The 116,501-nt window shown below is 40.2% G+C and overlaps 7 protein-coding genes across 9 annotated transcripts in view; 6 read left to right on the forward strand and 1 right to left on the reverse strand.

The window, feature by feature from the left end:
* acss2l (acyl-CoA synthetase short chain family member 2 like) overlaps positions 1-8,357 on the reverse strand; it is a 15,997-nt gene extending 7,640 nt beyond the window's left edge. Inside the window, exons 1-7 of the mRNA XM_037085302.1 lie at positions 8,088-8,357; positions 7,749-7,944; positions 4,687-4,778; positions 4,095-4,198; positions 1,911-1,983; positions 1,688-1,763; positions 657-741 (exon numbers count right to left, since the gene is read on the reverse strand). Coding sequence (XP_036941197.1) covers positions 657-741; positions 1,688-1,763; positions 1,911-1,983; positions 4,095-4,198; positions 4,687-4,778; positions 7,749-7,944; positions 8,088-8,211 — 750 coding nt within the window. The 5' untranslated portion in view covers positions 8,212-8,357. The remainder of the gene's footprint in view (positions 1-656; positions 742-1,687; positions 1,764-1,910; positions 1,984-4,094; positions 4,199-4,686; positions 4,779-7,748; positions 7,945-8,087) is intronic.
* An 898-nt stretch (positions 8,358-9,255) lies between these two features.
* ndufv2 (NADH:ubiquinone oxidoreductase core subunit V2) lies at positions 9,256-16,197 on the forward strand. The gene is made up of 8 exons (XM_037085278.1): positions 9,256-9,412; positions 10,387-10,449; positions 11,971-12,033; positions 13,566-13,682; positions 13,817-13,985; positions 14,386-14,495; positions 15,837-15,913; positions 16,018-16,197. The coding sequence occupies exons 1-8, from the start codon at positions 9,371-9,373 to the stop codon at positions 16,109-16,111; spliced, it is 735 nt and encodes a 244-aa protein (XP_036941173.1). The 5' UTR covers positions 9,256-9,370; the 3' UTR covers positions 16,112-16,197.
* A 2,491-nt stretch (positions 16,198-18,688) lies between these two features.
* Positions 18,689-56,079, forward strand: ankrd12 (ankyrin repeat domain 12). 2 transcript variants are annotated; one of them, XM_037083264.1, is made up of 13 exons: positions 18,689-18,884; positions 38,290-38,403; positions 41,741-41,891; positions 43,630-43,701; positions 44,105-44,242; positions 45,311-45,514; positions 45,709-45,851; positions 46,646-46,793; positions 47,203-51,605; positions 51,998-52,096; positions 52,350-52,493; positions 52,608-52,703; positions 54,798-56,079. In XM_037083264.1, exons 2-13 carry the CDS (start codon positions 38,344-38,346, stop codon positions 54,981-54,983), a joined length of 5,844 nt encoding a protein of 1,947 aa, XP_036939159.1. In that variant the 5' UTR covers positions 18,689-18,884; positions 38,290-38,343; the 3' UTR covers positions 54,984-56,079. The 2 variants fall into 2 exon arrangements, with proteins under 2 accessions (XP_036939159.1, XP_036939160.1); XM_037083265.1 differs by lacking the exon at positions 43,630-43,701.
* Positions 56,080-57,857: 1,778 nt separating this feature from the next.
* twsg1a (twisted gastrulation BMP signaling modulator 1a) lies at positions 57,858-73,481 on the forward strand. The gene is made up of 5 exons (XM_037085279.1): positions 57,858-58,627; positions 59,377-59,535; positions 67,734-67,833; positions 71,109-71,369; positions 73,011-73,481. The coding sequence occupies exons 2-5, from the start codon at positions 59,410-59,412 to the stop codon at positions 73,190-73,192; spliced, it is 669 nt and encodes a 222-aa protein (XP_036941174.1). The 5' UTR covers positions 57,858-58,627; positions 59,377-59,409; the 3' UTR covers positions 73,193-73,481.
* Positions 73,482-74,305: 824 nt separating this feature from the next.
* On the forward strand, positions 74,306-83,474 carry ralbp1 (ralA binding protein 1). Of its 2 annotated transcripts, XM_037084714.1 has the most exons (11): positions 74,367-74,415; positions 75,259-75,373; positions 75,940-76,242; positions 77,384-77,815; positions 77,909-78,258; positions 78,714-78,875; positions 80,141-80,272; positions 80,526-80,636; positions 80,833-80,954; positions 81,057-81,177; positions 81,694-83,474. In XM_037084714.1, the coding sequence occupies exons 3-11, from the start codon at positions 75,993-75,995 to the stop codon at positions 81,991-81,993; spliced, it is 1,980 nt and encodes a 659-aa protein (XP_036940609.1). In that variant the 5' UTR covers positions 74,367-74,415; positions 75,259-75,373; positions 75,940-75,992; the 3' UTR covers positions 81,994-83,474. The 2 variants fall into 2 exon arrangements, with proteins under 2 accessions (XP_036940608.1, XP_036940609.1); XM_037084713.1 differs by lacking the exon at positions 75,259-75,373 and having other exon boundaries at positions 74,306-74,415.
* An 824-nt stretch (positions 83,475-84,298) lies between these two features.
* rab31 (RAB31, member RAS oncogene family) lies at positions 84,299-93,955 on the forward strand. The gene is made up of 7 exons (XM_037084614.1): positions 84,299-84,473; positions 86,419-86,498; positions 87,537-87,618; positions 89,231-89,302; positions 89,697-89,803; positions 90,311-90,420; positions 91,308-93,955. The coding sequence occupies exons 1-7, from the start codon at positions 84,438-84,440 to the stop codon at positions 91,403-91,405; spliced, it is 585 nt and encodes a 194-aa protein (XP_036940509.1). The 5' UTR covers positions 84,299-84,437; the 3' UTR covers positions 91,406-93,955.
* Positions 93,956-96,945: 2,990 nt separating this feature from the next.
* Positions 96,946-114,225, forward strand: vapal (VAMP (vesicle-associated membrane protein)-associated protein A, like). Its single transcript, XM_037084179.1, has 6 exons — positions 96,946-97,128; positions 104,312-104,464; positions 107,269-107,372; positions 108,784-108,864; positions 112,132-112,311; positions 113,635-114,225. The coding sequence occupies exons 1-6, from the start codon at positions 97,071-97,073 to the stop codon at positions 113,794-113,796; spliced, it is 738 nt and encodes a 245-aa protein (XP_036940074.1). The 5' UTR covers positions 96,946-97,070; the 3' UTR covers positions 113,797-114,225.
* The last annotated feature ends 2,276 nt before the right edge of the window (positions 114,226-116,501 follow it).

Consider the following 116,501-nt stretch of genomic DNA (forward strand, 5'->3'; position numbering starts at 1 on the left):
GAACGTTGTGATCAGCTGCTTTTCCTCTGATTGTTATCCTTCTTTTCTCTTTTTGTCTACTCTCTTTTTAATTACATGCTTGCTTCCAAGTTCAACTGAAGTCTTCTGCATCTGTGTCAGTGCAGTATCACTTTTAGAGTCATTTCTTTAGAGACTTACTATTTTTGTCCACCCTACTGCCGCAGGAGTGAACTTGACCTTCTGCACCTTGAGTCTGCCAAACTATTCTTTCAGCCAGCAGTGATGGTCAGAATGTAAAACTGAGGATAAAACATTCTTTATTTAAGAGAATGTATGACACGAATGAATGTGCAGTAGCACTAAAAAGGTGCCAAATCTAACTCCTTACCCATAATTGGGGTTTTTTACAAACTAGAAACAATGATACATTTAAACATAGATGGTGGTTATACATGTCATTCATTTTAGTTAATGTTTTGTTTTATTTGGTGTTATATAACACTTTCATCTTCTAACTATCAAACTGTCGTAAGCTTAGAAAAACTGTCGAGAGAACACTTTGAGTAAAAAAGATCACTGAATTTGCAGATTTGGAGACATTTTATGTTCTAGCTCTCCGTAACCCCTTTTGTCCCAATTTGCCTCAAGGAAAGTGGCTGTAAATCTAAATGGTAGTCGCTTGAAACTTGTCATACCTGTAGTTTGTTGCAGGCAGCTCCGCTTTTTGTCCTCAGTGCGTGGTGCTTGACGATGAGGCATTTAGTGACACTAGATGATGCTCTGCGAAGACATTTTCAAAACAGTGTGAGAGTCAGTAAAAATACCATGTGGAAATTTTTTCTCTCCATCTCATCTTTTTTTTCAGAAGCAATTGTAAACTTTCTTATATGATAGGATATTTGTTTCTGTAAAAATCAGTAAAACAACACGACACTCTTCATCCTTTGACCCATTATTCATATTGGGAAAACAATCTTAAAAAGGGAAAAGGGGAGAAACCTTGGGAATAACAAGAGAGGATCCTCTTTACATGGACAAAAGTAGCAGTTGCAGATGCACAATATGGATTAAATAAATCATGACATGAAACAGATAACTTTATTGCTTTGACTTATTCTTAAGCAAATACTGATTGCACAGAGTAATGGCTGCAGGGAAATGATACCATCTGTGTATAGATAGGTTCCCTTCACTTTTACTGTTCAGCAACCGCACAACCACATTTATATGTATAAAGGCAGTGGGTCCTCTAATCAACAACAAAACAACACACATAATATAATAATAATAATAAAAAGGTAATAGTAAATGTAACATGAGTTAGGATTAAATAGTGTCAGGCAAACTTTAACTTCATTATATGAGGATTTAGTATAACATCATCAATACACACTTTATTTTGAAATAATACCCCTTGAAATGTCTGCACCGCTGACCCCCATCACATAACTATTCCCAGCATGCTCTGTTTCTCAGCTCACACCGTTCCCGCGCTGGTGTCCCTGATGAGTCTTGGGACTCCTTGTTGCCCAGAAACTCTGTTATGTGTAAACCAGGGAGTGTGTTTCCTCATTGTCTGATAACAGCTGATATGGCTTTGCCACATGTGTGTGTGTAATTGCGTGTGTGTGTGTCCAGTGAGTCATATTCCAAGATTTGAGTCCCATTACCAGCAGTGAGTGTAAAAAAGGGCGGTTGCTGAGAACCGAGAAACTGCTGGACTTACTTTTCCCTGCACTTCTCTAGGGCCTCGTCTGCAATCTGTTTCAGGTTGATCAGCTTCTCTCCTCTATAAACACCATCTGTGTGTTACAAATGGATGGAAAGGGAAGATTGAGGGATCGGTAGGTGGAGCGACAGATGATTTTACAACTTGAAACCATCTTTACAGCCCCTGAGCACTACAACAAATCACATCCTGGAGCCGCTGCGTTGGCCACCGGACCTACCTGCCGTCACCAGGACGCAGCTCTGGGCGTCCATTATCCTCTCACACAGAGACTCAGAGGAGAAGCCGGCAAACTGGATGTGAGAGAGAGAAAGACGAGAAATAAAAAAGGTGGAAAGGCTGAATTACTGTTTTGGCTTTCCTTAACTGTTATTGTGGCCACAATGGGTGTGGTTAAGTGAGGTGCAAACAGACATCTGGTGCATGCTGTTCCTTCTCATTGCTATGTATAGACGAGTCACCTTGTTCAATGTTACATAATGAAACAGACATTTATAATGAACCTTTTATATGATTGTCATTTGCCAGACGCTTGTGTTCTCGCCAAGGTTAATAGTTCACAAAGGATAAAGAGTCAGTGTTGATGACAGCATTATAAATCAGGTCACTGGCAACTTTGCACTCAGAGAAATGTCACTGTGGCTATCCTGCCCACCTCCATCCACGACTTAATCTCATGCTGTGCTAATTTATGATTAATATTAACAGTCACATGAGGAACTAAGAGGCTGGCACTATTCCAGAGATCCCGATGGCGCTGAGGGATGTTCATATTTAATATTAAAATAGAACAATCTCAGTTGGAACATTTACAACAATGACCAAGCACAGACAAGGTCGCTTACCAGTTAGTCTGCCAAAAAGAGGCCTGTGCAAGTCATAAAAAAACCCAGCTTGGAGCAGGGGGAGATATTTTTAACAGGGCTGCTAACCTTTGAACAGATGGGGAAGGTTGGAAAGCTAAAATAGAGTTGGCTTTAATGCAAAACCGCACTGACTGTGTCTGGATACAGCCAGTAAATGTCTGACCCATATATTCAGCACAGGTGCTTCCAGGGCTGTGTTGACACAGAACAGCTGATAACTACAGAAGCAAAGCAGTCAGGACTCAACAGAGGCAAGAACTCAAATTAAGCTGATGTTTTCTTCCTGGAAATGAGGTCAAAGCAGCACACACTGCTAACCTGCATGTTGACTGCCTGCACTACTTCATACAGATGTGTCGGAAATTAAAGATGCTATGAGGAACACCTTTTTGTTGACTCTGGCAGCCCCTGTGGACAAAAGCAGTAGTACCTCTTGTTGTAAAGAGATCATAATCTGGCTAGTGTGTGCATTTGTTTTGGAAGCCAGTGAACGAAAGAAGCAACATATTCTTGATGCTATTAGTCTACTTCAAAGGGGCTCTATGTAACAATTTTCAGCAATTTGCTTGATTAATAAATCTTTATTTGTAAAGCATCAATTCACAACATTGATTGATTTATTTACAGAGGCCAAACATTTCCCCCATGAGCAAGCACTTGGTGACATTGGCAAAAAAAAATTAAAAATTAAAAATTAAGCACTTAATACAAACAGGTATTTAGCACTTTTCAAGCAGATTGTAACATGACATGAAAAATGAGACCTTCCATATCTCTAATGGTTGCCTGTACAAGCCTGTGGACTATTTGTTGAATTTGTCTAATGCTGCTGGACTGTAGATTTCTTTTTGGATTTTCTGTGACAGCCCAAAGGACCTCACCTTGATTCAGTGCCTCTCTCCATTCCACTATAGGAGAGCCAATTTTAGCTTAGAAATGGAGTCTGTTAACATAACTAACCCCCGGGTTGCAACACAATGAAAAAGTTCAGCAGAGCCTCTTCAAATACAGCTTTTTGCAAGTTCCATGACAGCAAGGTCATGTGTATATTTGTAGCTGTGTCATATCTGACTGTAATATGACCATGGTCAAACAAGGTGAACTGTTTTGGTGCCGTACCACGAGACTATAGAGCAGCTTCTTTCCTCAGGCTGTGTGACGCGGTCCTTGTCGTTCACTTAAGAATGCTTGAGAAGTTAAATCTTTTACATTTTGTGAACATACTGATATTTAATGACATTGCATCTGTATGTAACAAACAGGGCTGTCACAATGTCAGATTTTCAATACACAATTATTGTGGCTAAAAATATCACACTAATGATAATATCGATAATAGATAATGAAAGGAAACAAGTTATTGATACAATATCAACATTTCATTTTTAAATATCTCATTTAACGCCAGTTGGATTAGCGTGACACACCTAGACACAAACACCTGTTAGTTCCTATCTGCCTCTCCAGACTGGGTGAAGCAAAGGCCGCACATCATTTGCATGAATAAAGAGGGTGTTAGTCATCACACTACTACTTACCACGATAGAGTGAACAGCACCTATCCTCGCACAGGCCAGCATAGTGTAGACCAGCTCTGGGATCATGGGAAGGTAGATGGACACCCTGTCCCCCTTCTTTACACCTTAACAAGAAAACAAACACACTTAGGTTTTTCATCCCGACCTGAGCTGGGTTACCTCTACATTCAAACCAGCAATGGCAATTTATTTTAGGGTGGTTGGATATGATCCAGATGATGCACTGTATGTCTGATATGTGACAAGTTCATTGGGTAAACTGGGCATAGAGCCATATCTGTTGAGCTGCAGCTTGCTGGTTATTGGCCAAACGACAATGCTAACATTTGCTCTTGTAATGACACAATGTTGGAAAGATTTTAGGTGATAGTTTCATAACCAAAAACTTGTGTACCTGCGTGAGATATAGACCACTGTCGACATTAAAGGGTATAGTACTGCTATGATACTGTTGTTTGAAGCTTTTGCCAAGGTCTGCATTTAGAGGTAGTTTGATATGATGCCGTATTTTTCCTAATTTACAGGCTGAAAGATGTTGGAATTAAGCAAAGAATTTGGCATATGCTGAAGTCCGTCTTTCAGAGTTTCTCACCCATTTTCTTGAGGACATTAGCACAGCGGCAGACCTGGCTCAGCAGCTGGCGGTAGGTGATGGACATGTGGTGGTCTGGTGAGTTCCCCTCCCTGAAATGACATTCAAGAGGAGAAACACAACCAAAATCCTGTTATTATTTTAATGAAAGACAAAGAATCCCCCCAGATCCACTGTTACTTCAAAAGATACCCTCTCTTTGAGTTTGCTGAGTTCATCACAAGAGAGATAACGTGTCCCAGTTTTTCCTGGGTCTATATTAGGTTTGGATGTTTGTCAGGACAGTTATTTGGAAAACTATGTAGCGCAATGTCTCACAAGCCATCAGACAGCATGGTAGCAGGCCTCCGGTACAGGACAGAAGCCAAAACAATGAGACAACCTGGCACCAACCCTATCGCCAGACTGAGGATGGTGAAATAAATCACTATATAGAGAGAACTTTGTACTTTTATGGATTTTGTTGGACCATCTTAACATATGGAAAAGCCCACAAAACTAAAGCTCATTTAAAGATCTTCTTTGTGTCTATTTGAAAATATGTATGCAGTAGAGTTCCACAGGGGTCAATCCTCGGAACTGTTTAATTGAAGTACAAAATGTCCCAATCAGCACAGAAAGCGCAAAGGTGAGGATTTTATGTGTCAAAGTACATTTACATTTAGTTAAGAATAAAACTGAACAAACTGAAAGTCATCCTCATCTTGTCTGCTGCTGCTGAAAACGTAATTGAGACATCTTGGTGCAGTCAGTGAATCAGACCTAAACTTTAAAGGCCGTGTTGAGACAATTGCAGAGTATATCCTGAAAATACAGCATGAATTAAAAAATGTACATAGATTTAGGCATAACTAATCCAAGTCTTTATCTCTGTTAGGCTGAACTACTTTAATGGATTTTCCCAGATCTTTTTAAATCAAAAAGAAAACAGGTGACAGTGATCGCTCATTCAGAGCTCTGCTCCTTAAGATCTAACATGAAAGCTGAACATATTACTCCAGTTCTCAAAATCTCTGCACTGTCTGTCAAATAATGTTTTACTGAGTACTTCCAGCACTACTACTAATACTGCTATTACTACAACTACTACTACTGCATCTCAATTTGTAAATTACCAAAAGACTTTTGAGCACAATGCTTCTAATACAGCATCAGCCCACCAGTCTTCTTAGGTCGTCTGCCATAATATCCAGACATGGTGACACTGCTTTTAGCTGCTGTGCTTCAAATATCGTGAACAAATTCCAGAAAATCTCAGACTGGATCCACACTGAATGCCCTGAATGTTTACCACTGACTCTGGACTTTGGGCAGTACTTGTATACACAACATAAATTCAGTCTTTTATTTATTTAGGCTCTTTCATTTCCCTGACTATTTTTGACTTTACTTTTTTTCTTCTTAGACTGCGTTTGATTAATTTCATGTAATTTATGGTACCGCTTAAGTTTCAGGCACCATATCTATCATTCACTCGTCCTCTGTATAGTCACTACAGTACTAGTTTCCTTTTCTTGTCTAAAAAAGGGAAAGTAGAAAATGACATTGAAACAGTGCTGGCAGCTAATGCATAACTTAATTGCCACTACTGCCTTTATCAAAAGAGCATGTTGACGCAGCTCCTCAATGACCTCCAAGGCTCTGATTTGACGTAAATGTTCAGTACTTGACTGAAGGATGTTTCACTTTTTACTGCTATCACTTACCCCCTGAGAGAGAAAATGGGTTTTGGAGCTGTTTTTGTATACACTAAATCCTTGAAAGGGTTAAGAGACTCTGAAAGAATGGGTCTAAGTCTCTTTGTTGAAAACAGTGTTTGCTGAAAGGGTGACATTTAAGCTATGTCGTCGCAAAGCATTGAGACTCTTGTCAATCTCCCATGTGAAGCCCGCACTGACGGTTCAATTCAAGGGCATAATTCTCTCTTTCAAAGTTGTCTGTGGAAGGGATTACTGTCGTGATGCCTTTTAATACAGTCAGTTACCTTAAGAAACCAGTTGGGGTTGAGGACTCACATTTCTATTTGTGGCTGGCAGCTTTACATCTCTTTTGAAACCCAGACATCTTAATCCAGTAATATCATCCTGTGTTATCTGGTAGATCCTTGTAGATGCAGCACCATCAGTAAAAGTCATGTTTTGACGTTTAAATGTGCCTTTGCTTTTTGCAGCATTCAACCATTTGAGACAGTTTTTACAGCTACTGTTTAGTCAAGCTGACAGTGAAAGTCATATGAGAGTTTAACTGGCCATAACAAACCATCTAGTTACTGATTACACTGCAATAACAAAGCTGACACAGACTATATCCTCCTCACATTGTATGCTGAAACTGGCATGGCAAACACAGAGATCCTGTATGACGTACGTGCTTTCATGTAATGCAAACAGTATTAAGACACTTATGCAGGTGATGGCTGGTCTCTACTGTGCCCAGTTCCATCCAACCTCTATTGCTGAGCTCAGCAGTCAAAGCACCACTATTTCTTGTTTGCTCAGCCTCTTCAGTTGACAGTGCAAATATGTGCCATAACATCAAGTGAAACAACATGGAGGGAGCCTGCATGATGGGCTGTTGACGGTGTGAGGCTTTACTGTAAGCACCGAGCCACTTTAAATTAAAATTGAAGGAGTTCAGTGAGAGCGTTCAGTGAGCAGATTGAAGAGTTTGCTCAGTCATATTCAGAAAACAATTCATGAGGATGTTATTGGATTTTTCTTATTGAAATAGTCTAACAATATTCAAATACAGTGGCTGTAATAGAACACCAGACCCTTGTGTTTATAAGCAAAACAGGACTCTTATAATCTGCTGTAATGCTAGACAGGAAAATGTGCTGTGCCTTAAAGAGATGAAATGCTGAAAAACAGTTCCTGTTTAAGTGTTCTCTGTTGATTCCAATTGAAGATCTGACACTGTGTTGTGCCAGCTGGAGTTTGGTTTGGTCCACAGGGGTCAACACAGGGGGCACAACAGTTGTTATTGACTGGAATACCTGACATAACTGTGGGTGGTATTTCCTATCAAAGCCATCATTCATCTAGACAGATGCTGCTTCTTACCAGTAATAGGCAACTTTTTCACCGAGACTCCTCTCCTTCACAAGCCTGTCCAGGACATTATAGCACATGTTGGTTTTGGCCCCTTCCATGCATTTGACATAAATGTTCCCTTTTGTCATATCAAAGTTGTACTGCATCATTGGTCCTGTTGCTGGCTTCTTCCAGAAGAAGTCATCAGCGATCTCTTTCCAGAAAGCTGAAATAAAGTGATAATTTATGTAAGTATTGCAGGCTGCAGACAGAGCAGAGAGATGGTGCAGAAAGACAGGCTCAGAGGGAGGTTAAATGCAAGAAAACACTGCAAGCACTGCACTAAAAATACAGACAGGTTTGACCTACCTTCTGGATTCTCCAGAGACTTCCTGTACAGTGCCAAATAGGAGTCAAAATCAGGCACGTGAGCATCCCTCTTCAAGTCATCAGGAGGGTAGAACATTTTGTCCTGTGATTCAGGCACAACCATTGTGGAAAGACCGATGTCAGTGGGCCAATATCATCTGAGTGTCAGAATATGGGTTAATCTGGAGCCACTGCTGGTCTGTCTGGGTCCTCCTGGGTAAGGTAAGAACACCACAAGGCCTCCTGCACTGAGGCAACACAATTCAGCATGCATAAGACCCACCTCTAATCCCTGAGCAGCAGGCTCTCCACCAAGTCTGCTTAGGGCTAGAGCAACCAATCGGCTCACACAGTGCGGCACTCCCACTTTTTCATTGGACGAGCCCTCCCTGGCATGTCAGTGGCTTTATTTTTTCCAAGCAAGGAGTGGAGGATGAGGAGAGGGAAGAGGGGGAGGTGTGCAACAGGATGAATGCCGTGGATTCAGGCAGGCAATGGGGAGGGTTTTTTTGACAGAGGGTGATGATTAGTGCTCCGAGAAAAGAGAGGTGCAATATTGTGCTCACTGAAGTAAACAAAACACTGATCCTCAATGCATTGTCTCTAAATGTTCTAGAAAAGTAGATTTTAGATAAACGCATGTATTAAATGGATGTATATGTATATGTATGTAAATGTATTAATTTGGATGATATATAGAGTTTTTAAAAGAAATATAGGCTGCATGACTTCTGTAGGCCATATCAAATCATAATCTTTGCACAACATTTATTCTTTGACTTGGCTATCTTGCCTTTTTATTTGTATCAGATTTTGATTTTGACCAAGAAAATGTTTCAACACAGACAAGACTAGATGGAAACTCAGACAATTTGGATTTAATCATTGCTTTAATGAGAAGCACTGTGTAGCATTATTTTTGAAAGTGTCAAATAAAAGCGTTCATTATGTCAATTTTCATCAGTTTTCGTTCATATTTGCTGGTTTTATGATTTGGAATATTTGGCCCTTTAAACGCTGGTAAACATGCAACGTGAACTCTCATTCAGGTTACATAACACTGCTCAGAGGAAATATCCAAATGGTTGTTGGCGTCATTTGTTTTGGATCTCACATTTCGATCTGGGATCGATTCACCAGAGCCGCGACTGAATGACGCAGCATCACGTAGCTTTCACGTAGCGTCAGACCTTCTTAATCGAGCGTAAGTGCTTGTGTTGATGTCGGCCGCTGCTGTCCCGTCCATTTGCTAACTCACCGGGACCAAACTTCAAGCCTCAAAGATGTTTTTGTCTGCTGCTGTTCGCTCTGCAGTGTCGCAGACGGTAAAGTTGTGATGTTATTCATGGATCTGGGTATTAATATAAACGCACGTTTGGATAATTTGGAGAGAAGATGCTATGACTTTTTACAAGGGCAAGCAGTGGAGGCCGCTAAGCTAGCCAGCTAACTAACGTTGGGTAACATTAGCATGCTAGCTGTATTAGCTTTCTGCTGTCAAACGTTTACAAGGTGATCGTCGGACAACATTTGCCTTGCGAAGGGAATATATTCTGCACATGAATGATTTATTATTAAAAAAGATCTTCATGATACCGTTAATCTGACAGTAACTATTACTGTGAATAAAACTAGAATAGCAGCGAGTTCTGCTCAAAACACGTAACTGTCAGCTGTGTGTTTTAAAATGATGTTGTAGTTGTGTGAAAAATCACAGGTATTTAAATAACTGCGATACTGAATAAGACTCGTAAGTCTTTTTTGCACTCTATGTGGATTCATTCGAGAGAGTAGGAGGTTGACTTTGATGCACATGTACAAGATCACATTTGTAAAGGTGATTGACAAACCGGCCAGTGTGTCTTGAGAATGAAATCAATACATAAAGGATCTGTATCTTACTACTACTGATCTACGACCTGTATTTCTGTCCGTGAGGTGTGCAAATGTTATGAAAACCGACCTACACTGCTCAATACTAATTAGGGATATTGTGTAACATTAAGGCCTTAAAATATTAGCTCTGCGGTTGACAATAACAACATCAACAGTTTTGCTTTTTCAGTTCAATCAATCAAAATCATCAACACTGTATTGATTCCCGAATGGAAATTGACACCTTGCAGTAACTCCTTTTTGAAATAAATACCACACTTTTGGGATATTTTTATGAATTACAAATGGAAAAGGCAATAAGTAGCAGCAGAAGTGACAAAAAGTTAAAATTTTAAAAAGAAATGTTGGAAGTTTGATGATCACTTCACAGACTACCAGGCTGTTAATCTGTCTGTATTTGCAGGCCAGGCAGGTCAGGAATCTGCATCGGTCTGCTGCGCGCGCTGGAGCCGGTGGCATCTTCGTGGTGAGTTACAGTTTCTTTGCCAAAGTCAATATATGTTCAGATGAAATGTATTATTGTAAGAACTGATTATCACATCGTCCACTTTCTTCAGCCCATTGGTGAGATAAATTGTGAAGTTCATGGGTTCATGGGTCCAGTATATTTGGGGTTTTTAAGTTCTGTTAGATTTTATTCTAGGTCTTAAATCAGGGACTGCTTGTACATGGGAAAACAGTGAATGCAGTGAGCTATGAGATACGACAGGGATCATCATTGAAGTACCATTGAAATAGAGTATCAGGTGTGTGTGTGTGTACGTGGTGCTCAAAACACTGAGAATACTATATAAAATATTGTCTTGATTTGTATTAATAATAATTATCCTCCTCAGTGACCTCTGTGCCCTCTTATCAGTGTGTTTAGCCATGCCTTAATAGAGACAATGGACACCATAATGAACTCTAAAAACACACCATTTTTTTTCACACCAAATTTTTTCTTTAATTTTGGTCACCAGACAGTGTAGGATACATTATACTTTGTTGACACATTTTATTAGTAAACTGAAAATAAATTGTCTTCCAGTTCATGCATTTTAAATGAGTCATGAAACCAGATGTGATGCTGAATCTCACAAAACAAGACTAAACAACATGAATAAATCAAAAGCTGCTTTTCCTGCACTCTCCTTTCCACATTTGGGAGATTGGGTATTTGACTGTATAATACAATGCAATACATCTGGGGTACTCAAGTGTTTACACACAGTACCAATATATAAACACATCTTTCACCACAGCAAACTCAACTGAGTTGAGTTTTACAAACTGCATTCACCCGTTATTTACACATGGTAATTATTTTTATGTGTTTCAAATTAATTAGCCATTTAAACCTATTTGTAAAGTGACTCAGCAGTGTTTGTGCTTCCATTTTCGCTGAATTAATCCCAAAGGCATCTGTTTTCCGAAAGCTCTAATTTTATCCTGGGAGCAGCCTTTAGAGCCTATTAGAGCTGTGCTTTGCAACATAAACATCACAGGTGATATTTTTATGTAATGGAAACATGCCATGGTTTCACTGTCCCTTGATAGTAAAGATGTTTTTGGTCTATGATTGGGGAAAATTCTGTTTGGTTGCATTGCCTTTGAACCACTCCTCTTACATTCAACGTTCTTCTTTTTTTCTTAATTACATAACGGATATTTGCTGCTCACAAGGGGGCAGTATGTGCAGAAGCAGAAATGATTGTTGTCTGTGTTGAGTCTTCTCTGTGGTCTGATAACAGCACCTGTTTTCCCCTCTGGCAATACATGATAGGTTATTCATATTTTATCAGATACTATTAGACACGGTCTACTGTATAAGCCTGTTACTCACGTGACAGTGGTAGTTGCTGAGTAGTATTCATCCATAATAGCACTTTACATCGATAGCTGCCAAGCTGGATTTGATACAAAGTGGCTGATAAATGCTATTTGAAGATTAAGGATAAGTATGCCATGTTAACTCTCCTCTAACACTATGTTTTTCCTGTTTTAGCACAGGGATACTCCTGACAACAATGCTGATACTCCGTTTGAGTTCACCGAGGAGAACAAAAAGGTAAGGTTGTCCTCTGCTTTGAGCAGTAGGTAGAGAGGTGAAGACCCACCCCTTCTGCCTGACCTCCATGTGAGATGTACTATAGTTCCTGCAAAGACACTTTTTAATCCTGTCTGATTTGGCCATGAATTGCACATTTATCTTGTTTGTCAATTAAAAAGACAATTAAAAAAGAAAAAAAAACAACTGTTCAGCCCTTGTAGAGCTGGTATTGGCGAGCTCCCAATGCGCCAGCTGTCAAAATAGCCAGACTTTTAGCCATTTTCACCTTTGTTTTAGAAACTTTGTCTGTGCCAAGGTGACAGATATGTTGGTGACACACAATACAGTATATTGTGCAAGACTATGTAGCCGATCGAACAGTTTCACACAAAACTAAACTGTGTTTTACTGTCATTACTATGACAAATTTACTAAATCTATCAGATATATTAAACTGACTACCATCATGTTATTCATGGCACAAATCTAATTGGATAAAAATTGTATTTGTCTCATGGTCTAGGAATCACACTTCACCTCTCTGTTTTGGGGGAAGATGTTTTTTTTTTTTTTTTTTTTTTAATTATTTGAAGCCAGTTCCAATATCTGATATTTTCACAGCTGTACTGGCCAGTTGCAATGTATCTGTTTATTAATTATTGCATTCCAGTTCAATCCAGCTTCAGTTTCTTTTGCTTTAGTCAAAAATGGGTTTTATAAAAAAATGTGTAGTTTTAAAAGCCAAAACACAATTTGTTATATGGGAATTTACCACAGTATCTGGACAGTTAAATATATCTGTCATCGTCATCAATTTAAAATAGGGATTACTTTCCTACATTTAATCTTAAATGACTTTTAATATTATTTTTACATATTGATTGATATAACATATAATTTGATAATTGTGAATATCTACATAATAATTGAAACCTGAAGATAAGATTCATATACTCTTTCAAGTATTTTAATAAATCTTAGGAATGTAATTTATTTACATTAAGTGAAAGAAGATGTGCATTGCTGGATGGAAAAGGTTGGTTGTGTTTCCCATCTTGGTCAGCACAGAGCGACAGCATCTTTTGCAGACAGTTTTATGCTGCACTTGGTTGCATTTGAGACATCCAAACCACTTGATATATGGGTTGTTGTGTTCCCTCTATTCTCACCGATTTCCTGAGCTTTTTTGCCCCTCGGTTCCACTCACTTTTATATCTTGTTTTTTCACATCCACTTTATTCATGAGTAGTTCAACCAAACCATTGCGATAGAAAATACTTTAACTTTAATGTAAAAGCCCAAAACTGCAGACTAATGATACCATATTTCTTCTGTGTGACAGGTTGATCTATACATATTTAGTATGTATTTATGTCCAAGTTTTATAACCATCACGTATCATTATTATTTTATCGCCCAACCCTGAGTGCTTCTTTTATATATCTGTGCAGCTAATGCTTCTGAGTGAGCTTCATGTTATATTTTAAATTGGTCTTTTTTAGCGAGTCCACATCCATAGTTTCATGACTATTTCCTTTTTCCCCATATAGAGGATTGAGGCCATCATTTCAATGTACCCTGTTGGACACAAGCAGGCAGCCACCATCCCAGTGTTGGATGTAGCCCAGAGGCAACACGGATGGCTCCCCATCTCCGCCATGAACAAGGCACAGTGATTTTTCTAACATTTTACAGCTGTGTGATGCATATTTGATTTTTCTAATCCTCAGATACACCAGTATTATGACGTATGTGTCACGTAAGCGAACCTCACTGAATGTTTGTAATTGTTTTCATTTAGGTCGCCGAAGTGCTGGAAGTGGCTCCGATGCGAGTGTATGAAGTAGCGACATTCTACACGATGTTCCTGCGTCAGCCCGTGGGAAAATACTTCATTCAGATCTGCACAACAACACCCTGCATGCTGTGCAACTCAGACAGCATCCTGGAGGCCATCCAAAATAAACTGGGTAAGAGAGCCATTTTCCATTTTATGGAGGGACACCAATGAAGGGATGAAAACGCAGATGAAAACAAGCTTTTTTTTTTATTGTGTATAGTTGGAATAAACAGAAACTGGGAACAAACATGTAAATATACAGTTGTCTCTGCAGTTCAAACAACAGTGAGCTGTAGCAGCAAACAAGAGGACATACAAGGGTGAAATCAAGCCAGATGACTTCAGTCTGTGTGGCATTTAATAAAGCACATTCCTACTTCTTAAATTTGTGTTATAACTTACATTGAGCTGTGTAATGTCAGGTAATACTTCTTGAGTTAATAACACTTGTACGTGTCAGTAACATCGTCTGTAGCTCGTCGTTGGAGATTACCTCAATATTAAGCTCGTCTCAATTTGTTCATCCACAGGTATCAAGGTCGGAGAGACTACTCCAGACAAGATGTTCACACTAATAGAGGTGGAATGCCTGGGTGCCTGCGTGAATGCTCCTATGGTCCAGATCAATGACAACTATTATGTGAGTGCTCGACAAGTCTGTGGAGACGACTTCCTTATTGAACGTTATAACTAAATTAACGAAATTAGGTTAAAACCTGAAATTAGTTTTGCAAAGAATGTCTCTGGAGAATACATCTCTCAGACCATTTCAAGAGTTTTAGAGTTTCTTTTGCAGGTGTGGTAACATCTACACTTGCAAGGCTCAAAACAAATGAAAGGGGAGAAACTGAAACTATGACAGACAAACAACCAATCTGAAGTTAATAATAACAATAATAGTAATGATATGGCTGGAATAATAATCTTGTCTCATCCATGACCTCAGTTTGGAAAAAGACCAACTTTATGACCCAGATATGATATGAAAACGTTGCTTTTTAGATTTTTGATTTAACATTTTCTGTAACTAATTCTGCACCGAGTTGCCATGGGGAATTTAGTTATTGCAAGCTGAGCACAAGCGAATGACCTAATTAAAGTAAATACGACTGAGAGTACAGATATTTTCAGTAACACCTGAAATTGCTGAGGTGTCATCATTGGAGGAAAGAAGGTGCAATGTGTTAACACCAAGACAGGTTATACTGAGTTTAAAATTTTAACTGTGTAACTAACAGTTGGAAATTATTGCAGTTTTAGGTATGAGAGTAATGAAGTCATCAAATTACACGCATTTATTTTTATTCAAGATTGTCTGTAAACAAATACATGCATCAGGCTGTTTATGGTTTTTAAGCCTGGAAAGCAGATGCAATATGTATTTCTGATTTAGTCTTAATGCACTTTAAATTGCTGAAAATAGTATGGTTTGCCTGGGTCAGAAACAGAGTAAAAGTCATTCACTTATTAGTCAGTTTTTATCTCATTAGCACTGACTTTAGGAAAAACTTAAAAGTTATTTCATGAGGTGGATTTGAATTGACTGCCATTAACTATGGTAGCACATTGTTAACATTTAGTTGCTCATACAGGATAATACAAGGCAACATACTGACTATTATTATCAGATTCAGCTTTGGAAGCAAAAAGAATCACAAAGCACAATTATTCTGCATGACCTTTTATTCCTAATAGGAGTTATTTATTAATTTATATAGTTTCTTGTCTATTTTTTTGTAAAACCTGCCTTTGTGTTTTTTATTTAGAATTAGTTATCATCATAAGATCCTTTTATAATATAGCAAAAGTAGTATTTAAAGTAGTGCCCCTTAATTTTCCAGTCTGTCTTTAAGATTGAATTTAATGGGAAGAGAAGGTGCTCATACAGGTTGAAGGAGCTTAATAATCCAGATCACTGGCAATGAGAAACACTGCCGTATTCTATTTGTAATAAATTATACTCCTTTTGTCTTGTTTCCAGGAGGACCTCACACCTAAGGACATTGATGAAATTATTGATGAACTTAAAGCAGGCAGAGTCCCACCACCTGGGCCCAGGTACATACAAAATACCATCAAGATATAGTCAGTTTTCTGGCAGATCCGTAAAATTTATTTGTAGAATTTACTGATATAAACACTATAATTTCCTTTTTCTACAGGGGCGGGCGCTTTTCGTGTGAGCCTGCGGGTGGATTGACTTCTTTGACAGAGCCTCCTAAAGGACCAGGCTTCGGTGTAAGAGCGGACCTTTAGAGGTTTTTCAAAGCAATTTGTCCCTGAGGCTGATATTAAGTTTAACTCAAACATATTATGTAAATAAATTGTTCATGTACCTATGATATAAGTGTCAGTGTGTCAATTGCAGGATTGCAGCAAAGGGAATGCTACAGATTATATATTTATAATTTTGCCTGTGATGACAGCACACTCCACCAAGGTATAGGCCTGACCCTAGATATTTTTTAATATATATTATATATATTATATTCCTTCAATTTTCCATATTTATTCATCTAAATTCGATTTATTGCAGTTATGTCACGTTTAAAAATTCATTAAACCTAGTAATCTGTAACAAATAGTATCGGACAAAAACACTTTTATTGTTAAGGTTCAACAAGCATTACCACATGATGCTCTGGTGTAAAACAAAAAGGAACCCATATCATAGTTGTCATAGTCGTTGACTAGCAAACATTCAACATATCTGTATAAGTGCACTTTGAGACGTTTGCATTTATCACATGCAGTTGTGGCACATAAAATGTTTGCATACAGGCCATCCGTCCAAAACCCAAACCATTCAATACAACTTGGACATCTAATTACAGATTTCTAGTCAGAATTACTAATCAAATGTCAAATTAAGTCATTTTATCACATTAGATGAGACTTTATTGATCCCTCAAACAAAAAAAAAAATTCACTTGTTACCGCAGCTCAGGAGTCATAAGCAGTGGAAAAAAAGGGGGGCTGAAAGATATATACAAATAAAACGAGACATAAAATAGAACCCTAACCCTTTTTGTATTTTGCAAAAGAAAAATGTTCACCAAGGGCGGCTGTAGCTCAGTGGGTAGAGCAGGTCGACTAGTGATTGAAAGGTTGCTAGTTCAAATCCCGGCTCCGGGCAAGGCTGAGCTGCATGTCGAAGTGTCTTTGAGCAAGATACTGAACCCCACATTGCTCATCAGTGAGCTGGCGACTTGTCCAGGGAGTACCCTGCCCTCGCCCTGAGACAAGGCTGGGATTGGCTCCAGCAGCAACACCCCGTGACCCCATGGGATAAGCGGTTACAGACAATGACATGACAATGTTCCCCAAAAATAATGTGCCACATTTCATTTAACTTCATATCCATGCACATACACCCAGATCCCAATATCCCTAACTAATTTTGAGAAATGTATAGAAAAGATATAACCAAGATGGATATAATTGAACAGAGACTTGCATTGCACAGGATACAAACCAGAATTGGACAGGATAAATTGCACAGTATAGAGCATAATCCTAAATGCAAATATCCAAGAAGAAATGTATCAGTCAATGTGAATAATTAGAATTTTATAATTAAAATGATCTCTAGTCAGAACTGAACTGGAGATTGCTGGTATTTGTGTTTCACCAAGAAGAAATTAACATTTAAACTGCCAACTAACATGTATGTCATTAATTAGAGACTACAACTTAATGGCAACTTAAGTTTTACTAATCAGAATTTGATTTGGCATCTTTGTTTAGCACTTTGCCAAGTCATAATATAATTTTGGCACCATAGATTTATAAATTTGGACTTACACTACTCATAATTAGTTATGGATATTTAAGGATTTAATTTGATTGTATTTCAGAATTGTTAGTTTGTTTTGGTCCCCACAAATACTGGAACACATTTTATTTGACTTTTATTGCATATCAATTTCCATGCACATATGCACCCATATCCCAAAATGCTTTACTAATGTTGAGTAGTGTTTATCATTGATTAAAGACTACCATTTAATGTTAACTTAACTGCTACTAATCAGAAATTGATGAGGGATCTTTAATTAGCACTTTGCCAAGTCATTCTGGCCTCAGAGATTTATAGCTTTTTTGACCAATACATGACTTGCAGATATCTTGAAGCTGTTAAATGACAAACCCTCTTGACTTCAACACACAGCCCCCCTCCTGCGACTGCTCCTGTCACTTCCCTCACGCCCCGGTGGCGTTGTCGTGTCTAGCCGGTGCCCCTCCCCCACCCCGGGCTCCTCTAGCGACTTTCAAGCCTGCTCCGCAACATACAATATTATGCATCATGACGCATGCGCGCAACATACACCATGATGCAAATGTCACTGCGCAACCGATTCAAAGCTGTCCGACACAATGAATTGGCGGGCCGAAAGGGGTGAATTAAAAACACGAGTGTTTCAATGAAATCGTAGCTAGGTTGAGTGGCCCTGCTAACAAGAACGAGAGGAGCCGCCATTCCACTGATAACCTCAGCCGTGATCTTCGAGAAAATTCCCACTGACCGCAACACAGCAGCGGAAAAGATGACGTCAAGTGCCTTCAACTGTCGTCCCTATCCATTCCTTACACTCCAGATTCACACGATTATAGCCAGCGAAGGAGGCTACGGACGCCACACGATGACATAATGTGAAACCACAGACAGCCCTCTAAACATTAAAGGTGCGGATTTACTCACAGAATCGCTCAAATAAGAGTTAAATCGTTTGACACGTACTCCTCTCAGTCTATCCAGCAGACGGACGCCTTATAAGCTCTGTGGGGGCTCAGGCGGTCACGTGTCTCCTGTCGACCAATGAGAACGACGCTTGCATGTTTTGCTGGGCTTTTCACCGAGAGGACGGGCGACGAACGGCTGGGATGTTTTCAAACCGAGCGATGAACGTCACACAGCCGTAGGCTACGGTTAACGTCCAATATTTAGGAAATAACTGTTTATATTGCGCAATATTCATATATAGCTGGAGCTGAATGAGTCGGTGGGAGCCTGTAACCCAGTGAAAAGGTAAGCGCAAAACGAGGTTTGTCTTTCACTGCCGCGGATCATAAGGGCTGGAAATCCTAGTTAACGTTAGCCATCTGGCTAAGTTCTACTGCGAGCAGGCTAATGTTGAGCTAACGTGAAGTAAACTGCGTGCGAAAATGGAATGTTATGTGTCTGCGTGGGCTCGGTATAGTTGCGTGCCACGTGCGTTACACACATTGACTACTTTCTCTTCTCAAACTGGAATTTCACTCGTTTCTGGTTTTGGTAACTCGCTGGCTTCGAAGCGTGAGCACAGAATAGGAAAATGTCGGGGCGAGACGGAGAGAGCTGGGTTAGCCCCAGTCAGCCAGCCAGCGAGGCTGTGTAGGGCTGGAGACGCGCTTGCTAGCTAGCTAGATTAAGCGCTGGGGAGGGGGAACGTTGTGAGGGCAGCTAAGGGGCTGCAGTGGGCTTTTGTCTCGGGCTGTGCTCTGCTCTCGTGTTTAGTATTGCCTTTTATAACATGAAACACAAACGTGAATATTCCTAATGTTGACCAGCGGAGTCGCATTACACAACATACTCGTGGGACGCATCTCTGGGCAGCGTTAATTATAAATTAGCTCGTTATGTTTACCAACGATAGCCAAGTTGATCATTTTAGCGCTCAACAACATACTGCTGTCTGTGCCTTGAATGCAACCACGAGCGACAATGCCGTGAGGTGGGTGGTGTTGTCTGCAATGATCTCGCCAACACCTCCGTTTTATTTACACCCAGCTTAGTTCTAGGCAGATTAGCTATAAAAATAAGTGTATAATATTGTTCTGATTTGCTAATTCATACAAGGAACTAGCATAGCTTGAATAACCAGGAGCTTGTGCCTCCCAGCCAATGGCTGTGACATCTTGGGGGTGTGTTGCTCGATACAAAAGCAGCCTGTTTTTAGATGGCAGTCCGTGCAACGAACGCTCTGAACCAACAAAACGTCAACCTTAGACTTAAAATATCCAAAGTTAAAGCGCTGATTGGTAGAAATAAAATTTAATGAAGCTTAAGAAACCACCCTTAAATCACAAGCAGTAACAAATTGGTAAAATTTCCAGTAATTTTAAAGCTATTTCATCGTGTATATACACACAGAATATTCACATACTATTACGAACTGGCAGGCGAAATAATAGAACAACAGACTTGTAAGACATTTGACAAAGATATGAAAACATCAACAATATACTAATTGAAAGAAAAACAACACAAGGATTGTAAACACAACAGCACTTGTTACAGTCAGGAAATGGAAAGGAAGTGATTCTTCTTTTTAAAAAATATTTGTGTGATCTCAAAATTAGTGTTTTTCTTTTTGTGATCACAAGAGAACAGATGACCATTCTGTTGAATTTCTGTACCTATGATCACAAAATAATTACACTCATGGTAATAGTACAATGGAGAACACAATTACCGAGTGATTGTTTTGTAAACTCAGTGATATCACAAGAATGGAACTTGTTATGCTGACATCTAAAATATATCTTTTATAAGAATGATAAAAAAAAAGCTCATTACCCATGGTCCTCCAGGACCCTACATAAGAATCTATGTAAAACATTTAGATAACGTCCAAAAGGCCAATGTGATAATTGACAATCATCAAATCCTACCAATATTTTGCCATCTGTTTTTGAGTTCACACTGTAAGACTATTCCAGTTAGTCATTACATATTCTTGCGCAGATATACAGAGGCTTTCGTTTTCAAAAGCTGTAAGGAAGGATTTCAAACAAAGTACCATGGAAGTCTGAGAGTATTGTAGGTTTTCACTCTTTTAAGAAAACTAAAATCTACATTTAGTCAATTCAGTCATTATTGCACCTTAAAACAGAGAGAAGGAAGTCAGTAGCCCCATTCACACTGCTGTTTGCATGCGGGGATTCTGCGCCAATTCTCTGCCTCCTCCTCTGTGTGAAAGTTTCAGATGCGGCGAGGGGTGAAATTTCGCTCTGGTGCTTTTCCGCCTCTGGAGGTAGTGTCAGGGCCATATTATTGGCGAACCGAACCAGTGTGAATGGAGAAGCCAAGGCTTTGCTTATGGAGGGTGTGTCAGTCATATAGTCTGATAACTGCACAGGTCCTTCACTCAAACAAATACAGAGAAATGTCCCACAAAGCAACATTACATGACCAAACAAAAGTAACGTAGTAACTATAACTATCTTTGGCAACTTGTATGAGGGGAAAAAAATACCACAGCTATGTGGAGCAGCGTCCATCATCCTGTCTGTCCTCCTGCCTGTCCTGCCGACTCTTCGTCACATTTCTGCCTGAAAAAGTGTCTGTCGCCAGCAAAAAAACTTTAACTCGCTGAGTGTTTGTGATGCCCTCCAGACCGAGACTTAAGTGAGCTTTCCCCCATGGAAAACAGCCTCCATCCCTGCGAGTGAGTCAGACAGCTTCCAGTTTAAAACACTTAACTTTGTCACTTTCCAGGATGTTTGGTGGGCCATGACTACACATCATAATGGCATCCATATGATTATAAACTGTCCTTGGGCTTAGATTGACGGGGTACACCGGGGAAACACCTTGAAAACACACAAACGTCATCATCGTGATGTGTACCGTCACGCCTCTTTAGGAAGCGCAGCTTTCTGTGTGAATTACACAGCGGTTCGTCTTTAAGACGGAGATGCTTTGCTCTGTGTGAATCACCATTGGCGAATAATTGGCGAATCAACGCTGCAGAGATAATTCTGTGTTGCTGTGTAAAAAGGGCTATTGTTGAAACTGTGATAATGTACTTAGAGTTGAGCTGTCCATGACACAAAGTATTTTAACATTAATAAACTAAAGGACAGGATTTACTGTGACATGTAATTTGTGATGTTTTATACTCCTTTTCTACTGGTCAAAACTCCCACTTTAACTCATTAAGATCAGCATTTTTTGTGCACTGGGAATGTGTAACTCTGCGTTTACCGGGTCAACTGATCCTGCAGTAGACACAGATTTTTATCACCTCAGCTCGGGTCTGATGTAAACTACTATGAGATTACTATTACTACGTGAACACCCACATCTCTCATGTCTAGGCCTCCAGTATTAAATTATTTGTAACAGGAGATTAGCAAACTATGCTATTTTAGCATAAAGACTGGCACCAGGGTGAACATCTAACATAGCTCTCTCCAAACCAGCACCTCTCTAATGCTCTCTAATTGACCCCTTATTAATTATCTATTGAATCCAAAGTCTAGCAAAAATGTAAAAACAACAATGATCTATTTTAGAGGAAGAGGTAGGAGGCGTTTAGCTTACAAATGTTTTATTACTGAACACAGTGTTGCAGGTGGAGCCCCATTCATTCCTATGAATGCTGCTCAGTGGTCTTTGAAGCTAAGAAAGCTCAACTTCCTGGCTATGAAAATGGCTAGATTGCTGGCCTAGCCAGCTAAGTTCCAGTGTAGCGCCTGGCTGACTTGCAAGGGGGTGATTTAATTTCGCGGTTCTTCTGGACTTTCCAAATGTAATTGGATCGAATGGCTCAAGTTATGATAGAGAAACGAGTCATCTCGCTTGGGGTTGTGACGCTTCAAATGATTTTGGCGTTCATTGTCGTTTTTCTCTACTGTTTCCAATGCATTTGTACATGTAACATTTGTACATTTGTACAGACATGTAAAGGGACGTCAGTGACATACAATGTAACGATTCAGATAAAAAGACGGGCTGCTTTGCCTGTGGGAAGTGGAAATTGGGCCAATAGGCGATTTTTAGCGGGGTGAGCTGTGTTTTAAAAAATCCATGAAGAACTGCTGATTTTGGTAGATGAGCATTATTATTATTATTATTATTATTATTATTTATTATTATTATTATTATTATGATAGTGTATCAGGTTAGATTTAGAGTGTTCTTGCTGATCATCTAGTGGTCCAAAAAAAATATCACATGACAATGTTTGTAAATGTAAAGATGCAGAAAGTATCTAATGCATCTGAGGATGCATCAGTTTGTGATCAGGCTGATAATGAAGGTGAAGTCCCGCAATTCAAAAAGTTGTAGTGTGAGATGGTATCAGAACAAGAGATTTTTTTATGAGTTATATCACCATACGGTTTCTCTCAATGTGTGTGTTATGGGTATTCTGGCATCAGTGCGGCAGTACTTTTTGTTGTGTCACAGAAGCTCAAGTGCATCTGTTTATTTTCTGCTGCCGCGCTGAATTGTTAGGCATTCTGACAGTTCTGTCTTCTGTCATCGTAAAGATGTTAGACATTAAAATAATGGCATGTCTTTGTGTTGTCTTGTGTTCAGAAAAGGCTGTAACCCTAAGCCTCTATATAAACCCGTGTGGAAGTGAATTATCTCCAGAATGCTGTGAAAGAGTCATATTTGACATTGGTTTCTACTTAATTAACATAAACATATTTTTATGCTTTAGACCGTCAAAGATTGTGATACATCTTACACTTATGTACTCACCACCTTTTACCATGTATTGGGAAATATAGGCAAGGCACAGGAACATGGCTTAGGTCTTGAGGAGTTCACCAACAAATAGCCCAAATTGTACAAACACTGCGGTGCTGTGTCACAGAGGTCACGTTACTGTAAACTTCAGACTCTATAACACACACTTTGTCTTTCTTTCTCCCTTGCTTGATTTAATTCTCTCTTGCTAATGTCACACACAACCTACGACTTGTGTTATTCCCTTAAAAGCAGTGTTGCCAAGTGGGAAATGTTGAACCATTGTACCAGTGGCTTAAAATTTCGGGGGATGATTTTTACGTAAGTAATAAGGTGTAATTTTAACAGAACATGTATTTAAACAAATTTTTGACATACCCACAAATTGACTCAGAGCCATGGTTGTGAATCACGATCATCATCGGAGCCTACTTCAAGCATGATTGGCTGGAAATGTTTTGCTTTCCTGTTCATGTCAGTATACTGGAACAGTGTTGACTAACCCCAATTACTAATGTAAGCATGGGAAAATTGTCAAATTATTGTACATCATTGGAAATTGTGGTCTAATTGATCATATATTGCACAGGGGGGTAAAATAATCACACCATCATGTTTTTTTTATTGTACATCTGTCAACGTTACTTGAAGGAGTTTGCTTTGTGTATAATATATTATAGTTTAAAAGCCAGATTAAAAATTCCAACACTTATGCCTGGTGGGGAGTCAGCTTGGGCTTGGTGTGCCGACGTACTTCGAATTCAGTGGTGGCAACCCTGCAGTAAATCACAGCGGCACAGCCACTTCTTAATTCTTTAAATACACTCATTACAAAGCTCTTTGACGGTCCACATGAGGAGCAAATCTGTCTCTTTTGCACCCTGGAGTGGTACATTTTGTTTACCGTTCATTTACTACTTCAGGTGTCATGATGGCCTGGCCACTGGGTTCTATGGCATCATTGATTTTATGTGACTGGTTTGTTACACTTGAACCAGTACCTCTGGCAAAGGTATTTATACAGGACCAATATGAATGCCAGGATTAAAATAATTTGATGTCCAAATCAGTATTCTAAAGAGGGTGATGTGTGTCAGCTCTAGAATAAAGAAGGCAAAAGCCTGATTAAGAGAGCAAGACATGGATCTCCTCTATGACTGGTATGTAGTCTCACCTCCTGCGCACATAAAAAACAGTGAAGGAGCGTTTTTGCTCCAGGTGCACATATGCAGCACAGTGAGCATGCAGCTGTGACAAGCAAAAGCTCGACCCTCCACACCCGCAACTACTAAACACTTACTCACCAAGCTGACTTTTGAGACTTTGGTGGCAGGTACAATGGCTATAATCGCCATTTATGTCCTTGTCTTTCATTAAGCCCTTAAATACAATAATAGCAAAGTATATTAGTAAATAATAGGGCTGCACAACATGTTAAATATGATTTTTATTTTGATAGATTTTGCATCTGCAATATGATTTACCATTCCTGAGAATGATAATTTTTCTTCATGCACACCACATGTGTAGGGTGAATTTAATAACGAGCGATCACCAAATATTTGTTGACCTTGACTTATGAATGCCAGTAGAATATGGTCTGTTATTCTGTGAGAGTTCAAGTTCAGTATTTTTGTCAGATCTGTTTTGGGAGTGTTTATTTCCACTTTTTCATTTCTAGCAGGGTTTCCTTGACTGACTCATTTAGCCCTGTTGTTCCTCCAAAGCCCATTTTTCTTTCACTATCTCCCTTCTTTCTTTCTCCTCCTCTCATTCTCTCACACATTAGATTTGTTTTGAATTCTCTCCTCAGTGCCTTTGCAGTTTGTTACATGGTGTAACACATTTGTGTAATTTGTTGGTGCGACTTGGAGAGAAATAGGGAACATTTGGCTTGATGAAAGAACCTTCCCACTAAAGCAAATACATTGTGATTTTTGTCATGCATGTTTGAGATTGCATAGATGGGATTTTAATAGATAGTTGACTGCAGTTAGATGCTCAATTGTGATCCATTCTCCTACAAAATCTTGTTGGCCACTGGATTTTGGATTCCTCTCAAAGATTAAGAGTTGTTTGCTTAAAAACTAATGATTTATAATTAGCATTTTTGATACTGTAGTAGTAGTAGTAGTAGTAGTAGTAGTAGTAGTAGTAGTAGTAGTAGTAGTAGTAGTAGTAGTAGGTATTAGCCTATTCAATTAATCAGTACCAATGTAAAACTGTTGCAGCCCTGCTGTGCTACGTTCCATCAGGGAGTAGAATTGGTCTGTTTGAAATATTATTTTCTCCGTCTATCTTGGCAACATTCGGTGCCAACATTCGTCCTCACCCGGATGCAGTGAGTGACAGGCCTGGATTCACAAAAATCTGATTTTCCTCTAATTTCTGCCAGATCTTGAATATCAGATGAGGGAGGGTCTGCAGTCACATCACTTTGACACACACAGTCCAGACAAATGTTCACATATGCAGAGAGTGTGAACAAATGGAAATCTGAATTGCAGTATATAAAATTAACAGTCTTTACAACCTGTTGCACTAAACTGACTAATTTGCTAAATTACTTTTGATCCGCTTCAAGATTTCCTCACTTGGTAAACAGTGACACAGAAAGCACCTACTGTATGTGTAACTGGGAAACCATACTGTGGCTGCTGCAGCCTTTCCAGACAGACTTTAAGCCTCTTAGTGAGAGAATAGGGTATTGACCAAGGTCCTGTTAGGCATTAGCAAATATGAAAGTACATACAGTATCTCATAGTGTGCTGTTTGTCACAGAACGGATGTGTTTTCATTGGATAGTATTTCTTTTTTAGTTTTCAGGATGGATGCATAAGACGTGACATTTGTTTATTTTTATTTTAGTGGTGGCAGTAGTACATACCTTTTGGAATCTGTTGCATCTCTTTTTTTTATGAATTTTGAAATGCCTTGGAGACTAGAGCTAGCTAGCCTTGATCTACCCTATGAATTTCGCCAGTTGCACCATTAAAATGCAAAATTGCATTAAAGATGGTTATCTTTTGGCACAAGTTCCTCATCAGCCATGCTACTAGCTGTAATTTATGTTGCATTATGTATAATAAATCTGCAAAGGAAGAGATGTGTGAAGTTACCCATCCAGTATCCATAGTCATCTAGTTCAACACTTGTGCTGGTTTGTTCATGTAGCAAGGATATGCTACATGTTCCCAGATGTTTTAATTGTGGACGCTTTTATGGAAGAAATGAAATATCACAGTTAACACAGGTCTGTAATGGTGTTCAAGCAAATTTCCACCAGCTCACTGAATGTTTCGACTCTTTCATTTGAAGCATTATAGGGCTCAGTATGACTGCTAAAGAGAGGCTTAGCCTAGCTGGCTGAGAGATGTTGGGACTTCTATTTTATCTTCCAGATCCAATCCTCATGCAATCTTGCAGCATTTCTTCATGAATGGTTGGTTTCTATTAGAATTATAATTCTAATAAAGCTACGAAAGTATTGTCCTCGTACATGATACTGAAGTACAATGCAGTTCCTCTTTTCTTCTTTTTGAGTGATCACACAAGGGTAGTATCTTCAGGGAAAATCCCCCAAACGGTTGGAGGTTTTGTTTTATTCTTCTTCTCTCTCCGCAGAGTGAAGACCAGCTGCTAACAAACGTGTGTGTGTATGGCCCATTTATAATTCAAGTGTTTGTTTAGGAATCTCTCAAACATGGTCAGAGTTGGGTAAAGCAGCATTTGGTTTTAATAAATAAAATAAAAAATCCCAGCACTGAGGGCTGAAATGATCTGTTTCCTCTATTTCAGATAGCTTAAAATTCTGCTCTGTATCACTTTCGCTTCAAGCTGCGCACCACGTTTATTGTGTTGCAGTTCAAATTGGACTGAAAACACCAGTGCCATTTATGATATGAAGTGCCTCTTGCCTGAGCCTATGTGCAGCTGGCTCCAGCAGCCAAGCGGCTGCGTCTTCGAGTTCCTGCAAGTGTGCATTTGTGCGCGCGTGTGTATCTTTGTGTGAAGAGGGTGGAGCCTCCTGATTGCACAACATGTGTTAGCCTTTGCCAGCAGCTGAATGTGTGCAGAACATTGTTTTTGTTTGGTACGTTGAGTGCATATCTCGGTGCGTAACGGCTGATGTTGCTATGATAATCCACCATGTGCTTTCAAAGACTGTGACCTTCCTGTAGAACAGTACAGCATGACCATGCAGAAAGGAGGAGAAAAGAAAAGCTGAGTTGTAAAATTCCAAGGTTTTTAATTATTGATGAGGCCTTGAAGTTTCTTTTTTTTCTTTTTTTTTTTTTTTTATGAATGAGTAGTGAGAGAAATTAGTGCATTGATAGTTTAGGGGAGAAAAAACAATTTGACAATCGGTGTAATTGTAGTCTCCATTGCTTGGCTGGTTTAACTTAACTGATGCCTAAGAAAGCAGTCATATCCTGTTTACTCTGGCTCTCACAGGGACCCTGCTTAAGTCTGTCACAATAATCAAGAAATCAGTTCATCGTACGATAAATAAAAATGAGCTCGATAATTTTGCTGGCCTCGATAATTTCCATTTGCATGCTTGTTTGTTTTCCTTGTGTCTCTCACGTGAACCCTCTTGTCAGTCACTCTTTGTCTCTGTGTGGGGAGGCGGGGCCCTGCCCCTGACGGAATAAAAACAAAGATGGAATTGGTTTCAAAGCTGAACTTGACAGCTGCAGTGTGGGAGCACTTCCGATTCTAACCGAATGACCGTGGTGAACCACTTAACCTGGACGAGCCGGTATGTCCCATTTGTTGTGAAAGAATAGCAACTAAAAGCGGCAGTACAACAAACATGCATCTGCACCTAAAGCATAATCATCCGATGCAGTTTTCCCAGCTGGGAAAAAAAATACAATTTAAAGCTACAGAGGGGCCGTCTCCGTCTTCCCAATAGTTCGCAATCACTGGGGCGTTTAGTCGACAAACAAAATACAAACAGGACAGTGCAAAATGGTGCACACTCACAGACAGTGTAGTTTGCTATATTGCTAAAGAGACGCAACCCGTTAATACCATCGAAAAGCCGACATTTCGACAAATGCTGCAAACATTTGACAGCCAGTACAAATTGCCTGGGAGAACATGTGTGTCACAAACGGCAATTCGACAACTGTACAGCGTGAAAGACGACATACTAAAGGGTTAGTGTGATTGTTTTTGGTTGTGTGTAATTCAAATGCATTTTTTGCGAACAGAGACTGAGTCCTGTTTATTTATTGTTTCTGGTTGTTATGTTTTATTTATTTTGGATATTATTCAAATGTTTAAATATTCTTTAGAAATAAAAATGTATTGATCTTTGAAAGGGTGCACTTGCATTATTATGCCAATATCATTATATTAGTTGAAAAATGGTCTAAAAACAACAATATTATTGTTTGTCGCAGTAATTTCTGGGACAATTTATCGTCCAGCAAAATTTGTTATCATGATAGGCCTAACTATGCTTTCTGAGGGCCAGGGACCCTCCTGTTGAAAAATAGGTTAATAAGTATTTCATTCACAGATAATTTCTGGGCATGCATTTTGATAGGATTTGTTGTATGTCCCTTTCAATGTGGAATTTGTGGAGTACGTCTTTGACCTTAAATTGTATTTGGGAAATGTGGTCAAATTTGGTTGACCATTGACAGTGGAATGGTTTACTATTCATGCTGTTTCTGCACTATGCATGTCTGTTTTTAAAAACAGCATGGCCACATCTATGAATAGATCTGTTGCATGCACTTTGAAGAATGCTTCAAGTTGTGTACTCAAACACTTTCATTAAAGCTAGACTTCTTTTTGGAATATTTGAATTGTATCAACTATTTAACAACATTTAGGACGATAGTGAGTTCAGTTTGAAAGTGCTTCACAATTACTAAAAGAAAGAATAAGCGAAACATTGTGTTGAACATGTTTGTTTACAGTGTATTCAAGGGGTGCTTGTTTATGTTGTTATACACTCAAATGTTTATTACGGTTTTGTTGCGTATTCAAATTCAGTTCAAATTTGCACAGCATACTGACCTATGTTGAATATGTTGAAAGTGGAGCATATTGAAATTGAAAAAGAATTTAAACACCCTCCTGAACAAATTCAGAGCAAAGTTAAATTAACTCAGTATCCTGGGTAATGCTAAGATGCTCTTTTTGTTATTGGCATTCAGATGGCAGCAATGGAAAAAGATGACAGCATCGGTTATGTTTGTATAATTGTATAGTATTAACCTCATGGTGAAACATCATTTATCATAATTGAGTCATTATCCCTGTCATCTTAAAATCATCATGTTTGCCAGTGTTGTTGCTGCTTAATGTAAAATTAATTGTTGTCTTAAGTTTTGTATTGCCAGGTGAAAACATACCCTTATCTCAGTCCGGGCAAAAAACGCATTGAAATCACAATAATGCAGGCGTTTTCTTTTATGTATGAAATGGTGTTTATTGTGTCACGATACACTGAGTTCACTTGGTGTTAAATGTGAGACTGACAGAGCAGCTGTCCACATTTTACAGCAGTTTGATAGCAGTTGGAATAAATTACGCCAAAGATCTCTAGGAGACATGAATATGATATGAGTATGTTGGTTACAGTCCTGATTATAGAAACACAAATTGCAATTATCTGCAAGAGTGGTATGTTTCTCTCTTCCTGTGGATCAAGACTGCAGTGTCAAAAAAAAGACAACTTTAACTTCTGCCAATATTATTAGGTTGGAGTCACAATCACAACGAATGACTGAATAATTCTCTGTCACATAACTGTTTGTTTTTACTTTAATTATTATTAATTTGCACAGTAAAGTAAGTAATGGTTAACCCTCTGAGTGTGTTCTTGTTTATCTGCATTGTCTTAACAGTCCGATAGTGAACACTTTATTAAATTAAACTGCTACTAATCTTCATTCTACACGACTGTCGATCAAAGACTTGGTTCAGTCTGTAGGCTGTATATTCCACCCAGTCGGAAGATGGGAGATGCTGTGTCAACCTTTACACGCTGGCCTCGGCGAGGCTTACTCTGGCACAGTAAAGCTGTGGTTTTGGCACAGCTCGGGCAGCCATGTGTCGGGCCTGTGATCGGATCGACATCTCATCAGGCCTAATAGGATGTGGCAGGTGTAGATGGAGTCATGTCTTGAATGTCGTAATGAAAACTGACACAGCATTTCCCTTGTGGTTTATTTTTCAGACGGAGGCCTGCTGGTTGCTCATATTGACTTCCTTGATGATTCCTTGTGGTTGTTACACCTTGTATGCCATGTTTTTATGTTTTATTGTAAGTGGCTTCAGTAACAAACATGACATGGCAATTGAACATTAATGCTCTTGGTGCAAAAGATATGAAAGGGCTGTTTTGATCCAATGTATGGTAGTCTATGGCTACATTTGTTCTTGTTATCACAAGTTGAAAAGGACCTAAAGCTTTGTTTTTGTTCTGTTTACAATGAAATAAGCATGTTGTTTATGTTTTGCTTTTTTTTTTTTATTAATTTGAAATTAGGCTTGCAATCTTTATCTCAACTGTTGAATCATCGCTGTTGATATTGAAGTTTCCTTGAAAGTTGAACAGCAACAGTTCCCCAGTGATTGGCTCAGTCATGTGAGCTTGACATTGTGGTGGAAATAAGAACAAGACCCACGCCTAGGTCCTAACCTTTGGTCTAATCCCTCCCCCATTCCCTCTCCCCTCCTTTTTAACCCATAATCAGCAGTAAAGGCTTCATTGTTCTTGTCCGTTTCGTGGGTATCTGATCATTGACCTACATTCAGAGCAGTGGCGGTAGGCTTCTTAAGGCTGTCTGAGTCTCTGCTGGACTAATTTAATGGGCGTGTGCCAGTGGGCTGAGCCTTATTCTTCTGCCAGTAAAGTTAACCCTATTTACGCCTCTCGCGTACAAACATTAGCTATTTTATGAGGCTTTTGATTTGTGTGCAAGCCATGCCCAGAGCCTCTGCCTTGTAAATTTAGGACTCTTCCTGTTTTTATGGAAGCTTTTAAGTGATGGATAAGGCTGTGAAAGAGTTCAGCACTCAATCTTACATAAGAATACACATTTAGGACACATGGTACATTATGTCTGACTCGCACAACAGCTTAATGCTTGGATTATTATGAATTAAGCCAGAAAATTTAGTTTGCTGAAACTATTTTTGCCAACTAACATGATGTGTTGAGTGAAGTTGAAGAGTATACTTGATGTACGGTAGATCAGGCAAACAAAACCATTTGTTCCACGTTGGTCGACTTAATTGACTTGTGTCGGTTTATACATTTACTCACCAGTATTGGCAGTGGTAGCCCATGCTTTTCCCATGTGAACGAGGGCTCACCACCTCTTCCCAGGAACATGACTGGCTCATTTATGCAACTGAACAACTACTAGAATGAAGGCCAGACGCTCTGGTTGGAGAAGGCGTGTTTTGTCTGTCTGGGGTTAGGGTAGCGAGAGGTGAACAGACGCCTTTAGGCATCCAGTGTCACTTGCTGTTTGTTTGCCCATGTCGAAATGCCTTCAGTTCAGATGACTGGTGATGGTTGGGGGAGAGCTTCACTTAGGTCGTCCAGGAAATGTTATACTGTGGAATATGGTCAACAGTTTAGACAGAAGGAGAGCATGAATGTGGCTATATAACACAATAGAAGAGGCCTTTGTTTGTTTATTTGCATTTTATATTTAGAAGTCATTTGCAGGCACCATGTATTAAACACCACTACAACTTTCCTGGTTTACATAGTTCTACAGGGTTATTAAAAGGCACACACTTACGTTCATCAGTAATTAATGCAGTAATTAATTTACTACATTAAATATTACACATAAAAATATAATCAACAGATATGTGATTAAATGTTTTGCTGACAAATAGCCACAAATCTAATGCTCAATTTTTAGACCTTAAGAATAAATCCACCCAGGGATATTTAGTATTTGTACTAGATGAATAAGTCATCATAAAAAAATACAGACAAATAAATATTCATTTAGAATTAGGACTGATACATTTTCCCTCATTTCAACAATAATTTGGATTATTAAAAGAAAATAATTTTCTTTTTGTTTTGTCAACAGGAAGATGATTGGACAGGACATTTTTAGGGTGCATAACAGATTTGGCATACACACTGAGGTATTTCAACGTTGCAAGCATATAAATTGGCCAGTAATCTAACAATGTGCACTGTTATTCTATGCGTGTGATCATGTTGAAGATGGCTGGGTATTGTTGCCTTTTCTGCCCCTCTCCTGTCGTAATCGGGCCTTTGCGCCTTGCTTTGTCCTGCTACTCATTAGGGAGTCAGGGGGGAGGAGGAGGAGACGAAGGCTGGGAGTGGATGTGCAGCTGAGAGAGACCTCCCCCATCATTTAGCCTGACGGCATACAGGTCCACAATCACGTGACCGGCTGTTTACTGTCGCAGCAAGCGAAGTGTGTCTCCTTGAGCATGTTACAGGATTTTTCTTGTCTACTATTGGAGGAAAAACCTGAATGTAGATTTTTTTTTTTTTTTGTTATTCTTGCTGATAATCAACTTGGTTTTATTTCTATCACTGTGATGCTTTTAGAGGTTGCTTTACTGTAGGTTCCTTTGTGTGCAGTCGTAAGTGCAGCCACATGGGAGAGCAGGGGGGAAATCACATGTATTTTCCACATGGTGTGTGAGAGCTCACAGCAGGCAGTACTCTGGAAGCAGTAGTGGAGTAATGCTGCTGCTGCTGCTGCTGGTGCTGGTGGCGTACTCTGCACTCTGTGTGTCAGGCTCAGTGCTATTCTTAGCCCTCTTCCCTCCCTGTCCCATCCTGCAGTCTGTGGATCAGGTTACCGTTACTGTGTGTGCTCTTCATCTATCCCAGCTACTCCACCTCAGTCTTCACCACCCCCCAGCACACATCTACGCCACACCAACTCCCCCCATCGCCATCTCCCTAAAACCCCCAAACCGCTACACTCACGCAAGGACATGCTCTGAAGCAGCCACTGATGTCAGGGCCAACATGCCCCAGCACTACAGGGAAATGGTTGTTATTGTTGTAAGTCAGGAACCAGTTACAGTGCAGGGACACCAGGTTTATAAATAAATACAGAGACATCTGCTTCTCAGAAGGACCAGCACATTTAACATGGGATTTCACTGACTCAATTCATAGGTGGTTTTTGAGACAGTGACAAATTTTCAGTACAAGTGGTTTATCTTGTCCAGGCTATTTAGAATTCACATAATCTGAAAAGTAACTTGACCTCCAGCCCTGGTGGCCACCATGTTATGGTCATCCATCAAAAATGTGCCAAAAATGTAGACAGATTTTTCCGTTCAGAGCTAGAAAGATCAGTTTATCAATTAGAACTGCAGCTAATGATTATTTTCACAATTAATTTAATAATGCTCCTAATAGACTCTTTAAAACTGAAAATAAGATCAGAAAGTAAAAACCAAGAAAAACAAACCCTTGAACACTTTCCTGTCCGTCACTATATTTACATTATCAACTTATCATATTTCCCATTTATGTATCTTACTGACATGTGCATGACCGCAATCATTTTTTCTGACTCTAACATTGATCATTTTGTTTACAAATGTGTTTGTTTACATCTGAATGTCACAAACATTTTAACCAGGATAAGTAGCACTTGTTTCTTGCTATTATAAGATGTGGGCACAGCATTTTTTTTTATCAGTTTGGTCGTGGTTTTATTTTATTTTTTTCCCCATTCCAATATCTAAATACTAACAATTAAAAGTTATTTATATCGGAGAAAGAATTGTCTTAAAAATGACTATTTGTTATTGCAGTAATCTCTGGGACAATGTTACATCAAGTCAAAAAAAGTTAATGTGACCAGCTTACTCAAGCCCAGTCTCTTTCAATGACTTTTTTGATGGCTAGTATATAAAACGGAAAAAAATTAAATTAACAATCGCGTAATAAACAACACAATTGAGTAGCTAGAAATCAAGGAATGTTGGGCATTTTCACTTAAAAAAATCAAAGTGTACTTCATAGCATACTTCCCTCTTGTTTTGCATCATCTGTTGGACTTTTGCCAGTGAAACAGTCAGCAGTTATTGGTGCAGGAAAAATGGGGAAGAGTCATGCATTGTTTATTTGCCTATGCTTCCAAAATGTGAGCGATCAAAAGCTGCAGTTTAAGTGAATGATTATTAAAGTAGTAGCAGATAAATTTTCTGTCAGTTGGAGCATCCTTTAATTGACAGGTCCTTTTCAAGTAGTCGACTGACATACAATCAACTATTTTGATGATGGATGAATTGTTAATTGTGTTTTTGTTTTGTTTTATTTAAGGCAAAGATTGCAACCATTCAAATGGCACTGTGTCTCTAGTGTCCACTGCCTTCTGTTTGTATTTGTTATGAACAGAACATTTTAGAACTATTTGGATAAAACCTTTGACACTGCTTTGGTCTCTGGAGAAAAGACATTTTTCAATATTTTTTCCATTTTATTAAACTAAATGTTGGTTCTTTTAGTTGAGAGAATACTTGGCAGATGAATCTGTAATGATTCAGTCATAATTTTACAGCCCTAGTATATTTTGTCTCTTTAGTGTCTCCGTCTTGGCTACTGAATTATTTACGACATCGCTGACTTTGAGGCAGAGGGAACCAGCCACCCCACGTCTCTCTGGTGTCACATCTTTCTCTCCTACTTTCAACCTTTTTACAGATGTGATTTTTGCAGTTTGTTATTCAGTTTCATTGGAATTGAGTGGGTTAGTTTATTGTTGTTATCACATTTTTCACTGCATGGGATCCAATGTCAAACTAATCACAGCTTTAGTCTCTGTGAACTGTAGTAGTCATCAAGGCAGGGTTTGATCTCGACTTGAAACAGCCCAAGGTTAATGGCAGAGCTTGCAGGGGCTTATGCAGCCCTGAGCTGCTCATGAAACGCAGTGAATACGAATGCCAAACTGGCGAGAGCCCAAATACCTCTGTAATTATAGTCACACCCTCCTCGCCTCGTCTCTGGGCCAGATTGGAGTCCTGTCAGCGTTTGTTTTCTGGTCTGGTCCTGGGCTGTCCATACTGCTTTAATACCCCCGATACACTAGCCTCTTTACACCAACGTGTTCACTGTGGGCTGCTCAATTCCCCCTTTCAGCTGCCTGAATGACGGTGCTGCTGCATACTCGCTATCTGCTGACTAATGATGGACCTCTCACTGGCCTCGGCTGTGTGTTGGAAAAACGATAGCTGTCAACACTGTTCTATTACTCAGGATCAGCAAAGGTTGTAAAAGTATCTGAAGAACTAAACATTTTTGGATTCCTTTCAGAAGTCTAGTTGTTTTGTTTATGATTATTTGGTTCTGAAAACAAACTCGACTGGATTCTGTCTGGAAGGGCAAATGGCAAATGATCTATTTAGCTACGGTGGCTGTGTTTTAACATTTTGTCTCATACATAGGCCAACGCATACACATGCAATTGATTGTACCGCCATGGTGGCATAGTGTGTCACAGTTGATTGTAGAGGTGTGAATCTTCACCGGCCTCACAATTCAATTTGATTATGATTCAGCTGTCAACGATTCGAGTGTAAAATGATTCTCAGTGCATCTCAGTGTATGGCTTCCTCGGAGATCTCCTGCACATTAATACGTTTTCATCAATTCAATTGCCCTTTTGTTCAGAGTCCTTCCAATAATTAGATTATAGCAGTCTACAAAATAAAAGCTGCATCTTTTCAATACATTAACATTATAAAAACAAATCATTTCTCCATCTGCAGTGCCTTACATGTTTGTAGTATATAGTACATATATTAAACAATGATATTGTTTTCACATGGCAGCTTTAAGATAAGGTTTTTATTGACAGCGCCTTCCAAGATCTTGGCTGATTAACTGGGCTTGCTGTAACAGTTATTACATATGGCTATTAGACCTTAGCTTCAGGTGAAAATTGCCGATGTGATTATTAATTGTTATGAGGTAGAAGTCACGCTCAGTGTGGGACTTTTCCAATTTGTACTTCCCAGCGAATTAGTGAAATCCGTCATGTGCCTGAGATGTCTGTTCAAAAAAATCAAGTCATTGTTTACATCTCAATTTGGTTAGCACACCTTGCTAACCTTACATGTACTGCATACTGTATAGGGTCATGTGGTGTGTAGCTAAGCCCCACGATTATTATTTTGCGGTCCCTGTTGTACCACAAAGACACAATTGACAGGATGCCTTGATAGATGTAAAGAGTACATGTAGAGGTACACTGGATGGTACTCAAAACCTGGCATGGTTTCATAAGCTGTGATATTGATGTATTTTAGCAAAAAGTCTTCACATTTGATGGTTTCAGCATTGTTGTAATTTGCTGCTTTCCCTCGTCTTATGTATTATTATTATTATTATTATTATTATTATTATTATTATTATTATTATTATTATTATTATAATATAATAAAAGCTTTGAAATGAAGCTTATTAAGATGCTGGCTTGGATTTATTCACCGTAGGCTATGTAATTATCTTGACATGAGACTATAGATTGTCTTTGATGTAATTTATGGTCACTATTGATATCTAGATAGATAGAAATATCACAATATTGGACCCAGTCCTAGTATTTATGATATGGTTTTTGAGAAGATTTCAAAATGTTGATAGATATAATGTATTGCACTATAGTCTAAATAGCCTGATTTTATTATAAGGCTATATTGCCCAGTCTTAATTATATTTATTATAAGGTTATGGAGACAACTGTTGAATTAATCTATTAAGAAATAAGTGACAACTGAGTCCATGTTAACATAGTCACATTGCCTGTTTTTTCTGTCCCACAGCTCAAAACCCAAAGATATACAATTTAATGTCATAAAAGTACAAATATTCACATTTTGAAAAGCTGGAACCATAAAGAAATGAGACAAGCAATGGATTATTCATTGCTTTTTACTGTTGTATATAATGGCTACCTTGAAAGAGAGAACTAGCTTCTGAAGGAATCCCCAGAATTGTGAAAATTGTACTGTAGTCATTAGTAACATGGATCTCCCCCAGTCCTGTTAGCTATGTGAATAAGTGCAATACTTGGAAAACAATCATACTGGTTCTTTTCTAGGTAAATTCAATTGATACGACATAGATAGTGTTGAGTAATAAGATTCATATTGAGTTATGGGGCTGTCCCTTTCATTTTGGAGTATGGCTTTCAGGTTTCCTAATATAGATGTTAATGTTTATGGTACTTTTGTAAGGACCAACCGATGCTACTTAGTGTGAAATGTGTAAAGCAAGAAGCATTGAACATCGAAAGTGACATGAAAGGGGTCTTGTGACTGAAAATGGAGGTTTTCATGTGACAAGATATCTGACACATGCTGTGTCGGCGTCAGTGCGCATGTTCAGCTGAGTGTTACACTTTCTCCGGTCCCTGTAGGCGCCCACAGTGCCCCCATTGACTCTCATGCGTGTGTTACTACACTGACACAAACCACATCAGAGAGAAGCTTGGTTGTACTGATGAGGAGGCCACAGTGACAACATGCAGGGGGGCGTCCTCCTTGGAGAACTTTATTAGTCCCTGAAGCTATGATTCATGCTGCCTTCTGTAGTTGTTTCCTGCCTGATTTTAAGGTCAGTGTCTAGAAGTGTAATGGAAATTTCAATAAAAATCCCAGATTACTGATGCACTCGGCGTACATCCTGAAACACAGCTGAGACACTCTTTGTAGCCGACCTGTTTCATACGCTGCCACTCCACTCCTCTCTGGGGTTAAGTGACCTTTCTTTACTCCGCTCTCATTTCCTCCGTGATGCAGACATTGCCCGTAAACAGTCTTAGTGACGAGCTGTCATTTATTGTACCTGCCTTTTAAACTCGTCTCCTCTTTTTGCCAGTGTCTGGTGCACAAACACAAGACAAATCATCCAGTCAGACTGTGATGTGGCAGTGTTGAAATCATTCTCATTGCTGCTGTATTCTGTCTCCAGGTGCATGATGAACCTACTGTGCTGTAGCTGTCACAGCTAGTCAGGTGCCACACCATGGCCAAACCTGGGAGCGACAGAGATGGAGCCATGGTGGATAAGCAGGCGGGGAAGAAGGTATGCAGCACATACACAGAATGGCACTGAAGATGACACATGAGAAAGAGGCATACCAAATTTATTTCTGTGTTTATTCACTTTTCCCTCCTCCAGTGTTAAATACATGTAATGAATGCTTGCTGTGTGAAGCTCTATGAAATCTTGGCTTCAGCTTATTTTCACAGATACGTATTACAAAATCAGATCCCAAGTCGAGGTTTAAAATTCATTCCTGATCTTGAAACCAGCTGTTGATAACATAATCTTACCATACGTAGATGGAGATGAAATATCATAATATTCGTCAGCAGACAGAGTTTACCCAGTTGTCATCGGAAATTGTTAAATTTTCCTGGATTCTCGTCTATTTTGACATAAAAATTCACTGTTGGTTCTTGTTCTTAGAAACAGCAGCTGACAAAACAATTTCAGCTCAAGGTCAATTTAAGGCCTAATACCAAACTCCTTTGCCCCTACCAGTTAGCCCTACCTCTTGATTTTGCATGTCTCGGGGTAGGATTTCCCCATTCTTGATGGGATTGAGGGATAGAGCAAAGTGTTGATGCTACATGCCCCTCCAAATGGATGTTTTACAGAGGCACACTTCAAACCAGCAGTTGTGAGAAATCTGTGATGCTTTGAAGCATTATTGTCCTTTTCTTTATAACAAGTATAAAACAATAACTACTAGTTTGCCAATGTCTGAGTAGCTAACTAGCTCACTAGCTAAAGTTACATTGTTATTGCTGATTGGTGTGTGCCGGTCCCACCTTTCCATCTCCATCAGATAAATGGAAAGTGGCATTTTGGTAATACCAGAATTGGCACAGTATTGGCCACAGTTCCTGTTGTGGATCGCTAGCTATCCTATCTGCGATTTATATTATATTTATAAGTACTTGAGTTAGCAATCAAACTGCGGTGGTAACGTTGGCAGTTTAGCTTGACATAGAGAGCTACTGCATGCAGATGGACCTTTTTTTTCCAAAATGCCTCTGTTTACTCCAAATTTAAATGTCTTGGCACATTTTTGCGCCTGGTCATAGTGATAATTTTTCATTTAAAATTTATTTATATAAAAGTCTGCAACATATAAACACACTTGCTGGAACACTTATAGATATGCTTTTTAAATACACACATGAGGATGCTGGCATGGACAATATCTAACCTCCCTTACCAATATAAAGTTCACTGCTCTGGCAGCTATGCATGTACTTGTTAACATTGATGCTAGTATTGTGATTTGCTCAGATGTGATTCCGCAGAAATCTAACATTGTACATTGGCATGTGAGTAGACCACTAATGCCACGGCACAGCTTGTGTTCTGATAACCCCCCCCCCCCAACTGTTATACCAACATTACCCACTTATCATTTTCTCTACAAATGAGAGGGACTATTTATGTCTGCATTTATATTTAAGGCAGAAGTGCTTCTCATTCTAACGCTCTTCTACTTTAAACGCAGCCAGACACTTCAGCTTTGCACAGCTGGCACATTGCTTCACTGAGATCAAAGAAGCACCACACTGCAGACATTTTTCGCCCTGCCAGAAATGTATTTTACTGCACCAAAGTGCAGCACACTAAAGTACTGGTACTGAAAAAAGCTTTGTCTGCAGATCAGAGTGCAGGAACCCTGTAACTGGAATTCAAAGACACTCAATAATACAGATATTGCTGGATTAATGTTTAGGCCTGATTCAGGGGGTGCCGTTACTGATGGCGTAAGTGTAGTTTTTCAGTGGAAGAATCCAATTACAGGCTACATCATCTGTACAGATAGAGAATACAGGCTCTCAATGCACATCTGAAGCAAAACAAGACAAAGTTGTATTCATAAAGACAAGCAGCTGCTTCAGATGGGAGGCATCAGATGTGACATTTTCTGTCTCGTGATGTGGGAGTTGTTGTGTTTTTAGCTTAATTATGGCCCAGACTTTGGCCACGAAAGAAAATGTAACTAACCCCAGTGGGACAGTAATGTGTTTTTAGCAGTAAGCGTGCCTTTCTCTATGTGGACAAGATTGTGTTTGGTGTATGTAGTAGTTGTGATTCCTCTGTTTCATTAAATTATACATGTTGAGTCTTGATTCAGTTACTTAACAGTCTCTAAAACAATTTTATATATATTACTTATAGTTAAAAGTATGAGCCTTCAAAGTACTACATACATTTGTTTACTGTAAACTGATTTGTTAATCACTTGTAAGAGGGGAATTAATATCAACACCATGATGATGATGATGGTAAACATGGTGTTACATTAAGGGATTCTGTATGTCTATACATGTCTAGTAAAGACACCATGGATGGTATGCAGTCATTCTAATAAATTAATTAGGGGTTAACGGGAATAATGGAAAAACTGGGTTTGTTTTTCCTGCCAATGTGCTGCTACACTCCAGTCCAATAGGTGGCAATAATGCACCTATAATCTTGTTTGCCAACTGCCACTTGAACTAAAAGTGGAACTCCAAGAAAAAGATGTATACTTATTGTATTGTCACAATGAACTGCTCTGTTTTGAGTAGCCAGCCAGTGATGGTACCTATGGTTAAAGCAGGTGAAAAAGAGCTTCATTGTAGTCACTGTTTCGTTTAGTCTGTAATTGGCTAAATGATAGTGATATACTCTGTACACACTTATAAAAACATCTCTTTTTTTCATCCCAGAGACATTTCAGGGATGATCTCTGTTCATCTGAAAAAAATTAAGTATATTCCCCTGTCAGAATGGATCCAGTTATCCTCGAGCCCCGTTCATGTATGATAAAATCTAATGAATGCGTTTGAGCACGAAACATGAGCTTGAAGGGCAGCTTGAGTTTCTAATACTTTTTAGTCGTTCTAACTTAAGGGAAGCCAATCTAATAAGTATTGGCGTTTTTAATGCTATTTTGAATTTGACTAGCCATGTACTATTAGAATGGACTTATTTCTCTCTGTGTGTGAAAAGAAACTAGTCACTGCTGATCTTTTGCTCTTCCCTTGGCAGAGACCCTGCCTTGGGAATAAGAATTTTGTGAGTCATGCAGGCAAACCTGCTGCCTGTGAGACCCAAACATTATGTTTCAGAGACACAACACAGCCTGTAATATAACCATCTGCTCTTTGTTATGTTAGTGTCATGTTTTGGCAAGCTTTGGTCTCACCTGAAATACTACCTGCACATCGAGCTCAACTCTTTTGTTATTGAGTTAGTTAATAAACCTTTTTCAACAGGGTTGCCTCTGTTTATTTACAGTCCTGACTGTATTGTTCACAGACGCACACAATTCAAATGTGGCCACACCTTTGCTGTATTTGTCATACCTTATTTTTGTTTTTTATTTCCTCCTCGCCTCTGACAGAGCAAAGACAAGTTGTCCCCTTTCACCAAAACTCCGAAGCTGGACCGGAGTGAATTGCTGGGAAAGGAAGGGAAAGCCAAGTCTTCCATGAAGCGCAAGCTCTCCTTCACTACCAGTCCGCTCCGGACTGAGGAGCGAGACTCTGACACCGGTAAGAGCTGTTGCTGCTGCTCCCTGCTCCTTTTTCAACAGCCATGCTGCTGGCTGGCTGCCATGTCCTTACACTGCCCCCCGGTGGCCTGTTGTTAAACACTTTCTTTAGGGACTGACTGTAGGTCAACGGGTTTTGCAGCAAGATCTGAGTGGCCTGTTATGCTGAAGAAATAAAACAAATTGTATTATGAGTCTTGTGATAAAAAGCTAATGGGAACACATGGATGTGGAGTGAAATTAAACTGTAGTTATGTGTGTGTGCTTACTTTCTCTATGAAAATAAAAATGAGGGCCCCAACACTTCTATGATATAAAAAGTAGGTTACAATCTAGTTCCTGATTTGTGACCTTGTTTTTTTAAGTTTAAAGATAAAGCCAGCAATGATGGCATATTTGTGAACAGACCCAAACCAAAAATGAACTGATCCTTGCAAAAAAAAAATGTATAGTCCATCTTGCCTCATTGTCCAAAAAAAGTGAGCCTCACTGTTGCACTTGATCATACATTCTTTCATTCAAAATTCTTATTTTCTACTACACAAGCAGTCATGTAAGCAAAAACGTTTCAACATACTTAATGAAACAACCACATCATCACAATGTTTTGTTGTGTTTTGGCATCTCTCACCACACTTGAATAATCATGATCAAATCATTAATTCAAAGTAATATAAACAGCCATGTTTAATAGTTGTTGTGGCTATAGAGGATTGTTGAAAGTGCTTGAATTCTACTCTTAAAAAGCCACCAATGAAAATAAATCTTCTACCTACTTTTTTTTTTAGGTAATGTTGGTTGAAAACTATAGCTGTTTAAGGAAATTACTGAGACTTTTTATAAAACCGAACTATATTGTACATGTGAACAGTGTTTTATGACATTTTTAGCATAATCTTCAGTAGGAACCGGTGGACTTTGAGCTCAGTGCCACAGACAAGAAAAAAGTTGTTGTTTTGGGGTTTTTGTTGAATTGGTTGACAGGCTTATAAAACTAGACTAGAATATATGACTATCAGACCTGGTGTTGTTCATGCAGCTGATATATGATATGCAATGATATCTGCCCTGTCTGAATTCCTGGTAATGCTGGAGATAATTGCTCAGAGTCAAACTGGAGACTTTGACAACGTGAAGTCTTAATCTTGCTTGTGTAAATGGACTATTATGCTTCTATCATTTACCTACATGTTTAACTGTATGTTTCCATCAGATTTAAGAACTAAAAATAGGTTGGTGTAAGCCACAGCCATAATTACAGTAAACGAAGTACAGTAATGCGTTCTACAGACTGTTTGAGGTCCAGTAGATTTGCCTTCATCTCCTGTGTAGAGCAGAGCTCAACGTAATGATTTTCATTGTGTGGTCCTGCGTCATTCAAACAGATGAGAGCCATCAATTTTGAATTCAGAGTGTAATTTATGTTGCACAGGTTGTAAAGCTAAGCTAGCATGGAGGGTGTCCTCTCCTTCCAGCAGCCTTTCTCTAGTGCCTCGCTGTTGGAATAAGGGAGGTAATGACTCCGCTGACCACCTCGGATTGGATCTTCTCTCCTGTCTCCTGTGTTGCCATGGCTCATAATCTGTGCGTGGAGTGCGAGTCTGCCTGTCTGTATTTGAGTACATGTGAGATGAGGAGGGTGAGAGAGTGAGCGTTAATGCAGTGCTTTCCCACCCTTCCACCCTCCCTTACTCTCCCCTCCCCCTCCTCCTCCCCCTCCTCTCTGCTTTGCACTGTAGATGACTCAGACCCAGGCCAGTCGAGTGAGACCTGGGGAGAGAGATTAGTGCCTCCCTGCAGGATATACGCAGGTAATCGCTGCAGCCCGATCCTCAGCCCCTGTGTCCTCTACAAGTCACGTCACTTACTTTGCGCCACTATGCTGCTATAAACACACATACACACATGCACGTGTGTGTGTTTTCACCCTGCATCTGCCCCGTTGCAGCTCACGCATGTCTGTGTTCAGTAACAACCGACCGACGGAGCCTGGGAGGGGGGACTCGAGGAGTGGCGTCTGCACTTGGCTGGCTTAAGAGAATGCTTTCTTTCTTTGTCCCCTATTTCAAACCTCATGCTTGTCATCTGTTTCTTCGCGTGCAGATACAAGAGATGGAGGAAAACGGTGTCACTGTGACGATGAAATTGCTGCTTGGAATGAAACTGGCCTCAATTTTTGGATCGTTCTCTAAAAATCTCTTTGTTTTGTTGCAGATAAAGATGGACCAGACAAGAAGAAGGTGAAAAAGGAGGCTGGGGGAAAGAAGTCCCAGGCCAACCTTTTGTTTGGGTATCCTCTGTCAGAGCGCAAACAGATGGCTCTGCTAATGCAGATGACTGCCAACAGTCCAGGTTTGTGTGCCTGCCTTTTCACCTTAACCACATCCTCAAGATGGCTCACAGTTTACTAACCGTTGGATGAGTCATGCTTCTGAAGCGTTGTAATATCTCAAGGTTGTTGGAAAATAGAGCAATGTCTCATATTTAATGAAGGTGCTCAACTGGAAGGAAAACTGCTCTCTCACTTTCCCTGTGATATTGTGCAAGCGGAGAACGTGACTCAGATGATTATTGTAAATGATAGGTTCTGAGTAGTTGTAAAACAATATCAATTAGTACATACCTGCCGAAACACAGGCACAAGCAAGCACAGGCTTCCAGTAAAACTAGGGTCGCTGGTTGCTCAATCAAAAGCCTTGCTCGTGAAAGGAAATTAGAGCTAGCAGCCACTTAGCTTAGCTTAATATGATAGTGGGAAATGAGGCAAAAGGCTATCCTGTCTCTATAAGAGGCTAATAACATCAGCCTACCAGCACCTCTAAAGCTCACTAATTAGGGTGTTACAACTGTTTTTTTTTTGTTTTTTTTAATCCATACTAAAACTGAGAATGTAAAGGAGAATATGTGTATTTTTATTTATTTGTATTTATTTATTTTTTGGGTAATATTTTATATAGGCTATGTTATGTACAAAATTCTCAGAAAAGATATTTCCTGGTTTCCTCACTTCTCTATGCACTTAGGTCTTTGGAATATGGACAAACAGAGACATGTGAGGATGCCTTCTTAGGCTTTGGGGAAGACTTATTGACCTGTTTGACCATATTCTGAAATTTATTTACCACACAACTAATCGATTAATCAGGAAAATGACTGATCAGTTCACAATGAAGATGATAAGTAGTTGCAGCCTGAGATTGGTACTTAGTCTCATCATCTAACTTGGCAAAAATGGCAGATTGGGTTATTTCCCAAACCTTTGAAATATTCCTTAATGAATACCTCAGTCTTTCAAGTCTTTCATTGTGACTGCTCTGTCCAGTACCTCACACATTAAGGCAGGTGGTTATCTCAACCCGTAAAAAGGTTTTGTTTCAAGCATCAATTAAGCCATTTTTTTCTCTGCTCACCTATGTCCAGACTCAACTCCCAGTCACCCCTCACAAACGACACCCGTGCAGAAGAAAGTCCCCAGTAGCGCCTCGTCTCGACAGAAGGACAAGGTCAACAAGAGGAATGAGCGAGGGGAGACTCCCCTTCACATGGCTGCCATCCGGGGAGACGCCAAACAAGTTAAAGAGCTCATTAGCCTGGGAGCTGATGTCAACGTCAAAGACTTTGCAGGTACAAATACCCCCAGGAGGTGATCATTAAACAGCTTTCATCATGTCTGTATGGTAGCTATTAATAACATAAACCTGAATAACTGGTGCTTATTCAAAGGGGATGAGATGGCAAAAACAGACATGAGTGTGCTTGTTGCAACCTTGAATACAAATGTTTGAGAGATAAGGTTTACTGTTTTTTGTCCTCCCAAGGTTGGACTCCTCTTCATGAAGCCTGTAATCTGGGCTACTACGATGTGGCCAAGGTCTTAATAGCAGCAGGTGCAGAGGTGAACACGCAGGGGCTGGATGATGATACGCCACTCCATGATGCCTCAAGCAGTGGACACAAAGATGTAAGAGCCGCACTTCAGTTTGTCCTGCAACAGTGATGTGGCACTTGAAAGTAAACACATTTACACAGGGTAAAAATGACATAATGGATAGAATAACATATGTCCCAGCATAATAGGTCTGTGACCAAAGATTCTTGTCATTATTGATGAATCTACAGATTATGTCCAATATTAATTGTTTGGTCTATATAATGTCTTCAGATTGTTTTTGTTGGTTTGTTGCTTCTTTTGCTCAACCAACAGTCTAATATGCTTAAGACTCTTTATTTACTATCATAAACAAAGAAGAAAAGTAGCAAATTCAGCTGGAACCAACAAAAGTTTTTGTCTTTTTACTTGGAAAAATCAAAATGGTTTGCAATTAAACATTATTTCATTGATTAATGCTTATCTTTGCAGCTCTAGTCATATGATTGTAATGATTTTGAAGAATATCTTATTGCCATGGAGTGACATGGTTTGATCATCACTATCGTATAAACCAATTTTACTCAAAGTTAACTAAAGAAATTTCATGTATGCAATGTCTGAGCTCCACTAACTGAGAGCAACAGTACCTGACATTAGTTTAGAAATGGAGTCTGCTAACATAAACTAGTGACTGGCTTCAAGCACAACAAAGAAGTTCCACGGAGTCCCTTTAAAGTGTTTCAATATGTCTCAGTGTTTCAATATCTCAATATAATTTTTAGTGGACAATTCCACCTTTAACATGTAAACTTTTGCCATGTTCTGGTTTTTCACTGTTTTGTATGTCTACAGATTCTGAATCTCAATCCTTATGTTTTAAACAGATTGTGAAACTGCTACTGCGACATGGTGGTAACGCCTTCCAGGCAAACAAGCGTGGCGAGCGCCCGGTGGACGTGGCTGACTCTCAGGAGCTGGAACAGCTATTAAAGGGAGAGGTGCCACTGTCGGACCAAGACGACAGTTCTTCAGGTATGCAGAAGATGCAGCAGTGTTTGGCTGACCTCCCATTTTAAATATTACAAGATATTCCTATCACTGCACCTCAGAGGACCATGTGTACATGTGTTTTCACAATAGATGGACCAGATGGCACTTATACACAAGATGTGAACAATGTGTTTAAGGCTATACTCCACCTTTTATTTATGGTACTACATGAAGTCAGCGTTGAAAGTTTTGTGCGTACTACTAAATGTTTTACTGTCGTTTTTGTTCATTGTCTTTTTTACACCAAGGAGAACGTAATTATATAATTGAGCTTGTCATAGAGAATTAAGTTATGTGTTGGAAATGCTGTATAATCTTAAATAAGGTGCTTCTATTTGTGTGAAAGTGAAAGTTGTTGTATCATTTTAACATCATCCTTTCTTCTCTGCAGAGTCTGAAGACCCACCATCTGTCAATCCATCCAGTGTTGATGACAACATGGACGACTCTGATACTGAAAAGGACTCAGATGGCAAACTGGCCACAAAAGCGTCGTCATCCATGCCAGGACTGGATGAGTACGAGTTTAAGGATGAGGAAGAAGAGGAGGATCTCAGTAAGGCCCTGAATGACAGACACATCCTCCGGAGGGAACTACGGCAGCGGGAGAAGGAGGAAAAAGATAGAAATCATGTGGCAGGAAAGCAGAGCAGCAAAGGGGATTCCTCCTCCAAGTCCAAGAAGCAGAAGACACCCCGTGTCCCCTGCAGCTCTGATACCTCTAGCGATGAAATGGAGAGCCTTCCAGAGAAACGGAGTTCCCCCACTTGCTCTCAGAGCTCAGAAAGCATCAAGGTGGACACAAGGTCTAAAAAGGAGGCTGCTGAGCAAAAGGACAAGGGCAAAGTCAAGAGGAAGAGTAAAAGCCAGAATAAAAACAAGGAAAACCAAGAGGATGGGAAAGAGAATAGCAAAACATTGGTCCTCTCTCTTGCAACAGTGTCCGAGAGCTCAGAAAAGGGTCGGGAGGAAGACTCATTCAAGATGTCTTTCAGTCCTAAAGATGACTCATCCGTCCACCTCTTCCATTTGTCATCCATAAAGTCTCCAAAACTGAACCACAGCCTGACAGATAAACAAACACCACTCAAACAGGAAAATACTAAGATGTGCATTTCCATCAGTGACAGCTCATGTCCGGTGGACAGTGTCAAATACAACCACTACGCAGACGCAGACTACTGCACTGAAGGTTCCAGCACCAAGGGGTGCAAGCACAAGGAAAAGAGCAAACACCAACAAAAAGACCCCAGTGTAGATGGGGACGACGGTCATTCAAGTCCTTACAAAGACGGTAGCATAGGAAACAGTATAGACAGTGCTGAAGGTGCCTTACGGAAGAGTGACTTGGATGGCAAAGTAGTAAAGAAGCATAAACTTAAACACAAGGAGAAAGACAAACACAGGCGGGAATATGAGGCAGAGCGGAGCCGACACAGGCAAAAAGAAGCCAGGAAAGACAGCCACAGGAATTTGGAGTTTGACAGAGAGTTCTGGAAAGAAAATTTTTTCAAAAGTGATGAGACGGATGATTCTCTGCCAGTGAAAAAGGAAGGTGAAGACAACAGCTCACTTCAGAAGACCTCTGATTCCTCTCCTGTCAAAGACGAGAGGAACACAAAGGAGAAACACTCAAGCAGCAAAGACAAGAGGCCGAGAGAGGACAGAGAAAAAGACAAGGCTGTGAAGAAAGAGCGGAAGGAGGCTGCTGGTAAAGAAGAGAAGGTAAAGGATTCGAAGCTGAGTGAGCGTGACGAGAGAGTGGACTGCCACGGCTCAGGGCGGATTCCTGAGGAGACGCTGCAAAGCAACAGCATGAAAGAAGAGACAGAAGAGAAACCCATAAGCGGGATCACAGCTGATCAAGAACAGCTGGAGCCCTCTGAAAAAGGCTCACGCGAGAAAACTGACAAGAGGATCCCAGGAAAGGAGAAAGATTCAGAAAAAATGGAGAAAAGGCATCCTGACAAGGAAAAAAAGGTGAAAACAGAGCACTCTGACAAAGCTGAACCACAGAATTCAGTGGATCGTTGGAAGGACAAAGAAAGAATGGGAGCAATTTCTTCCCACTCGCCTGGAGATAAAAACTACAAAGAGAATGAAAAGCTGAAATCTTTATCCACAACGAAAAAGCATGAGGAAAGCAGAAAAAATAAAGATAAGTTTGAAAAACGGTCTGATAGGGAGAGACAGGATAGAGAGTATAGTGTTGGGGATCACAGGGAAAAGGAACGCACAAACTCTGATAAGAAAGGAAAACTTCTGGAGAAGACTGCAGATCATAGTAAATCTGATCGTTCAAAAGAGAGAGACTGTGACAGGAAAAAGAGAGACAAAATAAAAGATGGGACCGCTTCCAATCTGAAGTTACTATTAGAAGAGAAGAAGAGCTACCTGTCGGAAAGCAGCAAGTCCTTATCTATGAAATCTAAGGAGGAAGTTGTGAGAACACCAGACAAGGATCGTGACCGGAGAGACCGGGACAGAGACTCAGATAAACACAAGGACAAGGATAAGGACCGGCACAAAGACCGCTCCCAGCAGGCCAAGATCAGCAAAGCTAAACCCAACGAAACAGATGCAGACAAGGCCAAATCAAAAGCCTCGCCTGCAACACGAGACACTAAGCCCAAAGAGAAGAGGCTTGTGAATGATGACTTGATGCAGACCAGCTTTGAGCGAATGCTCAGCCTCAAGGACCAGGAAATTGAGCAATGGCATCGCAAACACCTGGAGAAAATCAAACAGAAAGAGCGGGAAAGACTTAAACAGCGGCCCCTAGCAGATCCGGTGAAGTCCAAGCCTAAAGACCGAACTAAGACTGAACCATGCTTAAGTAAAGAGCTCATGCGCTCAAAAAGCTCTGAATCATCTGATATCCACAGCAGAGATAAACCTTTGAAGGACGGCACTAGTCCCAGAACAATGTCGCTTGATGGGAAGAGCCTGCCCTCTATCAGCGCAAAGGTCATGTCAGCGGTGGAAAACTGTCTAACCAGATCACCGAGGCCAGAGAGTGAACGCTGCGGCCTCATGTCCAGGTCCGTGTCCCTGGTTTCTGTTGCCAGCTCAGAGGATTCATGTCAGGCGACAACATTAACACCCAGACACGTTGAATACGACTCTGACATGAACATGGAAGCCTCAGACTCTCAGCCTGCATTCCTCCAGTCTTCCCTCGTCATTCAAGCCACCAGATCGCCGTCTGTTCACGATAAAGATTGCAACAGTCTTCCAGATGTGCCGCAAAGTAATCGGACGCTGCTGTCCGGCAGACATGAATCACCATACCTCAGGGCTATTCTGGACGAGGATGCCAACTCATCGACTGAAGTTAAAGCTGTTGAGAATCTGCCAAAACCCATCCAGCCTACAGAGGAGATCAGACAAAGAGAGACCTCCACGGAAACAGAGGAGAGTCTCACGAGTCAACCAAGTACGAATTCTGTCGCTGATTTAGTCCCAGAGCAAGAGGAGGGTTTCCCACCCCAAGTGTCTAACAAAGACAATGAGAGTAATAACATGACACATCCAGAGTGTAGTGGCTCTCAAACCGGGTTAATGGAGCAAAAAACTGATCCTCTTGTTGTGAAGGACATCCAGTGTCTGACAGAGAATTCACAGGCAGAATCTGATGACAAAGACTCTGATCAACCATCATTACCTACAGCTTGTGTAACTGAAGAGCTTTCAACGCTCACAAACACAAAAACCTTCCAGCAAAGGGAACCACTCACTGTTTCTGGTGGGGAGAGTGTGCAGCAGACAGAATTGGGTACCTCACACGTTGCTGACAATAAAGACAAACCTCTGGAGAGTTCTGATCGAGCAGAACAGGAGAGCATTGAAACCGTTTCAGAAAACTTCAGACCAGAGGCTGTTGGAAGTCCTGTCCCGTCCACCAGTTCGCACATTCCCAGCTCCACTTCTGGGGAGTTGTTGCCAGGCTTTAGCAAGACGAGCTCAGAGCCTGAATGTCCTCCAGAAGACATGGATATAGATAACCAAGACTGCAAGAAATCAAGACCTTCCAGTGACGCTGCAGGCTCATGTCTCGATGCTCAGGTGGAGCATAAGGACAGTATGCCCTCGAGCCCTGAACACAAAACTGAAGAGGTGGCTGATGTAGTGCAGAGCTCCGAGAACAACAGTGGTGCTGCTGTTTCTGCTCCAATAGAGAGTTTATCGGTTGAGGGCAGCCTGGCTACAGAGAGCTCCTCTGAATATAAAGCAGAGGCCAGCTCAGAGCCGATGGAGGTGACCCCTGCTGAGGAGAAACCAGAGTCATCTGGAGAGGAGCAGAGTCAAAGCGCCATCCAGTCAGCAGCTCAGACTTACTCCAGCTGCAGCGGCAGCGGAAGCAGCAGCAGCAGTGCCTCAGGGAGCTCCTCGCCTCAATCTGGAGACCGGGATTCAGATTCTTCAGGGGCTAAGGTCAAGGTTCGTTCTGCAGATGAGGACATAGACGTCCACGTGCCTCATCCTCGCAAGAGAAAGATGCCCAAAGTATCGTCTTCCCAGTCCTGCTCAACAACGCAACAAGAGAAGGAGAGAGGCCAGCAGTCCCTGGCTGCTATTGTGGACTCTGTGAAGCTGGAGGAGATTCAACCCTACCAGACAGAGAGGGCCAACCCTTACTACGAGTTCCTGCACATCAGGAAGAAGATCGAGGAGAAGCGCAAAGTGTTGTGCAGTGTCACCCCACAACCACCACAGTATTATGACGAATATGTGACCTTCAACGGATCCTACCTCTTAGATGGGAACCCACTAAGCAAGCTCTGTATACCAACAGTGAGTTGTTCTTTCTTTAGTTTCAGATCTTTGTAAAACAGAGTCTACTTAATGTCCCCGTTGCCCGTTATGTAGTCTGACTCACCGGATGGAGACTGTGCGTATAAGCCCACAATTGGGTGCATATTTCAGGCAGCATTCTTCATCCTATCTCACTGTGTGCGTGTGCGCGTATGTGTGTGTCCTTTGTGTTAATGTGTTTTTAAAATCACTCTAGCTGCCAGTAACGGCAACAGACTCAGAGCTAGCAACGTACACACATAACATGACATGTTTACGTCTCCCTTTTAATAAATATGTTCTCCTGACTGATATCTGCATGGTGACTCATCGGGCATCACATGCCAGCGATAAAGTGTTTATAACTATCTCCTTCTCCATTGTATGAACAGATAACTCCACCTCCATCATTACCTGAGCAGCTAAAAGAGATGTTCAAACAACAAGAGGTCGTCCGAATGAAATTACGACTACAGCACAGCATTGAAAGGGTACGTGGATTTATTCTCAGGGCCTTTTTATATTGTGGGTTGAATACCTCTGGAAGTTTTAAGTGCCACTTGTAGCAGCTGAAAATAGAAGAAACTGTAAATATTCCTTTTTCTTTTTTTCTTTTTTTTCTTTTTTGGAAAGCCCCTCGATATTTTGAAGCTGATCCTAAACACTCTTGAAGACTTCAACAGGGCATTGGTGCTGTCTACATATAAGATTTAAAGTTTTAATTGCACTTCTTATCCCTTTCAGGAAAAGCTGATTGTTTCAAATGAACAGGAAGTCTTACGAGTCCATTACCGGGCAGCAAGAACACTGGCCAATCAGACTCTGCCTTTCAGTGCCTGTACAGTTTTATTGGATGCTGAAGTATACAACATGCCTCAAGATGTCCAGGTGAGCTTCATGGAGCATTGTTCATACATTAGAAGTCTCTTGTTTTGTTTTCAGTTGTTTAAATGTTTAGAAATGACAGCATGTTTGATAAGTTAATGTGTGTTTGGTTTACAGAATGATGATGGCAAGACGTCAGTGAGAGACAGATTTAACGCCAGGCAGTTCATGTCCTGGTTACAAGACGTTGATGACAAGTTCGACAAATTGAAGGTAAGATGACCGTGACCTTTTCCCTCCTCCATCAAACATGCAGAACATTTATAGTAAATAAAACAAAATCTTAAAAATAATTTCAAGTAAGGAATGATCTGTGATGCTTACCAGCGAATACCAGAAATGTTTTCTGGGTCATGATGTTATTTTTGCCCACAGAAGAGTTTGGTATTTTTTCCATGAAAGATTGCAAACTTAACATCACTGGCAAAGTGGTGCAACAATTTATTTTTGATCACTCTCAAAACCACCAGTTTCATTTAAGAAATCTAAAAAAAAATTTATCTACACTTGCAAAAACTTACATATACATACAGTACATAAAAGAGGACATGCAAAACATCAGATCTGTGGTGTCTCCTTGCCATATAAAAGTATGAAGAGGCAAAAGTTGAAATTGGTTACTTTTAATACACATAAAGTAAATAATTCCAGCAGTAATCAGTGTGGTTTTGCTGATAAACAACTTGATTGTACAAGTAGTTATTTTTAGGAATGGCCTTTTCTGGTTGCCTGTAAATAAACTTGGCAGCAAGAAAACACCCGACAATTATGGACAAAAAGTCTGAAGTCAGGACTGGTTTGGACGATAGCAGAAACAACCAACATTACGTGTTTATATGCCACAGCAGCTCATTAAATAAAGGGAGAGACAGACATCTTAACTGGGCCGAAGAACCGTTTTAACAGGCTTATTTTGAAAACCGTATTAACTGAAAATAAGATTACTTAAATAAAGAATCATGCAGTGAATGTAGCTCATGGTGTGTGTAAACTGAGCTTGAAGTGCTAAAAATACAAACACTCTACACTCTGTCCAGATTATTAGGTTATCCTGTTGCGTTTGCTTTTATTTTTAACATAAATGATAGTTGCAGTGTAGTTTGTTTTATTTCCGGAAGGATTTATCAGAAATGTTGAAATCTCTGTGGTATTGGACACAAAACGAACAGCAGCCGATGAGATTGTGTTGTGGTTGTCTTCATTGGAGGGTCCCAACATTGTGACAATTATTCCCATTGATTGTTCATTCTATAGTCAACCTCTCAGAGTTTTTGTCTCTTTTTTGTTGTAACTCTTTATATAAATAGTACATTATAGGCAAGGCAAGTTAATTTCAGAGCTGACCGATAAAACGTGTCCAACCCTCATGGGTTTACAAGACACAGAGAAAACAGTTGCAGCAGTCCATCACATTTAATTTCATGACAAGATTACAAATTATTTGCAGCTTGGTCTTAAACAAAATATTATGGCTTCCCACCCAAAAAAATGCTACAAAAAAGGTTCCCTTCCTTAACTCAGCTCTAGTTTTTGTAATCATCCAACCAAAATAAATCGGCATAGTGGAGGAGATTTTAGTAAAAAGAACTTCCCTTACATCATCGACAGGACCATCAACCTTCTCTGGAATGGCACTATACTATGCTTGGTTTGATTTATAATTGGTGAATTTCAAGTGAACTTTACTATTTGATTTTGAACAAAGACTTTTTCCAGTCCATACTGTTCTTGGATTTATTCAAATTTGGGCTTGCTTGCAGTGAAGGCGATCCATTTCTCACATTCTGGGAAAGTTCTCCTCTGTATTCCTCTGGGAAAACCTCCATCAAATATCCCTTAAGTTGTCAATCCTGGTGGGAGTTTTTAGTTACTGTTTTTTTACAGGCAAGCATTCTTCAAATCTGTCTTTAAGCAACAGTCAGCTTAACTTGTACTACTACTACCACTACCACTACCACTACCACTACTACTACTACTACTACTACTAGTTTGTCTTGCTGTACTCATTCCTCTTGTCCAGACTGGCCATTAGGAGATTACTTTGTAATCTGTTTTCAGTGTAAGCTATGGGGGACAGTATCCACAGTCCTCATTCTGTGCAGGAATATATTAAAACGTTGATCGGCGGTTAACATTAGGCTTTAGCAGTTGACAAATCAAGTAAATGTCTTCTGAAGTTCTTTTCCCTCTCTTACTATCCCTTCATTGTAGTTCAACAAACACAAAGAAGGAAAAGTCCCAAATCCTGATCCAAATGAGAACATCTGGTGGGATAAAGTACTAATTTCGCTCCTTTTCCCTCCACAGACGTGTCTTCTGATGAGGCAGCAGCATGAGGCGGCGGCCCTGAACGCTGTCCAGCGTCTGGAGTGGCAGCTCAAACTACAGGAGCTAGACCCGGCCACCTACAAGTCCACCAGTATCTTCGAGATCCCTGAGTTCTACATACCACTCGTGGAGGTCAATGACGACTTCGACCTCACTCCGATATGAGCCGCAGGACAGACGTGCTTTGCCACAGTGGTGGCCATATCACGGATCCGAGAGGCAGCCCGCACATTCAAGGAAAAGGAAATGTGAAGCACTTAGAATGTGGCGGTAATACAGAAGAGCACTTAGAAAAGAGATGATTTAACTCCCGAGCTCTTGCAGTCCAAAACGGCACGCCCACCACGAGAACGGGGGAACGAGGACAGACTGTTCCTCGTACAGAGAAAAGGGGGGTCCAGGCCGCGGAGGAAGCCCAGGGAGCAGAGACCAAAAGCTGGGTGAGGCGGTGCAGGGAGCTGCAGCGAGACGCGACGTGTAGACGACAACCACCTGCTACTGCTCCTCATCACGCAGGGTCACACAGCTGAAAGAATTCAATTGTTTTCAAAGTGAGTGTTCATACATTGTGTACAGACTGTGCTCTTAATTTTTTAACTTATTTTATACATAAACAATTGTGCATTTGTAAATAGTCATGTAATTATTATTTTAAACCTGTAAAAACAAAAAATAATAGATATTTTGATTGTAAACTTGTTCCGTCTCATGTTTTAATGGACCAAAGTTTGTTTTTATATCGAGTGTCCTCTTCGTCCGTGATGTTCTCGTTGTTGTTGGCTTAAACTCTTAAGCATGTGTTGGCTTTTGTTGTGTTTTTTGTTTTTACTGTTTTCTCTTCCTTCCTCATCTGGAGCTCCACGCCACAGCTGGTGTTTTTTGACTTTGGCAATTAAATGCTGTGCATGCGTTGCGTTGTTTGTACTTTTTTCCTAAAAAGCTGTACTGTGGACATAATTGTGAGGTTTACTGAAGTGTTCCAGCTTTTTTTGCGCCATTGTGTTTCTGTCCTTTTTGCGGCCTCACTCCTCATGTGTTGTCCATTGTGTCTCGCGCACATTAAAGTCTGTTGTGGCTTCCAAGGAAAAAAAAAACAACTTTTACAGTTTCAGTGTGAGATCACAACAAAACCTATTTTTTCAACATAATGCCTTTTGAACGATAGTTCTAAAAAATGTCTATTTTAATATTTACTTGTTACATGACTTGTACATATTTGTAATATATAATTGAATAAATTTTATTTGTTGTGAAATTAAAAGTTCTGTTTTGGTGTCCTTAATCTCAGTGATGCACAAGAAATTAGATCTGAAGTTGTTTATTGATTCATAGTTTTTTGTTGTTGTTTTTTTTCTTCAGGCAGCATTCCCAAACTTTAACTAGTTTCAACTTCTGATCGATTTGCTTCTTTCTGCCTCTTATCAAGTTGAATGTTTTGGAGTTTTTTTTGTGTTGGTTGGTCAATTAAATCACCTTTGAGTCACCTTTGGTTCTGAGAAACCTCTTTAGTTTGTCATTTGTGCATATAGTAAAATAAAACCACAAAAGAAATATACTGTGACATTAAAAGTCAACAAGTGGGATAAAAAGGAATCTGAGGACTTGACCATGAACCAAATTAACACAAACTATAGACTGCTGTACATTAATTGCCATGAAAAGCATTTTTAAAATGTGTTAACGGGAGAAAAGGGCACAATTTTCTCCAAATAAAGACCAAGGAAGAAAAGGAAACTGCAATCAGATGTCATGTTTTATCTGACAATTTAAAGACCACTCAATAGATTAACTGTTGATGAAAATGATGTTGAGCATTTCAAGAAATGATGTATCACTGTAACCGTCCAGATCGTTGCAGCATCGTCCTCGGCCGGTAGAGGTCGCTGTTCGCAGCACTGCACATCAGTCATGTAACGAACAAGCATGAAATCCTTGTTTGTAGTTTTTGGTTCTTTGCCTCGACAAAATGCAGGAAGAGGCCGAACTTGTCATTTTCCCTGTCTGTCTACTCTCACACAGCTCACTTTAATCTTTCGACACCCATTTACTTCCACTGGTTCATCAGGATAAAGATGAGACAAAGTCCTTAGCAGAAGAAAAAGTTCATATTTTACTTCACAGCTGCTTCATGAAACTACTTCACTTTTGCCGTCACGTGAATGAGCAGATGTAACAGAAGATGAGTCTCATTCAAAGATAATGAAGATGGCTGAACACATTATGGTGTCTTTAATCACTGTCATCATATCGGCACTTGTTATGGAGCATGTCAGTGTTATTAGACTGAGTTAAAGTGAGTCACTGTCTAAACTTTCCTTGGGATCAGCTCCTTTTAACCCACAACCATCAATTAGAACACATGACGCAGACTTCCTCAACACTCAACTTCATTTTCTTCCCCTGATAGAAGAACATACGGGAGATCACTTCGACCAGTTAGTGACGAGATACTGAAGATTATTTTTCCCTTGATGAGAAAACATTTCCCATATCAAATGTTAAAGTCTGACTGTCTCATAATTTCTTAGTTTTATCTAATAATTTCTTATTTTTTCTCTCTTACTTTGGAAATATTTTTTAATCAGACTCAGTTTTCATCTTTGTTTTTCCTCAACAGATTCATTTCTGCCAGTTAAAGAAAATGAACTGAGGAAAAATGTCCCTAGATAAGATGACGTTTCATTATTATGCAATAATAATTTTGACTATCTCATTTGCATTTCATTTTATTGAATTTTAACCGCATAATTGTACATTTTATGTCATATTGATGACTTGTCATGTGATAATTTCTTATTCTCTCTCTTATTTATGATTTTCTCTCCCGTGATCTTGCCATTTTATCCAATGGAAATATATTTTCCATCAAACTTAGTTTTCAGCTTATTATTAGTTTTTCTTTGATGGGCAGAACTAGGCATCAATAGGAATGACGTTTTGTCACGTTTTTAAATTAATAATTTGATTTTTTTTTAAATTTAATTTTATTTATTTTTTTAACCATTCGTCCTGTTGTTCCTCACTTTGTGCCACTGTTCTTGAAGCTGGCTGAAGTGATAACTGGTTCCGCCCTGACTGAAGGTCCGTCCGTCCCTCCGTGACCTTCCGGCCCTGCAGGCTGGAAGTGAGGCCTGTTGTGGTTCTGGTGAAAACACGTGTGAACACCTGAGGAGCTGCGGGGCCCAGCAGAGCCCAGCCTCTCTGCGGGGACGCTTCTCAGCGGGGGTCCGCTCGACTTCACAGCTTCCGAATCGCCCTTTTCTCACCTAATGAGGACACTCACAGGGCCGCTGATAAGACTGGAGACAAAGGCTTGTTCAATGGAGAGGGGGTGGCCTGGGAGAAAAGGTCTGAAGCCAGACAGAGCTCATCTGGACGGGCAGCCGACGGTCGCAGTTTGGGCTGATAAAGGGACTTTACGCACAAAACATTTTACACACACGGAGCGCAGCCGTGAACGCCCGGTGTGTGGCCGTGTATCTGGCGCTGTGAGGCGGATGGTTCGTGCCCCCGTTGCCCTGAAGACACTCAGAGTGTGTGTGTGTGTGTGTGTGTGTGTGTGTGTGTGTGCTCGTGTGTGACCCGAGGCCCGGTGCTCGCCTCCTCAGACGCTGGGTAGAAAAATGGAGCGTGTGCCTTTAAGGCGCCCGACTGCCTGTCGCTCTGTGCTGCGGAGAGACTGACGCCCTCTGGACACAGTGGACACTTGAGCGGCGGCAGAGAGAACACCATCCTGGAGGAGTTCAAAGAGAAAACAGCCACACTCCCTCTGGAAAAGAAAAAGTTAGGAGCTCGTTAACAGCGTTGTGGTGAGTCCGAACCCCCCCTCCACCCCTCCTGCCTTTATGATTTGTTTCGCCGTTTTCTCTCGCCGTGTCTCGATCCGCTCGTGGCTGCGTGCGAGAGAGACAAAGTTTGGGAGCGATGAGCAGAAAAGAGGCGAAGAAACGCGTTCGCGAGTGAGTGAGGGAGCTAACGTCCCTCACATGTTTTCTCTCCCCCCGTCATGTGAAGTGGAACAATGTGCAGCAGGGGTGGTGAAGTGTAGGAGCCGAGGGACGGGGTTAGACGGCGTGTGAAGGCGCCACACTTGGAAGAAAACTAGGTGAAGGGAGCTGATGTTGCCAGATGTGTGTGTGTGTGTGTGTGTGTGTGTGTGTGTGTTGTTATTCCACAGTAACGTGAGCAAGAGCTGGCTTTGAATGAAATGTGTGACGCAGGCGTTTTTAGAAATGTGTTTATTATTTTATTTTAGAAAGGTGGTGCTTACATGTCAGTTTGACAGCGTTTTAAAGTCATTTCTTCACTTTCTTAGTTTTGGCACCTAGATTCCGATTTCAGATCCTGTTTTCCAAAACAACACATCTGTCAGGTTTGATCTTGAGACTAAAATGCTCTCAAATTCATCAGGATTTAAAGAGAGACAGCTGAATTTGGCTCCAGCTCAGTTTTATTTGCCTCCGGTTATCTTCTCTCTGGCCCTCCTGGAATGTCAGGGATGACCTTCCCCGTTTATTTGTCTTTGAGGTCCATGTCCCCGTGTCTCGTGTTGATGTAGGTGTTTCCAGTGCCGTGCTGGTGAGCCGTCAGGATGAGGCCTGGTGAGCTGATCCTCCCCACCGCCGCCACTCTCCTCTTCCTCCTATCAGGCCTGTCTCTGACCTCCGGCTGCAACAAAGCCCTCTGCGCCAGCGACGTCAGCAAGTGTCTCATCCAGGTAAGGCACATCAGAGGTTTCCACGCTCTGAACGCACTCTCTCTCTGGGAGCCTTGGGTGCTGAATGTTGGATTTGCACGAGTCTCACCCGCTGTCGAAGAAACCGAGCCACGCTTGTCTGATCTGTGGCAGAAAATGCCCTTTCAAACTTTAAAGTTGGGATATTCTCTATGGAGTTCTGTTTGTTGGTGTCAGACGACTATCCGACCACACAGAAATGTGGCTTCGATCTTCAGAGAATCCCACAAAGCTGCTGTAAAGATGCACACAAACTTGCGCTCACTGCCCACAAACAAGCGTCACCTCGGCGACGCTACCCTCTGATGGCAGACAGGTACTGTTTTCGTCTGCGTGCCGCACTTTACCGAGCTTTTCTGTGGGAAATGTCTGTGCGAGCGCAGCCAAGTTCAAGCTTTTCATCCTACAGTGTTACAGCTGTTTTGTGTAAACGAACACTGTTGTTTCTCCCGACAAGAACATAAATCAGACGTCGTCTGAGGCGGCAGTCGCGTTCGAGTCGAAGAAGTCAAACCCTAACTTGTTTTAATAACGTCTGAATTGGACTTAAACTGGCAGGACAGACATTCCTTCGACCGGCGGATAAAGAAAATATGCGACGGCCGCTTTCCGTGCAAATACTTCACATCAGAACAAATATCTTGCAGGAGCCAAATTCAAGTTAGCATCGGCCTGTGTCCTCATGGAGATCTGGACCCGAGAACAAAGATGGAATCTGTGGTGAAGAATGCTGATGCATTCCTTCCGATAAGCCAGGTGAAGTCTGGAGTGAAAGCGAGCGGCGGAGATGTGAATCTGTCCGTCGTCATGCACACCTGCTCTCTACCTGTCCGACTCCTGCAGCTCAGTTTCAGGCCAGAATCGCTCCTCAGGACTTTGATTTACGTGAGCTTTCCCTTTTATTTATTAATTTTTTTCGGCTCTACCCTCTTTTTTTTAATTCCACATCGAGCGCTCTGACGTTTGACTCCTGTTGACTGTCTGCCGTCACTTCATTTGTGTCATTTTTTCCATCACGTCTGACTCCCGGTGGGTGAGGGGCCCAACGTTTACACATATTCTGTCATACGCTCTTGTTATTATGAAGGAAAACATGAAGTGTCTGCCTGACGTTCCAACACCTGTCGGGTCGAATTTGAGCTGCTGCTCGTCGTGTGTGTGTGTGTGTGTGTGTGTGTGTGTGTGTGTGTGTGTGACCTGCGGTGTGTTTAGCGGCCCTGCCTCTCCCATTAACATCGTTAAAACACTGTATTTAACCTCCGTGGCCATTTCACCTGCGTGACCTCGGTGTCTGCATGAGCGAGCTGCAGGTATTTTCTGCAGGTAGTTGGGCTGCGTTGTGTTCTTGTCGCAGACAGTTGAGCTTTTTATGCAAATAAACATGTTTTTAAATTGGAAAGGAGATGTGGAAAAATCTCAACAAGAGCTGAAACTGTAGGTCGATTAATTCCATCATCTGACAGAGTAATAAAGACTTTTTTTAGGATTTTTTTTTTTTTGGCCTTCATTGAGGTCCCAGCTGAGAACAGAAATGGATATGTTTCTTATTATACAGGATGTGTTGTTACCTCGAGGCCACCAAGACACCCAATCCAACAGAAGGTGCACATTCAACAGTAACTGACCTGATTTCTCCATGTTGGTGGTGTTCCTGGACTGTCACTAAAGCCGACCAATCACGCTGTTGTGACATCATAACTTAGCGACTCGCGTTTTAGCTGCTCCTGGAACGTCGTAATCAAGCAGGAACATCTGGATCAGAGTGAGTCGAGTTCTGGACTATTTTTTTCCTTTTTGTTTTTTTTTTAGTTTTCTGCCACTGTTTAGTTTTTAAGGTTTAGGCAACAAAAGTTCTCGGTCAGGTTCAGGAAAAGATGGTTTGGGTAACTGAAACCGCTTCATAATGGTAAACACAGGTTAACTTTTGATGTGTGCGCATTTTTAGCTGCTGCTGTGACGGCCCGGGAACAACACCAACAGGGCGCCATCAGACCGAACATTCAACAGTTGTGGTCATTGCAGCTTTTGCTTGATCCAAATGTGAGGATTTGATCAGTAATAATTATAACTGCTGGTTGCAGAGCTGCATATGAAACAAGGCAGTGAGTCTAGGCCCCCGGAGCAGTTTCCCACTTCACCCAGTGGGTGATCCAGCCTTGTTCCTGTTCGTAACCAGACAAAGAAAACGTCAGGGGGTAACTCGCCTCGCAGCAGCCGTGAGCAGCCCGACAAGGCACATCCAGTACACGAGCACTTAAAGCATAAACAAACCACATCGACCTCTCCAGTTTCCAAGTCGTGTTATTGTTGGCGCCGCCGTCGCACAAAACAACAGGATTGTTTCCGTTTTTCGTCAGAGGAGCAACGCAGGACAAAACACAAGTTTATTCAATGGTTGAGTCGACAGTGGAGGCGTTGGAGCAGACGGTGCGAGGCTGCCATCCTCTCCGATCGCACGGTGAGACTTTTACAGGCTTACAGGTAACCAGTCTAACTGCTGCTGGTGTCATCCCCACTGTAACCATCACATTATGGAATCCACACTGACTAATAACGACACGTTAAGGCGTAAACACAGCACTGAGAGCAACAGCCAACAAAAAAACATCAAACCAGAGACCAAACGACGGATGCATTTAATCTGCGCCTTTACAAACTCAGTGACGTGAGCTGCAGGGGAAACTTTCTGCACCTTGCCTTAAAACTCTTCCTGCAAAAGAGCAAAGCTGCGACTCATTTAGTCCACAATTAATCATGGATCAGAATTCCCAGAGCCAGAGTTGGTCGTCCTCAAGTTGCCTGATAAGTCCAACCGTCAGTCTAAACCCCACGCAAAAACCTAAAAATGTAAGAAAAATGCTGCAAAGTGCTTTATCTCAGTCGTAACGGGAAATAAATTCTCCTGAGGCCTTTTTTTCCCTCTTTCTTTTATAGACTACAGGCTGCTTTTTCCAGCTCTTTTTGGCACAGACTTGTTGCTACCAAACCACCAACTTCTGTTCCTCCTGGGTTCAGTTCAGTTTCTGTAAAAACTCGACCCTCCTGCGAGCTGCAGCGCTTCGCAGCTCTCGCCTGTTCTCCCCCCTTTTACTTCCAGGTGGCTTATTTTTTTGCCTGATGTCTCACTGCTCGGGACAACACAGAGCTCTGTAGCTTCCGCGACCCCGCCGACACCGACTCGCTAGCTGTCAGAGGCGAGGAGGGCGCTGGTGCGTGTGCTGTGAAGGAGAAACTTTTTTTTTTTTTTCTCCCCTGCCTCGAGCCCTTTCTGTAGAAGCTCCGGTGATTAGTGGGATCTGCTGTCCGACGCTCCGCTTTTACGCTCTGCTGCCATCTCAAGTCATTTGTCTGAATTCTTCAAAACCTCCGAGGGTGGGAGAACATGAGAGGAGGAGGAGGGAGGGCGGGAGAGAGGGGGGAGGCTAAGGTCAGGAGGAGGTGTGTGTGTCTGTGGGGGGAGGTTGGTTGAGGCAAATATACAGTTGGGGAAAGATTCACAAGCCACAGCTCTGTCCAGACCGGGCTGTTTAGCAGGGTGTGGCTGCAGATTTCAAAGTTAACACACAGCAGCGGTCGCTCGGGAGGACGAGGCAGCACATGTTCACTTTCTCCCTCCAGAGTCCTTTTGTCTCGCTGCTGCCGAGGTTTTGACTGATTGCAGCAGCCCCCCCGTCCCGAGAGGCGAGGGGAGCCTAATGAGGGACCTTGAAGTCGCCGAGATAACCTCGCTCGTTTCAGTGAGGCCATTGTTGTTCGTAGGGGTTGCAACTGCTGACTGTTACGATCGTCTCTCCTGCAAAATGTCAGAAAGGTGACGTCCTCTAATTGCCTCTTTGTCCGACCATGTCATGGAAGACAAAGGGAGGCAACAAAAGTCTCACATTTGAGAAGCTGGGACAAGAAATTGCTGTGTTTGTGCCTCCACTTCAGTCAAAATCATTGAAATCTTCTTCTGGGTGCTACCAGCCGGAAACAAATGTCCATATCACAAACTCACCAAAGGACGGCGAACACCAATTTTTCTTTTTTAAGGATAGGATTTGGAAACTGTGCAAATTTTGCTTTCTTGACAAAGTCAGATGAGATCAGTACCACTCAAATGTTAGGCTGGATCCGGGAGCCAGTAAACTAAACTGAACAGTAAACAAGGCAGCAAGGAAAACCAACTAGCCTGGATGTGTCCAGACTGTACCTACAGTCCTGGCAACTCTAAAGCTAATTTATTAACTCACTAGAGCTTGTTTGTCATTGTAAAAATGCCAGTTTGTAGTTTATTGGGTATCATTTCTTGACGTACAAGAGTATGTCTGTCCATTAAGACGACAGGAAGTCGCAGCGCTGTTGTCTGTTTAAGAAACAGCTTAAATTGCACTCCTCGGAAGAACCACAAATGTATGTTTTTGCATCATATTTTAAGCGTGGGTTTACTTTTTTACACGCAAAATATTTTACAGAAATTACGAACCTCATGAGAAAATCAAAAATGCTTTATTTATTGTTGATGACTGCTGGCAGCCCTCCTGTGGAAATGTGTTGAGGGGCACAGTTTAGGAATCGCTGAACTAGTGTTTGTGTTTGTTTCCTGATCTTTAGAGGTGTTGTCAGGTCAGACACAAATTATTTCCACCCTTTGGACGGTTTTCCTCCTGCGTCCTACTCAACTGAACTAAGCCAAGACCACCAGCAAGAGCGCCGGAGTTTGAGGCTCGAAGTGGCCAAACCGTGTAATTACGTCATGCAATACATTGAGACCCAAAAAAGACTTTGAGCTACAACCTCTGCAGAACGACTAATTTCACCATGAGAATTTGAGTCTTTCAGAGTCTAGAAGAGAAAGGTTAAATTGTTTGATCTTCTAGCTCTCAGATAATTGTTATTTTTTTTTTCATTTTTGCTCGACTTGACTCGATGCTGGTTTGGACGGAGCTATGTCAGCTGTTCACCCTGGTGCCAGTCGTCGTGCTAAGCTAAGCAAACGACTCTCTGGGTCCAGGCCCGTGTCCATGACAGCCACTTTGGTTTTTATCAAAATGTTTTAAAAATGGATTTATTTCTCATTTGTGAAATAAGAGCGGCGTGTTATTCCCGCGGGGCAGCTGTTTTAGTTTTTATAATTCTACCTTTTGAGAGTCATAATTACTCACGGCATCAGATCCTGTCAGAGGCTTGGGGACTGAGAGGCTGGTGATTAAGTGAACTGTGTGTGGTTCTTTTTTTTTCTTCTTCTTTTTTTTTTGTTTTTTTTTTTGCAATCCCTCACCGGTGAGTCATCGGAGAGTCTTTTATCATCGCCGAGGCTGTTTACGTGCAGGAGATGGCCGCTGAGAAGATATAAAGGAGGAGCTGAGGGAGAAGGGGGGGGGGAAAAAAGGAAGAAAAATGGAAAAGAGAAAGGCAGCATGACGAAGAGCATAATAAGGGAGAAGGGAGGGGAGACTGACGGAGGAAAAAGGGAGGAGGAGGGGAGGAAAGTGTTGTTGGGGGAGCAGCAGCAGCCATGTTCTGTTCTCCAGGTGTTTTCTTCTCCCTCCCTCCGTTTCTCCCCCCCTCCTGCCTCCCTCATCGTGGTGACCTTGACTGAGAGGAATGTGCTCCCTGTTCTGTGTCAGGAGAGAGCAGAGGGGGGGAGGAAGAGGAACTCCTCTGGCAGTCTCACCCACTTTTCAATCCCACCTACACGTTTTAGTTTCCCCCCTCACTGTCTGTGCGTCCGTCCCCGGAGACAGACTGGAGTTGAGGAATGGAGGGTTTTTAAGCGTTTGCAGGAGAGTTATGAGGATCAGCAGAGGTGTCATGTTTTGGGGATGTTTGCAGAAGCTCCCTTGTAATATTATTACTCTCCCTCTATAAAAAGCGACAGGAGAAATATTGTTTTCTGCGTCGACAAGTCTGCGTGTGAAGCATGTTACAAAGTTGAACCCGGCGAACCAGACCTGAATTGGAAACACTGTAGGAAATCACTTTCACTGGCTGAAATGATTTGGATATAAAAGACTACTGTAGTTTCAATTCTTGACTATTTATAGTTTAAACTTGTAGTAATGCTGCAAACCTGCAGTTCTAATGTGTTCTGTTGCTCAAAGGTTGTAAACTGAACTAAACTGGGGTGGAAGTAACTAATTACTTCCGATCAAATTACTGTAATTAAGTCCTCTTTTTGGGTACTTGTTCTTTTTATGAGAATTTCTTTGAAGTCTGCAGTTTTACTTATTTTTAATGGGCATTACACCATGTAATCTGCCTGGTTAGTTTGAAAATCATAATTGAGTACTGTGTACAATTTGTAAATTGTAAGTGAAAGTGACTAATACTTAAATTAGCTTAACTTAACTGTACTTAAATATTATTTCAATTTAAGTGGTTTTAGTTGTAATTGAGTATACTTGAGTAATGTATCTACTGTTGATTGAGTACTGATTTTCAGTACTCTCTCCACCACTGGTATCAATGTGTCGACCGATATGTTTCTTTCAGTGCCAATACCGATTATTAGAAATAAAGAAGACTGAAAACTGATCCTTGGGGCCGATATTCATTCACTTATTATCTTGGTGTCTAAATTTTAAGCAGGTTTCAGATTATTCAGTGTTTTTAAGATGTTGATTGTGAGGCGTTCGCAATCAGATATTGTTGTGGCCAGAACAGTGTGTGAGAGGATGCTGCATCAGAGCCAAGGTAGCACATTTTAAGAATGTTTACTTTATTTTTATAGACCAAACAACTAATTGATTGATCCAGAAAATAATGGATGGATTAATTGACTATGAACGCAATGGCCAGTTGAGGCCATACTCATCTGAAATGTCTCGATACTTCGATTTAGGGCAAAGTTTTCTATTTATTGTTGGAATATTTATGCCAAATTTATTACAACATCAGAATTGTATTACTGTAGAATTATTGGGTAGTTTAATCTCAAATAATACACATTTAATAAAATGATCACTTATGTGTTTCAAGTCTAAAATCTTGATCTGTAAAGCAACTTATTCATTGCTGCAAAAATGAAAGTAATAGAGTAGGAACTACTGTATTTGGCTCTAAAATGTGATGCAGTAGACAATGGAAAACGTAATAATTTATACTCTATCAACAACACCTAGTTACGTCCTCTCAGTTTTGCGGCCTCGGTGTTAAATGATTTGAATGCTGCGACCTTGACGTGTCAGAGCCTGCTCCGTTCACAATGAAAAATCAGTCTTGCTGTCTTGTATTGGCTTGTGTCTGGTAATAGTTAACGGACGTGACGCGGATCTGCTGTTGCTCCTCCTGCTGATGTTTTAATGGTACGTCTCCTGTTTGTACAGCGTGTCTACGTGTCGTGTTCTGTCTGCCGGGTGATTTTGAACTCAGATGCTGCAGCTGCGCCCATCAGACCTGGAGCTTTATATTCAGAATGAACTCTTAATGTCTGATGAACAGTTGGATTTCTTACATTATTTTTATTTAATCTTTGAGCTCTTGGGATGATGACGACAACTTTGTCAATAATACAAAATAGAAATCCAGTTTTTAACTTTAACAAAATGTTACTGATGCATCTTGTGAACCTGTTGGAACTCAAAAATAATTTATGCTGTACCATTTTCTTCAAACATGTTAACTAACAGGTACCTGTTCTGGTATTGAGTGAGAAAAATTATGAATAACACCAAAAGCTTGTACTCGTGATAAAAACAGGACTGTAATTTGGAAGAATTATGCTATTTGTTGTGGGCCGTAATTTAAATAAGAAGAAAAACTTGTTCCACATAGTTAAGTCAAATAGAGTTGGAGCGATTCATTGTTTTGTTGTCAACTTCTAAATTCCAACTATGTTGAATTATTGATCGGTTGGAGTCATTATTAAGTAAAGAGTGAAAGTTCTCTGATTCATTCATTGTGTAATCAAACTGAATATCTCTGGGCAGACGTCATCTTGGAGTTTGGAAAACACAGACTTTCGCCAGTTTTTACCACTTTTGACCAAACGTCGAGGCGACTTCTGTATTGCTTCTCATGTTTGTTTTCATCAAGCAAATCAAACAATGAAGGGAAACAAAAGGGGTTATTCAGTCTTATGCAGTATTATTATCCACAGTACTCTGCTTACAGAAGTGTTTAAGATAACCGATGGCGATCTCTGGTTGAGTCTGACACTTGAATGTTTTGCTGATCCGTGTGTGTTTTGTGTCCTGCAGGAGCTGTGCCAGTGTCGTCCGTCTGACGGGAACTGCTCGTGCTGTAAAGAGTGCATGCTGTGTCTCGGGAACCTTTGGGAAGAGTGCTGCGACTGCGTGGGTGAGTGCAGCGTCTCATGTATTAGCGCCGCATTTTGCAGCCGACCGCAGGTTAGTCAGCATATTATTTGGGGTTTGGAAAAACTCTACGGCTGAGCCCACGCTCCTCGTTTAAGCAGACTCACAGTGACTGAGCAGGCTGAAAAGGGCAATTCAGCAAGAAACACGACTGGAGATGGACATCTGTGAAAAGAATCAGTGCCAGTAGAGATTACCTTTCAGTTGTTTGTATCTGAATTTGTCGGGTTTGTATTGGACAGATTGAAAGTGCATTAAAACCTGCGTTCTTTCTAATGACCAGCAGGGGGCAACTCCACTGGTTTCAAAAAGAAGCTTATGAGAAAATGACCCTTTTTCTAACTTGATTTATTACCCCAGTCAACAATTTCCTCAAGAGGTTATGATCTCAATCTCCACTTTCTTAAGTCTTATTCAATAAAGCATGATGTTAATTTAATAAATTAGCAGTTAAAGTAGATGATAAAGCAGGCTTTGCTTCAGGGTGTGGCTACCATGTGATTTACAAGTTCCTCTTTGATATTTTGAACTCTCATCAGTTTGCTACATATTGCATGCGTCACATCAGGGTCTCATCATCTTGAAATAGATCCAGTTGTATTTAATTGAGTTACACATTTAGATTTATGTTCAAATACAAATATTAACCCTGACCCATTCATCATGTAAAAATAGCAAATAGATATTCAATAATAATACATACAATAAATGTTTAGATATATCACTTCATGGCAGATTTTAAAAATAATTAATGACTACATTTATTTGTAAGACTATTTTTGGGGCATTAAATGGCCTATTTATTTATTTATGTATGATTTTGGCAGATTCAGTCCTCCATATTAATCACTGTAAAGCATTTTAACTCCTTTAACGATGCATTTATTTTTCATTATTACACTTTTGTTTTACTATGTTGTCATTCATTAGCTACATTTACTTGTGTACATGTAAATGTAGCTTGTTACATGTATACATCTGTTACATGTATACATCTGTTTACACCTACATTATAGTCAGTTCAATCAAATGTTATATAGATGTGGTGTATACAAAAATACACTTAATGTGGCATTAACAGTGAAGTGTTACCACATTAAAGAAAACAGATGGAAAACTAATGTATGATTTGTTCAGTATAAGTGAATGCAGCTGTGCTGTATCAGTAATATAACTATGATTTGTACGTGTTTATACAGATAAGAACAGTGAAGTATTACAGCAGAGAATGAGCCCTCTAATGGATCATACTGTGAATCTAACATTAACCGATTCTGGCACTAATCACACTCCATACATGTGACACTTGAGATATATCTCAGTCTTGTTAATCTCTCCGTCGCCCCGCCGCCGAGCACTTTCTCCCCTGTGAAAAATGAGAACACGGCTGTAACGCACTTGACAGCTGAGAAGCTCGCCGCTTTTAAAAAGGAGTGCCAGTTTGTTCCGAGTGTTTCTGCTCTGATATGAGATGAGTGTGAGGTGAGCTAAGCCAGATACTGGAGGTGCCTCTGAGAAGGGGACCTGGTGGAGGTTAATGCACTGCAGAGCCAAGAGGAGCACTGTTTATCAGAGCGGAGGAAATTAAAGTAATATTGTCACCGCCGAGGAGCTGTTGCACATGTGGACAGGAAGTCTCAAGGTTTTCCTGAAGATCAAAGGATGAAGGAGCCGGAAGAGAGAGGGGACGAGGAGGTCGAGCGGCTCGGATGAACTTTGACTTTCAGCCTCCTACCGAGGTGCGGTGGGGGTGTAACCCCCAGCAAGATCCAAAACAACCGGATTTGTGCAACAAGGAAACTTCTGGCTGGTTAACTGCTTCAGACCTGCAGGGGCAGAGTCAGACACCAGGGCAGGGACAATTATTTGAGGGCTCATTTGTAAAGTGAGTAAAACGTGTGTTTAACATGGACACAATGAGCCGTGGACAGCTGTTGCTATTAGCTGTTTCTGCACCTCTTCATCTCTGCACCATCATTCTGCATCTTTCTGTTGTCTTTTGTTTCATTTCCTGTTCTTCCCTTTTTTTTTGGTAATTTTTTTAGTGTTTTGTCTCTTTCTGGTTATTTTGCTATTCTTTTCATTCATAGGGTCTTTGAATCTATTTTTATACATTTTTATTTTGCTTCTCTTGTGCTTGTTTTTAGTCTCTTGGTAATCATTTTATTAACTCTCCTGCAAGACATGTTAATCGTCACTTCAAACAGAGTCTCTGATCCAGGGGCCCTTGGTCCTGTATCTGACTCAGGTACAGGGGAGACACCGGTTTTGAAACCTTGGCTACCGTTCTGGCCCCACCCTTGCAAAGCGGTATTCTTTCAGAGCAGCTTCGACAGACCGCTGTTGCTGTACGTGCTGACAAGGAGGCTTTATTAAAGCTCTTTCATGTGGAACCCAAATACAAATATGTGACACAGAGTGCTGAACTTGCTGCTGCTGCTGGTGTTGCCGCTGCTTCTGCAGCGCAGATGTTGTGGTGGAGTTTTTCCTCTCAGACGAGCCTTTTTACAATACTCTGAGGATCGCCTGTAGCTTTAAGCAAGAATTTCTCATTTATCTGTTTTTATTTTTTCTTACAGCGCTAGCCCTTATGACCAGTTTTAGTAAGTTTCCACTCTAAACATGTTATCTGTGCCAAATGCTCGCTACTTTGAAGTGTGCGTCTGCGAATGGTTAGTGCAGCCCAGTGGAGGAGCGGCGGGGAGAGGACAGTTTGTATTTTAAAAGAAGGGAGGAGGAGGGAGGGAGGACCCGAGTGTAAGCTTTATCTAAAACAGCTGCTCTGGCTCAGCCTTCAGCATTGGTTTGTAATCCAATTCCTCTGTCAAACTCCATTCCCCATTAAATGATTTACCCATTAGCTATAATTCACTTTGACTCATTTAAAGGGTTAGGAAGATCATATCTGAGGATGTGGGGACTTTGTCAAGCGATTACTACTGTATTTGGAAATTAAATGAAGTGTTAAAAGGACCTTAATTGAGACGAGATACTCCTGACAGCCGTGCGGTTATACAAAGCTGCCCCTGTGAGTTGAAATCATGTGTGAAACTATTTAATGGTTAAGTGTGTCTATTCTGAGTCAAAGTTTGATACGCATATTAACCCCCTGTCATGCCAATATGCTTCAAGTCAACCTGAAGTGGTATCTAGACATGCATGTAGTTTGGGATATTTACCCAGAACAGAGATATGTGATTTTTCTTAATTTTTTGCGAACTGAACTTTTAATGTCTTTTTTTTTCCCCTAAATATTAGGGATGTGCAACCCCAAAAACTACAGCGACTCTCCGGCCACGTCGAAGAGCACTGTGGAGGAGCTGCACCGTCCGATCCCCTCGCTGTTCCGCGCCCTCACAGAAGGCGACGCGCCTATCAACATGATGGTGGTGTCCTTCCCCGTCGCCGAGGAGCTCTCCCACCACGAGAACCTGGTGTCCTTCCTGGAGTCGCTCGACAGCCAGCAGCAGAACGTCTCCGTGCCTGGCAACAGCATCCACGCCAGCTACGACACTCAAGGTGACAATCGAGTCTTCATCACGAGCTCCTCAAAACCAAATGAATCGAAGTAAAAGTCGCTTCTTCTGTGGAAGTTTGAGATTCACAAATAAGTTGTGGGTCTCCCCCAAAATAGACGCATGAGTTTTATACTATACTACATTTATTTAACAGTGCTAATTAATGATAACAATCCAGATTATCATTTTAGATATTAAAGATAATATGAAATCTGAAAAGTTGTTATGGATTGAACTACTGCATGGTGTACAAAGTAATTAAATCAGCTGTGACCAGCTTTGAGCTACAGCAACATTAAAAAGCTTGTTTAAGCATCATGACAATGATCCTATAATATAATAAATACTGATATAGTACTTAAGCTACTTTTGCTTTTCTGTCTTCCTCACTGCTCATTACTATGTTGCATGAACAAGGATGTGTCGGGGGAAAAAAACTAAGCACAGGTAAAAAGCCGAACGACTCCTGAGAAAAGGGCGAAGGGCTGACGGCAACTTTAGAAATAAAAAATCTGTTTATGATTAAAACAATTTATCAGATTAAACTCCAAACATTAGCTTGTCTTGGCTTCTTAGTGGTGAGGATTTGCTGCTTTTATCAGTTTTATAATACTGCAAATGAAATGCATCTCTGAGATTTAGACTATTGCTCAGACTATTGGCATTGTTGTTAAAGGACCCTGGAATCTTACTTGAGAAAAAGCAAAGTAATCATTTAAAAATTTTTGTTTATTTGATAGGGAAGAGTATATAACACATTATATTATGCTGTTACTGCTAAAGTAGTATGACGTGAAAGTAGTGGAGCGAAAAGTACAATATTTGCGTCCAAAGAGTAGTGGAGTGGGAAAAAAGTAAAGTACAAGTACTGAAAAAAATATCCAGAAGCACAGTACTTGAGTACCTTAACTTAGTTACATTCCATCACTGACTATTGTGATGTCATTTTAACACAGATTCACAATAAAACAGTGAACAGTCTCTCTATTGGAGAGAAACCATTCTGTGTTTGTGACATGACATGAATCAAGTTAGTGCGGTTCATCACCGAGCCTTGGTAATAGTAATTTGTTGCCTCTTGTTGGTTTTAAGCTTCTGTAGAGTTCTTGTGCCACATAATAAAGTGTTTCAATAAGTTATTTCATAGTTTTCTGGCCCTGTCCAGTCCAGTCACATTTTTCATTTGTATTTCTGCACACTCACTAAGAGCCGTGGTAATAAAATCAGGCCCAACCCAGAGCTGAAGGCGACTACAAAGTCTTGAACTAAGACCAGCTCGGGCTTGGTAAGGTTTCAGAGGCCAAAACAGCCTCTCGTTTCGGGAATTGGACCTAGAAGTGTTGCTCCGCTGCCATTTTTTAAAAAATTCTCACTTGTGGTTGTTTTTGGCTGTCTACCTCTGAGCCAATACTATTTGCTATAAAGACACACTCATAATAGGTTTGTTCCCACAGAGCCGAGCAGTTTAACTCATTAAGCTCACCAAAACACATGGTCGCACTTAGTTGCAGCAAATTCATTTCACCCCTCTAGTAAACGTAGGAACATTGAGGGTTAAAGGTAATTACGTTAAAATGGTGCTTGTTTTTACACTGGATCTGTGACTCACGCCTTTCTCCTCGCCTGTCCTGTTTAATTCCAGAAAACATGTGCACGGTGGTCTACTTCGACGACTGCGTGTCTATCCGTCAGTGTAAACAATACTGTGAGTCAATGGGAGGATCCAAGTACCGCTGGTTTCACAACGCCTGCTGCCAGTGCATCGGACCCGAGTGCGTGGACTACGGCAGCAAGGCCGTGAAGTGCATGAACTGTCTCTTCTGAAGTGCGGGCACACATTGGTACCGAATGTCTGGGCCAAACCAGAGGACTGAGGGCGGAGGAAACTATGACTGTTATGTGTTAGCATTCCTCAGTTACCTTGTAAAATACCCCCCACACCCCTCCTCCTACCCCGCAAAATTGTTTTTATTCTGCTGTTATGTTTCACTGTATATTTTTAGATATGTTTTCAATAGTGTTTTTTACTAGAGGTGTATATGAATAATGTATTTTTACAATTATGGTCTGCTAAATCCCAGTCTCATGCCAAATAAAAGTTTGGTGACATGGATTGTTTTGTCTGATTTTTAGAATATTTTCTTCCCTTCGGTGCATTTTCTTTTTAAAAGATGTTTGAAAAGTGCATAGCACGAGTGGAATAGTAAATGTTGCTTGTGTTCCTGCTCTAATCTTAGCCTAGTGTTGCCCGAGTCAGGAAACACATCATTTCCTGGGGAAACAAAGTTGTTATTATACCATTCTGGTCCACAGGTGTTCCAGTGCTCAGTGACCATCTCATGCGAGCGCAGGGGAAAGGAAACGTTTACCGATGCCAATCTCTCACCGCCACACACAAATGCTCTTTGTAAAGCGGGTGCATTTTCAAAAGGCAGCAGGGTGCCCTATCACCGATTCTGTTCCCAATTGGCATGCAACAGCAGTTTGCACAGACTAATGTACCAGACGAACAATGAGACCTTGTTTGTCTGTTTTTATGATATTGAATCACGACCTCAATTTGCCATTGCAGCTGTGGGTTTGGAGCGGATGGTGCCAACAAAGATCAGAGGCCTAATGTGTTGCATATGTCGAGATGACCACCAGTCCTCTGAGCACAACCGCAGCATTTGGGAAAGTACACATGATTCAGAGTAGCAAGTGGTTTCACCAAATTTGGATTAAAGTTGCTTTTCAAAACATTGTTTGACAGATTATTTTTACACTTCTATAACAGCGGGCTTTGTTTTAAGATCAGAGTGATACCACAGCCTAAACATGCCTCATTAATTCCAGATCATTCTCTGACCAAAAAAAACCCAAAACAAAACAAAAAAAACTACATAGACTATACATATGTGGTGAAAGTTCCCAGGAATTGAATCATACTCTTTCGAACTACATTTCCCAGTGTGCATCTTGGCCGCTGCGCAAGCGCAGATGGGTTTATTTAGTATAGAGACATCCGGAAGCTCCAGTCTGAAATTGACCGAACGGGATAGTTCTTGGTAAAGTTTCTTGTCTTCTGTGTTTTAAGTGTTCAACGACAGAACAGCGGTTGCAGAACATAGTTTAGTACGTGTAGCTAACTATATATGTCACGTAGGGTTTGTTTGGAGGAAACGGCAGCTTTAATTGTGACGGTGGGGCTGGCTATTCAGCTAGCTTAGCGGGTTGGCAGCTAGCTGAACGTACGTTAGCATATGGGCCCCTCCATTCAGATGAGAGCTTCTACTTTCTGGCTGGTTTTACTGTACATATGCTTAAATTCATTAACACAGAAGGTAACCTGGGTATTTTAACAGCAAGCTGATGATGTCTGGCTGGTTGTACTTGATTGGTTTTCACGTGGTAACAGGAAATAGTGAGGATAATCTGCCCACAGCGAAGAAAGATTAAGATGTCAGACAGGCAAACAGGCTTTATTAATAGATTTTGTCTCCAGGCTTTAATTAGGACAGTGTCAGTGAACGTAAGGCTGTTGTGGTGCATCATTTTTTACACATGTCTACTCTGTTTTCAGCGTATGTTCATGTAGAAATTTAAACTCGTTTATAGTAATAATATGTAACAGGAGAAGGCGTGTATAACCTGCTGTCAGTTTGAGAAACATCTCACAGTAATACGTAGGATTTATCTTTTTTTAAACACACAACACCCTTCCAGTTATGACGTCATTTAATCTACTTCCTAAAACCTGGCTGCAGAGGTGCTTCATTGAACATAAACAATGCAGACAATCTCGGTGTTGTTTCAGTTGATCGTGTTGATCCAAACATTCAGGTCATTAAATGAACCCATAACTGCTGATCTACAGTCGTAATCCGGACTGTGTCTCTGTTATGTCACAGTTTCCATGCTTGATGACCGCAGTTTGGATTTTGCTGACTCTGGATGTCAGAACTGACATGTTGATAGAAGCAGGACGTGGAGGATGTGTCTGTTCATATAGCAGAGCCCCATCTGGTGGGTGGACATTACTGTTGCAGCTGTCCTGTTCGTACAGTGATCACTGAAAGGTGCAGGACAGACAGAGAGAGGATACAGGAAGCTTGATTTAATGTGCTTTTACCTTTCTGTGCACTCAGTGAATGCTGAAGATTTTATATATATATATATATATATATATATATATATATATATATATATATATATATATATATATATATATATATATGCACTTTTGTCTACTTGGTTTGAAATGGTTTCTAAATCTAAAGCCAAGTTATGAAATCCCATTTAGACCATGCTATTACTGTGGTGCTTATCTCGTTATCGTCACTAATGTACATTTGTGTTGTGATTATGTGCCCTAACATTGTTATGAGGGCTGTAAAATTAATGGAAATATAATCAGAAAATCAGTCAAATCTTTGACAAACAGTGTTAAAGTGATTGTTTAGTGCAGCAGAGATGCCCTAGCCTACAAATCTGGTTCTCCAGAAGGTGACATCTGCTAGTTCCAGCCTCTGAAATGTTGGAATGTGCTGCTTTTCTATGTAATTTATGACTGGTGTTTCTGCCCACTGCAGGTGTGATGGAGCGGTGATGTGCCAGTCACAGGAGTGATAAGGCCAGAGCAGCCATGACTGAGTGCTTCCTGCCCCCCAGCAGCAGCCCTGCAGAGCAGAGGAGGGCTGAGCACCCAGGGGGCGTGGCCCGCACCCCCAGCTCTGAGGAGATCAGTCCCACTAAGTTCCCTGGCCTGTACCGCACCGGGGAACCGTCGCCGCCTCATGATGGCCACCACCATGAGGCACCAGATGCCTACGTCTCAGACGACGACAAAGAGCACAGCAAGAAGAAGAACAAGTTCAAGAAGAAGGAGAAAAGGAGTAAGAGTTGATCCTGTGATTTAAGATTGATGGTGTATTGTTTACCTTTAAACTAAGAGTTTGATTGACTTACTGGACACAAGGTCACTTACTGGAAATTTTGTGATTCAGCCATTTTCTATGTTTTGTAAAAACTAAAGGAAATGAGTAACTGCTCTGAAAATGACCAATCTTTTAACATTTTCTCTGACTTATCAATAAGTCTTTAACTATAACAAAACAGAATGAGGAGACCTCTAGTAAAAATGTTTGTTATGTAAAATGTTGAAAGGAGTTTGGTGTGTAAATTGTACTTGGTACAGTCTAGATTTTGTATAATCCTGCTAACAAACCATCCAACAAATGGACATTGATGAAAATGTATCCTCCTGGGCAGAGGTAATGATAAAAAAAATGATGAAGACAGTTAGGTGAAACCAGTGGTCTTCCTCACTTTCCAACCTGTAGAATTGGACACGCCCACTCATGTTCACGCTTCACATCGAGGAACCCTGTTATTATTTGGTTACTGCTGAACTCCTTGCTTCCAAACCACTTTAATTTTGGTCAAAATGCTTCAGGTGTATCCAAATTCAATGTGTGAACTTCAACTGAATCTGTTCCATGTCTGTGGAAAAGGAGTATGGGTGATTGTTGGGCTCAGTTAGTATAAGGCTTTTCCCATGTCTGTATTTAGCGCTTACACAAGTGTACAGTGGGAGAGAGGAAGAGATAGACAGATTCAGAGCACACCCAGTGAAGGTGTGTCTTAGGCAGAGGTGTGATAAACAGGGTCTGTTTATCTGTCTGAGGGGTAACCCAGAGAGAGATGATTAGAGGAGACAAAAACTGTGAAGAGGCCTTTCTTTAAGTATTTTCTAAAGCTGTTTACTCAGAGGAATAATATTTCAGCTGAGCCTGTTCTAGAGCGGAGAGGCATAAGGTGCAGTGGGAGCTATGCTAAATCGGTGGCTGACCTCTTTTCCAAGTCCCCATTCTCCCCCTCCTTTGCTATCTTCACTTGCTCACACATCCCTCTTCCTGTTTCTATTTCACTGCTATTATGGTTCTGTCGTAAGAGGAAGACAAGAAACCAGGGGTATCTCTCCCCTCAGAACTAACCCTATTTTTGCTTCTCCTTACTCTTTCTTTACTGTCACAGCGGAGGGCTACGCCGCCTTCCAGGAGGACAGTTCAGCAGACGAAGCAGAGAGTCCGTCCAAGATGAAGCGCTCCAAAGGAATCCACGTGTTCAAGAAGCCGAGTTTCTCTAAGAAGAAGGAAAAGGACTTCAAGGTGAAGGAGAAGGGCCCAAAGGAGGACAAGGCCAAGGATAAGAAATCTAAGGACCTGACGGCTGCAGATGTGGTCAAACAGTGGAAGGAGAAGAAGAAGAAGAAGAAACCGACAACAGAGGCGGAGCCAGTCCCAGTGGAGATCCCCACCTTCAGGCCCATCTTTGGAGCACCTCTGGCTGAAGCTGTCAAGAGGACAGCTCTGTATGATGGTATTCAGCTGCCAGCCATCTTCAGAGAATGTGTGGACTACATTGAAAGTTATGGCATGAAGTGTGAAGGCATCTACCGGGTCTCAGGTAGAGAAACTTTATCCAACCAAATGCAAAAATAAGAGATAAGTAGCATTTGTATGTCTGATTGATACTCAGATCAGTCTCTCTCCCTCTCAGGTATGAAGTCCAAAGTGGATGAACTGAAAGCAGCATATGACCGTGAGGAGTGCCCCTGTCTGGAGGAGTATGACCCCCACACGGTTGCCAGCCTGCTGAAGCAGTACTTACGCGAGCTGCCTGAGAACCTGCTAGGCCGGGATCTGGCGCAGCGCTTCGAGGATGCCTGCGGACGTCAAGTGGAGGCCGAGAAGGTGTCGGAGTTCCAGAGGCTGCTGGCCGAGGTGCCGGCGGAGAGCCGACTTGTTCTCTCCTGGGTCGTCACGCACATGGACCATGTCATCGCCAGGGAGGCTGACACCAAGATGAATATCCAGAACATCTCCATCGTCCTTAACCCAACTATACAGGTCAGAGAGGACGAGTCATGCTGAGCACACAGAATTCGAGATTCATGGGAAAAGATAACAAATGAAGGAAATGGGACAGAGAGAGCGGAGCACAGCAGTTGAACAGCAACAGGCAAACTGAACATCAAATAGACAAATGGGTCTTAGGCTCAGGCTGTGTACCTCCCCTTAGCAACAACCCAACCAAGTTTTTATTGGATCAAATACTCAGTTCATCTCTAAAACCCTGGCCTAGTTTTGTGAAGCTAATTTATCCCCATAGGAAACCCATCTCCATGGCTGCTCCACTTATTCTGTACTAACAGCAGCAGTAGCCGCAACACTGTTAAATAAACACTTTCTTCAATTAATGAGAGTCCAGGGTCAGTTTAATCGGGCTGAGTAAATATGCAGGAGTTTGTGATGTGGAGAGGTGTAGCAGAAATGATTCAGTTTTTTCTCACTTATTTGATCAGATCGGGAACCGTGTTCTCTACATGTTCTTCACACACGTGAGGGAGCTGTTTGGAGACGTGGTCCTGAAGCCGGTGGTGCGGCCACTCCGCTGGTCCAACATGGCCACGATGCCGGCGCTACCCGAAACCCAGGAGAGCATCAAAGAGGAGATCCGGCGACAGGTGGGTTCAGTCCCGCTACAGACAATGTGTTTGTTTTAGTTGATCATTTTATTTAGAAAATTGATCGATGGAACTTAAAGGAATAGTTTGATTTTGGGAGAGAGATATTACTCTCACGTCTGTCTGTGTAATATCCTGCACCTAACCCTCCATAAAACTGCAACTTGTCATTTTTACATACCAACTAGATTTAAGGTGGTATTAAGTGGATTATTTTTCACTGGACAGAGCCAAGGTAGCTGTTTGCCCATTTCTACTATTTGTACTAAGCTAAGATTACGGTCTCCTCGCTCCAAGTCATATTAAATGAACAGCTGAAGAGGGTTTTTAAATAAATCTGTTAAATTACAACATTTTGTTTTTGTCATTCATTGAGCAGAAATACCAAATATTTATCAGTTTCACCCTCTTAAATGTGAGGATTTCTGCTTTTACTTGTACTTGCTTGTGATGTGCTTATTTTTCCACAAAATTAATGGATGATAATAATAATCTGTTTCTTGCCTTTGGTTAAATGTATATGTAAGATGTACGTCTTGTTAAAAAATTAGTTAATCGGGTATTTTTTTTGTGCTCTTTAATATTTACATATTTTATTTTAGGTAAACAAATGATTCATTGTCCCCACTCTAAGCAGGGACTCAAGTCTTCCATGGTAGAAATGTAGTAATGCAGCACGAATCTAGCAAAGTAAGCAGCTTCTATTTATATTGCATTGTTTAGTCAGCAGTGCAGAAGTTTTTGTATCTTTGCCTGTTTCTTAGTTTGCCTGCACTTGATCTTTTGTCATCATGTGCCTGGAGTTGCCACTGAATGTCTATGCATCACACTGCAAAATTAACATAAATGGAAGACATGTTAACTTCAATATGAGCAACTTTGTGAATGTTGGTGATAAAAAATACCTTATAAGGCTCTTTAATGTCATCTCAGGGAAAGGCTTCTGTCTCCTCCACCTTACACAAGAAATATTGCATTGGAAATAAGATGTTTGCATATTAGACCATTACATTACATTAGTCCATACAAATGTTTTCAGTAATGAGGATGACATGTGAAGTTTATGGCAGATGTGCTGACTTTCTTCTATCTTCAGTGGATTTCTGTACTTATTTTTTTTAATTCATCATTACTCAAGGATGACAAGTTTTGTGTAAAGCTGTTATTAATGAATTGACACTTGTTTGAATATGGCACTCACTCACCATAAGTTACTGCAGAGAAAGTGTCACAAACTTCTAAAATTGTATAAAAATGTGTTTTAGGAATTTCTGCTGAACTGCCTGCACAGGGACCTGCAGGCAGGGGTGAAGGATTTATCTAAAGAGGAGCGGCTGTGGGAGGTTCAGAGAATCCTGACCGCTCTGAAACGCAAACTGAGGGAGGCCAAACGTCAGGTGGGTTGTTTCTGGATACTGTATGTGTGTAAATCTATGGTTTTATAAATTGTTTTTAATAAGAACAAGGACAATTGTACCAACATATTCAGAGCGGTTGCCTGCTCAGTTGGAGCACTTGTGTATATTTCTAGTGCTTATGCTTAATTTCAAGATGGTTAATGCAGAAAAAACATGCTGTTTTTAAAGACCAAGGTTCACTTGTCTGACTATTGTGCCTCATTTCTATATTTTTCCTCCTTTTGCCTTTAAGGAGTGTGAGAGTAAGATTGCCCAGGAGATAGCGAGTCTCTCAAAGGAGGATGTTTCAAAAGAGGAAATGACTGAGAATGAAGAGGAAGTCATCAACCTCCTCTTGGCACAGGTGAGTCATTCAAATACACACAAACACTTTTATAAAGTTTACTCACACCAATAAAAACCATTCGATTAGTGTCTTAAAACTAGAAATTGTTTTTAAAAATCTTCCACTTATTCCTGTTTTACTCTGACTAAACCTCATGTTATAAACCTGTGATAGAATGAGTATGTGTTGGCTCTCACTTCCTTTCCACTATCAGGAAAATGAGATCCTAACAGAGCAGGAGGAGCTGATCTCTCTTGAGCAGGTGCTCCGCAGACAGATTGCCACAGAGAAGGAAGAAATTGAGAGACTGCGAGCAGAGATTGCAGACATACAGAGGTAAACCAAGACTGAAACCATTTTAGGTAGTAAATATGATGTAATACGATGTAATAGTGTGCACGTAAGGTCTCAGCTGTAACCGAGCATTGTGTTCCTCAGTCGGCAGCAGGGCCGCAGTGAGACAGAGGAATATTCATCTGATAGTGAAAGTGAGAGTGAAGATGAGGAAGAGCTGCAGATGATTCTTGAAGACCTGCAGAAGCAAAATGAGGAACTGGAGGTGAGAAAAATCATTCAGCCCACACCTTAACTTTTAACTTAAAGGGAAAGTTCAACCCAAAGTCAAATTGACATATTTTCTTTTTAACCTGTTGTGCTGTTTTTCTTCTGGATTTTTTTTGGTGTGAGCTGTAGAGTTAACTTGGCCATATCTTGAAAAAGAGACAATGGTGTTGAGATTTTCAAATGTATTTTTGGCACGTTGAACATCGCAAGCCGAGTGCCATCTAGTTCCATTGTATACAAGACAAGGCAGACATCTCTTTGGCCAATTCCTTCAAAACCTGGAGAGTTTAGATGGATTAAAAGCACTACAGTGGAAAGTAGAAAAACATGTATTTTTGATTTTGGGGTGAACTCGCCCTTAAGTATGATCAGTTTGTACAGAATACTCACTCATTTCAGGTGTGATTTTCTTTCTGAACATGTTTTTTGTCTGAAGATGTGATCATTATAGAATAAATATTTTCTCTGTAAATACTGTCAAACAACTGCTTTGGTTTTTATCGCACCGTAGAACAAAAACACACACCTGAATCAGGCCATCCATGAGGAGCAGGAAGCAATCTTGGAGCTCCGCGTCCAGCTTCGCCTTCTGCAGAGCCACAAACTGCAGCAGGAACTGACCGTCCAGCCGCCGGCCGAGCAGGCCCTACCCACGCAGCCAAGCCCAGAGCCCCGCAGCGAGGAGCAAAACAAACGCTCCGTCGTCCCGGCAGCCGCTGGTGCTGACGCCGCTGTCCCGGCCAATGGCAAGGCAGCCAAGGATCCTTCGAAGCCCTCACCGAGCAAAGACAGGAGGGATGCCAACATGTGAGATGTCATGGTGGCTCAGTTGTCCTGTAGTGTCACTCATCCACTGGAGATTTGCTGGATCCAAGAATTTAGTAGTGCCCACTAAGTGGCAGCCATGGAAAAATATGTTACTGTCTTTGACTCTTCTAGCAGAAATCAAATACCTTGTTTCTTATTTTCCCATGCAAAACACAAACAAGTAGAAATTGAGTAGCTTCTGTAGCGGACAACTGGCTGCTGCTGAGAGACACTAGGTGGACCGTATTTTCAAACTCACAGTGCCAAGCCTGTATGAAGGAAGAAGAGGGTGAGAGGAGAGCGTCATGCCAGTTTAGGACATAAAGTTTATTTTTTTCGCTGGTAAGGGCTCAAGAAATGCTTATAAACCAGATAATCTCAGCCCCTGTATCTCACTATGTTGCTCACCTAGATGCAAATTTGACATGTTAGGATAGAGACCACTGTGCCATAACTGAAGATGCCAGACCTGGATATGTTTCCCCAGAGAACCACTAATACAAAAAGCTCTTTGAATAATGAAGAAATCTATGATTGGTCTATCTATATATTATATATTTAAGTAGTATTCTTAAGAATACGGATGACTATCCAAGAAATACATTGATTTTAAATTTGAGCTTTTTAGTAATATATGAATATATGTATAAATATATTGTAGATGCTTTCCTTTCTTTGAACAGCAGATGCACATAAACACAGCGGGTGTTGTATCATGCGACTGACCAGTGCATTAAAACACAAACAGACAAGAAATGCGCAACACAAGCATATTCGTCAGAGATGGAGGCAGCATTGTTACAGTCACACTTGGCTCTGTAGTGCAATCGTTTTCTGTTATCTCTATTAACTCTCTTGCACAAACATTTGTCCAGTCTTATGATGGAATAACAAATCTGTACTGATGATTCTTGTCAACCAGAATGTGTGCAGAGATGCGCAGGAGGCGATTAGTTGTGTCGTGCAGTTGACTCTGTTTTTTAACTCTCGATGTACGGAGTTATTCATGGCATCAGTTGGAAGTGAGAAAAAAAAAAAACAAAAAAAACAAAACCTCAAGATTACAAGTCAATCATTTCATTTCACATCTGATCCATGACAATTGCAAAGTGCTGTCATTGTTCGGTGATATTTAAAGCAAAGGCATGGCCTGACTGACTTAACATTTGTGTATATTATTGTAAAATTGCAAACATACTGTATTTTCAGCTCTTATGTTTTGTCTCTTTTTTTTTTTTATTATTAATGACCTGTATGGAGTATGTTAGTGTGACTGCCTCTGCTTTGGTCATGGGCAAATCAAAGCAATCTCATTGATTCTCTCTTGATTCAGTGTGTTGTTATTAATCCTGTGACCGAAACAGATAAATGCTTGATTGGGCTCAGAAGCTTCTCATGAGTTTATTTTCATATTGTTCCAAGCTTTTGTAGCTTATTGTTGCAGACAGAATAATGCTGTGAAGAATAAAGTGTCGATCCAAATGATTTATCTGAATTTCTGTCTCTGTCACACAGCCTGCCTACCTTTTTACTCAGCTATTTTGGCTGGAAGTGTGGTCCATATTTAGTGATTCCTATTTTCCATTACACAGTCTTCAAATACTTTGACCTCTCCAAGCCCAATGAGCTTGTTAATAAATCCTCTGCATCCATTTAGAGAAAGTGAGGTGTTTTTTTGTTTTTTTGTGATGGGTTTTGAAACAGAAATGACTTAATACCAAAGAGATAGTGGATCCACCCGTTTTTTCAAAACTGATTTCCGATTTGGAAAGTAGTTTTGTCAAGTAGGAGAGAAACAGCTAGAAGACGGACCGGATATACGTAAAACTGCTTTCAAAGTTAAAGTAGCATTAACCTAATAGAAATGGTTTCACTAGACTGGAAATTGGTTGTTGTGTTTTGTCTCTCCATGAAATAATACTGTAACCAAGATGAAGTAAGATTAACTGTAGGAAAATTAACTGTGTAAATTTAGATTAAAAGCCTCCTTTATGAAACATAAAGCAGTCAAAGTCTAATTTGTAACACCAGAAGTGTTATAATTATAACTAAATAGAAGTGTAAAAAATGTTTTGCACATTATTATATAACCATCACAGATAGGAATAACTTAGTATTACTGTGAAGTTTAATGTTGTATTATATTGTATGATGCCTGTATGATGTATCCCTTCTTCTTCTCCCCTTTCTTCTTATTCTATTATGGCGTGCACAGGGCATCGTTGCTTTTATTTTGAAAATCTACTGCGGAAGTTACTGTAGTCATGCCCATGGCTTCACAGATAGTTGAAAGTAGATGGTCAGCCTGTCTGTCTCAGGGGCTGGGTTTCTCTTTTACCCAAGAAGAGAGAGAGAGAGAAGGAAAAAAATCTGATTTTCAAGCATGACGGAACAAAGACACTGATGAACTATTGTGAAATTATGATTTAAAAACTTCCAAGACTTACCATGGCTATAAGGGAGCTCAAAGTTTGCCTTTTAGGGGTAAGTCGCAGATGTTTTTTGTGGATCCACTTTTGGGGAAAATTCCTTCTGTCTGCTGCGTTCAAACTAACCGACAACATTATTTGACGTTAACAGTGAGATACCTAGCTAGTTCTAACGCGACATGTCGGTTAGCTTTTAAACGTCCGTTATCTACTTTGTCGTCGTGTGAAAACTTGGGGATGTAACTCTTTATTTTGTGAGCTAGTTGACTGAAAACCGATAGCTAATCGACCGGTGGGCGCAGCAGTCTCTTTTCCACCCGCTTTTCCTCATCTTGCACGTCTGTTTTCACTTTAAAATCGAGTAAATCTAGCCGACTGCACGTTTCTGTCTTTATTTTTCAACAGTCTGACAGTTTAGCATCCATTACGTCATCATCAGACCGACCGCTACAAGCCATTAGATTTCCTGCTGCGTTAGCAAAACAGCAGTCCCTGTTTATAGACGGTGACAGGGACGTCCACAGACATTTTGGACCAGAAAGTGGGAGTTTATCAATGAAGTAAAGGGAACTTGGAGTCCTCTAGGAGCTACATTAACGTTTACCAGGCCTGTGCATTCCTACACAGGCCACTGACATGCTCACCAAGCATTTTATTAGCCGATCACAGTCTGTCCTCACCGTTTTTTTGTTTTGTTTTTTGTTACCCCTCTGCTCGGAGAGGTAGACATGACCATCTGTGTGATCTGTGGGATCATTTTACTCATACTTTAAGTATTTAAAGCCGGGTTAAGGGCTGTCTTTATGCTTGGATCACTCAAAAGACATTGAGTACAGATGATAAGCGGCCAAAGAAGCCTTTAAAGGTGCATTATGTAGTTTTGGGGTACCTATTTTAATCAGAAGAGAAATATCTTAATTTAGCATTTTTTGTTATGCCTAAACAAACTAGATAAACAAAGTCTCTGCATGTTCGTGACCGAATAAACAAACTGACCGTAAAGGACAACACAATAGGGTGATTCAGTCTGTAGTGCTAAATCCCTGAAATCAGTCAGCATTTTTACTCCTCTCAAAGTGAAAGAGGTTTTTTTGTTTGTTTGTTTTTTTAAAAATGAATTTTAATGTGCTTACCTGTCTTGACAACAAGTGGCTAAATGAGATTACATAAGTTGTTACAGAGACTCATCTACTCACTAGTTCGTTTTTTCAGGCCTAGTTCAGTTATCAAACTATTCTGACTGTAACTTTACAACTTGTAGACTGAAGATAAGACACTTTGTGGCAGTGCCTTTAAAGTCATGCAACTACAGTGAGGTCTGTTTTATAGCCTGATATTGGCTTTTTACTTCTAGCGATTTATTTCACACTTTGAAAATCACAAAAATTGTATTCATCTGTGAAGATTATCTTGCTGAACAAAACGTGTAAGTATCATAAACTTGTGTTTGTCACAGAGATTGTTTTCGGCAATAATCCAAAATCCAATTCAATAATCTCATAGGATTTTTGTTGAGGGAATCAGGGCGACTCAAACTTCCGGGTTAGGTCATAATAAAACGTCATCGCTACACCACTCTATTTCATACTGTTTTACTTTGTTTATATGTGGCAGACCCTGCTTCCTTTCTAGCTGCAAACATTGGTCTGAGGACATTATTTCCTCAGAGAAGAGCTTGTTAATTCCGCTATAGATTTTTTTTTTTTCAGTATTTGCATTATTACCCAATAATTATAATGAATATTAAAATTTTAAGTTTGAAATTTCTTCTCCAAAACTGCACTGTGCACCTTTTTTAATGCATTCATGTTGCACAAATAAGTAATATTGCCAATAATTTAAGAGCTAATTGGGGAATTCGTGGACTAACCTAGACCAATCTGATGGGTCGTGCATGTGACCAGACAATTGCCTCATCAATAGGGATCAATAGTGACCTGTGACTCTGTGTATGTGAGGGTTGGGAGTGCTGTGACTAATGTGCTACTTGATTTTTTTAGGACACTGGAGTTGGAAAATCCAGCATTGTGTGCCGATTTGTTCAGGATCATTTTGACCACAACATAAGTCCCACAATAGGGTGAGTGCATTGTTACAAGTCAAATACAACATAAAAGACAAACAAATCATCAACAAGAGAGTAAGGTTACACAATATGGTCAAAATCTTCATATTGACATTTTTGCATCACAGTTTCACTATAAAGACGATTATTTATTGGGGTATGTATCAAACAAACATGTTCTTTTTATTTATTTTTTTTACATCTGGTGTAGGCCAGTACATCTCTACAACAACACAGCACTGCATAATAATTCTATTTCTGCACATATTTTACTTCAGTCAAAAAATTGCAGCTTCATGCACTGTGCCATATTGCGTTTTTGATTGGATTGCCATTAACTGTACAGTCCTACAAGAGATTATATTTTTTCAGCTTCAGCTACCTTTGCTCCACACTTGTTTATAGTCCCAAATTAAGTCAGGGTTTGATATAAATTAAGTTCAAAGTCTGATTCGTCTTATGATCTGTTTCAGTTTGAGTGCATGCAGTGTTAACTCAAGTCAATTCTTCACAATAGAGACACATTTCTGATCAAATATTCTATAGTTATTGTGAAGTCAGCTGACATACAGCTGATTATAGTCTAATTGATCATAGAAATCAGAACAAAGCCTACTAAATATTTTAAAACATTTCATACACCAAATAACTAATCAGTTAATCAAAACTGTTGGCTGCAGCCCCATTACAAATACAAATAAATGTACATGAGAACAATGTCAAACTTAAACGCACCAAAGGAAACAGTTTGCAAAAAGACATCAGCAACATTAGGCTGCCATAAACTGAGATGGATCTTTTAAAAGTTAATGATTCACTAAGTTATTAAGTCATATCTAAACAAATGTTTGAGCCCACTGTTATCACTCCTAGCATTGTGTATGCTCTATGCTTTTTGATAGTTGCTTTGTTGGCCTCAGAGCTTCCAGGCAACATGGCTTCAGTAACAAACATGTTATTTGTTTCCTGCTGACTTGTACTGATTTGCTTCCTGTGCCTTTTTAAAGAACATGCGTCGAAGCACTGTTGTGAAATGCTCCTTATCATCCACAGAGCATCATTCCTAACCAAAACAGTGCCGTCTGGAAATGAACTGCACAAATTTCTGATCTGGGATACAGCCGGACAGGAAAGGGTGAGCGCAACGACAACAGAAATTCCTCAATGATTAACTGTTTGCTTTAAGTTTACACACATGACTGAATGAATCACGTTTTTTCTGAAGTTAATTTTCCGTGACATTTTGCAACAGGAAATGAGCGGTGACACAATCATTACACTGTCAGAAGTCCTCATGACATAAAGATATTATTAGGTGTGAAATGGGATGATTCACGTGGGGTTCAAAGTGCACAAGACTGTGGTGTCGTCACAGTGATTCATTTTATGGAGGAGGGGATGCTGTTTTTAGTTGAGGCTTGTCAAACATGCTCAAAGCACTGAAAAACAATTAAGTGTGTGAAACTATACCTTGAAACCGGTGTTTCTCCAGGGTTTAAAGTCCTCTTTATCTGTGGGTATAACATTACAGTTGTCACTTTTGACCCACAGAAATCCAAAATTAGTTCTACTAAGAAACAAACTACAATATTATAACCATGGAGCAACGTTTTAGACGCTTTTACACAGAGATTCTGTAACTGTGCTGAACACGAAGGCTTGCCTTTGTTTTTCATACCGAACGGACCGGTGCTGGCATAACACAGCCCCAGTCTGTTATGGCTCTGTTACTGCTTCTGCTGGCGATTCAGAGACAAAACTGAACTGTCCCCACATTCTGCCTCTGTACTTTTTATACACACAGCAAGGTGAAATAATAGTGCAGTAGTAAAAGGGGCTCTTGATAAGGGCCCCCCTTACTACTACTACTGTTTCTTTTCATTTTTGCTGACTGCAGTTGGTGGTAATGTGTATCAACAGTTTATTTATGTGGTTAATTATATAGCAGCTTTCACAAACAAGGCAATTCAAAGTGCTTTACAGTGGCATAGAAATCCATTAAGAGTAAGACCTGAAGAAAAAATATTTCAAATGTATTTGAAAGACAATAAAAACAAAACAAAAGACAACAACAATACATAGTTAAAGATATCTGATTTATTGGGAAGATCTGATAAACAATACTTTTTTAAGCCCTGAATTTAAATAACAGTTTTAGCAGACCTCAGGTATTCCGGAAAAGCATGTTCCAAAGGTGGGGAGCATAGTGTGCTAGTAGAAGAGAAGAGGACAACATTGCAATGTAAACAGAGCAGGTTATGAAAACAATGAAATGAAGATTTTGATACTTGTGTGGAAGATAATGCATTCTTCATGTATGCCTGGGACTTAAGGATGCAAATATTGGGTTTTGGAGTAATGTAAAACAGACAGTTTTCAATCAGAACTGGAACATTTGAAAACAGTTTGGAAATTGTATGTCGATGCTGTAAACAGTTCTCTCTATTAACATTCTTCTGAACACTGGAGAAACCTTCATAGTTAGGAGTTACATAGTAACATTTTCCATCAGCCACTCATCACTTAAGAATGTATGGGAATAGTTAACTCACGGTACAGTATGCTCTGTCTTTATGGGTTAACCCGGCATGTTTAATGATCCATATTAAAGACTGTGTTAAATGGCCATATATTGTTTTTGACGGTGTCTTTATAAAGCACTTGCATATCTGCAAAATTCTGCTATAGACATAAAATGTTGATCATTGATTATGCAAACTTCTTTAAATATGTTGTTGTTTTTTCAGTTCCACTCATTAGCTCCTATGTACTACCGAGGATCAGCTGCTGCTGTCATTGTCTATGACATTACTAAACTGGTAAGAATAACAGTTAAACATGGGTTGGGTAGTGACATGGTTAGTGGTCCCAAACTCCTAACCAAGATGAAAAAGTTAATTACTCACAACACTTATGACTCGCCTGCCAATTTTGAGGGGCTCAAGCAATGCCCTTCACCCCAAACTGACCCACTGTAGCAGAGAGGAGGCTGGTCTCACCCTCGACATAAAATTCAATTACTTTTCCATCACCCTGGGATGCCTTGTTTCCATGACCTACAAATGTCATTCTTTCCCTGTCTGTTAATGGAAACTTGTCTGAAAAACATCATCTAATGTGATGAATGTATGACACAAGTTGTAAAATATGTTGTGCCACATTCTCATAAGGAGCCCATCCCAGAGGTGACTGTGGTGTGTTCTTGTTGTTCAGGACTCTTTCCAGACACTGAAGAAGTGGGTGAAGGAGCTGAAGGAACACGGTCCAGAGGATATTGTTGTAGCCATAGCAGGGAACAAGAATGATTTAGGAGACATCAGGTGAGTTTTCTGCAGCTCCTTTTACACAGGCAGTTCAAGGCCTTTATTCTGCTTTGCCTTGCTGTATATAAAATATGTAGATGGGCGTTGTGCTTCCTATGAGTTGGAAGCAGAGGTAGTAACGCAGAATCAATTTTCATACAAAGTAGTATGCCAGCCATATGGTAAAGGCATGTGACGTTTTGACATAACCAACGTCAGATGTTAGTTTAGGTGTGTGACCAACAACTGGGTGATTTAAAAAGCAGCCATCAGGAGCAGGATAACAGAAAGCGTAAGAACAGCCACTGAAAATGTCTGTAAAAAAAGTTCCTTATCTTACATATTTATCCGAAACACCCTGGCCATTCTTACTCGTATCTTTATCTCCCACAGACTTCCACAGAACTATTTTGAGATGAAACACTTGAAAGTGACTGATGATTAAAATGTCGATTTTCCATGATGGGAATCGGGTTAACTGTGAAATGACATCCTCACTTACTGTAGTCTCCTTCTCCTTCACAGGGAAGTTCCTATGAAGGAAGCTAAGGAGTTTGCTGAATCAATTGCAGCTATTTTCATCGAGACTAGTGCCAGAAATGCTGTCAATGTTGAGGAGCTCTTTCAGAAAATCAGTAGGTTTAATGCCTTTCCTGTATGATGTGTCGGCACCATGTTTGTCTGTATGCATTGCACTAGTGTCGATACATTCTGAATATTTGAAATGAAATGCAGTATTTATTCACATGTACCAGTTGCACTCTCTCACTTGCCGTACTTCAATCAGAAGTAAATTTACTTAGATGCTGAGTTTTGATAAAAAATTCAAGATATTATTTGCTCAATGTTGCACCAGTTTTTCCCCATGGTATCAAAAATCTATATTTGACGGTATTGTGTTGAATTTAGATATTGCAGTATCATGATAACACTGAACTGTATTATGCAGAAGAAGGCTGGTAAACTCACCTTTTTAGTATGCAACTCTCAATAACCTAAGAACCTGTTTATATGTATTCTTATTTTGTGCAATTTAATCTAACATTGGATGGACTAATCTGATAGTATGAAATAGAGACAAAAAAGTTGAAATCCCGTAATTCCTCTTACCTATCATGACTCATTTACTGTTCATGTTTCTAAAAACTTTTGACATTTTAGACATTGTGCCTTTCTCTGCTTTAATTTCTTCAACTTTGTAAGTTTTAAGCATTGTTCTGTCATGATGTATGGCAGACACAGTTCCATTATATTAGTTTTTCCACATCTCAAATTACTTATTTTAATTAATGACGTTCTAGAAATAAATCTCTTTCACGTGATTAGCTGTTGGTGTGTGTGTGGTTTTTTTTTTCAATATGAAATGTATGAAGAACAGCAGTTTTCCTGGTATTGTGTTTTGTATTTATATGGTACTGTGGCCAGCAAATATTTAAAGGCAACATGTGGTGGTTGTTAACCAGGATGCACTGCCATATACACTGCTGTAGTAATAACACAACACCCTGTTCTGTGTGTTTAGGTAAACAGATACCACCCCTTGAAAACCCTGAAGTAGACAGCAACGATTCCTTCAAACTCACCAGGCAGCCTGCTCCATCCACCAGGAGGTGCTGCTAGTACCATTGGTGGCAGATGAGATTACTTCCCACAGCACAAAGACGGACTCCACCAGCACAGCACACAGTCCACAATGCACACAGTGTCTTACTCCTGGGAAAGACAAGACAGTGGACAGACAGAGGTCAGCTTGCAGGTGTGGTCAACTGCAACATGAAACAGAAAAAACCTGCCAGCAGTATTACATGTGTCATTGCACATATTATTATTTCATTTATTTGTAGCAGTTTTGGCTTTGATGAGGTCAGGAAGAAGAAAGCCTTAAGTTTGTCCCCCTCAGGTGGTGTTTTACATGAATTACAGTAAGATTCTGTCTTACATTCTGATTCTGTCTTCAGGCCACTACAAATAGGCAGTTTATCCCATTTTCCAAAGTAATTTAAATCCCTAAATTGACAACAAGTGACCTGGCTGAAATGCTTTTTTAAAGGCTGGTTTTGACGTAACTACATCTTAATTTTAAGAGTCGACTACTCTTTAGATTTTCATCGCACTGTGGCTCTAAAATCGCACGCAGAAAAATGTTTTTTTTTCTTTCCTCCATTGAGCTTTTATGTACTATTATGTATCATTCATATAAAGAATTACATTGGAATATTTGAATAAGACGTTGTCTATGTTGAACCCTAGATGAGCATTCAGTTCTGTAGCTCAAATGCAGCGGCTTTACATTCCACTCTGTCATGTGTTTTCACACACATTTGCTGTATAAGGGACAACTGTACTGTTGCAGAATAGACAGCTTAGAGGCCTAAATTGTAATTACAGTATGACACCCCCTGTTGAAACACTGTGACCAATACTAGAATTGTTTACATAGTGATTTGTTGAAGATGTTTTCTACATGCTGAAATGTGTTGTGTGAGATTTCACTACAGGGAATGATGACTGCCAAACATGAGGTTTAACCTGAAAATGAGTTACATTTATACTGTCCTGACCTGCATGTATTTTAATCTTTGTGCCAAAAGGGCTGTGTTCTATCTACTCACTAAACTATAAAATATGGGAATTTATTCCTGAACCAATTAGTTTTAGCTTGCAAAAAAAAAAGTTGAAAATAGGGTTAAAGTGAAAATAGTCCTTTGCCCCGTTGTGTAAACTAAGGTTTTGCCCATTGTTTGCTGCTGTTTCTGTGGCAGTAGCGCCTCTGGATTTGACCACTTGAGAAATTGATAATGGCACTTTTGCATACATTTAAAATAGTAGTCATTTGGATGTACGTGTGAAGTGTTTAAACAGTCACGCTACTCTTGAACAGTATTTTTTTTTTATAAGAGCATTGAGTAGACATGGACGTTGACCTAGATACAATGAGTATTTCTTGTTTTAAGTTTGTACAAAATCAAAACATGTATGAACAGGTCGTGAGGCTACATTTCTAATTTTTATTGCAATTACAGTCTAATTTTACTTATATGTACTAAGCGTGGGGGAGGGAATCAATTCATAGATGCATTGTGATTCTTTCTCGATGCAGAAAAGTGAATAAATAAGTGGAAATTTAAAACCCAATTCTTGACATTATGATCATCTGTAAAAATGATGTAAGACCCAGCAGTGCGTTCCTCTCAGCTGAGATAATTGGATAGTAAGATGTTATAGAAGTCCAGTTAAGCATGGGTGACACTACTTTGTGCTTATCTTCCTTAAAAGTTAAATGTAATGGAGGCAAACATGCGTCATGCTTATTTTAATTATGGATCATTACAAATACGCTAACTTTTAAAAGTGGCAAGGAGTCCAACGTTGAGATTAAAAGTTTGGATGCTTCGAGATGCACTGATAATCATTTTATAATCGTGTTGTAGACCTCTGACTCAAATTGAATTGAATCTTTGAGGTCCCTACAGATTCCCACCCCTAATATGTATCATAGTCTCTTTAATGTAAAGTCATGCCAAACTCCCTTCAAAAGTCTGCCAACTAATTTGGCCTTGCTAACTGTAACTACACATATAATACATACCTACAAGAAAGTGATGTAACACGACTTCCTGATTCCTGAGTTCCCACGGGAAAATGTGTGTCACGTCTGTTCACCGAGGATGTGTTCCTTCGAGGTAACAGACGTATCGGTAGAATTTTCCACTAAAATGTAACACAGTGATGAGATTGACGGTCTAATCTGATTTAGGAGCAGCTTGATGAAAATGTCATAAAACAGAGATATTTCCAGGCAGTTTGAAATGACATTACCTCCTTACAAGAGAAAAAAATGACATACTGTGCAAACAGATCTTATTAGGTTGAATGTTGACATTGTGAGGAGATTTCCAGTGATTATATTGGTCGTCACACAAGTGCCTTTTTAAAATGTTTTCCTAAACAAATGTATGACATGGCTAAAAGGTACATACTGCTAGAATAATGCATGAATTACTTGACTAAACCAGTACAGACGAGTTGTATGCATAACAGTCAACTTTGAAACTGCCAATTATCTGCAGCCATCTTTATAATGTATGCATAAGTCATGCTTCCCTGTATCCTCTGTAGGTCAGATTAACTTTGTATATTAATCAATGTAATAAAGTAGCGATTATTCTATTTTTCTGTTTTGTCTTTGTGTTACTTGACAAAAAAGGTGTGTGTTTCTAAATATTAAAGACACCAGAGCCCTCTTAAAGGGTTACAATATAGGTGCTCGTTCATGTTTGCATATTTCAAGTTTTGGTGACAGACATGGGTGAGCTGAAAGAGAGAGGAGGGGACTCATTAAGAAAAGGTCGTGACTTGGATTAACCTCCTGGCGTCATGTGAAAATGACACTATTTGGTTGCACAGTATGAGAGGAAGTTTTTGCTCCAGTCACTGCAGACACATTACGTGAGAACAGTGGGAACATTGCACCGTGTTTTATTGAAATTGAAATGTTTGCTTGCTTCCTAACCCTTAAAAGAAGCTCCAACTTAGCAAAAGTGGTATTTGTCTCACATAACTTGTTTACTTCAACCCCAAAAATAAGAAGCGCTTAACAAATTCGTCTTGTGTTGTCTTGTTTTGTACATGCATGGTTCACATGATCTTTTAAAGCTGTAAACTGCACAAATTACACGCAGAGTGGAGCATACTACAGAGTCCTATTCAGTACACCGCAATGGATTATTTCCTTCAGCAGCTTACAGAGGGGAGGTCTACACTTCTTGTCACGAAGATGGATTTAACCATAGCTGACAGTTGTCAATGTTGTCAAAGTGAGCAAAAGAGGGCAAACGCACAGCCTGAGACTTCAACATTCCCATCCAAGAATGTCTTTAACGATTTACTTCTGATTCTTCTTTTTAAGGACTCACCTCATCATCAACCAAAAAGATTTTTGTTTTACCTCACTCAAGTCAGAGTTGCCTTGAAGCCAGACTTTAGCCCGTATCAGAGAAACTGTCTTGATGCTTTTCTGCACTTATTTTGTGACTATGTCTAGACAGATCTGACAGAGATCCTGCAGTTTGACCTGCTTAATAACAAGAACGGCTAATGTCAGTCCTCAAAGAAATTTTTAAAAAAAAGACTTTCGTTTATACTTGTTTGGCTCTATTAAGTCCTATACACTTAATCATTACATAAAAACAGCCATCTTTGTTGGTGAGCTCTATGTAATTTGGGCCATCTGAAAAACACTAAAGTAATACTGTGCTGATAATGTGCTGTTTGAAACTGACAGTCAGTCCATAGCTCTTATGGGAGGGTGAATACAGTTAATAATAGCTAACTTAATGTGGAGAAAAAAAGTGGGCATGGACAATGTTCATGAGAAATGTAACTTATGATTATATCATATATATTATGTATGTATTATACTGATAATAAATTGTATTTCTATATATTGTATTTCCCCATAAACCCACACAACATGTTATCTCTGTGACAGGAGTGGCCAAACTGCAAGAGTATATAACTATGTAGTATGTAGTTTTAATTTACTGTTTTTTATGCCAAAACAAACTAAATACACTGAATAAACAAACTGACCTCAAAGGACAACACAATTTCATACTGTTTATATGTGGCGGATCCTGCCACCTCTCCAACTTTAGTTTGTGTAAAACTAATAAAACTGTGAAATATGAAATTATACAGACGACACAGCCAACAGTAAGCAACATTGTCTTGTTGAATGGACACCAAAACTTGATCTTATTGTAGAGCTGCTCCTGTATATTATTATTTCATTATTGACAAAGTACTCTTTCACATAACTGCAGCTGTCAGTATGACCAGATTTATTGTGATTTTCATATTTTTTTTTAGCACTTTTTTCTGTCCTGAGTTGGCAGCCATGTTGGCCAAGTGTGTTGAGCGAGACAATACAGTTCACTGAGCTTTTAACACTTAACTAGATTATATTTGACTTTAATTATAACCATCACATGCAGTTCATGGCACAAATCAAGTCTTTCTCCATTCACTACCACACAAGGTTTTTTCTGAAATTCGGTCCCGTGGGGTCCACTGAAAGGGGCTTGACTTTGGCTCTCTATAGAGTGGTGAAGTGATGATGTATTTTTGTAGGCCAACACAAAAGCCTGCATCATCCTGGTTCCCTTGACAAAAAGCCTATAGGAGATTATCATTGGATTTTGGAATATCGCCTACGCTAAGCTCTGAAACAAACACAAGTTTGTGATAGTTACACATTTTGTTCAGCAAGATAAGCACTAATTAAATCACAAGAAGTAAAAAGCTAATGTCAGTCTCTAAATAGACCATATTGTGGTTGCACGACTTTAATGTCACCAACACTGAGCATCTTATGACAGTTACTATACAGATTTTCTATATACTGATCAATATACAAGTTGTAAAAGTTGTAAAAATTAGAATACTTTCGAACTAATGTCAGGCCTGTAAAGACAGACTAGTGAGTAGATGAGTCTCCGTGTTTGGTGTGATGACTTTTAATGTCCTTGACAACTTCCGTAGTCTCCACTGTTTTTAAGACACATAAGCATTTTATGGTTCAATTGTGGGACATTTAATGATGGAGTTTATATTGTAGAACAAAACATGTACATATCTTAAGCCTTTGGTAACCACAGACCTTTGTTCATAAACATTTCTGTACTTTGTAAATGTTAAATTTTAAATTTCTTCTTCAAAACTACATAGTGTACCTTTAAAATCAAGTCATCAAGACATGGTGACTATGTTATTGGGCTGGGCCTCCCTCATAACTATTCATTGTCTATACCTTACATAATAACTTATACATATGTAGCTTTAACATTCTGGGTTTGAATCTTTTCTCCAAAACGACATAGTGCCTATTTGTTAGAATTGAAGGTGAAAAGGAGAACACTGATATGCAATCCGCGTGCACTTTCTTGCGTTAAAAAAACCCAAAAAACTCAAACACCATGTAACATACATCTAATTAGTTAAGGGGCAAGTCAGGACTGCACTCACTTTATAAATCGGTGTTTTTCCTCCACGGTACTTCCGTGTCCTCGCAGTATAACTAATCTATGCCTGTACCGTAATCACATCAGCCGCCGAGGCACGAGGGCGCGCAACAGGGTTGTGCGCTCGCGCGTTCAAGTATTTGTACCCACATGCTCGTTCGCAGCGCTCAGTCAGCGTTTGACTCAGTGGTGGCAGGGGATCTAGGATTTCCACTTGTCAGTTACTCCCCGATACCGAAATCAAGTGCATCCCCACAGCTAAAATGTCAAAGTTGGATCAGATCCTTGTCCTTGACCCTCCCTCCGACCTCAAATTTAAAGGTAGGTGTATCCAAATCTCTTGACGTGCGAAGTGTCCAGCGAGTAGTGGTGGAGAATTACCTGACTGAAAAGATTTCACACTCCCTCCAGCGAATTTCGTTGCTAGCGAGCTAGCTAGCATTCACCGCCATTTTAAGTTAGCCAGGGACGAGACGGGCCGCTGTATCCTCGCACTTTAGTGACGTGGATAGCCGGCGTGGCGTGCATCTTGACCGCCTGCCACCCGTGACAACACCTAGCAAAGCTGTGGAAGAGTGTGAGGAAGCTGTCAGGTGTTGTGAAGCTGAATTTAAGTGAGTGCAGAAGGCTCCGTATTTGCAAGTGACTTTAGCAGCAACATGAGCTACTAACCGTATGCTGTTGCTAGTGGCGTTAGCAACAGCAGCAAACTGTTGTTTCCTCGGGGCTCAGCCTATCCCCTGAAATGCTTACCAGTCACAACCCGGACGTATTGTTGAAGGAAACTGACTCTTAATTTTTTTGGTGTCAAATGTAGAGTCTATCCTGACACACCTCTGGTAGACACTTTGCCAGTCCAAGCTGGTAAAGTGACTGACTGTTGGAATGACAAACTTGGCTAACTCACGTTAACAACCTCCAGGCACAAATTACAGCAACATTTGGTTCACGTTAGTTCGTTTCCCCTTCACGATACTAACCAATTAGCTCCATATGTTCAGTAAAATATGTCAGCGGACGTCAGTGTCTTCACACCCCATTCAAGAGAAACCAAAGTAATCCATACACAAGGTTGACACCGATTTCTTAGCCCTGCAGTGGTAACGTTCAGTGATGTGTCAGTGAAGCGTTGGCGAACGATAGCTAGGCTAGCCTGCTAATGTCCGACTTGTTATCCAGCTTCATTTTTAGCTGCGCTCCAACAACAACAACCTACCTTGTTTAGCCATTTGCACGCTTATCAGTCTCATCTTCTTCTAGTCTTCCAAGGCCATAGCGCTGTAAAGGAATCCCAGCTGTTGAGCTATTTATTATGACCATTATTCATTGTGACCCAGAACTCTTCTCTGCATTTCTTGTATTTGCCCCAGTTACTAATCTGTCTCTGCTGCAGGCATTTTTGTCAATGGGACACTGTTTTATATCGTTGGTGAATATGCCACTGTCACTGAGAACCAAGAATCTTTCAGACCATTGTCTTGCTGATTCTAAGAGGCCGATTGTTGGTCAGCGCTAGGTATGAGTGGATGCTGGTTGTAGCCTGGACTTGACAGTATTGTTGGAGATATCACCAGTTCAAATACCAGACCCGAAGTATTAATGGGTAGTGTTGGGTGGGGTAAATTTAGTGAGGTGTTTTGGTGATGAGATGTCAGATGTGAAACCCATTAGGCACATGTTTAAACACCTTTACACAGTTTGCATTTTTACACCTGGTGATATGAAGTATCACAGTGGTGCTACAGAAGTGACCCGGCCTACAAATTATATTCTCCAGATGTACAGTCCCCAGCAAAAGTCCCACCGTCATTCTTACAGTGAAAATTACCATTCCAGCTAAAATCATGACTCATATTGTAAGCACAGTAAATGTCAAAATGATTTAAATTTGAATGCTCCTTTTAGTATTAATCAGGCTTTCATTCATTATTAAAGTGGTCAACTTTTTTGTTTAAATAAGATCAGGTAAAATGTTAAAATGTGGTAGTATTGCCATTAATTGGGAGCATCCGATTAAACTCATGTTTAGCTTGTGCAACAAGTTACTGGTGCCTTAATCGTCAGCTTCTTTTGAAGTGTTGTCACAATATGGAAATGTCAAACTTCGATACAGTACCTTGCAGAAAAAAAAAAATCAGTACCATTTTCGATACTACAGCAAAAAATTGACACAACTTTGAAGGCATAAAATTGTAGATATTCAAAGATGAATTTAACAAGGCTATGATATTCAGTGAGGTACAGATGTTTTTCAGATTTTCATGACTAGTAGTAGAGAGCAGCAGAGACTGTAGCAAATGATAGATATCACAGTTTCATAGAAACATTTGTGTTTCCCATTTTGATTAAGCCTTAAAAAATAATGTGCATGTGTAAAATCTGTGTCAGTAAAATTAATTTGAGATGGTGCATGAATAACATTTAAATACCCAAGCGATAGACTGATATTGTTTTCAGTGTTCTTCAGTCACATAGTTAAAATGTCTTCTCACCCCAGTCCATTTGTTTTGGATACATAAAGGTATGAACAATGGAGTCAAGACAGACTTAAACCAAAATACATGGATGTGTTTATCAATATCAACTCAAGGTTCAGTTTAGGGACAGTTAGTCTGATGGGGGAGACATGGTCCATCATAATCTGGTCATGGGCCTCATTTTACCAGATTAAGAAATTTTGCTCTAATTAGACATACTGATCAGTCACACGGCTGACATTTTCTGTCCTCAGATTAAACCTTCACCCTTTGAATACTGGAATGAATGCAAGTTCAAATTGCAAATCTGTGACAAAGGTAATGTCGATACTTATGATAATTGATATTGCACTAAGAAAAAAAATGTTGAGGTATTTTGAAAGAATTCAAATCAATATGGTTGCAAATATTTAGTTATATTTGCTTGGTGGGAGTACAACCAACAAGTTGATTTGGAGCTAAATGACTAAATAACTATCATCTCTAGTGCAATTTGAATAGTCTGGATTTTTAATCTTGTGTAATCAGGCCTTAGTTTGAGTATAAGTTTAATGCAAGGAGTTTGGTTTTCGTTCCTTGCATCTTATTGTCTCCTCAGTATAAATGAGCATGACATTAGATATTAGATTGATCAAACCTGATCGAAATCACTATTTTGAAAGGGAAAGGATCACTCGGTTTGGAGGTTTTCTGTATTGTTAGAGGAACGCAGTGGGAAATGAAAGGGTACCTATTCTGTCTTTAAGAAGCAATATGAGGAGAGTGAAGATGACCACAGCTCCATTACTGTCACAGAGGCCGAGCTAAATCGGTCTGCTTGTATCTGAGAGCTGGTCTGTTTTAGAGCCTCTGCTGGGATTCCTCCAGCAAGCTAGAGGGGGCAGCCCTCCTTTCCTTGGCTGGTATTTTTAGAATAGGACTGGCCTGGGGGACCCTAACTCAGCATACAAGCAAAGAGATGAGAGAGACGGTGCTAACGTTGCTTGAGCAAAGGTGGCATCTCAGAGTTAGGCAATAGATGCAGGCTATGTGGGTGTATAGCTGATGCGCACAACTGCTTTCCAATTTTTTTAACTGTTTCAGTCTTGGTTTCTGTGATGCTTACAGTGTATAAAACACAAACGGCGTAGAAATGCATCTCAGTCAACCTTAAATGCGTGATCGCGGAAGCAGTTACTCAGTTGTCGTAGGCCTGTGTGTTTTTTATTGAGTCTCTGTGCCAGAAAAGGGTTTTGATAAATCATCTGAGTCATGGTTCTAACCTCCCTAATCCTTCTCATTTAAAGAGCATCTGCTGCTCTTGATAATTTGGTATGTATGGTGCATTTAGTTGAAAGTGTCTGTTTTCTGTTTATACCACCAGCAGGTTAAGTACATCTGAAAGCCATCAGGCATGTGCAAAGTCAGGAGGAATTGTTGACAAGCTGTATTTGTCATGCCTGCAATACACTTTTGAACTGTGTCAAACATCAGAAGAAATGGACTTGCATTACTGCTCTGACTAAACCTTATGAGCATTACTTTACTATCAATCACCATTATTGCCAGTTATGGTAGATCGAAGAAACTTGACAGTCGCCAATTTCTTACAATAACCAGGCGAGGTCTCTTCAGGAGCCACCTGGTATTCTCTGCCATTTGATACTGAAAGGCTTCTCAGGAAAAAATAGTAGACACAGTGCCAGTGATGAGGTTTTTCAGGTTTGTAGGGATTCCTTTGTGATGCACCTTTTGTTGAAAACAACGCCCCAGTCATTACCATAACTCTGCGTGTTAGCTTTAGCTGGGTGGAGCCACTCCAATCTGGTCATGCATTGCTTCTTATCTCTGAGTACTTGGTGTGGTGGAAGGCTGAATGTAAGCTTAGTGAACTTTAGCTGCAGCCAAGCTGTTAAAAAAAAAAAAAAAAAAATGAAAAGAAAACAGAAACAATATAGAAAGTAGAAAGAATATTTTAATGTTTTTCAGTGTTAAATGTATGAAAAAATTTAAAAGGAATCAAAACTTTGGTCAAATCACCACTGTGTTATTAATCAGTCAACGCTGATGTGTTATGTGTTTTTGTGAATTATGACTGACTTGCCGACCATGAGAGGGACCTGGCAATCTGATGATCATTTAGCAGGATCATAATATCAACTTAAATGAGAAATTGAATAAGTGCATTTCAAACATTTGTCTTGTTTAATCACTTTTCAGGATACATCCAAGGCATATTTACTAACCTTTTAAACTTGTTTTGTTTACTTTATATACAATGTTGCAGGGTTCTCCCTGGAAATTTTTAGTGTAGTGGCGCGCCATCAGCCGCTATAAAGCAGCTAACATTTAAATGACTATAGTGGCCCTGGGCTAGCAGTATACGGGTGCACCGCCGTTGTTCCACTGTCTGGAGAGAACCCTGATGTTGTCTTCTTTGATAGATTTAGTGTAACAGTGAAACAGTGTAGTGTAGTGAAATCAGTTGAAACGTTGAGGTCAACCAGCTGCTACATATTAGCAGGTAGAACGTACTTTAGACATGCAAGCAAACAGACTTGTACAGCGATGCTGTGACAAACTGACAATTTACAAGGAAAGAAACAACTTGATGCACTAAATTTACAAGAAGGCACAGATGATTTAGAATTAGTCATAGTTAGTTTAGTTCAAAGTTTGTAACGATTTTTCTCAATCAACATCTCACAAAATGGCGTGTTGCCCAAACCACTGCCGATGTGGTCTGAGTGGTCAAATCGCAAATGTATCCTCAATGTGTGTTAGGGGGCCTTCACACCTGTATTTAGCTGTCGTGCTGATACGAGGTCTGAGCAGTGTCTGTGATTTTCCATGACCTGATAATTTCCCTGCTTTTGCCCTGCATAACATGATGGCATGTGTGCACCTTGTGACCGTCTGTTGAGAAAATATTAAACTAGAGTTCTGTTCCAATGCCCAGGATTGAATCCTCTCAAGAATGCATTTGCTGAAGACGGGAACCTAGTAGGCCTAGGGGATATGGCAAAAAAGTCTGTCACGATAGTGAAATTTCATGTTGGTTAATATTGATAATTTCTTAATTTTTAATGTCCAAGCAAAAGAGGCGATAAATAAAGATACTGCCAAATTGATGAGCTAATCTACTCTTTTTATTCAGTATTTCTTGTCTGTCAGCACTAATTTACTTTAGTGTTAATGGGTTGTGCTTGTGTTTTTCTTGCGGTTGGCTTGTAAAACATTTGGCCAGAGGCAGAGCTGGCGGGACAGATCATGAGTCGTAGTTGCCCTGATGGTCCTGCTGACCACCTTGGCTGTTGCAACTACAGTGTGTCAGGGTAGAACAAACGGCCGGGTGGTCGGAGCAGAGGCCGGAGCCAGCCTGCCTGCTTTGCCCAACTATCCTTGAGACACTCCAACGCAAAGAGCAGCTCTGGAAGATGAATGACACCGAGCAGAGCAGCAGAAGACTGGGTCAGAGGCCGAACTGGACAATATGATTGCTGGCACGGCTCTGGCTCATAACGGTATCAGCCCACAAGAAAAACAGATATTACTTCTGTGTGAGTTAATAGTTTTACTGGCGGAGCAAAGGTGATCTTGTGTCAGATGCGGTACATAGTAACCCATCTGACATGCTCTCCTGTTGTCACATGTCGATTGGGCAACCAAACTACACAGCTGATAAATGACTGGCTGTTCAAATGTCACTTGTAGCGCTCTTTTAACAGAACATATGATAGGGTGTTTATAAGCCAGGCATGTTTGCAATATGTTGGTTTGCATTTAATGTGTTTACATGAAACTATCAAACATTTTGCTGAATTCCTTATTTCTATCAACAAACGTTTATTACCGATAAATATTGCAATCATTTTATTGACCAGGCCTATTCCCACAAAGGATGTGAGCATGAATCTGTTTATCATGAGGAGTTTACCTGCAATACTCGAAAATTTGTAAATGCTAGGTGCCCATACCATGATGTCTGCTAACCTTTCATCAAGGGACACATTTGTTTACTGACTCCCAGACTAATTGTGCTGATCGAATTTTGGGTACCTTTTGACTTGGCCTCCAGTAGCGTTTTCGACAGAGCTGAACGGTGCTGACCATGGTTAGGGACCTAATTTGAAGCAAGCTCTGTCACAAGATAGATGAACTATTGATCTCTGGATATATGACCTGAGGATGGCAGGACTTAAAATACAAATATGAGCATGGGACAACTATATGAAATCAGTGTGGGAAAGAATCTAATTTAAATCAGGTGGTTCAGCCCATCTCCTCTTTCTCCTCTCCTCTGTTGTCATGAAAGGACTGCAGGAGCCTTTTGGTGGTCTCATGCAAAGCTTTGCATTTGGAGGTAATTGTACCCCTCCATCAGGACTGTAAGGTGGTACTTGGAAGCTACACACAACAAAGTAGCAGGAAGCTCTGGAGTAATCCTCCAACCAAGAAAATCCTAGGCAGTTTTTTATATTCTAGAAAATATATCACAAGTCATAACTGATATGTTTTAGAAGTAAAGTCCTGCTTGTATATCTATTCCTTGTTTCTAAAATATTTACAGTAAAGTATTCTTCAGCTTCAAGCCAAGAAGTCAGTATTCAATTAGTGGTGGAGTCTTGTAGGCCTAATCTAGTTGTAGACTTGAAGTATTTTTCAGCTAATCTTTTTAAAGCTCTTATTTAAATTTGGCACACAAACACTGCAGCCCTATGCGTCTTCCACAGATGAGGTGTAACTTGAATTATTGAATTTCCCCTATTTCTGCAGTTCTGCTGTAAACAACATGTTTGTCCTCCATCCTCTGACATGAGCTCCCTTGCAGTGTCATGGTGCAGCAGAAACTTTGCTGTGACTGTTAAAGTCAAGGCCTGAACCACTTTTGTATATTTTGTTTCTTAGATAAATATGGTTACAAGAATAAGATTTGTAGCTTTTATTTCCATTTGCAGTTGTGCTGTGGTGGTGTACCCACAGGAGAAAAGTGTACACCTGAATGCAGAAGTAAAATAATAATGCACTTTTGTTTGTCCTTCGAACAGGTCCTTTCACAGATGTAGTCACCACCAACCTCAAACTGAAGAACCCTTCTGACAAAAAAGTATGTTTCAAAGTGAAGACAACTGCGCCGCGCAGGTACTGTGTACGGCCAAACAGCGGTGTCATTGATCCCGGAGCAACTGTCATTATCTCTGGTAAGTTTTCAAGTAATGGCTACTATTTTTTTCATTTATGTTTAGTGTACAGACTCCCTATTAGTCCACAAAATGCTGTAGCTGATTGAGAGAGGCAGTGTGAAACCTGAGGTAGAAACGAGTTTAGGGAAATGTAGCATGATTTGATTGTGGGTTGAAAAGGCCACGCAATAGGTTGAAGCTGAGTTGTCAAAGCCCTAAGCTGTGATATGTGGAAGCAGTCTACATCCACTTGTGGCAAATGTGGTGTATTGTACATGTTGAATGTGGACAGAAACTTACCACTTGTAACCACTATACCATCATGCGTTGTTCATGCGAACAACTGTCTTTAAGAGTTGCACAATATTGGACCTGATTGGTCACATATTGCAAGTGGGCATTTGTGTCCAAAATTTTACTATTAACAAATACCCACTTGTGTACCATGAGGCTATGGAAACATGCTACTTCATGCATCTTGCAGAGATGAGGCTCATTTCCAAAAAGGAGACACTATACTATCTAAATACATTATTTTTTCCTCAACATTTTAATGGTGAGTTAATATCTACAACTGTAGATGACCAAAAAATAAAAAAATGTAAGGTTTTCATAATTAACAGTGAATACTGCCTCCAGGAATTGATAATTGGTGACCAGCCCCCAAAATCCTGATCCAATCAGCTTGGATATATTTAAGTTGACAGTTTGCTGTAGGTCTAGGACTGTGTTCTTATAAGAAACTGCTTCTTCATACAATAGTCACTGAAGGATTGTCGCAAGGGAAATAGATAGAAAATACCTGGTTGTAGATCAGAAATGACTTCTAGGATGTACAAAGAATATTCATGTTTGCAGTCCATCTTAATATTGTAATTGGAGCTGATGGCAAAATTAGATTTTCAGTCTGCCCTTTATGATCAAATTAGCCTAAATATGTTTTTTGTAACAAGGTTGGCTGGTTGATCATGGAGTCTGTTAAGGACAGCTGCCTCGCCCAAATTGTCGTTGGTACTTTCTCTTTACTTTCGTCATGATCCATTTCCCACTTTTAATGTTCACCATGTTCCATATACTTTCTTCTGAAGATGGGATAAACGCCCTGCTTAGATATGTTGCTTGATTGCAGATCAGTGTAGTGAATAACCAGGTGCTCTGAGTACACAATACCAACAGTGATATTCATGTAGTGACTCTCACAATGCATGTCTTTGGATAAATTGTTGTTTGATTGTGACAATAACCGCACATCCACAATAATATTGTAGTCCTAGTCATACCTGCAGATTTTGTTTTCAGATTTTGTTTATTTTTTTTCTGTGTTTTCTGGTGAAAGTTACAGCGAAGCATTTGGTGATATGAAATATGATAAACACAATAATCACTATTTCATTGATCGTTGTTGAATTTCTTCTGTCCTGTGTTTAAGCGTCACTGGAAAAAAATAATCCCCAAACTTTTCAGTTGCTCCCCATTTCAGCTTTGCACGCCAGAGGAAGGAACAGTCCATATGGGGAAAATCTATTGTGTGTCCGATTATTGTTCATTATTTCCAGGCTTGAGTACTTGTGATATCTACAGAAAAGGTTCAGCTGAAGATATAATAAAGACATGAAACATGTCAGGTAATCAGTTGGAGTTAGTTTTGGCAAACACACTTCTCTTATGTGGTAATGACGGTTGACACTAAGGATCACTGGTTTATTCGATTCCTGCCGCACGTGTCAATAATACCTGTCCTTTAGGGCTCGATTTCTTCACAGTAGCTCCGCCTCAGACACCATGTCAGGTTCTTATAATAATACAGACCTCTACTGTGGGCTCTGGTATTCCCTTTTGCTCAAAAAGTAGACAACCATAAAGTATTGCGCCGCACCAGAGCAACAAACATTTCTGCTGTTCGGTTACATACTGTGAGCTGGAAAGTGCTTGTTTTAGGCTTGTCAGCCGTTTTGAAACAGGAAACTGTAAGATGGCTACATGGTAACAAACCATGTCAAATTATAGCTAAACACAAAAATAAGATATATTTTAGAAAAGATTGAAGGTGAGAAATGGACAGTGAACAGAATCATGATTATTATCTGAACAGTGTTTTTTCAGACTGTACCTCAGTTCTGACACTATAGCAACCACTTCTGGTTTAAGAACTTTCTCTTATGTAACTTAAATATGTTTCTGAAAACACTTCAAATGAATAGAAAATAAGTAGTTGTAAGTAAATAGGCAGTTTGGTTGAGATCGATCAGATAGAGAGAGAAGGACATCTTGTTCTCTCTTAAAATCCGACTATAAAACCCATGCATTTTTCATCATTGGTAAGTTTGTGTGGGTGCAGAAGTTTAAAATTGTTCATTTGTATATCTTCAAATATTGTAGTGATGCAAAGCTGGTTGAAAAATTCTGCATAGTTCCCATTGTGAAGTGAACTCTACTGTACTCTACAGCATTTAGAAGTAGGCTAACCTGCTTGTTGCAGTTCAACCTGACTACAAAGGCTGTCCTCTGGAGCAACTATCCATCAAACCACACAGGAGGGATTATTTGTTTGATACTGTTGAACTCTTGAAATTTGATAGAAGATGGTATAATAAACCAGTGAAAGGAAAAGTAAGCAACATGACCTTGGTTAGATGTCAGTATTTGTCATTAAGTATGGGCCAAATGTTTGAACTTGAGATTGCCACATTACATGAAGAACATAGATTAGATTTCAGAGTAGATGGTTGGGGAATTTTGCACAGTATTTTCAATATTTATCAATTTTCTGTGTGGAGCTGTTTTTACACAAGTGTTCTAACATTGTTCATCTTTCATTACAGTCATGCTACAGCCCTTTGACTATGACCCGAATGAGAAAAGTAAACACAAATTCATGGTGCAGACGATTTTTGCCCCGCCAAACGTTTCTGACATGGATTCATTGGTAAGTGATAATTATCATTATTTTTTTTTGAATGACTTGTAAAACAAGGTGTTTTTAAAATGAGAATACCAAAATACACTTAGCACCTATTTCACATTTCAGTTAGTTGGTTGTTGATTCACTCATTTTCATGTTGGGGAAATCCACACACCACCAGAAATGAGGGTGCTCTTAGCAAACTTCTACTCTTACTTGTGTAAGAAACAAGTTTGCCTGGGATTCTCTAGTTGATCTCCATTGTCTTTGATGTGTCTCTTAGCCAGCCCACACCAAAGTAAACAACCAAAACTAGTTGCAATTTAAACAAACAAGTGAAGAGTGTAAGAGATTATTTCAAAGAGGATAAGTCAAATTATTCCAGGTGGATTTCAGTTGTCATGTAACCAAATTATATTGTATTCTGCTTCATCAAGTGACTGTTCACTAAAGTTTACAGTAAACTAGGTTATGTTACAGCTGAGACAGCTCAGAATATGTTCCGCATTAAAGAAAGTGAACAGCATAAAAGTGGAGAGCAAAAATGTGCTCTTAAACATTTCTTGTGTTCTTGCTGCGGTAGAGTCCTGTGCATACATTTTAAAGCCTAGGATTTAAAGGCCCTTAACTCTCATCATAAAATATTCTACAGGATATGAAAACGTGCCATCATTGATTTTTGATCATCAGTAGTCCACCAGTAATTTCTGCTTACTTAGAAACATTTTGATTTGATCATCAATTATGGATAGGTAATTGACATTCTGCAGAGTTGCTTGCCATGCAAAACTCTCCTTGCACAAATACTGCAAAAACGTCAAACAAACTGAGATGCATTCTCCAGTTATCCACCAGATGGCAGCAAAGACTTTGTCACTCAGTAAGACATATGCACATACCTTGTAGTCTTGTTCATGAACTGACTTGTCTTAAGTAAAATCCAGGAAGTTTAGGGAAACAAAGGTCTGACAGGTTCTAATAAAGTTTTCTGTTTAATCAGATAAATTGGTTCCGTCGCAGTACCAAACCCCTTTACCTTTCTGTTCTGTAGCTTCCATTTATGACACAGATAATTTCCAGCAGTTCTGAGCATTATGAGCCATTTTATCTGAGTAAGTGTATGAATATACAATAGAAATGTCTCAGTAAAGGAGCTTACCTTGTGGAAATTTTCTTTAATGCAGACTCAAAACCACTGAAAAAACTGTACATTTGTGACAGTTTGCGGCTAGTTTGTACAGGAAAACAAGGAGGGCTTATAAAAGTTTTTCAAATGAAGCTGTGTGTGTTTAATGTTTATGTAATATCCTTAGATTCAAGACTGCATTGCATTTGAATAGCATGAATTGGGTTGAAGTGTGTGTATGTGTGGACAGAATCCAGCTGCTAGCAGTTTAAATTGATGAATAACATACCCATTTTTCATCTCCACCAGTGGAAAGATGCAAAACCCGATGATCTCATGGATTCCAAGCTGAGATGTGTCTTCGAGCTGCCTTCTGAAAACGATAAAGTGGTAAGAGGCTCTGCTGCGCATTAAAAACAGCTTATTTTCACCGTATTTACATGATGATCTGATCTATGGTTTTTGTCACTGAAGGACTTGGTTTGGACTTTTCCAGGATGTCTTAGGTTTCCATAGAAGCGAAACCTTACCTATAATGTCAGATTGGTAGAGCGTGCTGTTCAAGGCCTGTCCCAGGTGCAAAAATGTACAGAACTTTAGCTTCCTAATTCTCTTCCCCCTCCTCATGTGCATCTTTCTTGCTCAGTATCTAATAGGAGTAAATTTATTTTCAGCAATTATTTTATAATCCATATTTTATTTGTGTAATAGCCTATCAACACTCATACACTCACATAAATATGATTCTGCAAAGTTACTCATAAGTTATGTTATGTGATCAATGTAGTGGAATAAAAAGTAAAGTAAGAAGCAGTAAATGGAGATACTTAAGCAAAGTGACTCAAATGTGCTGGAGTCAATTGTAGCTCCATTCAGTTTTTATTCTAAATTTCAACACCAACATTTTCAGTTTTAATACAAAGCATATTGGTTCAAAATAGGGTTCACAATGTCCTAGATTACTATTAATTGGTATGGATACTGGCCCTGAAAAAAACACATCAGTCAATCTGTACTCTCCTCACACTAAATAATCCCAAGCCTCACAAAAAGTTTTCAAAAAGTTAAATTATGTCTTTGCTGTGCAGATCTGGAGGATAACAATCATGAAACGCCTTCCTGTTTGGTGAGCTGATCACCTCTTAACTTCAGGTGTGTCAGAGGTCACACATACAGATCTAGACACTTCCCAGACTAACAAATGAATTTGTGGTTGTTAGAAAATGCATAAACAAAGGAACAGATACCACAAATCAAATAAACGTGCATTGACCTTTTTAATCGTAATTGGTATACACTGAAGGTTGACAGTTAATACTGAGAAATTGTGTATACCTGTTAAACTACTCCAACATGGAAAAAAAGGGATGATGGAAAGATGAAATTAAAGCATGGTACAGTGATGGGTAAGGACAAATATACCTCCTTAGAGAAAGATATCTTTCCTCGTTACACTGCACATACCTGTGCAAGTGAAAATGTTTTTACAAAAGGCTTTTAGATTATTTAACATAGCCAAAAATCACATTGTACAATATGTAGATATTCTATTGAGGGGTGCACAGATTATTAACATGCAGCTGATGGTTGTGGAGCTGAAGTACCTCAGCCTGCAGATGCCTTTTGCACTGCATTTTGCATTTTAGTGGTTAACGTCACCTATGCCGCCTACATCAAGCCCAAGTGCTCCGCGGTGAATACCGAGTGCAGCTGCTGTGAAACCATTTCAAGGTGAGAGAGGAGCACTGACAGATGAACAGTTGATGTGGGTGTTTACTTACAGTCAAGCATCAAACATTGTTGTTTGCCAGCACAATAACTGGAGACCTAAGCATGGCTCTCAATACAACTCAAGTAGAAGTGTTGTATTGGACTGCAGAAAATTGTCTCCAGTGTATTGTCAGAGTGACAACAACTGAACGTTATAAGCTGTACAAAAAGATTTTATTACAGGGCTGTTGTGAGTATTGCATAAGCTTGTACTCAATAAACCTCTGAACACACTGGGAGCATGTATTAATGAGCCTTCAGTGTAATGAGGATTTAGATAAGCATCTCTGCTGGACAGCTTAGCAGGCCTGCATACTTCAGGTGAAAGTGCCACCAAGGCCAGATTTAGCTTACACTAAGAAGCTCCTGTGTGGATATGTGGACTGTTGAGTCAGCACTGTATCTGCTCTCCGCTACAGCACGTGTAGCAAGTATGTTATGTGAAAACATGGTGAGATGGAGTAGTGTAAAATGTGATGTTATAATCTGGAAATGCATTTCTATAGTGTGAAAGATGAGCCTGATGTGTCAAACCCTGATGTGTTTTTATTGCCAACATATTGTGTGTAGCACCAGGTATCGGAGTACTCAAAGCCGATGGCATTTAAACGGGTGCACTGAGTCAAAAACATGACGAAAGAACAAAAAAACATCCCCACAATGACCACCACTACTTGTATCTAATGAAGGTCTGAGGACAAATGTTGTTAATACAGTAAGCACAATGAAACAATTGATTGTGTGCAGTGTTCTTTTTACCTTGACAAGCAGTTGAAAGGAATCAAACATCTGGTCATATTCATTATCTTGTTTACTTTTTCATAGATCTGATAGTTTGCAGTTTTAATTAATATTCGCCTTAATATCACAGTTCTTACATGGCTGCTCATGTTTATAACGTAATTTAAAGGATGCTCAGCCAAGAATAAGAATTATCTGCTCACCCCTGTGCAGTGTCGATATTTGACGATCTGATAATGAGACTTGCATTCACACAAAAAAAAGATAATAGTAATAATTGCTTGAAGAGTTTGTTTCCATTAGATAGTGTTGCCTTAATTGTCCACCTTAATGCAAGCACACTGGCTTGCCTCACATGTTCTTCTCTTCCAGCAATGTTTATCTGCCTTCTTTGTTTTCTTAAGACGCCACAGGAAACACGCTGCGTAGCAGGTCGAAAATCACATGCATCGTATGACATGGGAGCAAGCAGGTGCACCTACAAGTTAGACCAAAACGGCATAACTAGGCCTACATTAAGTAGGAGCTGTTGCATTACAATCACCAGAAAGCAATTCTCCGATTGTCTGCAAATCATGTGTGATTTGGCAGAAAGCTGGAGAGAGAGGGTAGATTGTCCACTAGTTAATCAGTTGCAGATAGCAATGTTCTCTCGGATAGATACAAAGAAAATTTTACTAAGGTGGGTCAACAAATATACTTCAGCAGCTGTTAATATCCCGAAGTGGATCGACCAAGTAAGGTTTGTATGTGTGGGAAACACTCATTTGGTTGAAAAATTATCTGGGCCTGAAAGGGCTTCTATATAATTTGGATTGTGGCAAGGATGATGATAACCTCATATCCTGCCAATGTATTGATTGTAAACTTAAGACTACAATACAGTAGTTGTATTTCCATTACAAAGCCCTTCATTTCTTCATGCCGTCATGTAGTCTCTCCCACAAAACAAAGCCACATCAAACATGACTTCTGGAGGGACGCATTTCCTCCCTGGTCTCTTTGATCTGGAACTGTGAGCTTCTGGGCCTCGGACAAGGCTGCCTTTCTTTGGCACGGGATCCCGTCTAGAGGCTAACCTCCCTACTTAGCTCAGGGCATGCTGGATTTCACTTCAGTGGTTCTCTCCCTCTGCTTGTCGGGCAGAATGACGTGGAGGCGACCAAAGCAGCCCCGGTGATGAACTCTGCGAAGGGCGACTCCACAGCAGCCACGGTGCCTGTCTCTGCCTCACTGGACGATTCAGAGTTGAAGAGAGTGCTGGAGAAGTGCAAGAGGCAAGCAGCTGAGCTGAACAAGCTGGCTGAGGAGAACCGGCAATTAAAGGTTAGATGGGCTGACAAATGATATTCATAACATGATGAAACAGTGTTTTTTGCGTTTCATTCTGATGCGTTTTACAAAGAAAAGAAGGAAAACCAAATATGACTCAGTGGACCCTGTTGTATAGCAGAAAACCCAACGATAAAAATATTTGAGTGAATAAGTCTAAATCAAAGGTCAGAAAACTGATGTCACACTGCTCTTATTTAGGAGTATTTACTTTTAAGAGGTTGCATTAAGTGACCTTTGCTTAGGATGTCTGGCCAACGTGTTCAAAGAGGCCTGCATGTGACAGAAAACTGACACCAATTAATCTGATGAAGCTGACAGCTACCTTGAGTATCATCTGATGAAGCAACTAATCTTATTAAACCATCAAATCTTAAGTCACACTGCTAGTTTGTACTTAAAATGAAACTCTCGCCAAAATGCAACCCAGGCTTTATTTGTAAATGTATGAGTCAAACCTTTGAGTAAAAGCATAATTAGGACGAAAGATGCACTTTGAAGATTTACCGTTGTTGCGTTTTCGGGCAAGCTAATTTTCAGTGGTGTGCAGGGGCACTCTTACTCTAGTATCAAAATCTCTATTTTTAAAACACTAAGAAGGCAACACAACATGTGTCTTTGCTCGTAGTATCACCAGGGTCTCTACACATGAACGCAAGCATTGAGAACATTGTTTGTGTACACAGAGTTTAATAAAAAGAGAGTTTTTGGACAACTCACATTAGCAGTAGCATCTCCGGCGCGGCGCTGTCATGGCAGACAAAAAGTGTCGATCCCCGAGTGCGACCTAACAGGCAGGAGGTCCACCAATAATCTCCTTCCTGTTAGGTCGCACTCGGGGATTGACACTTTTTGTCTGCCATGACAGCGCCGCGCCGGAGATGCTACTGCTAACATTGACCGTAGTCAATCTTAAAAGTGCCTCTTTGGTCATAATTATGCTTTTACACGAAGGTTTGATTCATATATTCACAAATAAAGCCTGGGTTGCTTTGTGGAGAAAGTTTCACTTTAAAGGTGTGGTACGTAAGAAGCACAGAAGTTGCAGCACAATACACAGATGTTCTAACGTCAGATTGTTATTCATGTTCTGTTGAGAATTTGACTTAATTATTGAATGTTTCAACTAAAATTCTTACATATTGCGCTTTTTGAAAGTGTTGCCTAATGTCAAAATTAAATCATACATTCTTTCAGAGAAGATTCGGCTTCAGAGAAACTTACGTGACATTAGTTGTTTTAAAGTGGCAGATGTGATCAAGAATAGTCCTCTATTGTCCTGATCTGTCCTTCATTCCTCCCCTTCCTCTGTTTCAGGACGAAGGTCTTAGAATGAGAAAGGTACCCCGCTCAGACCACATGACATCAAACTCAACTAGCCTCCTCGGCCGAGAAGCCAGCACCACCTCCCTGCCCTCCCTCCTCGTCGTCATAGCAGCCATCTTCATCGGATTCTTCCTAGGGAAGTTCATCTTGTAGACTGGGAGATGCATGCCAGCCGTATCCCCGCCCCCGCCCCCCCCGGCTCCGGAATAAAAACAGGCCTGGAAAAACCGAGAAGTCTTTCTGTTGACTTTGCCATATCATTGGTTGTGTGGCCTACAGTGAACACATCTGTACAGCATCATTCGAAGGCGTCGCCTTTTTACAGTCTCACACGGTTAGTACACACAGAGAGATGAGAAAAGAAAGGCGACAAAAAAAAGTGATTGCTCCTTTTTTGTTTTCTGTTTTTTGATGGCTGGATTGTACAGGTAATGTGCCGGGACAATGAAAGTTGTATACTATCAGTCAACATGGAAGATACACCTAGAGTGAACCATGGGCTAGAGGCAGTCAAAAGATTAGATTCTCTCTCTCTCTCTCTCTCTCTCTCTCTCTCTCTCTCTCTCTCTCTCTCTCTCTCTCTCTCTCTCTCTCTCTCTCTCTCCCTCTCTCTCTCACTCTCTCTCTCTCTCTCTCTCTCTCTCTCTCTCTCTCTCTCTCCCTCTCCCTCTTCCCCCCCCCCCCCCCGGTTGTTTTTAATAGGAATCGAATGGGATGTTAGGTGTCTTGTAAATGTTGTTTTAAATCCTTTTAAACAAAAAAGGAAAGAACTTCCATCAAAAAGACCTTGCTACCTGTTGCTGGATTGCCTCTGAAGTAAATTTGTTCAGTTTGTAATTTCTACTTCTTGTCTTGGAATGTTCAGGTCCAGCTGGGGATATAGGTGCCTCCTTCTTGTACAATTCTGTCCTTTCCTTTTCCTCACAACACCAATGCAGACTTTATATTATTATTATTATTATTATTATTATTATTATTATTATTATTATTATTATTATACAAATCATATATTCCTTCAGAAGCAAATATTGACTGAAATAAGATCTCCATTCTTAAAATCCTGTCCCATGGTATTAAGCATTGAAAAAATAAAAATGAAAAAATGTGGTTTTGATAGCCGTCTTTTTCCTGTGTCTCCCCCTCACACCCACAAAATACTGAGTGCCAAACTTTCCGTCAGATTTGCTGCCAACATTGTGTATCTGGTACTTTCTCGCTTACTACAAGGACAGAGTACAGTTTGTGAGCTAACCACGTGTTTTAATTACACTTGACATTTCAGCTATTTGTATTTTGGTTTTCACAAAAGTAGAAAATGCTTCTCAACCTCAAACATCTGCTGTGCTACAAGGTCGAAATGAAAATTCTGTGTGACGTTATTCTACATGCCTCATACTGAATTAAGTCAGGAAAGGGAGGTGATTCTTATACATTCAAATGGTTTTGATACTCAAAACAAGGGTTGTCACTCGGTTTATTGGCAGTAGTTCTGCTGAGATTATTTCGTGCAGTAAAAAAATTGGCAAAATTTGCAGCGGTCATTTGGCCCTAAACTTCCCTTATTTCAGCATGATGGCTAAAAAACAGAACCTTCTTTACAAGATGCTTATTTTCCCTCCAGAAGTCAAACCTGCAATCATTTTATTAAAGTGTAAAGTAAAATGATTCATACTGACGCGTGCAGGACAGGGTAGCGTGGGAAAAGTCCACTGGGTTTATTTTGTGTTTTCTACTTGGCAGGAGAGAGAGGGAGAATAACATGTTACAAGCTTTGCTGCGACTATATAAAGAGATAGTGTGAGGCCAACTGAATGTTACATGGCTGTAAATACAAGGCAACAGAGGACCTGCGAGTTGGCTCGGAGCTGCCAGCTCTTGCATCTGGTAGAACAAAAAGTTGAAATCGGCTGATCGCAGATAATCGATATTAGAAACTGCAGTAGAGAAGAGCCTTGCAGTTGTTGTGTCAAAATTCCTGTATAAACCAATCACCACAGAGCACTGACACGTTTATTTTGTCACCTATTACACTTCAAAAATGTTATAAAATCAAAGGATCTTTACTCACATACTGTATTTGTTTATTTCTAACAAAAACTAATGTTGGTAGATCCTAAATTGTTAACAGGTTTTAATAATCTGATGTGTAGTCGGGCAGTAGTAGAAAAGTGCATCAGTCAATTTGTTGATTAGTTGCTTTGTCATCAAAATTGCACAAAACAGTCTCCCATGAAACATGGATGGAGGACGGGTCTCGGCCCAGAATAGACCTCATTAACTTTTGGTGTGGATCTGGATAAAGGGACAATCCAGGATGTTTCTCTTTGGCTGGATTATCAATATGTACAATATACAAATTTGCCATAATGAACACGCATCCTTAAACAAGTGTCAGCATCAGTCAATCAGCACTGAAGAGTATCAAACCTTTAATCAAGTATCCAGTTACAAAGACATTTCTTGGAGCCTAAGGCAGGTTCTTTTCTCCTGGAACAAGGTTCTGCACCTTTTTTAAAGATAACAAAAACTGGCTTCAAAGATATTACAGTACGCTGTCCTCTCTCTGCTGAACATTCAGTTCAGTAGAAGCATGCTAGTATGTTCCCAAACAGGTAGTGGTCCATGATCCAGAGGGTGACGGCAGAGACGACATCGTAGAGTGCTGCAGACATTGTGCCACGCCTGATGACCTTCATCCCATGCAAAATATTTTTAATTTATTCCACTTTTAAGCCTAGAAAATGACCTTGAGGAGCAATTGGCGCCAATCATTTTTGTGTGGTTTTTTTCAGGTTCCTCACTGAAAGTCTTTTTTAAAAGGTGTTACACAGCATGCATAGGTAATCACTACGCAGGCT

The sequence above is a fragment of the Acanthopagrus latus genome, chromosome 21 (genome assembly GCF_904848185.1).
Source record: "Acanthopagrus latus isolate v.2019 chromosome 21, fAcaLat1.1, whole genome shotgun sequence".
In the NCBI taxonomy this organism is placed as follows: Eukaryota; Metazoa; Chordata; class Actinopteri; order Spariformes; family Sparidae; genus Acanthopagrus; species Acanthopagrus latus.

Coding starts and splice junctions, on each gene's coding strand:
- ndufv2 (XM_037085278.1), top strand. CDS start 9,371: ATGTTTTTGTCTGCTGCTGTTCGCTCTGCAGTGTCGCAGACG. Junction 13,683..13,816: donor CCATCTCCGCCATGAACAAG/GCACAGTGATTT, acceptor GTTTTCATTTAG/GTCGCCGAAGTGCTGGAAGT. Junction 13,986..14,385: donor GGCCATCCAAAATAAACTGG/GTAAGAGAGCCA, acceptor GTTCATCCACAG/GTATCAAGGTCGGAGAGACT.
- ankrd12 (XM_037083264.1), top strand. CDS start 38,344: ATGGCCAAACCTGGGAGCGACAGAGATGGAGCCATGGTGGATAAGCAG. Junction 38,404..41,740: donor ATAAGCAGGCGGGGAAGAAG/GTATGCAGCACA, acceptor CGCCTCTGACAG/AGCAAAGACAAGTTGTCCCC. Junction 41,892..43,629: donor GGAGCGAGACTCTGACACCG/GTAAGAGCTGTT, acceptor TTTGCACTGTAG/ATGACTCAGACCCAGGCCAG.
- twsg1a (XM_037085279.1), top strand. CDS start 59,410: ATGAGGCCTGGTGAGCTGATCCTCCCCACCGCCGCCACTCTCCTCTTC. Junction 67,834..71,108: donor AGAGTGCTGCGACTGCGTGG/GTGAGTGCAGCG, acceptor CCTAAATATTAG/GGATGTGCAACCCCAAAAAC. Junction 71,370..73,010: donor CGCCAGCTACGACACTCAAG/GTGACAATCGAG, acceptor GTTTAATTCCAG/AAAACATGTGCACGGTGGTC.
- ralbp1 (XM_037084713.1), top strand. CDS start 75,993: ATGACTGAGTGCTTCCTGCCCCCCAGCAGCAGCCCTGCAGAGCAGAGG. Junction 80,637..80,832: donor TCAACCTCCTCTTGGCACAG/GTGAGTCATTCA, acceptor TTCCACTATCAG/GAAAATGAGATCCTAACAGA. Junction 80,955..81,056: donor GAGATTGCAGACATACAGAG/GTAAACCAAGAC, acceptor TGTGTTCCTCAG/TCGGCAGCAGGGCCGCAGTG.
- rab31 (XM_037084614.1), top strand. CDS start 84,438: ATGGCTATAAGGGAGCTCAAAGTTTGCCTTTTAGGG. Junction 84,474..86,418: donor TCAAAGTTTGCCTTTTAGGG/GTAAGTCGCAGA, acceptor TGATTTTTTTAG/GACACTGGAGTTGGAAAATC. Junction 89,804..90,310: donor AATGATTTAGGAGACATCAG/GTGAGTTTTCTG, acceptor TCTCCTTCACAG/GGAAGTTCCTATGAAGGAAG.
- vapal (XM_037084179.1), top strand. CDS start 97,071: ATGTCAAAGTTGGATCAGATCCTTGTCCTTGACCCTCCCTCCGACCTC. Junction 108,865..112,131: donor CTTCTGAAAACGATAAAGTG/GTAAGAGGCTCT, acceptor CTTGTCGGGCAG/AATGACGTGGAGGCGACCAA. Junction 112,312..113,634: donor AGGAGAACCGGCAATTAAAG/GTTAGATGGGCT, acceptor CCTCTGTTTCAG/GACGAAGGTCTTAGAATGAG.